General features: G+C 41.4%; 2 protein-coding genes across 7 annotated transcripts; one reads left to right on the plus strand and one right to left on the minus strand.

The window, feature by feature from the left end:
* The first annotated feature begins 30,451 nt into the window (after positions 1–30,451).
* On the plus strand, positions 30,452–94,562 carry LOC120860506 (probable methyltransferase TARBP1). Of its 3 annotated transcripts, XR_005720342.1 has the most exons (31): positions 30,456–31,389; positions 33,323–33,420; positions 35,792–35,861; positions 37,990–38,138; positions 39,183–39,235; positions 41,101–41,198; positions 42,803–42,938; positions 43,572–43,668; positions 46,235–46,324; positions 47,509–47,650; positions 53,401–53,500; positions 54,386–54,558; positions 65,110–65,207; positions 68,214–68,375; positions 72,453–72,640; positions 73,000–73,261; positions 73,367–73,555; positions 74,795–74,976; positions 75,438–75,509; positions 76,783–76,903; positions 77,584–77,694; positions 78,348–78,497; positions 80,297–80,383; positions 83,064–83,260; positions 84,694–84,775; positions 84,981–85,078; positions 86,771–86,942; positions 92,784–92,975; positions 93,136–93,260; positions 93,662–93,798; positions 94,153–94,562. XR_005720342.1 is itself a non-coding variant. In XM_040236338.1 (30 exons), the coding sequence occupies exons 1-30, from the start codon at positions 30,456–30,458 to the stop codon at positions 94,319–94,321; spliced, it is 4,836 nt and encodes a 1,611-aa protein (XP_040092272.1). In that variant the 5' UTR covers positions 30,452–30,455; the 3' UTR covers positions 94,322–94,562. The 3 variants fall into 3 exon arrangements, 2 of the variants coding, with proteins under 2 accessions (XP_040092272.1, XP_040092273.1); XM_040236338.1 differs by lacking the exon at positions 84,981–85,078 and having other exon boundaries at positions 30,452–31,389; XM_040236339.1 differs by lacking the exons at positions 84,694–84,775; positions 84,981–85,078; positions 86,771–86,942; ... (2 more) ...; positions 93,662–93,798; positions 94,153–94,562 and adding an exon at positions 84,491–84,624.
* Positions 94,563–98,120: 3,558 nt separating this feature from the next.
* Positions 98,121–106,706, minus strand: LOC120860507 (cytochrome c oxidase assembly factor 6 homolog). 4 transcript variants are annotated; one of them, XM_040236342.1, is made up of 4 exons: positions 106,545–106,706; positions 106,471–106,501; positions 105,642–105,801; positions 98,121–98,442 (listed from the first exon to the last, which is right to left on the minus strand). In XM_040236342.1, the coding sequence occupies exons 3-4, from the start codon at positions 105,783–105,785 to the stop codon at positions 98,347–98,349; spliced, it is 240 nt and encodes a 79-aa protein (XP_040092276.1). In that variant the 5' UTR covers positions 105,786–105,801; positions 106,471–106,501; positions 106,545–106,706; the 3' UTR covers positions 98,121–98,346. The 4 variants fall into 4 exon arrangements, with proteins under 4 accessions (XP_040092276.1, XP_040092275.1, XP_040092274.1 ...); XM_040236341.1 differs by lacking the exon at positions 106,471–106,501 and adding an exon at positions 106,137–106,315 and having other exon boundaries at positions 106,619–106,688; XM_040236340.1 differs by lacking the exon at positions 106,545–106,706 and adding an exon at positions 106,137–106,315 and having other exon boundaries at positions 106,471–106,494.
* Positions 106,707–138,040: the final 31,334 nt, after the last annotated feature.

A 138,040-nucleotide genomic window follows, 5' to 3' on the forward strand; every position in this document is an offset into this window, starting at 1 on the left:
CTCCATGGACTGCAGCCCAACAAGCTCCTCTGTCTTTAGGATTCCCCCAGGCAAGAATACTGGAGTGGGTTGCCACTTCCTTCTCCAGGGGATTTTTCCAACCCAGGGGTCAGACTCAGGGATCGAACCCTGGTCTCCTGCTTGGCAGGCAGTTTCTTTACCACTGAGTCACCTGGGAAACCCAACTCAAAAACAGATGGACTTAAATTTAAAGTGTAAACCTATGAAACATTTAGGAGAACTGTTAGCATGATCCATAAAAGGAAAAAGTCATTGTACTACTCTGTTTTTATGTATATTCACATTTTTCCCTAATAATTTTCATTGTTTGCTATATAGAAATATTCCTCTGTTCATCATGAGCCTCTCTGGAGTTCCAGGTGGATGGAGGGAGGGGCAGCCTGCAGATGGCACCCTGCTACCCCCCAAAGAGCTGGCAAGGATGGGACAGGTTCAGGGCCACTGCCCAGCAGTTCCTAACACTTGGAAGCATGCTAAACAACAGAGGGAATCTAAGAGACCAATAAGGCTGGCCTCCTGCCCTCAGGTTGCTTAGTGTCTAGACTCGGTCCAATCAGAAGAGAGTTTAGGGCTAAGGTATGTGAAAATAACTGTAAGGTTGCACGCATGTGTGCAAAGTCACTTCAGTCATGTCCAGCTCTTTGCGACCCCATGGACTGAAGCCCACCAGGCTCCTCTGTCCACGGGATTCTCTAGGCAAGAATACCAGAATGGTTTGCCTTTTCCTACTCCGGGAGATCTTCCTGACCCAAAAATCCAACCCATGTCTCAGGTCTCCTGCATTGGCATGCCGGTTCTTTACCACCAGCACCACCTCAGGGAAATATATTCAATACCCTGTGATAAACCATAATGGAAAATAATATGAAAAAGAATATATATATAAATATATATAGTAAACTGAATCACTGCAGATGGTGATTGCAGCCATGAAATTAAAAGACACTTACTCCTTGAAAGGAAAGTTATGACCAACCTAGACAGGATATTACGGAGAAGGCAATGGCACCCCTCTCCAGTACTCTTGCCTGGAAAATCCCATGGACGGAGGAGCCTGGTAGGCTGCAGTCCATGGGGTTGCGAAGAGTCAAACACTACTGAGCGACTTCACTGTCACTTTTCACTTTCATGCATTGGAGAGGGAAATGGCAACCCACTCCAGTGTTCTTGCCTGGAGAATCCCAGAGACAGAGGAGCCTGGTGGGCTGCTGTCTATGGGGTTGCACAGAGTTGGACACGACTGAAGCGACTTAGCAGCAGCAGCAGCAGCAGACAGCATATTAAAAAGCAGAGACATTCCTTTGTCAACAAAGTTCCATCTAGTCAAGGCTATGGTTTTTCCAGTAGTCATGTATGGATGTGAGAGTTGGACTATAAAGAAAGCTGAGTGCCGAAAAATTGATGCTTTTGAACTGTGGTGATGGAGAAGACTCTTGAGAGTCCCTTGGACTACAAGGAGATCCAACCAGTCCACCCTAAAGGAGATCAGTCCTGGGTGTTCATTGGAAGGACTGATGTTGAAGCTGAAACTCCAATACTTTGGCCACCTGATGGCGAAGAGCTGACTCATCTGAAAAGACCCTAATGCTGGGAAAGATAGAGGGCAGGAGGAGAAGGGGATGACAGAGAATGAGATGGTTGGATGGCATCACTGACTCAATGAACATGAGTTTGGGTAAACTCCGGGAGTAGGTGATGAACAGGGAGGCCTGGTGTGCTGCGGTTCATGGGGTCGCAAAGAGTTGGGCATGACTGAGCGACTGAACTGAACTGAAACTGAATCACTTTGCTGTACAGCATAAATTAGCACAACATTGCAACTCAACTACATTTTAACAAAATATATTTTAAAACAACTTTCCTGGCATACATAAGCATCTCATTTAATTATCACAGCAATCCTGCAAGATTAGTCTTATTATTCCCATTTCTTGGGCCACTTAGGTCTCAGAAAAGGATGAGGCTTAATGCGAAATGTGCCCCAAACCACCAACTAGTAAGTAACTGAACCTTGACTCAAGTTCAGAGTTGATTTCAAACTACGGTGTCTTCAACTGCTTCCCCATAGCACTCTCACCCATATTAGTCTGCAACGGTTGGCCTGGCAAAGTACCCCACCCTGGAGAGCTTAGACTACAGGAATAGCTTGTCTCGTGGGTCTAAAAAATCAAAGTCTGAGATCAAGATCAGGCAAGGCTTATGGAGAACTCTTGTCTGCTTCGTCTAGGTTCTGGTGGGGCAGTCTTCACCTTGTAGCTGCAACGTTTCATCCCTCTCTGTCATCACGTGGCCTTCAGTCACTCTGTCTGTCTTGGTGGCTGTTTCTTTTGCCCTTATGGGGACACCAGTCACACTGGATCAAGGGCACACCTACAACCTCATGATCTCATCTTACCTTGACCACATCTGCTCAGACCCTATCTCCAAAGAAGTTCACATTCATAGGGGGTTGGTACTGAACCGTATCTTTCAGCGGGGGACACGATGTAACCCCGAGAATGAAATCTAACTGATCCGGGAACCGAAGGCAGGAGACGCAGGGATGTACCCAGGCTACCAAGCCCTCTGGCGGGAAAAGGGCTCTCTCTTTTTTCACATTATGAATGGATTGGGTAAACCTACCCTGTAGACACAGGAGAAATCACATAGACAGTAATGAAATTTGGGAGGGATTGGCGAAAACCTGATATTGATTCTTTGACACGTTTGCTAAAATAGAGCATAAAGCAGTCAGTAGGGGCCAGGGGTGAGGGAGGAAAAAGGAGCCAGCAATCAAATCACTGCAAGTCATCTGGGTGATTGTTCATTTATTCCATTATTAAACACATGCACATGTGCAGTCAGTACAGCGAAGGGTCACTCACCTGGTAAATTTCCACTGAGTGGCCACCATTGTGAGTGTGAGTTTATATGTCCAGTTGGCATCCTTGTCTCCTGTCTTCTGTCATATGTCTTTGGATAATCCTGAAAGATAATTTTGCTGAACAGTCTTTAGGAAACCAAGATTTGACCTGTTTCTTTGGAACATTGGTCATCGATTTTTCAGATTAACATCCTTTGGGAAGAACCAGGAAGTCATCAAGGGAAGGAAAAATGTAACTAATTGTACTAAACATAATATGATAATTCAAGTCACCTCTGGAAATTCCTAGCAAGTAGTCATGTCCAAATTATGCTTCACATTCTAACCAACGGGCCTTGGTTACATCTCCATCACTTTCAAGCTTTCCAATGTCACTTTGCTGTGCTGGTCTGCGCTTAGTTGCTCAGTCCTGTCTCTGAGTCATGTCCGACTCTTTGCAACCCTATGGACTGCAGCCTGCCAGGCTCCTCTGTCCATGGGGATTCTCCAGGCAAGAATACTGGAGTGCGTTGCCATGCCCTCCTCCAGGGGATCTTCCGGGATCAAACCCAGGTCTCCCACATTGCAGGCTGATTCTTTATAGATTCTTTACAGAGCCACCAGAGAAGCCCAAGAATACCAGAGTGGGTAGCCTATTCCTTCTCCAGGGGATCTCTCCAACTCAGGAATAGAACCAGGGTCTCCTGCCTTAGTCCCAAGGAAACAATAGGACAACCAGGAAATGGCAGAGGAAAGCCCATGAGAACATGGACTAAATCATCTGGGTGTAGGAGACCTATATTTGTAGACGACAGAATCCAGGGGCCCCAGAAAATAGAAGGTGTACTGCGGTATCACTCTGAACTGAGCATGAATCTAGGAAGTAGTTGTTTAAAACAAAATAACTTCCCAGTTCCCCAACTTTCTCTCTCTTTACAGCTCATCACCTCAGTCATCCTTCCTAACACCTTGACATAAATGCCTTTATCCTCTCAGTCATCCTCTCTAACAGCCCAGGGCTGCATGGTGCCCTCATGGACCCCAGACCCCCTCCCCAGCTTACATCAAGCATGTTCAAAGCTCCCACCCTCCACCCTGACGGATGACGACATAAGAGCTGAGGGCAGTCATGGCTGGTACATTAGCATGTCACACTTTCAGACGTGTGATGAAACGGTTATTAGTTTAGATTATTTTCACTTCATATTTTGAGAACAATGAGTATCATCTTGAGTCAACTGAGCATGTTGGCATTCACCAAGGGTTGAATGGGCAAGTCGATAGGGCGCTAGCCTGCTCACTGAGTTCCGATTCTTGGACTCCTTCCCCTCTCTCCCATGACCTTAGTTCTAGGTTTGCCTCAGGATCTAGCAAAACCACCTCCTCCTTCCACTGAACATTCATCAGACTGTCACAGCCTCCAAAAGAAGTCCCTCTCCAGTCTTGCACTATGAGGTTTGTTCAGAGATGCTGGCAAGAGATACATACCCCAAAGATGGGATGGGAAGAGTCACACTGACCCCTCCTTCACTTAACAAAGGTGCACTGGAATAAAACCAGTCCTGGGAAGTCCCTGTCCTCAGCTTACAAACATATATACCTGCAAGCCTGCTCGTATTGCCGCAAGAATTGAAGGAGCATTTTAAAACCCTGAAAGGGGACAAACCTGTGACAAGATGGGGTTTTCAGTATTTCCTATAAGCAAGCTTCACCTTGAATATTCAAAAGGTACTGCTTGACTCACGATAGGGTCACGCCCTTTTAAACCCATCGGAAATTGAAAATACTCTAAGTAGAAACTGTATTTACACACCTAACCTGCCAAACATCATATCCTAGCCCAGCCCACCTCTAGGGTGCTCAGAACACTTACATGAGCCTGCAGTTGAACACAATCATCTAACACAAAACCTATTTCATGATAAAGTGTTGAATAGCTCATGCAATTGGTTGAATACTGTACTGAGAGCGGAAAACAAAATAGTTATCTGGGGACGCAATGGTTATAAATGTATTAACTGTGAACACGCATGACAACGAGGCTGATCGGGAGCTGCCGCTCGTAGCCCAGCATCACCAGCGAAGATGCAGGGTCGTGACCCAAATCACTAGCCTGGGGAGAGATCACAATTCAGAATCTGAACTTCTTTTTCTCCTGAATGCCTGTTGGTTTTCTGTTTGGTTTGGTTTGGTTTTTGCTGTACTGCTCAGTTTTCAGGATCTTATTTCCCCGAGCAGGTATTGAACCCATGCTCCCTGCAATAGAACTGTGGAGTCTTAACCACTGCACCACCAGGGAAGTCCTGCATCTTGCTTTTGAACTGTCATGAGGTTGGAAAATCATTAAGTTAAACCAGCATAAGTAGGGACTGTTTCTTCCACTCTTAGTCCTGGAAATGAATATTTATTTAGACTTCCACCATTAAGGGAAAGGAGAAAAATAAGAACACCTCAGTCCAGTTTTCTGAAAGAGATCTAACTCATTACAGAGCACACATGTGTTCTCACAAGCGAACCTCTCTCTACATATAATTTATATTGAGATAAATTATATACACAAATTTAGAACACATATCATATATCTCACAATATGTAATTAAAACATAATTATAATATATAAAGTGTATGTCATATGTATTTATATATATTTGATAATATATTTAATATTTTGGAGAATATTTAGAGAATACTTTCCTTTATTCCCCATCCCCAGCCTCGTGGATATTCAGGCCACCATTGCCAGCCAGCAAGGGAAGAGAACCATTTCTGTCTTCCATAGTCATTTGAATTTGAATTCTTGCAAGGTCTTTGGATGGTCTTGGAACCTGGTTTCTTCAGAGTTCTCCTAATTCCCTCAATTAAGCTGGATAATTTCAAGCTGGTTGTATGGAGGGTCTTCGTGATTTAAACCAAAACAAGACGTTCCCTACTTGGCCATGTCACTTGAAGGACATCTTTTTGACCTTCCTTCCCTGGCCTGGGACAGGAGTATGTGGAACTAATCTAGGCCTTATGTACAGATAGACCATCCCTGGGATCTGCCAATATAGGCTGGCCCAGTGGCCTGCCTCACAAGGGTGTTTTGAGGAGTTACTAGTTAGTGGATATAAAATATTATATGAGTATAATATACCCCAGGTAGTGAGATCACACTTGCACCCCAGTGTTCACTGCAGCATTATTTACAATAACCAGGACATGGAAACATCCTAAATATCCATCAACGGAGGAAGGGATAAAGAAGATATGGTACAAATAAACAATGAAATATTATTCAGCCATAAAAAGGAATGAAATTGGGTCATTTGTAGTGACACAGAGGGGCCTAGAGACTGTCATACAAAGTGAAGAAGTCAGAAAGAGAAAAACAAATACTGCATATTAATATATATATGTGGAATCTGTAAAAATGATATAGATGATCTTATTTACAAAGCAGAAATAGAGACACAGACATAGAAAACAAACATGGATACCAAGGGGCAAGAGGTAGGGTGGGATGCATTAGGAGATCGGGATTGACATATATTACACAGTTGATAGTACGTGTAAGATAGATGGGTTTCCCTGGTGGCTCAGTGGTAAAGAAGCCGCCTGCAGTGCAGGAGATCCGAGTTTGATATCTGGATGAGGAAGATCCCCTGGAGAGGGGAATGGCTACCCCTTTCAGTATTCTTGCCTGGAGAATCCCACGGACAGAGGAGCCTGGCAGGATAGAGTCCATGCGGTCTCAAAGAGTTGAACACGACTGAGGGACTAAGCCTGCATGCATAAAATAGATAGCTAATGAGCATCTACTGTATAGCACAGGGAACTCTACTCAATGCTCTGTGATGACCTAAATGGGAAGGAAGTCCAAAAGAGAGGGGATATATACACATGTATGGGTAACTCACTGTGCTGTAGAGCAGAAGCTAACACAACGTTGTAAAGCAACGTTCAATAATTTTTTTTTTTTAAGTACTATAGAAACCCAAATTGTTTCTGGAAATGCTAAACAATAAGACATTTCTCAAAAGAGCCTCAGTCCCTCCAGTATTTTCCAGGAATCCAACTCAAGCAGCTTTACACAGCCATTATCACTTAATTACCAATATAAATCTCACTAGCAACTTCCATAACTTTGTTTGCAAATGAATATGCACACCTCCTAAATCATTCCCTCCTTTTCTCTCTCTCCACAGCTGGAGTGGAGAGAAACTGTAGCAGCTGTGATTTGCAGAGGCTCCTGGCCTGCAGTGTCACCCCAAGCCGCCCGTACCTGGGACACGGCACTGCTGAGGCTATGGAATTGTACCTGGTTCCCGCTCAGCCCCATAAATCCCCTCCTGGCATCGGCGGGGGCAGGCGCATGGCAGAAACCTGGCTCCATCTGTTTGAAAGGTTCACAAACCACAGTGAACTTTTTAGTGATCTCAGGCCAAGTTTCCGGTGTGTAATGAAAACCGAAACCCAGTGTTGGGTTTCCTTACCAAATTCACACAGACCTGGTCATGACAAGGGACTAAGTGTGAGGTGGCAGGGCACAGCTAGGACACGCAGCCGTCAGTTCTATTTCTAGCTTGGCCACCGACTTGCTGTGTGGCCTGAGGCCAGTCCCCTACCCTCACGCCTGCAGTTACCTGTCTCCAGTACAGAGGGGGAGCTTTTTACCAGAACGTTATCTTTCTGGTTCAGAAAGGTGTTTTGAGATAGTAGCATTCCTCTGCATCATTTTTAGTTATAACACAGAGGCACTTGAGAATATCACAACCATCCCACTTGTATGTATTATCCATTTTTTAAAATGTTTAAATAAGACTGAAACAAAATCTATTCCATTTATTTAGGCCCTCTGTCTGCATTCTGAAGTCTTGCTCTTATTTCTTTCTAAGCTTCAGCTTTTGATTCCAGGCACATTTATATTTACAATTTATGAAGAATGGTGGGGAAGGGATTATTACATTTAGAGGGTTTATCTAAATGACCTCCCAGACCTCTCCCAACTCAAAGGTTCTGTGAGTCTATGAAATGCCTTGACGAAGGAGAACAAACCCAGGCCTTCAAGTCAAAAATACCTGTGTCTATTTTCTAGCTCTCACATTTACTGGCTGTGTGACTTCTGGTGAGCTACTTAACCTCTCTGAGCCTAGATTTCTCATCTGAAAACCTGAGGCAATGCCAAATACTAAGTCGTTGTCAGGAAGATGAAATAATAAAGTACTTTTCAGACATGGGACAGGGTGCCAAAGAGTAAGTGCCAAGGTTTTGCTTGTCTTGATTCTCACAAGTTTCTGATTGGGTCAAAAATGTAGGTCATATTTGAATATTGCCTTTGTCTTCCCTTCCAGGGCCCTACTTCAGAAAGAGAAAGAAAGAAGGAAATAAAAAGTGACTTGCTGAGGCCCTTCTGAAAGCATCACCCATGTATTGAAATATTCCTTCCAGTCAAAAACTAGGTTATTAATTATACATTGCTATTGGAACAGAAAATAAGACGAGGCCTCACTGCTTATGACCCAGAACTTGACCATTGTTTGATTTCTATTATTTCCTGGTATCTGCGTAATGTATCCCAAATGTGAGATTTGCAGTGTTGAGAGTGCAACCAACTGTAGCCTGAATGACTGTCCGTAATATTTAGTAAATGCCCTGGAATGACTGTTCATTTCCACTCCAGGCAGCGCATTTCTGGGGGATTATTTCACTGCATGGGTGGCCCGAGTCCCTTGGCCTTCAGCCTCACAGCTCATTCCACAGCTCTGGGCAAGCAGCAACCACCCAAAAATGCGAGTCTTTCTTCGCGGCCCCAGTGGCATGAGTAACATCATTAACTCTTAGGGGCTGAGGTCTGGGGTGACGTCAAAATCTTCCACCCCACTGTGTTAGCTGACAGAATACCAGAGTAACAAAGTTTTGGCAGTTTGTTTTCATGCCAGCAACGTGCCTGCCCTCATAAACAATCTTGGGATATTTTTTTCCTCTTCTTTTGCAGCAGGATTGCGGGTTTCAAAATGGAAGCGAAGTCCTCCCCGCGTCTAGCTCCAGTTCTGAGAAAAAATGGGCAAGAAGGCTCCGAAATTCTACAGACAACGGGGAAATGCTGCTGACGTGTCCCCGCGAGGGACAGGACAGGAAGAGCACAGCTGTGCCGTGTGCGTTTCACATGCTCCTCTGCCGATGAGCTTTCTAAAGTGTAAAAACGTTGCAGGGCGCTCCCTAAGAGGAGACACACAAACACATTTCCTCTGGGCCCCGGGCCAGCGCTGGGGCACGCAGAGGCCGCGCAAGTGCACTGTGGATGCCGCGCGCCATCTGGTGGCCAGGAGGTGACATTGCGGGCACCATCCGGGCTTTTACACCACTGATCTGCAGGCATTTCACGGAAGGAGCAATTTTGTTGTTCAGTTGCTCGGTCGTGTCCAACTATTTGCGACCCCTTGGACTGCAGCAAGCCAGGCTTCCCTGTTCTTTACCATCTCCCAGAGCTTCCTCAAATTCATGTCCATTGAGTCGGTGATACCATCCAACCATCTCGTACTCTGTTGTCCCCTTCTCCTTCTGCCTTCAATCTTTTCCACCATCAGGATCTTTTCTAACGAGGTGGCCAAAGTATTGGAGCTTCAGCTTCAACATCAGTCCTTCCAATGAATATTCAGGGTTGGTTTCCTTTAGGATTGACTGATTTGATCTCCTTGCAGTTCGAGGGATTCTCAAGCGTCTTCTCCAGCACCACAATTCAAAAGCATTGTTTCTTTGACACTCAGCCTTCTTTATAGTCCAACTCTCATATCCATACATGACTACTGGAAAAACCATAGCTTTGAATAAAGGACCCTTTGTTGGCAAAGTAATGTCTCTGCTTTTGAATATGCTGTCTGGGTTGGTCAGAGCTTTTCTTCCAAGGAGCAAGTGTCTTTTAATTTCATGGCTGCAGTCACCATCTGCAGTGATTTTGGAGCCAAAGAAAATAAAGTCTCTCACTGTTTCCATTATTTCCTCATCTATTTGCCATGAAGTGTTGGGACGGGACTCCATGATCTTTGTCTTCTTAATGTTGAGTTTTAAGCCAACTTTTTCACTCTCCTCTTTCACTTTCATCAAGAGGCTCTTTAGTTCTTTTTTCTGCCATAAGTGTGGTGTCATCTGCATGTCTGAGGTTATTGATATTTCTCCTGGCAATCTTGATTCCAGCTTGTGCTTCCTACAGCCCAGCATTTCTCATAATGTACTCTGCATATAAGTTAAATAAGCAGGGTGACAGTATACAGCCTTGACATACTCCTTTCCCAATTTTGAACCAGTCTGTTTTTCCATGTCCAGTTCTAACTGTTGCTTCTTGACCTGCATACAGGTTTCTCAGGAGGCAGGTAAGGTGGTCTGGTATTCCCATTAAACGAGTATATTGTGGGCTTTTAAATTCTGTTGGGAGTGATCATAGGGGATCCCGAAGGAAGATACCAAGGGCCAGGTGTTCTAAATTCCGTTCGTTCCTCTACAACTGGATGCTTGATGTCTCAGATTCTCCTAGAAACAGAGATAACGATCCTTGGGAAGCACTCAGCTCTGGGCCATCCAGCATCTCATGTCCTCGGGTCCTCCTGTCCCTGTCATGATCGCACAGACCTGGGCACAAGAGTCTCCTTCTTTCCACTGCCTGGGGCATGCTTAGGTTCTCTTCTCCAGCCTTCGGAATCCAACATTTCCCAAGGCTTGCTTCACGGCATCTCTACATTCTCAGAGTATCTGCTTCATTTTTTGCCCACTCTAGTGTTTGCGAAGCCTGTTCCAAGAATACTGGTTTTATTATTCAGAACTGTATCTTCTCATAAACAGTGTAGGAGGGTTCCCTTTTCTCCACACTGCTCCAGCATTTATTGTTTGTAGACTTTTTGATGCTGGCCATTCTGAAGAGTGTGAGGTGGTACCTCATTGTAATTTTGATTTGTATTTCTCTAATAATTAGCAGTGTTGAACATCTTTTCATGTGCTTTATGGCCATCTGTATGTCTTTTTTGGAGAAATGTCTATTTAGATCATTAAAAAACTAAACATCTGGCAATCCCACTCCTGGGCATATATCTGGAAAGAACCCTAATTTGCAAAGATATATGCACCCCAATATTCATTGCAGCACTATTTACAATAGCCAATACATGGAAGCAACCTAAATGTCCATCAAGGGAGAAATGGATAAACATGTGGTACATATTAATGTATTCAATGGAATACTATGCACCTATTAAACAAGAATGAAATAGTACCATTTGCAACAGTACGGGTGAATGTAGAGATTATCATACTAAGTGAAGGAAGTCAGTCAGAGACAAATATCATATGGTATCACTTATATGTGAAACCTAATAAAAATAATACAAATGAACTTATTTACAAAACAAGAGAACTATATATATTTTTTAAAAAAAAAGGCATTCCATGTTTGAGAAACTCTGGAATTAAAATAAGAATTATTGTAGGACATCTAAAGAACGTTGACATATTGACGTTGTAGGGAGTATTTAAGAAAGAACTATGATTTTTTTAGTTTCTAAACTTGACATCGAAACTTTCCCCCCATCTCCACCTTCAACTGTATCTTGAAAATAATCCATTTGATAAAGCAAATTTAGCAGGAAATTGGTCTAGCCTATTCCTTTGACTCATGATTAGATAGGCTTATTTTAAAGGTGATTCATTTCTGGTAGTCTGTTGTGGCTGTATAACAAAGTACTGCAAACTGGGTGGCTCAAACTGCAGAAATTTATTCTCTTGAAATTTCTTTTGAAGCTTCTCCTTAACTTGTAGACGGCCATCCTCTCCCTGTATTTTCACATGGTCTTCCCTCTGAATGTGTCTATGTCCTAGTCTCCTTTCTTACAAGGATACCAGTCATATTGGACTAGGGCCCACCCTAATGACCTCATTTTAATTACCTCTTTAAAGATTCTATCTCCAAATACAGTCCCATTCTGAGAGATTAGGGGTGGAGGAGGAGTTAGGATTTCAGCGTATGAATGTTAAGGGGGACACAGTTCAACTGAGAAGACCATCTTATTTTTGTATCTGTTGGAGATAACTTGTGCTTCAGTGGAAAACAGCATTCTTTAGAGCAGGGTCAGCAAACTATAGTCAGTGGGCCAGATATGGCCTGCCACCTGGGTCTATAAATAAAGTTTTATTGACACAAAGCAACACTCATTCCTTTATGGATTATCTATGGTTACTTTTTGTTTAACAGTAGAGTTGAGTAGTTGTAACAAAGGCCACATGGCTTGCGAAAGTGAAAATATTTACTACCTGACCATTTATAGAACACGTTTCCCAGGTGAGTATATACCTCGAGGTTATCTAATTCTGACTCTGTAAGGACTCTGCATCTTTCATTGCCTTTGAGCTATTTTACAGCTTATTAGGTTGTAGAAAATGAAGAGCAATGTAAAATAATCCTTCCCTTAGACACAACGAGGGGCTTCCCAGATTTAAGAGACACTGGTTCGATCTCTTCCCTGGGTTGGGAAGATTCTCTGGAGGAGGAAATGGCAACCCACTCCAGTATTCTTGCCTGGAAAATCCCATGGACCAAGGAGCCTGGCGGGCTACAATCCATAGGGTTGCAAAGAGTTGGATGCGGCTGAGCATGCACACACATTAGACACAAGGAAGCCAGCTTTGCCTCCACTTGCTCATTCCTTTCAACCTTCCTCATCCACAAACATGCCTGCTCTTTAGAACTCGTTGTGACATCCTAACAGTTCCCTCACTGATCATGACTTCAATAAAATCTTTAACACATGTTGATTCTATATTGGGATAAGAGTCATCATTTTCCTTCTTTGAAAACTTTCCCTTAATGTATTGATGTCATTATTCTTGGGTGTGCTCATAACAATGGGATTATAAAGGACAATGTTTTTTGTTCTTAAAAGATACACAATGAAGTATTTAGGGTGGAGTGTCATGCTTATAGTTTACTCATGCTTACTTTTAAATGGCTTGGCATGTGTGTGTGCACAAATCTCACACATACTATATATATATATGGAAAAAGAAAGAAAAGAGAAAGCATATATAGTAAAATAATAACAACCAGTGAATCTAAGTGAAAGCCGTATGATGTCTTTGAATGGTGTACTACTCACTCAACTTTTCCATAGGTTTGACACTTTTCAAAATTAAAAAAAAAAATTGGAAGAGTAAATTTGTGTCCTGCTCCCAGCTAAGCATGTAGCTGGCCTGTGTCCTGTACTTCTGGATGTCCTTTACTTCAGAGAGCAGCCAATTACAGACACTTGTTAGCTACCTGACTCTTGGCAGTGGGTTCCACAAATAAGAATAAGTAAATGAAACATTGATGTTTCTATTGTCATAGGCCTCCATCTTTTCAGATTTTTTTTTTTTTTTGACACTGCGGACCATGTGGGATCTTAATTCCCCGACCACAGATCGAACCCACAGTCCCCGCGGTGGAATTGCAGAACAATAACCTCTGGACCACCATGGAAATCCTCCATTTAAAACAAAAAAAGCTAATAGCACCATGTGAGCAGGATAATGTAGAATTTTTAAAACTAGATTCCTCATACTCCCCAAGAGTATTTTTAAAGGAAATGAATCTTTTAGGATGAACCCAGAATCTGAGGACCACTTGGAGCATGTTCATGTACAAGCTTGGGGTACTACTTTCTCGAAGTGGGTGGGCACTGAGGTTCATACCTCTCAACTGCTCTGCAATTATTGCCCTCCCTCCCCTCAGCTTGACATCATGGTCGTAATATGGTTAAGGACCTCATGAATTGCAATTATCTGCTGCTTGAGTTGGGACTGTAAGATTCGGAGCTTTTAACATCCTTCAAGGCATGATGGCAAGGTAACAAAGAAGGAAGAAAGCCAGCTGAATGCTCAAACGCTGTGTCATTTAGTGTGAAGGCTTGGGATTGAAATTTTCTGCCTGAAGGAAGCAGAAAAAAATGAGTTTTTACAGAAAGCTGCTGTTTCTAAATCTAAAAGGTGCACTAAAAATAGCTGAAGGGACTGAGCTACCCAGAGGCTTCTTGAGTTGCCCCGTGGGAGTTCCTGCTTGGAGAATCTGTCCTTCAAAGATGCTGCTCCAAATAGCCCCGATAGCTGGTGTGTTAGGGGCTCTCTCCGGGGCTGTCGTTCATCCAGCCACAAGGAAACAGGGGCTGGAGTGGACAGAGATGCTTCTTAACTGAAGGAGACCCTGGAGGAAGACTTTCTCCCTCTGACAGAGGCTGATGGTTCTGAGAGAGAAGCACTATGTGGGCAGAGACCAGACCGTTCTGAAATCAACCAGGAGCACATGAGTTTTGGCCATGACTAACTTCCCCGTTGGCTCAGATAGTGAGAATCTGCCTGCCATGCGGGGGACCCAAGTTTGATCCCTGGGGTCAGGAAGATACCCCAGAGGAAGAAATGGCACCCCACTCCAGTATTCTTGCCAGAAAAATCCATGGACAGAGGAGCCTGGTGGACTACAGTCCATGGTGTCGCAAAGAGTCAGACACGACTGAGCAACTAACACACACACATTAACACAGACTCTAAAGGAAAATGTCTTTATTCATCCCCACTGATAGCATGCTCATTAAAGCCCTGATTTCTTTTCTTACCTGGGCCATCTGCCACGGCCTCTGATAGGGGCACTCTATCTCCAATTTAGGCCACTCCAATTCATTCTACTTATGAACTCCAAAACCATGTTTCTGTATCCCAAATCAGTTCAGGTTTTTCTGTCTATTTTTAGTTTAACTTGAAACAAATCAAACAACCAATAAGCTAAGCAAACAACAACAGAAACCCCCAAATTCTTCAAAGATCACTACCTTTTCTTGAATTAACCTAACACCCTTACCCAGCCCTGTCTTTCTAACTACATCAGCCACTTCTTCTTTATCTGCTTCACCAAATGCCTCCTCTCTCCACCAAAATCTGCAGAGAGAAAGAGGAGGCATTTTCCTGTCTACACTGGGCTGACAAGACCTGTGTGTGTCATATTCATTTTTCTAAGCCCCCATAGAGTTTAGTGTAGTGCCATTCCTATAAAAGGTATTCAAGAAATAGCCTTGCAGTATATATTCAAAAACGGGCTTCCCTAGTGGTTCAGAGGTTAAAGCGTCTACCTCCAATGAGGGAGACCTGGGTTCGATCCCTGGGTCAGGAAGATCCCCTGGAGAAGGAAATGGCAACCCACTCCAGTATTCTTGCCTGGAGAATCCCATGGATGGAGGAGCCTGGTAGGCTACAGTCCACGAGGTCGCAAAGAGTCGGACACGACTGAGCGACTTCACCTTATTATATACTCGAACTGAAAGTAGAGATTCAAAAAATGCTACAAATGAACCTATTTACAAAACAGAAGTAGAGTCACAAATGCAGAAAACAAACTTACGGTTACCAAAGGGGAAAGGGAAGTGGGGGAGGGGTAAATTGGAAGATTGGGATTGACATGCGCACCGCTATATATAAAACAGACGATCAACAAAGACGGACTGTATAACACAGGAAACTCTACTTGACACTCTGTAGTGACCTACCTAGATGGCAACAGAATCTGAAAAGAGATTCTATTCTACGTATATGCATACCTGAATCACTTTACACCTGAAACTAACACAGCATTGTAAATCAACTATACCCTAATAAAAAATTAATTAAAAGAAAAAGAAAAAAGAGACTCAAAGAGACATTTGTACATCCACGTCCACAGCGGCATTATTCACAAAAGCCAATAGATGAATGGATACACCACTTGCGTTAAATCCATACAAAGGAATATTCCTCAGCCTTAAGAGGGAGGAAATTCTGACGCATGTTACAGCATGGATGAAGCTGGAGGACACTGCGGTGAAATAAGCCAATCAGAAATGACAAGCACTGCGTGATTCCACTTAGATGGGATCGTGAGAAAAGCCACAGGCATGGATACACATGCACAATGCCGGTTTGGGGCAGGTTGGGGTCGGGGGGAAAGGAGAGGCAGTTGTTTAGCAGGGACAGAGTTCCGGTTTTGCAAGATGATTGCACAGCAGTGTGAATGTACTTGACGCCCCTCATCTGTCCACTTAAGGATGATGGAGCTGGCACATTTCATGTTACGTATATTTTGCGTGTGTGCATGCTAAGTTGCTTCAGTCGTGTCTGACTCTTTGTGACCCTTTGGAACCATAGCTCACCGGATTCCTCTGCCCATGGGATTCTCCAGGCAAGGATACTGGAGTGGGTTACCATGCCCTCCTCCAGGGGATCTTCCCAACCCAGGGTTTGAACCCGAGTCTGTCTCCTGCATCGGCAGGCGGGTTTTCCTTATCACTAGTGCCACCGGTGAAGCCCATGTGTATTTTACCCCAATTTTAAAAGAGAAAGAAATAGGCTTGGAATGCCGAGTTAAGGAGTTTTTGGATGATTTCACCTGTACTTTTGTAGTGCTGCTCTTTCAACAGAATGGCTAGACTTTTAAAACACGCAAATCACAGCCTCCAACATTCCCTTCTCCCCTCAAAAAGCCCTACAGTGATTTTCCATCAAGAATCAAGACCGAAACTCTTAATCTAGTTTGTTGGCCTACCAGGCCAGTCTCATCTCTCCCCCACGTTCTGCCATCCTTTTGTCTTTCACAGGCCTTATTTCTGCTCCCTCTCATCTCAGGGTTTCCCCCAGCAGAACTGGTCAATCCTCCTCATTCTTTAGATATCAGCAGACGTACCTGTTATGAGGAAGTCAGGCCTAGCCCAGACCAGACTGGGACCTCTGGTTGCAGGCTCTCAGCATGCTCTTGCTTCTCTTACATAGTGCTTGTCATAACAGTTATTAATTATTTTAAAAAAATTTAGATTGTAAGCTCCCAGAGGACAGGACTACTCACTGACCGTCACATAATGCAGGTACTCAAGTATTTGCTGGGTGAACAAGTCCGATTTCAAGTTGTCCTTATTGATGTGGACTCTTTCTGCCAGTCCCATCTGCAGGGGTGTGAGAAGTGCTAAGACCCCAGAAAATGTAAATACATTTGCATACATCTAAGGTCCACTTTATTTTGGGGGGCTCCAAAATCACTGCAGATGGTGACTGCAGCCATGAAGAAAAGTTACGACCAACCTAGACAGCTTGTTAAAAAGCAGAGACATTACTTTGCCAACAAAGGTCCATCTAGTCAAAGCTATGGTTTTTCCAGTAGTCATGTATAGATGTGAGAGTTGGATATATAGAAAGTTGAGCACTGAAGAATTGATGCTTTTGAACTGTGGTGTTGGAGAAGACTCTTGAGAGTCCCTTGGACAGCAAGGAGATCCATCCAGTCCATCCTAAAGGAAATCAGTCCTGAATATTCACTGGAAGCTGAAGCTGAAACTCCAATACTTTGGCCACCTGATGCGGAGAACCTACTCATTTGAAAAGACCCTGATGCTGGGAAAGAATGAAGGTGTGAGGAGAAGGGGATGACAGAGGATGAGATGGTTGGATGACATTAATGACTCAATGGACATGAGTTTGAGTGAACTCCAGGAGTTGGTGATAGACAGGGAGGCCTGGCGTGCTGCAGTCCATGGGGTCACAAAGAGTCGGACACGACTGAGCGACTGAACTGAACTAAAGGTTCACTAATGTAAGCAACACCAAGCTCTGCCATAGTCCCTAACCAATGGGAACCTGTATTCACAGAGAACTGTGATCATGTGTTAAAATCATGGCCCTGCCTATTCATAGGGACATTAAGTTTCCATCATGTCAGTTATAGATAGAAAAAGAAGTTGCCCAGGGACTTCCCTGGGGATCCAGAGATTAAGAATCTTCCTTGCAATGCAGAGGACGTGGGTTTCATCCCTGGTTGGGGAACTTAAATCTCACATGCCTCAGACCAACTAAGCCAACACACTGAAACTACTGAAACCCAGGTGTCACAGCTAGAAAGTCTGTGAATCAGCCATGAAAGATCCCACGTACACAATGAAGACCTCATGTGCTGTAACTAAGACCCCACGGAGCCTAATCAATTAATTATTTAATTATTAATTATTTACAAAGTTGCTCAAGTACTAGATTTAATGCTAGTTTACCAATACCTAGATTTTCAAATTGAATGCAAACAAGATCAAGGATTATTTGTCTCCTCTGCAGGCAACCTTTGCAGTTGCAAAAGGAATTGGGTGGGAGTGGGTCGGAATGCGGGCAGGGCTTCCCAGGTGGCTCCAGTGGTAAAGAACACGCCTGCCAAAGCAGGAGACACAAGATCCCTGGGTCAGGAAGATCCCCTGGAGGAGGCCATGGCAACCCACTCCAGTATTCATGCCTGAAGAATCCCATGGACAGAGGAGCCTGGCGGGCTGCAGTCCATGGGGTCACAGTCTGACAAGACTGAAGTGACTTAGCGTGCACGCAGGTGGGGGCACATTTGGCAAAGCCTGACAGTTGTCATCTTTCCACTGTTTCTTTGTCCTTTTAAACATTTTGACTCATACCTCTCCTCTCTCCAACCCCTGTCCACCTGCCTGCCAAAGTCCTCCTCTTGGATCTGACCTCCTGAAGTTAGATTCAGATTCTGCTCTCACCATCTGCTGCTGGGTATGGGGTGGAAGCCGTGTGTGTGTGTGTGTGTGTGTGTGTGTGTGTAGGAGAGAGCAAGGTCTTTTTCAGTCTGTTCGTCTGTTCTCTGGGTAGAGGACCTTAAAGAACAATGTACCCTGCACAGTGAAAAGATCAGCCTCCTCCTGGCCTGTCTCCTGTAGGTCCACAGGCTGAGTGGCTGTCTGCCTCCTCCCACCCCCCTTTTTTTTATCTTAACCTGGGGAGCAAGATGTGTGTGCATGTTCAGACACTCGGTCTTTGTGGGCCCACAGACTGTAGCCCACCAGGCTTCTCTGTCCATGGAATTTTCCAGGCAAGAACACTGGAGTGGGTTGCCATGTCCTCCTCCAGAGCATCTTCCCAATGCAGGGATCGAACCCACGTCTCTTGCATTGCCTGCATTGGCAGGTGGATTCTTTACCACTGCACCACTTGGGAAGCCTGGGCAGTGCCTTGTTATGCTGATTTTTATAAACTATGCAGTTTAGGGAGCATATAGTAGATGAATACTAAATAAATTCATCTTGATTGATTGATTAGTTGATTGTGAAGAATTAAATAAAGAGCACCTATTTCCTACAGACTCAGAAACATTGAAATGATTATTAGCCAATGAGAAAACACTGAACTTAAATAAAAGTGCCCATCATTAGAAAGATATGAGATTATCAACTTAAAATCACAACAATCTTTGAAAATGAACTTGAAACACTCAGCAAATACATCTTTTCCTTCTTACTTTATAAACATTGCATTTAATAAACAATGTTCTCAGACATACTTACATGTTTGGGAATTTGTTTGTATTGGTCATGATGCTCCAGAGAAACAGTCCAATAGGATATGAGAATATAGAGAGAAAGAGATTTATTTTAAGGAACTGGCTCACACAATTATGGAGGCTGACAAGTTCAAGTCTGCCGTGAGGGCTGGTGGTGGGAGACCCAAGAAAGCCAATGGTGCAGATGAAGTCTGAAGGCTTCAGTTGCAGTGTTGCCTCTTACTTAGGGGTCTGAAGTTTTGCGGTTGTTTGTCTATTCAGCCATCACCCGATTGGGCGTGGCCCACCCACATTAGAGAAGGCAATCTGCTTTACTCAAAAGTGTGTGTATGTGCATGCGTGCATGTGTGTGTTGCTTCAGTCATGTCGGACTCTTTGCGACCCTATGGACTGGAACCTGCCAGGTTCCTCTGTCCACGGGATTCTCCAGGTAGGAAGACTGGAGTGGGGTGCCATGCCCTCCTCTAGGGGGGCAAACCCCCATCTCCTTCATTAGCAGGTGGGTTCTTCACAACTAGCACCATGTGGGAAGCCCACTCAAATTTATACCAATGTACTATTAGTCTCAACCACAGATACCTAATTTGACATATAAAGTTAATCATCACACTTCATATGTACACATTCACAAAGAAAGAGAACCCAATAGAGAACCCACTTAAGTGAGGAAAAAAATGTAGTGCCACCCTGCCCGAGATCCAGAACCAAGCCTGAAAACCACTTGCAGAGGTGAGTGATACTGATGGCACCTGCTCTGTGCTGTATGAACCAGTCCTGCCTTAACAAAGCAGGAAAAACAACAACCATATGATACCAATGCACGCAACCTTGAAAACTGTCTCCAGACCTCACCTTTGGAGCCTTGTCACAGCCCCACATGAGGAATCAGCAATATCTACTTACTGTTTTCTGGCTCTAAACCCAGGATAAATATTTAAATCTATGTGCCAAAGCCTCTGTTAGGCCTCCTACTCACCCAGCAGGGAAAGGAAATTCCCAGTATTCCAGGAAAAGCTCTTTGAGTCACTGTTATTATTGGTGAGAATTTGATTGGCCTAATAGGACCATGTCTGGCTGAAAGAAGCAGGTAAAGGGCTTTCTGTAGTGTTCAATTGCTTATCAGTGGGCTAGAAAAATAAAGACAGCCAGTAATGGATTTTACCTCCTTTTTTATTGCAGATGTAGCTGTTCAAGGCCCCTCCAGGGCTCTTCCACTGGCGACAATTCCCTGGGCTTTAACCTCTCCTGCAGTGATGAGCTGCTCGATACAGAATCACAATTCATCATTTAACAGGAATCCTCGTGTGCCTGAATATATTGCCACTGCCTCCCTAAGCCAGACACAGCAGAGTGAGATTCTGCCAGTGACAGAAAGCCTGAGAATTCTGATTCTGCCTCACAAATAGAGTAGATGAGCAGGCTTTGTCCTGCACTCCCTGGCTGCCAAACTCAGGGATCTGATGGGAACCGTGATACTCAAGGCCCATGGATTGAAGCATCCCCTGGGTAATTCTACCATCACTGCATTAGGGAAGCACACCCATGCAGGACCACTTTGTTTGCAGAAAAACCAAAAAGGGAAGAAAAGATGGGAGGAAGGGTGATTCTTAGATTATTTTTAAAAGATATGCTGGTGGAAAGTTTGATGGATTTCAAGGCAGTTTCCTCGGGATCCCAGGTGAGATACAGATATATTTTGCCCAGGATGGGCATGTCCTGCCTGGGGACCTCAGTCATATCCCATCATTTTCATAGTTAGGTTGGTAAATTGCCCAGCACCCCACACCTCTCCTTCTGTGCATCTCCAAGTGAGTGAGGCCATCTCGAGTGGAGGTGAGACAGTATCTATCTATAGCAGGGTGGTTTTCTGAGTGTTGAAAGGATGGCTTGTCCTGAAAGTTGTTATCCTCTCTCTCCCCTAATTCCTGTGAACATCTATAATGAGTAAGTAGGTGCTAGAGCAAAGCCAGCATTTCTCAACCCTCTTGTGGAGCTTTTAAAAAAAATTCATATGGGACTTCCCTGGTGGTCCAGTGATTAAGGCTCTACATTTCCACTGTAGAGGACACAGGTTCAAGCCCTGGTCTGGGAACTAAGATTCCACATGCCACATCGCACAGTTTAAAAAAAATTTTTTTTGGATGCTTGCACCTTGCACTTGAAATTTCTGGTTTCCCTGGTCTGGGATGAGGCCCAGACATTCTGTGTGAACATGCTGCTCCCAGGGATTAAAGATTCCTGATGATTCTACTGGGTACTGAAATGAGAATCTCTGAGTTAGGCCAACACAAGTAACAATCTTTTTTTTTCCTAGAAAGGCAGAGCTAACATGTACATATTCAACAGATGCTAGTGACAGTCCTTACAAACTTTACCTTCATCAGTCCCTTGAGTAAGAGTTGAGGAAAAGGAAAAAGGCCAGTGGATGCCCAGAACCAATTGTGTAGCCTCCTCCTTCTTTGTTGGACCAAAAAGGACCCACAGGGCTTGGTCCAGCCAGTGTGCATTTCAAGGCAGGAATGATGGTGCTGATTTGTCAGAAAGAGGTTCCTCTGTGAGGAAAGAATAAGATGTTCAAAATGAACTGAGCTAATAATACTAAATAATACACAACTGGGTAGGAATTTTTACCACGGAGGAATGCTTGGCCGCACTTACAGAAAAAACCAACAAAAGAAGCTTAAGCAAATAGGGGCCAATATTTCTCCTAGAACAGTAAGTCCAGAAGTGGATACTTGCTAGCACGGGTTGAGCACCTCCAAGGAACCCAGGCCCCTTCTCAGTCTCCTTCCTTGCACCTTTCATGCAGAGTTTGCCCTTTGCTCCTTGTTCTCTTGTGGCTTGGAGATGACTACTGGAGATGCAGAGAACACACTGCTTTCAGGCAGATGGGAGTAGAGGAGGGACGAGGCAGCGATGGTCTCTTTTATCAGAAAACAAAAGCTTTCCCAGATGGGGATGTTCCTGATGGTCCAGTGGCTAAGACTCTGCTCTCCCACTGCAGGGAGCCTGGGGTTCAATCCCTGGTTAGGGACCCAGATCCCACATGCTGCAACTAAGAGTTCACATGTAGAAACTAAAGGTCCCAAGTGTCACAGCTAAAAGCTGGAGTGCATACATGCTAAGTCACTTCAGTGGTATCCAACTCTTTGCAACCCATGAATGTAGCCCTCCAGGCTCCTCTGTCCATGAGATTCTCCAGGCAAGAACACTGGAGTGGGTTGCCATGCCCTCCTCCAGAGGATCTTCTCATTCCAGGGATTGAACCCACATCTCTTACATCTCCTGGGTTGGCAGGTAGGCTCTTTACCACTAGCGCCACCTGACCTGGCATAGCCATATAAATAAATATTTTTTAAAATTAAAAAAAAAAGTGTCATCTCTTTAAAAACAAAAACAAAACAAAAAAAACATTCCCAGACTACACAAGCCAACTTCCACTTCAGTCTCATTGTCCAAGACTGGGACTCAGAGCTAGCCCTCGCCTCTAACTGTGAGGACAGCTGGGTCTTGTGAGCATGAGGCCTTGCCCCAGGGGTTAGCATATTGTCATCTCGAAAGAAACTGGAATTTTGTGAGCACGGGAGAAGAAGGTATGAATACTGGGTTAATAACTGATGGTGTCTGACACTGAGCTCCACAGGGAATTTGAGTTTTCTAGACATTGCCCTTCACACAAACCTATTACTGAGACTGTGTTGGCAATTTTCTCCTTGGAGATTCTCTGAAGGGTTTTCGCGGGAGACATCACAAAGCAAGAATCAGGACTCTATCAAGCAGCTTGCTCCCATTCTTTGATCCTCAGAGGTTCACTGAAGACTCCAGCTGAATCTTGCTCTGCAATTGCTGTTTTCTTTCTTTCTGCAGCTGTCTTCCACTTCGCAGCCGTGACACTAAATGGAAAGGATGGCAAAAGCACGCTGCGTTGACGATAGCACCATCTTCTGTCCAGAGAAATGTCCGCTTCTCGACGGATCAGAGTTTTGGGGCTGTGCCCGTTCATTCCAGAGCAGACATACATGCGAGACACACGAGTGGGCTCTTGAGCCCTGTGTACCGATCTTTTTCAAGATATTTATTCTATTGAAGTACAGTTCATTTACAATGTTGTACTGATTTCTGCTGGACAGCAAAGTGACTCAGCTATACATATGTACACTCTTTTTCGTATTCTCCTCCATTATAATTTATCACAGAATATTGAATATAGTTCCCTGTGCTATAAAGTAGGATCTTGTCGTTTATCCTCTCTATAATAATAGTTCGCACCTGCTAACTTCAAACTCTCAAGCTATCCCTCCTCTACCCCCGCCCGCCTTGGCCGCCACACGTCTGTTCTCGATGTCTGTGAGTCTGTTTCTCTATCACAGATGCATTCATTTCGTTCTATTTCAGATTCACATATAAGTGATATCATATGCTATTTGGCTTTCTATTTCTGAATCACTTAGTATAATAATCTCTAGGTCCCATCCATGTTGCTGTAAATGGCATTATTTCATTCTTTTTAGAGTTGAGTGGTATTGCATTGCATACATGGAATCACAGTAGATCATGGCATCCAGTCCTATCAGTTCGTGGCAGATAGATGAGGAAAATGTGAAAATAGTGTCAGATTTCATTTTTTTGGGCTCCAAAATCAATGTAGGTGGTGACTGCAGCCACAAAATTAAAAGATGCTTGCCTCTTGGAAAAATAGCTATGACAAACCCAGACAGTGTATTAAAAAGCAGAGACATCACTTTGCTGAAAAAGATCCATTTAGTCAAAGCTATGGTTTTTCCAGTAGTCATGTATGGATGTGAGAGCCGGACTTTATAGAAAGCTGAGTGCTGAAGAACTGATGCTTTTGAACTACAGTGTTGGAGAAGGCTCTTGAGAGTCCCTTGGACTGCAAGGAGATCCAAACAGTCCATCCTAAAGGAAACTAACCATGAATATTCATTGGAAGGACTGATGCTGAAGCTGAAGCTCCAGTACTTTGGCCACTTGATGCAAAGAGCTGACTCACTGGAAAAGACCCCGATGCTGGAAAGATTGAGGGCAGGAGGAGACGGGGTGAAAGAGAATGAGATGGTTGGATGGTATCATTGACTCAATGGACATGAATTTGAGCAAAGTCAGGGAGACAGTGAAGGAGAGGGAAGCTTAGGGTATTGCAGTTCATGGGGTCGCAAAGAGTCGGACACAACCTAGTGACTAAACGACAAGCATTCCATTGTGCTTATATACCACACCTTCTTTACTCATTCATCTGTTGATGGCCTTTTAGGTGGTTTCCATGTCATGGCTATTGTAAACAGTGCTGCTGTGAATATAGGGGTGTATGCATATATTTGAATTACAGTTTTTCTTTTCCTGGATATGTGCTCAGGAGTGGGGTCACTGAATCAAATGGCAACTCTATTTTTAGGTTTTTGAGGAAACGCCATACAGTTCTTTGTGCCTCTACCAGACTAGTTGCTATTTCAACATCAAAAACAGCTGCCAGCGTGGACACGTGTTAGAGTCACCCCTGCCTCCTCCTGAGCTGCTTTACTCTCGCTCATGTAGTCATGGATTCATTCCCCACTCTCTCCAGCACCCCATGGACCCAAAGCCTGCCCCATGCTGTTTCCTCTGCAATACATGTATGTGCTTCTGAGGGAGAAACTCCACCTGTGCTTTGCCCTTGGGACATGAGTGTCTGGCAGTGGTCTCTGAGGACCATTTCCTGGGATGTGCTCCATCCTCTACCTCTGGCTCTCACAGCTGACAGGCCATCTCTCCTACTGTATAGCACAGGGAACTTTACTCAATGCTTTACAATAACCTAAAAGGTAAAAGAATCTGAAAAAAAAAATACATACATGTATGCATCACTGAATCACTTTGCTGTATACCTGAAATTAACATAACATTGTAAGTCAACAATATTTCAGTTAAAAAAAAAAAACTAGTCATAAACCCTAATTCACTTATGGACAAAACAGGAAACTCTCAAGGAGTTGGGGAACCAAACTCAAACACCTTTCACACCCGACTTCCAATGCAACCCCACGTCTTCATGGGAACGAACAGGGGTAACTGGCTGTTTCTCACACAGGTCTCCTATGTCTATCGAAGCAGCGTATTGTTGCACGTTGAACTAGGCAACAAGGACTTCAGCTCTCAAATGCTCATGTTTGAGGAGTAAGACGGGGAGAGCACCTCCCCCACCACTCCCTGCAACAAATACATCCGAGGTTCATCAGCATGTGGAACGGTTTCTAACAGAGCACCTTCTGAGCGCTGAGGGAAGACCTCAGACTTCCAAAAAGGCAAGCCAATCTCGCAGTGAGCTAGGGCAAAATGCTCCACACCTGAAACTAACTAGTTGTAAACTAGTGTCCCTGGAAACTTTCCGACTGATCAATTTATAACTCTCTCACTATAAAATACTGAATTCGTATTCACTCTGTTCCAAACGCTTTTTGAGTATCTACCATGCTTCTGGTACTACATTTGGTGTGTAGGCTACACAATAAATTAAAACTGAAATCCTCATTTGAAAAGGAGATCATGAGCTATGGCAGAAGCACACAAATTCATTCATTCATTCCTACCACATTCCTAGACCTTGGGAGTGCAGATTATGTAACTAGTGAATCTAATTGCAATCGCAGATTTTGCGTTCTTGATGTTTTAGAGGTAATGTAGCAGAGTGCACAGCTTTGAGTCAGTTCTGCTGCTTTTTCATCGTGTGACACCGAGGCAAGGTACTTACTCTCTTCCCCGCTCAGTTTCCTCATCTGTAAAATGAGAAAAATAACAGCACTTCATTTCTGAGTTGTTTTGAGAATTCAGTACAGTATTATAGGTAAAGATATTACCATATCTTCTTCTTAAGTATGATAAGTAACTGTTGCTGCTGCTGCTGCTAAGTCGCTTCAGTCGTGTCCAACTCTGAGACCCCATAGACAGCAGCCCACCAGGCTTCCCCGTCCCTGGGATTCCCTAGGCAGGAACACTGTTAGCTATTGTTATTACCACAGTTGAAAGCTTGGAGAAGATAGAAGTACCATTAAGACATTGTGAAGGGCTTCTTACAAATGCCCTATAGTTTGGGTCTTCACTGAGGAGTAGCGGATAAACGTTTCTTGAGCATGATACAACCAGAAGTGCAGATGCTGGGATTAGTGTAATAAAAGATATAGCCTGTGATATGATGTGATACAATATAATATAAATGAGTGCTCAGTTATTTCTGGCTCTTGAGACCCCATGGACTGTAGCCCGCCAGGGATTTCCCAGGCAGGAATACTACAGTGGGTTGCCATTTCCTGCTCCAGGGGATCTTCCCCACCCAGAGATCCAACCTGAGTCTCCTGTGTGTCTCCTGCATTGCAGGCAGATTCTTTACTGCTCAGCCAGCAGAGAAGCCCATAGCCCCTCATAGCCGCCCATAGCCCCTGATAAGCCCTCAAATTGCTTACAGGGGGAGGAGACAGAGAAGTAAACCTGTGGTCACAACAGTGTGGCAAAGGCTGTGTAAGAGATCTGCTAGGAGAATCCCAGGGACGGGGGAGCCTGGTGGGCTTCCGTTTATGGGGTCACACAGAGTTGGACACGACTGAAGTCGCTTAGCAGCAGCAGCAGCAGCAGGATGTTTGGGGAGTTTGGAAGAGGGGGACACCACCTAGGTGGAATGGGTGTTGGTAGTGGGAGTGAGGTTTAAGGAATGACTTTCTGGGATTTCCCTGGCATTCCAGTGGTTGGGATTCCATGTTCCAAATGCATGGGGCACAGGTTCGATCCCTGGTCAGGGAACTAAGGTCCTGTATGTCACATGGCACACCCCAAAGTAGAAAAACAAAAAGAAATGACTTTCTGGAGAAATGACAATGTGAACTGTGTCTTGAAAGGAAAAGAACTAGTCAAATAGAGTAAGAGTCTTCCAGAAGAGGGAAAGCCTTTGGAAAGACAAAGTGAAAGCACATGGCATGTTTTGGGGACTTCAAAATCTAGACGTACATGGGGGCATGAGGACAAGGAGGCTGGAGAAATAGGCAGGGCCACCTCAAGAGGCATCTGGGATGTCATGCTAAGAAATTCAGCCATAATTCTGGGGGCCGTGGGTAGCTGTGGCTTAATTTTAGGAAGGTCATCCTGGTAGCAAGGTGGCATGTGCTCTTGGGTGGAGAGTGAATCAGGCAGGAAGTTATTATTGTCATCTTAATAAGAAATGAGCAGAGTCTAAAACTAAGGTATTGGTGGGGGACAGAGAGGTGGGGACACTAAGAGATTTAGAGAGTTTCATGGATAGATTTGAGGAGCAATTATATGTAGGAATCAAAGAAGAGAGAAGGAAATCTATTTGTAAACAAACAAGACTCTATGGGGCCTTCCAGGCAGAAATCACAGCCCACCACTATGTCCTCTGCCTGCCTCTTGCTTGTAAAAAAAAAAAAAAACCTTTAGGCTGCCAGGCCTTCTCTGAGTTATAAAGAGTACTTTTAATCAGAGAAATGAGTAAATGCATAAAAAAAGGAAAACAGTCAAGCAAAACAAAATAATAATAATTTAGGGACTTCTCTGGTGATCCAGTGCATAACACTACACTTTCACTGAAGGGGGCATGGGTTCCATCCCTGGTTGGGGAACTAAGATCCTGCATGCTGCCTCATGCAACCAAAATTATATTAATCATAACAATAGTTTGGGCACTTGAAAAAGTCAAGGACCTTTAGTTCCATCTCATGGGCTATAGGTAATATCCGAGGCCATGTTCTTTAAGCTGTTTTGCAGATACTGCAACCTCCACCAGGTGGAAGAAGTTAATGGCATGCTGCCCACAAGCACATAACCGCAGACCAGAAGGAACCAGAAGGTTGAAGAAGGTTGATGATGTTGACTCCTGATTACCTCACTACCAACCAATCAGAAAAATGTCCACAAGCTGATCATACACTCCACAATCCCTCTTCCTTACCCTGTCTTTAAAAACCTTTCCCTGGAAGCCTTCAGTGAGTTCAGGCCTCTTGAGCACTAGCTGCCTGGACTCCTTGCTTGGCATCTGCAGTAAACTTCACTGCCACCTGGTGTCAGTAGATTGGCTTAACTGCACATCCAGGCAAGTGGACCAAAATTTGGCTTGATAACATTTTGGCTCCCAGGTTTTTTGACTTGGGCAACTGAATGAGTTATGGCCACTCCCCTAAATAGGAAATATACAGGAAGAAGTACATTGGTGGGGATAGTGATAATGGGGAAAGGGATGAAAGAATTAAGATAATAAGGTGAACTTCTTAAAAGTGGAGATTGAGAGTGATGCCTTGAGGGACATTCAGTTTCGTAGGCAGGAAGTAGATAGGTTTGGAGTTCGAGGGAGAGATTTGGTGCTAGACATCTAGAGTTTTTCCATCATTAGCAATGTAAATCACAGTAGAATCTGTAGTTTTAATGAAGCTATTCAGGGAAATTTTAGAGAGTGAGAAGAACAGGAATCTAGAGATGTTAAGTCTGGAAATATCCATATGAGCAAGTCAGGAATAGAAAGAGGAGTCCTTCCCAAAAGGATGGAGAAGAAACAGCTGGGGAAATAAGAAAAAGAAAAAAACAGAACAAAGGTATATGGTGAAAACTAGAGGAAGACAGGGTTTCAAGAAGAGGAAACCCTTGAGTCCTTTGGCAGTTTCAGTCTTTAAAATTTTAGTCATTCAGATGGGTGTGAAGTAGTATCTCTTTGAGGCTTGAATTTGCATGTCTGTGAGGAATAATGATTCTCCATACCTTCCCATCTGCTTACATTAGCCTATCTTTATTTGCTGAACGTCTGCTCAAGACTTTTGTCCATTTTTGATAGATATATAAAGACCATATGTTGAAGGAAACTGATGTTTATTTATTTGGCCTCGCTGCAGTGCATGAAGGATCTTAGTTGCCAAGCAAGAGATGGAACTCATGTGCCCCCTGCAGTGAAAGCACAGAATTTTAACCACTGGACCACCAGGGAAGCCCCCGAACTGATGTTTTTAAAATGCTGAGGGCAACTGATATTTACTGACACAATCTACATTGTTGTCATTGTCGTTTAGTCATGTCTGACTCTTTTGCAACTCGGTGGACTACAGCCTGCCAGGCTCCTCTCTCCATGAGATTTCCCAGGCAAGAATACTGGAGTGGGTTGTCATTTCCTTCTCCAGGGGATCTTCCCAAACTTGTCTCCTGCACTGGCAGGCATATTCTTTACCACTGAGCCACCAGGGAAGCCTTACAATAAAAACCTTTATGCACGCAGTCAATGGAAAACCGAATGACTCTGAAACATGAAAAAAAAGCCTGCATATATGATGTTGGATAACTTTATATAAATTATATAAAACATAAAATATAAAAATCAAATAAGTTTAAATTGCATAAAATACACTTAAACTTAAGTAACTTTAAATTACACTTTATCCATTATGTTTATTACACATAAAGCTCTTTAAAGGGGCAAACAGTGACTTCTCCATGGACTAAGGGAGAGACCTTTATGGTTTGGTTGTAAGGCAAAGAAAACCCACCTCACTGATTGTTTGCCTAGGATTGAGCCATAAACCAAACCAGTATGGTGCATGCTTAGGTGAGATTTTTCTGTTTCTGTATTTAGCAGTACACGCTGTCAGAAATACAGAAAATATAGACAAAAGAACTATTTGGGGTCTGCATGTGGAAGCACAAGCATTGTGTGGGAAGAACTGCGTGCTAGAGTCAGCTTGGGCATTTGACTGCCAGTGCTGGTGTGGGCATCTCGTTTTCAGCTCTCTCCCTAGCTCATTCCTACAGTACTTTGCACAGCTCCTGAATTATTCTTGTTTTCAGTATTTATTTCTTCATGCAGCTGTTGGGAGTCCACTGCATACCCACTGTCTTTGTGGGTGGTTCCAGACTGCTCCTTTTTAAAAACTACCTAGGTGATGGTAAGCGTACCTTCCAAATGTACCTCTGGACCATTTTCATGGCACTCTGAAATGATTTAGAGCCCCTGGACAGGCCAATCTCTAATTAAGAATCGATGGAGTTGGTGTAGATATTACATTAACGTTTCACGAGAGAGCCTCTTTTCTTCTTTAAAAAGTTACCCAGGCCTTTCTGGTAGGACCTGCCCAAGGAGCCGCGACCTGCCCCAGGGCGGGGCTGCAAGCCCCCTACCTGCGGGCGGGTGCTCGGGACAGCCGCGCACGCGCACGCACTCGCGCACGCCGGCGCCTTCCTTTGGGCGCCCGGGGTCGGCGGCGCGCGGGGCAAATGGAGCGGGTGCTGGCGGATGCGCTGCTCTCGCAGAGCCGGGACCCCCGGGTCCTGCTTGGGGCGCTGTGCCGCGGGGAGGTATCTGCGGAGCGCGTGGAGACCCTGTGTTTTCTTCTGCAGCGACTGGAAGATGAGGAAGCGCGCGGCGGCGGCGCGGGCGCGCTCCCGGAGGCGGCGCGCGAGGTCGCCGCCGGGTATCTGGTGCCGCTGCTGCGGGGCCTGCGCGGGTGCCCCGCGGGCGGCGCGGAGGACCCTGGTCCCGCGGCCCGCCAGCGCCGGCGTGTGCTGAGGGCGGCAGGCGCTGCCCTGCGCTCGTGCGCCCGCCTAGCCGGGGGCCCGCAGCTGGCGGCCGCGCTGGCCGAGGAGGCGCTGTGCGACCTGCTCAACGCGGGGCCCGCGCCGGGCCTCGAAGGGGCCGCCGAGGCGGCCGTGGAGGTGCTGGCGGCCGTGGGGCCCTGCCTGCGGCCTCGCGAGGACGCGCCCCTGCTGGAGCGAGTGGCGCGGGCAGCTCTCGCGCTGGCGCTGGGTGGGGACAAGGCGGGGCCGTCCCCGGACGCTGCGGCGCTGGTTGCCGGGCGGCTGCTGCCGGCTCTGGGCCGGTGCGGCGGGGCGGCGCTGCGGGCTGTGTGGGACGAGCTGGTTGCACCCGGGGTGTCTGAGGGGCCGGGCCGCGTCGGGTCGCAGCTGCTGATTCTGAGCGCCCTCGCCGAGAAGCTACTGCCAGAGCCCGGCGCAGACAGCGTGCCTGCCGCGCGCGAGGCGGGCCTGGACGCCCGGCGCTGCTGGCGCTTCTGGAGCGCGGTGCAGGCCGGGCTGGCCTGGTCTGAGGACGCCCTGACGCGCAAGCGGGCGCGCTACCTGCTGCAGCGGGCTGTGGAGGTGTCGGCGGAACTGGGGACCGACTGCGCCTGCGCCCCCGGCGAAGGAACCGGTACTTGCTTCTTTGCTCCCTGGCCCATCCCTGCTTGACTTTCTGCGAGCGCAGCCATTCTGCTTCCGGGGCCGTCTCCGCGATTCGTACAGAATTTGGTTATTCTCGTGTACCGCACAGAGCCTGAAAAACTTGGGAACCTCATCTCTAGGGTGTTCTCTGAACTGTAACAAATCACTGCAACACTGTTAGAAGAGTCCGCATTTAGGATAAATTCTCTGACCTAGAGCGGGTGGAATACTGCATTCGTGGAATAATTTAGGAACTAGTCCAGCAGGATATTAACAGACCAAAATTGCACTAAATCGTGGGCTCGTTCAAATAGAAAAGAAGGGATACCACCCATCAAATTGAAAGGAAAAGTATTTACATGTACTGACCTACGAATTGAGCCTTGAGTATTAGAATTTTGTCATGGGAAACCCATCACAGTCCTTCGGTAGTTCTCTTAGGAGAATTTATTAATATTAGTTAAGTATAATGGCCTTAAGTCGACCTTTGGCGGAGGGTATTTTTGCAATTGATTTAATAGAATGAGGTATTAATTAATTATTAATTTTACATTTTGAACCTGTGCGTCCTACCAGTTTTTTACAGGATAAAAGTAGACAAAATAGCAAGGCCTCCCTTTAGTTTGGTTTGTTACTATTGATCAGTTTGTTCACTGAAATGTGTGAAAAATACACTTCAGTCATTTAAATTTATTTTGATCTATCGAAGTCTAAAATGGATTGAGTCAAAACTGCCTCAGTGGATGGAAAATTTCTATCCTTTCAACTGTGGCTGCCTACTTATTTATACTAGTAAGAGTTTTGTTCTGCTGAAGTTGTGAGTAGATTTTTATACACATTTAAAACATCAGATAGTAGATATTTTAATAGCCTGTAAGTTGATGATCATCCAGTGAGAGCTCTCGCTGGAAAACATTTTAATTGCCAAAGTTAAGCATTTATTTTAAAGCATCAATCATTCTGCAGTTATAAAGATAAGCAATAGTCTTATGCTTGCCTCCCATCTATATTTCCTTCATTTCAAAGAGCAGCCACTTATCTCTTAGCTGATTATTTTGGTGTCTATCCCTATATCTTGACATATTCTAGTAATATCATAAAACCCATTATCCTACTTGCAATTTTGATTAAATGTGAGTTCAACAAAATTATGACTATGCAAGTACTGTTCACCAATGATCTATGTAGTAATCTATGATTTATTTTTTCCTTCCTGCAAGTTTTCCCTATATCTGTCATTTAGTTTGGTTGCCTCCATACTTACCACTAATTCAGCCCCAGATTCTTAGTTAGTTGTTTAAATCTTTCCTGTACAAAGTGAGATCATCAGTCATAAATTTTCCTGAAGAAGTCTCTTCTAAAGTCCCATTCCAAGCTCAGCCTTGTACTACCACTGACATTCTTAGATCTGCCTTCACTTTCACCTGGGAGACTCCCTTCACCTGATCCTGTGTTGAAGCTATTTTCCTGGAGTTCTTATCTTCAAGACCTTGAGTATCTGATAATTTAATCAAAGGATCCTTTGTGTCTTTTCTGTCAATTCACCTGACACTTTTTTAGTTTTTGTCTCCTGGAAATCCCCATCTGTTTGTGGCTGTTTTCTACCTTTTCCATTAGATCCTTTAACATACTAATCATAGGTATATGTAAGTTCTATTTTTGGACCATCTTTGAGTCTGGTTTTGTTTTCTGTTTTATCTCTTGGCAATGAGATTACTTTTTTTTCAGAAGCAACTGCATTATTTATGCCTTAGAGATAGCTACTCTGTTAGATTGCTGGGCTTGAGTCACTCTGGTTGAGCTGGCTTTGGATTTTGTTATTGCTGTAGTTGGCAGATTGTTGTCTCCTTATGTTTAGAAACAAAATTTTCTATTTAGGAACTTAAATCTAGAAACTGATTTTCTTTTTTAAACCATATCAGGCCCAAGTCTGTTTTGGTGGTCTGAGAAGAAAAAAGATGAGCTTCTAAAGTTTTGGGAAAACTATATTTTAATTATGGAAACTCTTGAAGGAAATCAGGTAAGTGTTTTCATATTTTATCAAATCATGTATAGGTGCAGTTTCTTTTTTTCCCCCAAACATTTTATAGAACCAGTACAAAAAGTTCTACTTGGATATAGCACAATGGAATACAAGTGTACTTTGTTTTCCAGTGTGAGTGAGTGAGTGAAGTCACTCAGTTGTGTCTGACTCTCTACGACCCTATGAGCTATAGCCTGCCAAGCTCCTCTGTCCGTGGGATTTTTCAGGCAAGAATATTGGAGTGGGTTGCCATTTCCTTCTCCAGGGGATCTTCCAGACCCAGGAGTCGAACTCAGATCTCCCACATTACAGGCAGACTCTTTACCATCTAAGCTACCAGGGAATCCCTTTTTCTTTTCCAGCATAGATTAAATTTAAGGTTAAATGTAAACTCAGGAAGGAGGAGAGTGAAAAAGCCTTGTAAAACTATTTAAAAGAAAAAACTAAGATCATGGCATCCAGCCCCATTACTTCATGGCAAATAGAAAGGGAAAAGGTCGAAGCAGTGACCGATTTCCTCTTTGGGCTCTAAAATCGCTACGGATGGTGACTGCAGCCATGAAATCAGAAGACAGTTGCTTCTCAGTGGGAAAGCGATGACACACCTAGACAGTGTGTTGAAAGGCAGAGATATCACTCTGCCAATAAATGTTTCTGTAGTCAAGGCTATGGTCTTCCCAGGGGTCACATACAGTTGTAAGAGCTGGACCATAAAGAAGGCAGAGAGCCAAAGAATTGATGCCTTCAAACTGGAGAAGACTCCTGAGTCCCTTGGACAGCAAGGAGATCAAACCAGTCAATCTTAAGGGAAATCAACCCTGAATACTCATTCAAAGGACTGACACTGAAACTGAAGCTCCAACTTTTTGGTCACCTGATGTGAATAGCTGACTCTCATGTAAAGTCCCTGATGCCTGGAAAGATTGAAGGCAGAAGGAGAAAAAGGTGTCAAGAGGATTAGATGGCTGGATGACATCACTATGCAATGGACATGAACTTGGGCAAACTTGGAAAGATGGGGAGGGACAGGGAGGCCTGGCATGCTGCAGTCCATGGGGTTGCAAAGAAATGGACACAACTGAACTGAACACCACCACAATGTAAACTCAGGAAATTAAAGAATACTTCAATTGACTTAATTTATCATTCAAAGGATTTGGTCTTATTTGATCTTCCCTTGACATTTACTTCTACAGTGTTTGTTAGTTTTTAGTTTCTCTATGTTATAAATAATCTCCAAAGAAATACACAATGAGGAAAATGTTACTTAAAGTCTGAGGTCAATTGTTATTAAATAATAATGACCCTTTGATTTTGTAGGCTTTCTTTCTTTTCTTCCTTTCAGTTCTTACATCTTTGCATTCTTTGGTTCTGAGACTTGAAACCTGAAAAATCATTTTCAGTTGACTTTGAATTAATCTTCGTAAGAACATGGAATTTTTAAGTTAGGAATCTCTTTAGAGATTAACATTTAGATTGACATCCATTAGAATCATCCTGGTGCCTTATTAAAGTATTAGTTGCTGGATCTGGTCTGCAGAGTTTCTGATTCATTAGGTCTGTGGTGTGGCCTGAGAATTCAGATATTTTACGTATTCCCAGGAGACACATATGCTGCCATTCTAGGGACCACACTTGGAGACCTGTTATAGGGGTTCCCAGTCTGTAAGCTGCAGATCGCTGTGGGACCAGCCATCATGGAGTCACTGTGAGGTGTCAGTCCAAATGCATTGTTTGTTGACTAAAAGAAAGAAGTACTCATATGTGCTAAATGTATGTAGGTGTGGGGATGAGGACTAAACGAAAAACATTTCTAAATTTATATAAACTATGGTTTTCCTTAATCAGTGCATCCATAACACCCTCACTGTTTAGAAACTCTTTAGTTGCCTTTAGTTTCTAGGATATGTACATTAGACGCTGGTATCTGCAAGAGTCTAAGAAAAAAGAGCATTGAACCCTCAGCTGGCTCTGTGTCTAAATGTGTGGCCTTGAACAACTTGAGTGACTAGAGAAAGCATTTCAGTATTTTTTCATCTTTGTAATATTGGTGTTATCAGCTGCCTGCTTCCCAGGACAGTTAAGGATTACATGACATAATTTATGATACTCTATAAATGTAATGTTACTGTAACTATGTTCTAGGTTATATTTATTAGCTTTGCCATACTCGGTCTTGAATTTGTATGATTTAAAAAATGGAAAAATCAGGCACCTTCTGCATATTTTTTTACATGGGTGTGGTGGAGTCAGGGAGGGTGGAGGTTGTGGAGGGAGGAACAGAAGAGTGACTTACATAAATATATAACAATACTTTGGTTTTTAAAGGTGAATTTTCATTTCCTATGGCTTTTTGCTTTTGTTTCAGATACATGTTATAAAGCCAGTTTTACCAAAGCTAAACAGTCTGTTTGAATATGCAGTGTCAGAGGAAAATGGTAATGGTTGCTTTTATTTTGATTTTTTATGACACATCATGTTCCCCCTTATTTTATAACTAATTCTTGTTCATTGTGGAGAATGTTATATGAATATATAAATTTGCTGCTACCAGGAGACAGCTGCTAATATTCCAGATATATACCTTGTGGATTGATTGTTCATAATGCTTTTTTCTGACTCAGCAGTATATCCAAGTGCACTTACCTATGTCCTTAAATAGTCTTTGAGAATTTAATTTTAAATGGCTGCAGAGTTTTCTAAAATTTAGAGGCATGGTAATTTTATAAACTTATGATTATGGAGAATTTCAAACATTTACAGAAGGAGAGAAGTTTGTATGATGAACCCTATCACCTAGCTTCTGCAGTGATCAACTTGTGGCCAGTTCCTGTCTTACATTGCATGTGGCCTCACTTGCTCACTCTCCATCAAATGATTTTGAAGCATATTCCTAGCATTATCATTTCATCTCTAATTATTTCAGTATATATCCTTAAAAGATAAGGACTCTTTGGTAATGTTTTATGTATGGTGTATTATTCATTTTTTAATAAGCATTGTTTGATATTATATATTCTAACTGCTTTCCAGCTTCGTTCTCTTAATATATCTGTTTCATTGTTAAAGTTGCTTTCTTAGCATTTCAGCCATTGTTCTGTAGGTTGGACTTCTGGGGATGGGAAAATTCTAAGATACTATTTTAAATATAGTTTTTAAGTCCTTAATCAGTACTATATTATGAGGGCTTTTCAGGAGAAATAAAATGAAAATGGAGCTTCCTAAAATTATCTTACGAAATTAAGTTTAGGTAAATGAGACAGCTAAATGCAGGCTAACTGTTTTGTATTCATATGAATGATGAAATGCTGCACTATTGTGTTTACACATGAGAGTTAACCTAGGTAAATGGGTTTCAGTGCCTGCTTTAGATAATGACAACTTTAATAGTGTGACCCCTTAGGAATTGAGCTTTATTCAGCTGATTGCTATGGTTGTTTTCTGATACACTGGAGTTTTTCACAGACCATAAGAATCTATAGTCCCACCTGGGGCTAGAATTTAATTAAATCCTGTTGTGACTTCACTTACGCGTTTACTGTTAAAATGATTCTCTTATTACCACATTTTGCCCACAGCTCTTGGCAAAACAAATCAAATAGCAGTGACAGATTTTGAAAAATTACCACTGCCAAAGAATTGAACAAGCATCTTGATGTAAATAACACACAAAAAGGGACTGATTTATTTATAGAATGCCATGAGTTTAAAATGCTGAATTTTTTTCCTAAAAATATTAAGGATAGTTGAAAAGAGTTGAAGTATCTCTAAGGTACATAATTATTTCATTTTTTGTTTATCACTCATTCATATATTTACTTAATAGATGCATACTTAGTGTCCAGTACATACTGAGCAGTGGGGTAAAGTGGTGAGACAGAACTATTTTTCACTTGAGTTTTGGTCTGTTTTCCAGGAAAAAATGGTTTTGATTATAAAGTTCTAGACAGACAACAAAAAAATGACAGGAATGGAATACTAGTAAGGTCATACCTTGGTGAGGCGAGCCAGCCAAGGCTTGCCTTAGCACTGACTCAGAGTGGAGCAGAGAGTTCTGGGTGCAGAAGCCCTGAGATGGGAGCGGCCCCATGGGGTAGAGCGCCCGCCTAGTGAGGCACAGCTTAGTGGTGCGGGAGGGGTGGCCTGAGGCTGGAGTAGTTGTCAGGGGCAGTTTCATGCCTGGTTTGGATTTTATTCTGAGTTTTGAGAAGCCACTCAAGGGTTTTAAACAGAGGAGGGACAGTTTCAGATGAAAAATGGATTGAAGTAAGGTGAGAGAATTGGTTGAAATCACCCCAAATCTGAAGTTCCAACCTGTGTGTCTGGAGTCATATTTAATTGTGTACACTGTAGTTACCGTGACATCCACTTGCCATCTTTCTAAATGAAACTGAAAATGGAAAATTGAATACTGAAGTGATTTTGGTTATTCAGTAGTTAAACACCTTTGAACGTGATTGTTGTAATGAAGTTAATGTGTTTGTGTGTGTGTTTATTTATGAATATATAGTCTATGTGGAGCCATATGTGAGAATCAAAGTCAACTTTGGGTGTTTATTTTCACAGGATGCTGGCTCTTTCACCCATCCTGGCATCTGTGCATTTATAAAAGAATGTTTGAAAGTGAAAATAAAATCCTGACTAAAGAAGGTGTTACCCATTTTTTGGAACTGTATGAAACAAGGATTCTTCCATTTTCACCAGAAATTTCTGAGGTAATGGCACCCTCTCCCTTCCCTTGTTCCCTCTGTCAGAAGATAAGAGGCGAAGGCATTTGTTGTATCTTATGTGATCTTCAAAAGTATATCCTGGGGCTTGAAAATTGGAAATAAAACTTCAGAGATTTGCTGAAAACAAACCCTATATCTCTTAAACTAGGCTCTCATACTTGGGCTTTGTCGACAGGCTGCCTGCATCATCACCGTGATGAAAAGTAGTCCTTTGTTATCTGTATCCTGAGCAGAAGTCAGCAGCATGAACCCTGGATTAGAAGTGTGTTAGTGATACTCTCTCCATGGTTCTGAAGCACTGAATTATTGCTCTTTGTCTAGTGATGCTGCTCCTCCGATTCTGAGCCAGTGAATCACTATCGTGCTGTACTGAGCAGGGGTTGCCTTTTGAGCTATGTTATTAGAATGTGTACTTCTACTTGTCAGAAATCACACAAAGTGAGATTTCTGTGAGAGTTACAGCTGTGATTTTTAGTCCTGTTATGATGAGGTGAGTTGAATGATCACAACTTAGGAACAGTAATTTACCTCTCATTTAGAGGTAACCTAAACGTCCCTAATTATCCAAGTACACGTACAGTGTTTTAGTAGGCATCCTTTTTCTGTATTCTCCTAGCCTTCTTGCACTTCCGAAAAGCACGCTTTTGTCGACTAATGTTTTCGAAGATATGCTTTTCCCCATTTATCGTCCAGGCATAGGGGCTTAAATTTTCTCTTGGGTATCTTTCTATTTTTCACCAGTCACTGCCTTTATTTTCTACCATGTGTCCCTTCTTTGGATTCCTTTCTTCCTTCTCAGCATAGCACGTGCTCTCTTAGTATTCCATACGTTTTTATCAGGTTGGAAAGTTTGGTTTGACACCTGGGATTAAGGTATCCTCCAAGGCTATCATAAATCAGCCTGCAGCATAAGAGATTGCTTATAACAGCTCTTCAGTAGCCCTGCATAGGATGTAGAGTTAGGGCAAGTTGACTTTTCAAAATTACAGTTACAGGTTAACGTCAGATTTTTTTTCCTTTTTTTTTTAGTTTATCATTGGACCATTAATGGATGCACTTTCAGAGAGCTCTCTATACAGCAGGTAAACATGCATTTTATTTAGCAGCAATGCAGTAATATGTATTTGATTATAAATTTAACTTGATTATGAAATATGACCAGATTGTTAAAAATGCATTTGGTGGATAAATATATGTTGCCCCATAGACATTCAGCTTTTTCTTACCATGTTGTCCCTTCTGGGTTTCTGATTCTTCTTGTCCTTCTAGTAGTTGTATCTGGTGTTTCTCTTTTTCTTTTCTTTCCTACTCTGAACCCATCCTTTCTTGGGTTTTAGGGAAGGACACCTCGCACAGGGACTTTGTGACTTCTGCCCTCTTGGAATTTATGGTGGCTTTGGCTAACCAACACTTGACACTTTTTTCCCTTTCTTTTAACTTTCAGTTTTATAGAAAAGTTGTGAGAATAATACAGAGAATTCTGACTTACCTTTTACCCACATTACCTAAACGATGATGTTTTACCGGATTTGTTTAATTGTCATCTTTATGTATTTCTATGTGTCTTTGCGTCTCTTTGTATATCTGTTTCTTAGCTCTGTCTGTCGAGCAGACTCACCCATCTGTATTTCAGTATCTTTCCATCCATCCATATTAAAAGCCATCCGTTCACATCAATATGCCCACTACCACAAGGTTCATTCTAACTTTTTCCCTTTCCATATCAGATGGTGGAGGCCATTCTCTACTACATGTTGCTTATTTAACACCTTTACGTTTCATCAAGCTTGATACTGGAGAAGAGTGTCATTATTATGCCTTTCCTCATTTTTTGAGCTTGATCTGTACTCTTGAATTGTATCTTCAGAAATTTCCCTTGCTTTTGAAATTATGTTGTATTAATATTTCTAATTCTGATAACTTAAGTTTATACTTGCTAGTCTTTTGTTTGATATATCTCTTAATAGAGCAAGCCACCCTGGTGGCTGGCTCAGTGGTAAAGGATCTGCCTGCAGTGCAGGAGACCCAGGTTCAATCCCTGGCTCGGGACGATCTCCTGGAGAAGGAAATGGCAACCCAGTCCAGTATTCTTGCCTGGGAAAAACCATGGACAGAGAAACCTGGAGGGCTTCAGTCCATGGGGTCACAAAAGAGTTGGACACGACTCAGTAACTAACACTTTCACTTTTGCTTTTCTGATAGAAAGTACTCTGACAGTCAACTTCTTTAAAAATTTTAAATCAACCTGTGCTAAGTTATATTAATATTCAGTCCTGTTTAATATCAAAAAAGCATATCAATGCTTGATTTGTCAGCTATTTTTATTTTTCAAATAACTCATTACTGTTGAATAGTTTTCTGAAGCAGACAGCTGGAGAGCAATAAAACCAACTTGGTAGTTTCTGAGAGTTGACAAACACATTTATTATGAAATGCCTTCAGTTTCCTCCCACACTAGTGTGTTCAGTTAACAGATAATGTTCCTGGCAGAAGCAAAATAAACAAAAATAAAAGTGTCTTTAGTAGATGTTAGCAATCAAATGCTTTTGCAAAAGTGGTTTATTACTAACATGTCTTTTACTTAATACTTAAAGGTATTAAATCATTGGAGTATGTGTTAGAAATAATAAAATATAATTTAAAATTACCATTTCTAGACTTTTCTTAAAATGATACTATTTGGCAAGGTTGATGCATATGTGTCAGAAAAAGGAGATCTATGCCTGCTTAGTATAACCCATTACTAACTCACGTCAGTTTTTCAGTAATATCCTGATGTTTTTGTAATTGGAGGGATTCTCAAGATTTTACTGAAAAATAAAATGCAGGTTCAGAAGAAGATGGTTTTATTGTTGAAAGACATTTGAGCCATATTGCACTTAGTTTCATTATGCTTAATTGTCAGTAGATTTTTATATATTTGTTTTTTAACCCCCTTTGTTTATAGGTCCCCAGGCCAGCTGATAGGAAGTGTTTCTCCGCTGGGACTGAAATTACAGAAGTTTTTAGTCACTTATATTTCTTTTCTTCCAGAAGAAATAAAGAGTATGTATCAGTAAGGAATTTCTTTTTAACTTATTAGCTTAAATTTAAAAAAATTTTTAGAATGTTGATTATCAGCACCATCCTTCTAGGAGAGTTGTGCTGTTGCTGCTGCTAAGTCACTTCAGTCGTGTACGACTCTGTGCGACCCCACAGACGGCAGCCCACCAGGCTTCTCTGCCCCTGGGATTCTCCAGGCAGGAATACTGGAGTGGATTGCCGTTTCCTTCTGCAGTGCGTGAAAGTGAAAAGTGAAAGTAAAGTCTCAGTCATGCCTGACTCTTAGCAACCCCATGGACTGCAGCCTACCAGGCTGGGAAAAGATGGCCATCTGTATATCTGTATTTCTTAAAAGTGACTTCTTAAAAGATTTCTACAATGATGATCTGAGGAAACAGACATTTTCATTGACTATGTGACTTAAAAGACCCTTAAGACATCACATATTAGCAGAGAAAGTGGGATAGAGCACCATCCTTGTGTATCTCAAAATAGTTAAAGTAATTGTAGTGTAGGTAAGAAATAGCCTGTGAGAAAGAGCTAATATTACTGTTTGCAGATTCCAGAGGCCAGACACCAATAGTATTTTTCTTTAACGTCTCCAACAAAAGAATGGTTTCCAACGGTAAAAAAATTTATCTTTCACCTTAACTTAAAAAAAAAAAAAATATATATATATATATATATATAAAACCCTTGTTATCAGAGTATGTACAGTATACTAGAATACTCATCTTACTAAAAGGGAATGAATTTGAAATAACATTGTTTTTTCTTTTCATCAGCTTTATTGAGATATAATTCACACACCATAAAATTTACCCTTTTAAATTGTTCAGTTCAGTGGTTTTTAGTATATTCACAAGTTTGTACAACCATCACCACTAATTTCAGAATATTTTCATTATCCCCAAAAGAAACTCCATGCCCATAAGTAATCGTCTCATTTTCCATCTCCCCCAGCTTCTGTCAGACACTAGTTTATTTTCTGTCTCTAGATTTGCTTATTCTAAACATTTCATATAAAAAGAATCATATAATATATGGTCTTTTATTTTATGTCTGGTTTCTTTTTGCTTAGTGTAATGTTTTAAGATTCACCTATATTATAACATGTATCATTCCTTTCTGTAGCTGAATAATAATGTAATAGTAATATTATAGATACTTCACATTCTGTTTATCCATTCATCAGTAGATATTTGGATTGTTTCTACTTTTAACTACTAATATGAATTACTCCTGTGACTATTCATATACAAGTGTTTATATGAATATAATCTTTCACTTCTCTTAATTATATACCTACGAGTGGAATTATTGGGCATTCTGGTGACTCCATTTTTAATTTTCAGAGGAGCTACTAAACTGTTTTCCACACTGACTGCACCATTTTACATTCTCACCGGGAATCTCTGAGACTTCAGTGCCTCCACATCCTGTGAACACTTGTTACCGTCTGTCCTTCTGATTAGAGCCATCCTAGCGGGTGTGACGCTGTATCTCATTACGGTTTTCTTTGCATTTCCCTATGTAGTGTCTGATGATTTGAGCACCTTCTCACGTGCTTGTTAGCAACAATGATGTCTTAAAACTTTTTCTCTCAGGTAGTTTCCTGTTAAAATTTATTCAGAAGATGACAAGCAGACATTGGTGTGCTGTTCCCATTTTGTTTCTATCTAAGGCTTTGGCAAACGTCCCAAGGTGTAAAGCCCTGGGTATAGAAGGACTTCTTGCCCTCAGGTAGTTTACTCTTGTGTATATTCATATGTGGTTATTTGTCATAACTTTCCTTAGTAAATTAAGTTTTCTCTTCTGCTTTAATTCATGGTGAGTGGTTTTAGTTAATATTGGCATCCTGATTTTTCACTCTTAATTTTATAGAAGCAAAAAGCTTAAAAAAAAAAAAAAATCTATTCATGGGGATTTCCCTGATGGTCCAATGGTTAAGACTCCACACTTAGACTGCAGGGGGCACAGGTTCAGTCCCTGGGTGGAGAACTGAGGTCCCACATGCTGCTGCACTTAACTTTGTTTTATGAATTACTAATTTAAATGTTAATAAATGCCATAATATATACTGTTGGATTTTGACCACTTTAAAAATAAGGCCAATGTTTTTATTAAATATCAACATTGATTACCAGTTATTTCCAAAAATGTGCCTTGAAAGTGTCTTGTTAGTTTTTAAAGATTCTTTATCATATTAAAATTGCACTCTACTAGCGAGGCCTTACTTATTTAATAGCTTTGCAGCTCTCCTGACAGGGACTTTCTGCATCAGAAAGTGTAGATATTATAGATCAGTTGTCAGGACTACAGCTGACCAGTGTTCTCTGAGCCCATGGGAGTGCGTGTGTTTTTCTCCACCGTCAGGGATGTGCTGCAGTGCACCATGATCACACATCAGATCCTGCTGAGAGGGGCGGCGCAGTGCTATCTCCTCCAGACCGCCATGAATCTGGTAGACGTGGTAAGCTGATCTTTCTTACTCACGTTAACTTCAGTTCTAGAGTCTTTCTCAGTGAGCGGGAGTTCGTTAAAGAGTCTACACAGCAGGCCTGTGATGCTGTCTTTAGAAAGCCCTGTTCATAAGACTGGCCCTTGGCTGGCATCTGGAACCTGGATTTCGGGAGGGCTCCCACCATCCCAGTACCGTACCTGCAGGGCTCATGGAAACAGTGTGATCTTCACTGAACAACTGCTTTCCTTCCGGAGCTCTGAAGTTGTAGGTGCCGTGCGCGGGGCGTCTGTGTGACCAGCTCCCCAGTGAAAACACTGGGCACTGAATCTCTGAGGAGCCCTTCTGGTAGGCATTTTACCTGTTGGTAGGGAAGCTCGCGACCATACTGAGAGACCATTCTTGGAAACTTTCGCCTGGTTTCCTCTGTATTTTTTCTGCACATCTTCCAGGAACTTGACTTTCAAAGAACATCCTTATTCTGTTTTTCACGGTGCTCCAGTAACACACTATTGTTGAGAACAGGGGTCAGCAGACGTTTTTGTGAAGGGCTGGCTTGGTATATTTTAGGTTTTTTGAGTCATACAGTTTCTATTCAGTTCAGTTCAGTTTAGTAGCTCAGTCGTGTCCGACTCTTTGCGACCCCATGAGCCGCAGCACGCCAGGCCTCCTTGTCCATCACCAACTCCCAGAGTTCACTCAGACTTATGTCCATCGAGTCAATGATGCCATCCAGCCATCTCATCCTCTGTTGTCCCCTTCTCCTCCTGCCCCCAATCTTTCCCAGCATCAGGGTCTTTACAAATGAGTCAGCTTTTCACATCAGGTGGCCAGAGTATTGGAGTTTCAGCCTCAACATCAGTCCTTCCAGTGAACACCCAGAACCTGATCTCCTTTAGGATGGACTGGTTGGATCTCCTTGCAGTCCAAGGGACTCTCAAGAGTCTTCTCCAACACCACAGTTCAAAAGCATCAATTCTTCAGTGCTGAGCTTTCTTTATAGTTCAGCTCTCACATCCATACATGACCACTGGAAAAACCATGGCCTTGACTAGATGACCTTTTGTTGGCAAAGTAATGTCTCTACTTTTTAATATGCTATCTAGGTTGTAACTCTTCTTCCAAGGAGTAAGTGTCTTTTAATTTCATGGCTGCAATCACCATCTGCAGTGATTTTGGAGCCCAGAAAAATAGAGTCAGCCACTGTTTCCACTGTTTCCCCATCTATCTGCCCTGAAGTGATGGGGTCAGATGCCTTGATCTTAGTTTTCTGAATGTTGAGCTTTAAGCCAACTTTTTCACTCTCCTCTTTCACTAAGAGGTTCTTTAGTTCTTCTTCACTTTCTGCCATAAGGGTGGTATCATCTGCATATCTGAGGTGATTGATATTTCTCCCGGAAATCTTGATTCCAGCTTGTGCTTCCTCCAGCCCAGCATTTCTCATGATGTACTCTGCATATAAGTTAAATAAGCAGGGTGACAATATACAGCCTTGGTGTACTCCTTTTCCGATTTGGAACCAGTCTGTTGTTCCATGTCCAGTTCTAACTGTTGCTTCCTGACCTGCATACAGATTTCTCAAGAGGCAGGTCAGGTGGTCTGGTATTCCCATCTCTTTCAGAATTTTCCACAGTTTCTTGTGATCCATATAGTCAAAGGCTTTAGCATAGTCAATAAAGCAGAAATAGATGTTTTTTTGGAACTCTCTTGCTTTTTTGATGATCCAGCAGATGTTGGCAATTTGATCTCTATTACAGCTACTCAAAAGCAACCGTAGACCATTTACAAATAAGGGGGCATGACTGTGTCCTAGTAAAACTTTACTCACAAAAGAGGCTGTCAGTGACTTTGCCAACCCCAGACTTAGAGCTGCTGCTGCTGCTAAATCGCTTCAGTCATGTCCGACTCTGCACGACCCCATAGACGGCAGCCCACCAGGCTCCCCCATCCCTGGGATTCTCCAGGCAAGAATACTGGAGTGGGTTGCCATTTCCTTGTCCAATGCATGACAGTGAAAAGTCAAAGTGAAGTCGCTCAGTTGTGTCCAACTCTTAGCGACCCCATGGACTGCAGCCTACCAGGCTCCTCCATCCATGGGATTTTCCAGGCAAGAGTACTGGAGTGGGGTGCCGTTGCCTTCTCCTAGACTTAGAGCAGGGTGTCTTAATTGGAGATGTGTGACCTTAAGGAAATAAAAAGATTTGGGTGGTTTTCTGAAGGCCGAGGTAGTTTTTGTGGGTTTGAAAAACAAAGATTCACTTTTGATGTAAATAATGAGTAATTTCTTATAGGATGTTTCTGGTTTTTGCTTTTAGATTATACTACCTTATCTCAGAGATAGTAATCTCGATTTTAAGGAAAATAGATTTGTAAAGTAATCTTTCATTTTATATAACGGTTAGCTGTTTATAATCAAACTCTTCATTTTGAAAGTTGAATATTTCCTTTTTAAAAATATAGCTCTTGATTTAACTAATAGTATTCTACTTTAAATAATATGCTAGATTAGTTTTACAGTGATGTTCATTTAGTTAAACATTTTTCAATGAGTAATTTTTTAAAACTGCCCTGCCCACAGGAGAAAGTGTCACTCTCTGACATCTCAACTTTTCTCATGTCAGTGAGACAAGAGGAGTCATTAGGAAGAGGAACTTCACTGTGGATGGAGGTGAGACTGAAAATAATGATAAGGTTTTAGAAAACTTTGTAAAAAATGGTTTCTTGTCCAATTCACTACTGGCTTTTCTTGTTATCTGTCAACAGAGGTTTTTAAAAAAAGTTTATTTGCTTTGAGTGGACCTAACCAATAATGCTGTTAGAATTCCTTTGGAGAAGGGGGAGACAAAGTGAAACAGAGATGGAACTATTCTAGAGAAGATAGTGTTAGTGGGCAGATCTCGATTCCAGATGAGAGTACTGAAAGTACTGATGATGTTAGACTCAAGAACAGTGACACAAACATCTACTTGGGTTTGCAACCCTGACATTTCGGTGATCTGTAATTCTTCTGACTTCTTGCATCTCGCTTGTCATGAAACCCTAAGTGTCTTGCAGTGGATGGAGAAAAGTCCTGGTGATTATGAGTAAAGTTGGTGTAAACATTTGCATACAGATTTTTGTGTCACCATAACTTTTTAACTCATTTGCGTCGGTTTCAAGGAACATGGTTTCTAGATTGTGCAATGAGCGTATGTTTAGTTTTTTAAGAAACTGCCTTCCATATCCACGATTCCACCATGTCAGGACCCATACAGCCATGGAGCATGAAATGCCGTAGTATTTACTATTGAAAAAAATCCACGTGTAAGTGGACCTGCAGTGTAAACCCACGTTGTTCAAGGATCAGCTATATTTTAAAATGCACATATGATAGAAAATAAACTTGCAAGGAGGGTAGGAGCTTTCCTTATAACTTATATTTCAAATTCTACATTCTCTCAAAAATAAATCCTTGTTGTATATGAAGATGAAATGAATTTTAAGGTTGTAATTTGTTTTACATAAGGTTATTATTCATAGAGATGTTCTTTACAACACTTTATCAAAATGTACATTTTATACTAGATGCTTTAAAAATTCTTGCCTGTTAATGAAGTTTATAAGTTCTTTGAGGAGTTTAGAAAACACTCGCACACATATGTGAATATACTCACATGCATACATGCATACACACACTTTTTTCTGTATGAACTGTGCGTGAAGCTCAATCATGACAAGAAACATTCTGTTACTCTGTTGTGTTCAGTTATCTAAATTCAGTTTATTGTGGAAGAAAGAAAATTAATTAGGGAAATTAGAAGCCCTTTGTTCAGTTAGGCTTTCAAAATAAGTGATAGCTGTTTTCTTTTTCAGCTCTGTGATTGGTTGCGTATTAATGAAAGCTATTTCAAGCAATCCTCAACTTGTAGCTCCATTGGACTTCACGAGACTTCTTCTTTAAATGCTTATGTCAGGAACCTAGTGCAAGAGTATATTAGGTCACCTGCCTGGGAAGGTAAGTCTGAGATCATTTTTATGGACTAATGTCACCAAAACATTTTCTAAGAACTTTCTACTGGTTTTTCAAATTGAAAATATATGCCAAATATATGCTGATTTACAGATGTCAAACTTATATTTCAGCCTAGTAATGTGAATAAGTGTTATGTAAAAATACTGTTTCCTAACTTGCACTTTATCTCTTCTAGAACTTGAGATTTTAAACCATCTTAAATGTTCTGAGAAACTAGTAAGTTGTCTGAGAAGGAATTGATCACAAATAAATTTATTAATTTATTCTACAATTACTGAGTCTTTGTCAGCTAGCTTTTGCAGATGTGTTTGGAGCCTCTGTAGTGGAAATATTTGTAGATAAATCTGTTTATCTTTTGTTTGTTTTCAAAGCATTACATTTAGTGTCAGCTGATTATGAAAAGTAGTTTTAGAGAAAAATTGGATTTGAAAGAATGGTTTTGTTAGTTTCTTTTTTTTACCAGATACTTAGCAAAAGATCAAACGCACTGAGTGAGTGGAAGAACTATGAGTAGATTCATTAATTAGGATTCTTTCTACATTTCTAACGCATCCTCATCATTAAAGTCATTAGTGATAATTTGAGTAAATTGTGTCTTTGAATTTAACATGTCTTCAATTTCCTAGCTTTGTCTCAGACCAAGTCATTTTTATCTCCTGACTTCTCTAATCTGATTATGGAATAGGTCTTAAATGATCAGATAATTATCCTTCCAAAATACATGAGTTTATCTGTTTGTCCTTTTTGGAACATTTTGCTTTTGTGTTTTATTGTCTCTATTGTCTAGTAAATTTACTGTTACTTGGAAGGTTCTGTTGTTAGGCCTATAAAAGTAAATAAATTTTAGTCCCTATTAGAGGGAGCATAGATTAAACTCCCTGAAATATCTATATAACTTGTCTTAAAACTCAGTCTATAACAGCATCAGATCTGATTAAATCATTCAAAATTGGATAAAATAAGATTTTTTAGAGTTTCTTCCTTAACATTTCTGGGACTTAAACTGTTTAATATAAGTTTTTAAAAAACTGATCTCAAGTGCAAAGGAGGCATGTGTGTGTATGTGTAATATTTTGTTTGACTCTTAATGCCCTTGGCTAAGTGTCTTTATAAAATTTTAGTTTGATTAACAATTACTGGGCAGTTTTCAGAACAAGGCAATAAATTCCGAAGCAAACATGATTTAGCTTGAATTTTTGAGCATAAAATGCATATAACACTCAGATTTGTTTTTATAAAAAAATCATCAGCTCAAACATTTTTTAATCAAATTCTACACCTAAAGTAGTTTTTTTCTTTGGGTTTCATATGCTCACTACAGATAGATTTTACACTGATTATTCAGGAACTGTGTGTCAAGTGTTTTCGAAGTGCCAGACACTGGAGTTACAGATATGTCCTCTACCCTCAGAGAACATAGGCCAACAAGGGAATTGATAAGTAAACAGCTAATCTTAACACAATGCCTTGAAAGCCATGAGCACTGGGATGGGGCCCCAGGGTCGGGGCTACTGATTAGAACTTGTAGACCTGTGGGGGATCAGGAGAGGTCATTGGATGAGGTGAACAGAAATTAAGGTGGAAAGGGAGGAGTATCCTGCAAGGCTTGGATGAACTTACATCCAGGAAGCTTGAAAGCAGGTAGACCTCCACCAGTGTCTGTCTGTAGTATGGAGCCCAGGTTGGAATGGTTAAGAGAGGATGGATATATATTCAGTAGCTATATATGTACCATATCATATATATGATATGTAACAAAACAATGCAGCAACAACTAAAAGCACAGAAAACCAGCATCATCAACAGGCAAAAATGTTGGAGCACTTTCAGAGCAGGGTTTCTGAATCAGAGAAAGTGAGACAGTTTGCAAACAGCCATAACAATGTGTCAGAGCTTGGAATTGTTGAAATCAACCAAAGAGTGAACTATATTGAAGAAATTTATACTTACACAGTTCATCAGAAAGGGTGCCTACTTAAAATATAACCAAGATACCTGAGGAAAGATCCCAAAATAGTATATACTACAGCTGTACAACCAGTTTTAGAAACAGCTTTATTGACATGTAATTGACATACATTAAATTGCACATATTTAAACTTTATATGGTGTGATGGGTCTGACCTCTGTGTATCGCTTATGAAGCCATTAGCATAGCAAGATAATGAACAGAGCCGTCACTCGCCAGCGTCTTCATGCCCCTGTGTCGCCCGTGGCTCCTGCTTCTGCCTGTTCCCCTGCATCCGCAGACCACCTTGGCATGCTTTTTGACACTAGTTTGCATTCTCTAGAATTACAGTCAGTTTTTTGAATTCGTAGTAGCAAAATTTGACTGATAATTCAGGGTTAACCTGCATTAAGATGACTGAAGATAGCCAGTGACCTTTTGTTTCTTTAAAACCATTCTTGCCTATACTTTTCCAGCCTCAGTGAGAGAAGGGGGAGAAGGTGTAAAGAATTCTTTGCCATTGGTTCTCAGAGCATGATTTCCAGACCAGCAATATCAACATCACCTGGAAACTGTTTAGAACTGCAAATTCTCAAACTCTATCCCACACCTGCTGAAACAAACTCTGGGTGTGGGGTTTACCCTCTGTATTTTAAGAGGCTCTCAGGGGGAATTCTAAACCACATGCTGAGGTTTGAGACCCGTTGTTCTGTAGCCTGGATTTCTCTTAATATGGCAGTAGAGGACTCAGGAAGCAGCCCTACAGCAAAAATCTCTGCTAGAGTGTCCTCCACTGGAGTAGTCAGGCACTCTGTTGTTATTGACCTAATCCTGTGACTCTCCTTAAAATCAGGAATCTTTAAAAATCCACTAAACTTCTGATTCCCTTTCGGTTATCCCTTTCACTTATCCAAAGTGAAACTTATTCCTTCCCTTTCACTTATCCAAAGTGAAAAATTGTTTAGGACTTCAAAAAGTGCCACTGTGATTGGAAACATTCTCAAAAAGCACCCCTATGCCACTCCCACCTCGTAGAAGGTCAAAAGGTATCTCATTATATGATTGCTAGAAAATGTAAGGAACTGAATAGCGTATTGGTGTTTCAGTTTAGTCTTTGTTAACAATGAGTTTTTCTATGTACATGTGGGATATAAAGCACTTAATGTGAGTAAAAAGGGTTTATCATTCTTATGATAGAATGATAGAGAGCAAGTTTCAATAATTCACTCTTATAAAAAGCACATAAATTTAACCTACTAAATTATTTTGGAAAGCACCAACATTTAGACTGTCTAAAAATACACATTGCTTCAGTTCAGTTCAGTTGCTCAGTCCTGTCCGTCTCTTTGAGACCCCATGAACCGCAGCACGCCAGGCCTCCCTGTCCATCACCAACTCCTGGAGTCCACCCAAACCCATGTCCATCGAGTCGGTGATGCCATCCAACCATCTCATCCTCTGTCGTCCCCTTCTCCTCCTGCCCTCAATCTTTCCCAGCATCAAGGTCTTCTCAAATCAGTCAGCTCTTCACATCAGGTAGCCAAAGTATTGGAGTTTTAGCCTCAACATCAGTCCTTCCAATGAACACCCAGGACTGATCTCCTTTAGGATGGACTGGTTGGATCTCCTTGCAGTCCAAGGGACTCTCAAGAGTCTTCTCCAACACCACAGTTCAAAAGCATCAATTCTTCAGTGCTGAGCTTTCTTTATAGTCCAGCTCTCACATCCATACATGACCACTGGAAAAACCATGGCCTTGACTAGACGGACCTTTGTTGGCAAAGTAATGTCTCTGCTTTTTAATATGCTGTCTAGGTTGGTCATAACTCTTCTTCCAAGGAGTAAGCGTCTTTTAATTTCATGGGTGCAATCGCCATCTGCAGTGATTTTGGAGCCCAGAAAAATAAAGTCAGCTACTGTTTCCACTGTTTCCCCATCTATCTGGCATGAAGTGATGGGACCGAATGCCATGATCTTAGTTTTCTGAATGTTGAGCTTTAAGGCAACTTTTTCACTCTCCTCTTTCACTTTCATCAAGAGGCTCTTTAGTTCTTCTTCACTTTCTGCCATAAAGGTGGTGTCATTTGCATACTTGAGGTTATTGATATTTCTCCCGGCAATCTTGATTCCAGCTTGTGCTTCCTCCAGCCCAGCATTTCTCATGATGTACTCTGCATATAAGTTAAAAAAATAAGCAGGGTGACAATATATAGCTTTGATGTATTCCTTTTCCTATTTGAAACCAGTCTGTTGTTCCATGTCCAGTTCTAACTGTTGCTTCCTGACCTGCATACAGGTTTCTCAAGAGGCAGGTCAGGTGGTCTGGTATTCCCATCTCTTTCAGAATTTTCCACAGTTTATTGTGATCAACACAGTCAAAGGCTTTGGCCACTAAATGGTATTTATAACATTTTAAAGAATAATATACAATAAAGTTTATTCTTTTGTTATGTTTTTAAACTAAGTTATCCTCCATGCAAGTGTGTTTTTAGTATTGTCTTCCGTATTAGTATAGCAAATTTGTATCAAAATAAATTACTCCCAATATGTATTAGAATATTTGAAAATATGTTTTAAGTGTTTGAACCACTGGTCTGGAAAACTAGATTAACTCAATCTTTCTTGGAAGTTGAGGCAAAGAGTATGATCTTATTATAGAATGAAAAGGAGCTCTAGCTATGATTTATTTTACTTTACCTGGCTTTCAGGAATAGGAAAATACTGATTTTTATCATTTAACCACGTTCTTCCAAAAGTTGTTCTAGAAACTTTGCATATATTACTTAATTTTTATAATAAACCCAAGAAAAGTCACAGGTTTATTTAGTTTGATTTTATAGAAGATGACCTAAGCTTTCTGAGAGGACAGTCGGCTGTCCCAGGCTCCCATAGCTAACAAGCAGTGTACCTGAGGTTCAGACAGGAGTCTGAGATGTCAAAGCCTTTGTATCTGTATCCACTCCATCCCCTTTCCAGTTCCATTTTAGGGAACTCTCACCTCTCATCCAAGATGCCAGAATTGCCTCTTTGCCAGTTACCTTGCATCTAGCTTCCTCTACAATCTCTTTTCCACCTTATACCTAGAAAAATCTGTTTAATATAGAAACTTTGATCTTACAGAATTCTCCTCCTCGTCTTTGCATCCATTCACTTTGACCTCTAGTGGCTTCCTTTTGCTTTTGGGGTGAAGACAGAAACCCTTTACAAGCCCGTACAGTCCCTGGTCTCTCCTACCTGTTCCTGTAAGGTCATCTTTGGTGCTCCCTCCCACTTTATACCCCAGTCCTTTATATGGAATATGGCATGCTCTCTGCTGCTTCAGAGCCTTGACATGCTCTTTCTTCCGCCCAGAAGGGTCGTGTCTCCCTTCCCCTAACTCATTCCTTCCTAGCTTTTGTACCCAGCCCAATCGTCATTTCTTCAGGGTGACTTTGTCTTACTCTCTAGTTGCACGATTTGGAACACTCACTGCTGTTGTCACTGTACGCTTCTCTGTAAGTCTCTGATGATGCTCTTCTCTTCCGCACTATGAATTCCACGAGTATAGGAGCCACTGGGTCTGAGGCCAGTGCATGGCACGCACTCGGCATGCGGAGATGTCTGTGTTCACACTTAAGTGTATAAAAATGAACCATGCTGTGGGGCGTTCTACTGTATTTCTTCTCAGCTGTATTTGTCTCATGTAATACTGATAAAACATATTCATTTAACTGTTTTATTTTTGAAACATCATCTTTGAAGGATTTTGTTAATGCTTTGCAAACCTTAACTATTGTTATTTAAGGAGGAGAAAACAGCTGTATGCCTGATTGGTTTGAAGCTAAGCTTGTTGCTATGATGGTGTTGCTGGCCACAGATGTAGAAAGAATGAAGAGTCAATATAGGTAAGTGTTTCTAAACTTGAAAAAAAAGCTTTTTTAAAAAAAAAGGCTAATCCTGTTTATAGTCCATATTCAGACTTTTCAGTGATTGGTATGGAATTGATTACAGCTTATTAAAGGAGGAAATTAGAATATGGCATCATACTTAAAGAAATGTTTAAAATTAATAATAAATTAATAGTGCCAGAGTTTTAAACTTCAGAAGTTAAAAACACAACTATGTATTCACAAATCGCTGGTTTTGTGTAAGAATATTAGAAGGATGGGTTGTAAGGTCCTAGCATAAGATTAAGTAAAGACAGTTACTAGATTTTACCCCTTTATAAAATATATAAATTTAAAAAAATAAAGTAATAATGATAAAACAGTCCCATTTATATTTTGAGAAATATGAGCAGATTGTCACCAGATTATAATTATTGCAAAAAGCAGCTTCCTTAGGTAGTGTCTTTGCATATAATGTAAATCTCTTTTCTAGACAAAGTTTCAGTACTAAAGTTGGTTATAACAGTTTTTCACAAATCTTTAGTTCTTTATATTTTTTTGTTAACATGTCTCATTTCCTTGACTAGTATATATTTGTTTTGTTTTTTCTGAAATATGGAAGCAAGTTTTAATTTGCAAGCATTTTAATTTGCTGATAATTTGGATCTAGGATTTTGCTCATACTTCTGCCCAAAACCAAGGACATGTATTGTTCCTTGTGCTTTCTTCTCCAGTGAAGTACTGCACTCACTGAGAAAGCATGAGTGGAAAGGCCTGTCCTAACAGGTCGTCCTTAAGAGTAATTCCATCTGGTGGAATCTTTAACTAACCAAAACTGTAGCTGGAAGACAGTTTCTTTATCCTTTTGAAATGCTTGATTTGGGCGTGTCTTTTAATGTCTAGTGAAAAGCGGAGGACACAGAATGTATTAAGGATATTCTTAGATCCTCTCCTGGATGCCCTTGTGAAGTTTGGTACAAATGCCTACATGCCCTTGCTGAAAACTGACAGATGCCTGCAGTTGCTGTTGAAGTTACTGCACACTTGCTTGTTGAAAGGTTCCGGTACCCGAGATGGTGAGGATCAATAGTTTCTGTCGGTGTTTTGCCAGGTATATCATGGGTACTCAGAATGAGAAGAAATTCCTGACCTTTTTCTTTAGCTTCATACATTCAGCAAATATTTACTGAGTTGGTGCTGGGGAGGCAGCGACAAAGGAGCAGACTGCCCATCCGGAGCTGACATTTTAGTATTTGCATTCATTGTGCACTATTGATTCCATATTGATGGAATATTATTTCATTTGCTTTTACTTGTTTTGTTTGTTTCTATAGGTTGTCATTGATTTCCAGACTATTGAAAATGATCACTATTTCATATATTTTCTAAGCCAAGATCCATTTCTTATAGACACTTTGTAACATGTTACAGAAAGTCAACTAAAGCATGAGAATAGCAATAATTTTATAATTACTTGTGCACAGAGGAGCATGGAGGGCTACAGTCACTGGGGTCGCAGAGAGACAGAGACGACTGAGTGACTGAGCACGCAGGCACACACATGTCCCTAAGCAACCTCTATGTAGAAAATGCTTCATCCAGGAAGTACATTGTTGGTAGATGGAAGCACTGAGCACTTTCTTCCTTAAACTAAGATTTATGTAAAACAGTATTTGAAAACCCATGGACATCGATATTAGAATTATCAGTGGGTAAGCCTTGGTTCCCAATATTTCTGATCAATTTCATTTGGAATTTTAGAAATTTTCCATTTAGGAAACAATATTCTAGAGAAACTTTGGTATCAGGTTAAACTGGAGGATAATATTGAAAGGTTAGATTTTCATATAGACTTGTGACATATTATAAAAGCTAGAGTCCCAGTTCTGATACTTTTGATAATGATAGCAGAGCCAAATGCTGTGTACATAGCAGTAACTTTTTATAAGATTTTACTCCTTTAAGGGCATAAGCTTGTGTTCATTTCACACATCTCGACTGTTGAAAGCACTTGACTCAGTACCCTCAAGTGCAGGACTGGGTCATGGGTGCCTTTTGGAAAATTATTGGGATATTAGATACATGCAAGAATATGAGATAGTTGTATGTAAATTATGATGCAAAATAATTATACATCCGTGAAAGCACCACCATTGCATCTGTTGCTGAGAATGAATTTACCCATAACTTCTCAGTCTCTGCCTTTGCCTCCTTATTTTGGTTTTTATCTGTGTCACTTCCATATACTTAAAAAATGATTTTACCACATAAATCAATTTTCTCACAATATATTATCTCATTTTCCTGCTTTTAAGCTTTATAGAACTGTTACTCTACTGTAAGAAGTCTTCTGTAGCTTTTTCTACTTAGCGCTCTTCTAAGATTAATCCATGTCCTTTCATATAAATGCTTCCTCATTTTCCCTGTGGTGCTACCTTCCACTGTGATGACACCACAGTTAGGTGTTCTCATATTGCTGGACGCTGGATTGCATTTAGTCTACTGCTTTTTAGTACAGTACTGATTTGAGCACTTGCCTACATGTCTCTTCTAGCGTGTGTGTGTCTCTCCAGTGTATGTACCCCCAGGACCAAAACGAGTGGTTCTCAGGGTATGTGTGTATTCAGCTTTTAAGATAATACAAAATTATTTTTCCAAGTAGTTGTGTGCATATTTTGTGTTCTCACTTGCAGAATATAAGTTCCCATCGCTCCTTGTGCATCTCTTTTATTATACTGTAAGAGCCAAGGAAATCCGTATTTAGTTTTGGTAGTAGTTGACTTCCAGATAACTGGCAAAACATGTTAGTTTAGTTAACTTTATTTTTAATTGAAGTCTAGTTGATTTACAATGTTGTATTCATTTCTACTGTACAGCAAAGTCAGTTTATATATATATATACACACACACACATACACACACTTGCTTTTTTAAAATATTCTTTTTCATTATGGTGGTGGCTCAGACGGTAAAGTGTCTGCCTGCAATGCGGGAGACCTGGGTTCAATCCCTGGGTCAGGAAGATCCCCTGGAGAAGGAAATGGCTACCCACGCCAGTATTCTTGCCTGGGAAGTCCCATGGATGGAGGAGCCTGGTGGGCTACATACAGTCCAAGGGGTTGCAGAGTCAGACACAACTGAGCGACTTCACTTTCACTGAATGTAGTTCTCTGTGCTATACAGTAGGACCTGATTTATCTGTCCTATATATAATATCTTACATCTGCTCATTTAGATTTATTTAATTAAATTAAAATAGATCTAAATCCTGAAAGAATTTCTTTGATAGGGAAAGAGGAAAACAGTTATTTTCATTTTATAAATGAGTAAATAATCTAGCAACTAACTGCAGGTCCTAGGATAAATGATCACATAATAATAAAGTCAGAAATAACGAGGTAAAGTCAGCCCTCCATATTTATGGGTTAAACCAACTACAGACTGAAAATATTCAGGGCAAAAATTTCTAGAAAGTTCCAAAAAGCGAAACTTGAATTTTCTGTGCTTCAGCACATTCTGCAGCAGACCTTGGCTAAGCCTGGATCTGCTGTGAAATGTGTAACATTAAAACACACTCCTGAGAAATGCAGACATATTTTCACCTACTTACGAGCCATAGTGGCTTATGTGGGAAAACCCATTTTACTTAAAACTCCCCCAAAAGATGTCTTAAAATGTTCAAAATAAACTAAAGCCTAATTAATAACTGGTGAAATGGTCTCTGCTGCCTCTGTCAGCTTAAAGCTCTAAATAAATTATGTTCCAATGGTTATTTTTTTTTTTATTCACAGTAACTGTACGATGTTTATTTTTATATTTGAGGAAACATACCATTAGTCACGTTGTAACTCTCCCCTTGTTACATTGGATTATATGCTAAGTCACTTCAGTTGTGTCCGACTCTGTGCAACCCCATAGACGGCAGCCCACCAGGCTCCCCCATCCCTGGGATTCTCCAGGCAAGAACACTGGAGTGGATTGCCATTTCCTTCTCCAGTGCATAAAAGTGAAAAGTGAAAAGGAAGTTGCTCAGTTGTGTCCGACCCTTAGCATGGAATGCAGCCTACCAGGCTTCTCCATCCATGGGATTTGAGGGCCAAGTAACTGCCCTTATCACACTTCTGTCCTAACTACAGGCTGAATTTGTCACAATAGTGGGTATGATCCTCTTTGCTGAGTGTTACTTTTTTCCCTGAGTTGCTTTTGTTTTCTAGCTTTGATCTTTTGTGTCTCTTTGAACTTTTCTTCCGAAATTAGGTTTTAATTAGTTTTTTAATTGTGGTAAAATATATGTAACAAAATGTGCACTTAAACGTTTTTAAATGTATGCACAGTGCTGCTTAACCATCACCAGAGCACACCTCCAGGACTTTTTCATCTTCCCAGCCAAATCTCTGTACCTGCTAGATAATTACTCCCCATACCAATCTTCCCTCCCCAGCCCCTGGCAACACAAGGAATTTCTGTCTCTGGGAATTTGACCCTTCTAAGTGGAGTCATACAATACGTATCCTTTTATGTCAGGCTTATTTCACTTAACATTAGTGTGTTCAAAAGGTCCATTTGTGCTGTAGCCTGTATCAGAATGTCATTCGTTTCTAAGGATGCATAGTACTCTGTTGTATGTGCGGTGGATGTTCAGGTTGTTTCCATTGTTCTGACAGTTCAAATAACACTGCTCTGAACATTAATGTACAAGTGTCTGTTCAAGTCCTTGCTTTCAGTTCTTTGGGGTACATACCCAGAAGTGAAATTGCTGGTTCATAAGGTAATTCTCAGTTGTGTCCGACTCTTTGCGACCCCATGGATGGCAGCACTCCAGGCTTCCCTGTCCATCACCAACTCTCGGAACTTGCCCAAACTCATGTCCATCAAGTCGGTGATGCCGTCCAACCATCTCATCCTCTATTGTCCCCTTCTCCTGCCTTCAGTCTTTCCCAGCATCGGAGTCTTTCCAGTCAGTTCTTCACATCAGGTGGCCAAAGTATTGGAACTTCAGCTTCAGCATCAGTCCTTCCAATGAACACCCAGGACTGATTTCCTTTAGGATTGACTAGTTTGATCTCCTTGCAACCCAAGGGACTCTCAAGAGTCTTCTTCAACACCACAGTTCAAAAGCATCAATTCTTTGGCACTGAGCTTTCTTTATGGTACAACTCTCACATCCATACATGACTACTGGAAAAACCATAGCTTTGACTAGATGGACCTTTGTTGGCAAAGTAATGTCTCTGCTTTTTAATATGCTGTTTAGGTTGGTCATAGCTTTTCTTCCAAGGAGCAAGCTTCTTTTAATTTCATGGCAGCAGTTACCATCTGCAGTGATTTTGGAGCCTGAGAAAATAAAGTCTCACTGTTTCCATTGTTTCCCCATCTATTTGCCATGAAGTGATGGGACCAGATGCCATATCTTAGTTGTTTGAATGTTGAGTTTTAAGCCAGCTTTTTCACTCTTAACTCTTTCACTTTCAACAAGAGGCTCTTCAGTTCCTCTAAAATCATGGTAATTCTGTGTTTAATTTCTTTTTTTGACTGTGATGTGAGGCCTGTGGGATCTTAGTTCCCTGACCAGGGATTGAACCTGGGCCCCAGCAGTGAAAGCGCCAAATCCTAACCACTGGACAGCCAAGGAATTCCCTTTGTGTTTAAGTTTTTAGGAGCCACATGTTTTTCATAGCAGCTGTACCATTTAGAATTCCAGTTGGCAGTGCACAAGGCCCTAATTCCTCCACATCCTCGATAACGCTTGCTGTCTTTTATTTTTCTTATTTTTGGTAGTGGCTGTCCTCATGGGTATGAAGTGATATCATGATTTTGACTGAGCTAGCTTTTTGATCATTTTAGGTACTGCTTTTGGGATTCAGGTTGTGACTGTCAGTTATAGGAAACAAGACCCTAAACATCATTCTGAACCTGTGCACAGTTTGTATATTGTGATGCAGTGTTAACTTTAAGGATGTGCCAGTGACTGGGGTTTAAGTGAAAGAGAGGGTCTTGAGTCTTGTGGTAACTGACAGGGCACGCGATGGTAACAACGATGCTAACACTGGAAACACGAGTAGCATCGACTTTTCATGTCACTTTGTTCTCTCTTCTTCAAGCCCTAAACCTTCCTTTGCAATCTCAAATTAACTTTTTTTCAGTCTAATGAGTTTGATTGAATCTGTGAAAAGTAGATATTTTTTTATGCTATAAGTTTGAGATATGAGTTGAGAAATAGGAGTTTTCTGTTCTTACCATATTCATCAGTCATTTTCTTGGTTCATAAAAAGCTGTAATTCCAGACTGTTTGCTGGTGGCTGCTTAAACTGGCAAGTGACTCATCCGTGAGACACTTCAGAGGCCATAATAGGGCTGTCTTTATAATAGGTAACATGAATGTTTAAAATTAATAGTGTGATTTTTAATGCAATGTGTAATCTTTTAAAAAATTTATCTGCAAGTGATAGATGCAGCATTTTGTTAAATACCTATTTAAATCTTTTGCCTATTTTTAAATTGAGTTGTTTTCATAATCTTGTATATAATAACAAGAGTTTGTTATATATTCTATTAATAGATGCAACTCTTTTGTTTAATATGTGATTTAAAAATAATTTTCCCAAATCTGGAGTTTCTCTTTTTCACTCTCTCAACAGGATCTTTTGTAGAACAGAAGTTTTTCTTTTGATGAAGTCCAGTCTATTTATTACGTAATTGTATTTCTTTCTTTTTGACCGCCTGGTCTTCGTTGCCACACGGGCTTCCTCTCCAGTTGCAGCGGGCGGGGGCTGCTCTCCAGGTGCACTGCACAGGCCTCTTGTGGAGCACAGCTCTGGAGCACGGGCTCAGCAGTCGTGGTCCAGGCCTGGCGTGTGGGATCTTGCCAGATTGGGGATCAGTCCCTGGCTCCCACATCGGGAGGCGGCTTCTTGACCACCGAGCCGCCAGGGAAGCCCCTGTTTTATGGTTTTTTAATTCTTAGATCTAGCATGTAAGTAGAGGTAATTTGTTAAGGTGGGAGGTGAGGTTGAGGTTTGTTTTTTGCCTATGAGTTTCCAGTTGCTCCAGACCATTTGTTGATGAGATTTCCTTTTCTTTGTTGAATAGTCAAAAATTAATTGGCTGTGGTGGAAACAACCCAAAATAGATGGATGCATGAATAGATAAGCGATATATTACTGTAAAAAGGAAGACAGAAGTACTGACACATGGATGAATCTTGAAAATATTAAGTGAAAGAGGCCAATTGCAAAATGCTATGTAATATGTGATTCCATTTACATGAAGCATCCAGAATAGGCAAATCTAGAGAGACAGAAAGTGTATCAGTGACTGCTTAGGGCAGGCAGAGGAGGAGGGTTATGGGGTGGTGGCTCAAGGGTATGGGCTTTTCTCTCTGTGGTGATGAAAATGTTCTAAAATTGACTGGTGATGGTTGTACATATCGCTGACTGTACTGAACACCTTTGAAGTACACATTCTTAATGGGTGAATTGTAAAATATTCCATTTATAGTTCAATAAAATTGTTTAAAAACAGTTGACCATGTTTCTGTGGATCTATTTCTGGCTTGTTTTATTGATCTTTATTTTTGTCCCTTTACCAATACTGTACTATTTTGGTTACTGTAGATTTACAATAAGTCTTTAAATAGGTAGTGTGATTCTTTCAAATTTATTCTTTTTTGTCAAAAGTATTTCGAGCTCTTCTAGTGCCTTTGCCTTTCACTATAAACTTTATAATCAGCTTGTCTGTATTTACCAAAAAAAATCCTACTGGAATTGATTGGAACTGAATTGAATATAAAGATCAGTTTTTTTGAGAATTGCTTTCTTTCTTGAGGCTTATAATTCATGAATATGTTTTATCTCCCAGTTTATTTAGGCTGTCTTTTATTTCTTTCATCAGAGTTTTTTTTTAAGTCTTCAGCATCTATATTTTGTTAAATTTATGTAACATATCTTTGGGGGAAAGATTATTGTAAATGATATATTTTTTAATTTTTTGGTTTTGAATTGGTCTTTGCTAGTATACAGAAATGTGATTAATTTTTGTGTGTTGAACTGTGTCCTGTAACCTTGCTGAAGTGTACTTAGTAGTTGAAGTAGTTTTTTTTTTAAGATCCTTGGGATTTTTTTGTAGACAGTGATATCATTTGTGAATGAGGACAGTTACATTTCTAGGGTTTTTCATGGTTTATCCTTTACATTTCTTTAGGATCAGGGGTCTGAAGTGATTCATTTGTAACTCCTGTCAGTGGTAGTGGTGATCCTCTCTCTTCTCTTTAAGACTGGCTAGTATTGACCTTTTCAGAGAAGCAGCTTTTGGTTTCATTGATTTTTCTGTGTTGATTTTTCTCTTTTCAATTTCATTGATTTCTGTTGTTTGCATCTTTCTGCTTGCTTTCGGTTTATTTTGCCTTTTGCTGAAGTTAAGGCAGAAGCTTAGATTATGATTTTAGATCTTCTTTTTTAAAATGACATCGAATGCTGTGAATTTTCTTTAGTTTTGTATTATCTGCATCCCACAAATTTTGGTATGTTGTATCTTTAGTTCTGATTTTTTTTTTTTTAAGACTTTCTCTTTTACCCATGAATTTAGAAATGTATTTGGAGATTTTGCTGTTATCTTTCTGTGATTGCTTCTTGTTTTAATTCTGTTCTAGTCAAGAGAGCATACTTTATACAATTTCAGCTTTTAATAATTGTTATTTTGTTAGGGCATGGTTTATTTTGGCCTATGTTCCATGTACACTTGGAGAGAATGTATATCCTGCTATTATTGGGTGTGGTGTTCTATAGATGTCAGTTATATCCAAGAGTTTCATGTTTTTCAGTTTTATATTCTTGGAATTTAGGAGTGTTGAACTCCAACTATAATTTTGGATTTGTCTCTTTCTCCTTTTACTACTGCCAGCTTTACTTTATGTATTTTGAAGGTCTGTTGTTAAGTGGGTTTTGCTTTTTCTTGAGAGTTGACTCTTTTATCATTATGTAATGTCCCTTTTTATCCCTGATTATTTTCTTCACTCTGAAGCCTACTTTGTCTGATAGTAGTATAACCACTTGTACTTTCTTTTAATTAGAATTTGCATAGTACTTTTTTTTTCTGGCTTTGTACTTTTAGCCTATTTAATGAGCATTATATTTAAAGTGAGTTTCTTATGGACAGCATATAGTTGGAGCATGATATTTTTGTCTCTTCTGACAGTCTGTGTCTTCTGTTTGGTCTAAACTATTTGCTGCTGCTGCTACTAAGTCGCTTCAGTCGTGTCCGACTCTGTGCGACCCCAGAGACTGCAGCCCACTAGGTTCTGCCGTCCCTGGGATTCTCCAGGCAAGAACACTGGAGTGGGTTGCCATTTCCTTCTCCAATGCATGAAAGGGAAAAGGGAAAGTGAAGTCCCTCAGTCATGTCTGACTCTTAGCGACACCATGGACTGCAGCCCACCAGGCTCCTCCGTCCATGGGATTTTCCAGGGGTGCCAGTGCCTTCTCCAAAACTATTTGCATTTAATGTAATTATTTACATATTTGGTTTTAGAGCTGTCAGTTTTTGTATTCTGTTTATTTTCCTGTTTGTAATTTCTTTCTTTCCCCTCTTCTGGCTTCTTTTGAGTAGTCTGAACATTGTTTTGTCTTCCATTTTAATTATCTTTTGTGTTTTTTCCTAAATGTCCAAAGTTTTTTGTGTGATTGTCATGGGGATTATGATGTGCATACTTTTTTACAGTCAGCTTAGAATTAACATTTTACCAACTTGAAATTCACGTAGAAATGTTACTACTTTATAGGTCCCTTAACCTCTTCTTCATTTATTATAGTTGTCTTATATCTACGTTTATTAAAAACGGTACCAGACAATGTTGTATTTTTTGCTCTTAACCATCAAACACATTTTAAAGATTCAAGGGAATAGTCTCTTGTATTTACCCATTAAAAATTTTTTTTGCTGTTTCATCCTTGACATTCCATGTTTTCCTGTGGCACTGTATACCTTTTGTTTGAAAAATGTCCTTTAATATTTCTTTGGAGGCAAGTTTGTTGGCAATCGATTCATTTCCCTCCATCTGAAAATGTTTTTATTTTGTCTTCTGGAGAATATTTTTGTTGAATATGAAATTCTGGTTTGCTAGGTCTTTTCTTCAGCACTTTAGAAATGTTCCATTTGTTTCTGACCTCCACGGCTTCTCATTAGAACTCTGTAGTCATTCACATCCTTTTCTCCCCCAGGTAGTAAGCTGTTTCTCTGTGCATGCAGTACTGTTCCTTTGTTTTCAGTTTGGGGAGCTTGGCTATACCATGTCGGATTGCCTTTTTTTTTAAAGCCTGGCCATGCTGCACATGCTGTGCACGGTTTAGTTCCCAACCAGGGGCTGAGCCTGTGTCCCCTGCAGTAGAAGTGTGGGGTCCTAATCACTGGACCACCAGCGCGTTCCCCAGTTTGCATATTTTACTGATCTGTTTTCAAGTTCACTGATTATTTTCCCTTACATTTCTTTGCTGTTATTGATCCCATCCAGTGAGTTTTAAAGTTTTCAGTTATTGTACTTTGAATTATAGAATTTCTATTTGGTTTTTGTATAAGTCTTCTATTTCTTTGGTGAGACTTTCTGTTTTTCCATTCATTTCAAGAATAAGTGTTGACTGTTCAGGCATGGTTTAATAGCTGCTTTAAAGTCTTTGTCAGATTATTCTAACATCACTGTCCATCTTGGTGTTGTCATTTGTAGATTCTTTTCCCATATGAGCTAGGACTTTCCTCATACTTTATCTACCCAGTCATTTGGATTGTATCCCAGATCTTTGGGACATTGTGTTGTTAGACTCTGGATCGTGTTTAGGTCTGTGGACAGTGTGGATACATTTGCGTGGCAGTCAGCCAGCCTGGCTTGTTTTAGGCCTCAGTTTCTGTTGCTGCAGCTCTGTGTGTGTGTCGATTTACTGTCAGTTTTGCTTGCGAGCCTTTTCCAGTGCGGTCTTGACCTGTGCGCTGAGTGCTGCATCCAGTGGCCAGGTTGGCACCTGTGTGGCTGTCTGTTTAGTGCTGAATGTGTTGGGCCTTCTGAGTAGCATCATATTCAGGCCCAGCAGTTCAGGGGTGAGCCTGGCCACCCTCCATACACCACTTGCTGGGGCTGTTTTCCTGATCACGCCTGCCTTTGGAATCCCCTAACTACTCACTGTCTAGTTCTCTGAGTTCCTCCTTTTTAATTTCCTGACCAGAAAGTGGGGGCTAAGTCTGCTGCCCACCTTCGTGACTGCTCCTCCATCAAGGGGTCCATCTACAGCGGGACCAAAGCAAACTCTCCACTGTTGAGGGTGATTACTTGCTAAATCCATCTGCTGCTTTTGACTTTTGAGAGTCTTCACGTGACCGTTTCAGATATCCCGTCCAGGCTTTGTAGCTGAATTTAGTAGAGAGGGCAGTGTACCTTTGCTGAATCTTATCCAGAACCGAAACTCTTCAATGGTTTTTAAGATCAATGGTAGATATCCCTACTGTTACGTTACCAGAATTCATTTTTGGTAAGTGAGTCACACATACACCTAACAGAGTTGAACTTTGTTAGAATATATGATATACATTGTACCAAATAACTTATTTCTGTAATTTTAGTTGCATGCTTTTTTTCCTCCATACAGATGAGGTATTTACTCTTCTTCAGAACTTTATCATGTCTACTACAGAGAGCATTTCTGAATTTATTCTCAGACGACTTACTATGAATGAACTAAGTACTGTAAGTATTTACTTGAGTAACTGCAGTCTTTTCATCAGTATTTTGAGTGATTACTGACTGGCAGGCACTGTATTACATTGAAAGGAAAAATTAATGTGATATTTTCTTGAAAAGTGGCCTTGGGGGGGCAGAAAAAATTGAAGCTTTAGAGTCTCCTAGTTCCAGTTCAATTGGTATAACTGATCCTAGGAAGATTATAATAGCTTTTCTGAGCCTCAGTTTCCTCATCTGCAAAGTAGAGATAAGATATCTGCTTCCTACAATTTAGAGAGTACCAAATGGTATAACATATTTGAAGTACTTAGCATAGTCAATGTATATTTGGTCCCCGGATCCAGAGATTCTGACTTGGCAGGTTTGGGATGGGACTGGGTGTCAGTGCACATAATATATTTTTATGTCTGTATGTGATCTTCAAATGAAGTTAGAGTTGGGAACAACCAGTCTGAGGTGAAGAGGATGCTCTATGAAGATAGGTATCCTCTCTGTCTATGCTCACTGCATAATTGTTCTTTCTAAGACATCTGAAAATAAAATTATAAAGTTTTCTCCTTTTCTTTGAGGATATTTTGAAAATATTAATTTTATAGAAATGCCTATAATTCTTAATTTGGGAGGGTTTGACATTCTCTAGGGCAGATGTTGAAAGTTACAATCATTATATTGTCAATAGAGTGAGAAAGCATGCTTATTTTAACAACTTTCATTAGAACATCCAATTAAGGACATTTGTTTGATGGCTGATAAGCAGGTGTGAAAATACAAAAAAGCAAGTTTTATACCAAAATACCTGAGATATTTTGATAAGGCAAGGAACAAACTCCTCTGGAGGGGAGTGTGTTTATCTTTAGCATTTTTCTTGGGAGTGTGTTTATCTTTAGCATTTTTCTTATTCAACAATTGTTAACAGTATTGCTACACCTAAATTTCCAAGAAGACATTTAATAAAGAAGTAACTTTTCATATTTTATTCCCCTATCACTTTATTGTTATCAGTATTACTTTTCCATTTTATTATAGAAGTTTTCAGACATACACAAAATTATAGTGAACCTCCTTGTCCCCAGGGAGGGACAGAAATAATATTTTTGTTTGTTTGGAGTCTGAAGCTAAAGATAGCTTTAAAAGGGGGAAAGTTATTGTGTTTGTCTTTGAGATTTTAAAAAGTGAACTCATTTCCAAAATAACTTTAAATTATTATATAAATCCACTCTGTAATACGTTTGGAATTAGAATTCCCAATTAAGTGCATTTGTTTGATAACTTATTATAGTTTAATAAAAGTCTCTTCCCCACTTTCCTTCCCCTCAGCAGTGCGATAGTCAATATTTAACAACAGGCTCTCCTGCAAATGTCCATTCTCTGATGTGTAGCCGTAAAGTCAGTTTTTCAGGCTTGGTTTGGGTCCCTTCTTTTTTCATTTCCTCCTGTCTAGGTGACCTCATCTACATACCCAGGTTCAGTTATGCCAGGCACCCTCACATCTGTCTCCACCTCTGACTGTCCTTCTGGCTGAATGCCATTCAGCCAACTGCTGTTTGATAACTTGAGCTGGACTTTCCACACATACAGTGTTTGAAATGGAACCTCTTATCATTCCTATAAGAGGTTATCTACCCTACCCCACGCCCCTAGGTTCGCTTCTCAGGGGATGTGTGTGATCCAACAGGTTTCTTTAAGCCTAAGACTTGGGAATCCTCCCTGGTACCTTTATCCATCACTCTCACTCACTGTGTTCAATCTGTCACCACGCCCTGGAGTTGTCACTTGTCTCTGCATGTATCCTAGCACTTGGCAAAGTGCCTGGCATCTAGTGGTTGCTCAGTAAACACTGATAAACTGAATGAATTCTGTGCTTCCTGTGTGCCACGGAAGCACGAGGGCAGAGCACTTGGCACTGTAATAGTCATCAAGGCCACCACTCAGGGCCCGTCTCTTCAGCATGCTTCTCTCACTTAATTCTTCCCAGAACCTTGTGAGGGAGAGATACACTCTCCCCAGTTTACAAGCAAGGAATCTGAGGCCCAAAGAGATTAAGTCTCTTGTCATGGGTCACAGAGCTAGACTGAACCCAGTCTGCCTATGTGTAGGCATTTAGAAGACCTGCATTTAATTCTGTTGCCCTGCTTACTAGCTCTGAGATGCTGGGTAGGTTGTTTGACCTCTCTGAACTTAGTCATCTTCTTAGGCAAGTGGGGCAGTGACCATTCCTTGTAAGAATGGAGTGTTACAAGTGCCTAAAGCAAAGGAAATGGCAGTTGCTATAGTTGTTATTGTGATTATTTAAGCTGTGTTAGCATGGAGGGCAGGGCTGTGCATCCCAGGCTGTGTGTGTGTGTGTTGGGCTTCCCAGGTGGCACTAGTGGTAAAGAACCCGCCTGCCAATGCAGGAGACTTAAAAGATGGGGGTTCAATCCCTGGCTTGGGAAGATCCCCTGGAGTAGGAAATGGCAACCCACTCTAGTATTCTTGCCTGGAGAATCCTGTGGACCGAGGAGCCTGGCGGGCTACAGTCCATGGGGTCACAAAAAAGTTAAACACGACTGAGCAACTTAGCACACACACAGCCTGGGAGGCTTAGTTCCTGCCATCCATGCTAAGTCTCTTCAGTCACGCCCAGCTCTGCGACTGTACGGACTGTAGCCCGCCAGACTCCTCTGTCCATGGGATTCTCCAGACAAGAGTACTGGAGTGGGTGGCCAGTGTGCCTTCCAGGATGCTCATAATCAAGGTGGGGAGCCAGCTGCGTGCTGAGTGAGCCATGGTGTGTGCGGTAACTGTGCTGAGCGCAGAGTCACTGTCTAAGCACAGGGAGGATGTGCTCAGCTCTGCCTGGGGAGTTGATGGAAGGCTTCTTGGAGAAGATGATTTCTCCCCTCTTCAGTGTCATCTTTCAGTACTTTTAGACAAACGTAATAAACTGATAAACTTTTAGATAAACTGAACTCTCCTGGTTTTGTGAAAATCGTGGACCCTGCTTGTTAAGTGTTTTATTGTGTGTCTTAGGTTTCAGATCTGGATCGTTGCCATTTGTACCTGATGGTGTTAACTGAGCTTATAAATCTCAACTTGAATGTTGGGTGGAAAAGAGGCAACCCTATTTGGAGAGTTATTTCTCCTTTGAAAAATGCATCCATTCGGCATCTTCAGGAAATGGACCATGGACAGGTAATCCTCTTTGCTTCAAGGCTTATAGTTATGTTGAATAAGGCATGCATGGAATACATATTTGACTATTAGACAATATTTTGATACACAAAAAGCATCTGCCAAAATTTAATTTTGAAAATAATAGCCTTTGTTCATAATATTTGATGACGATTGAGACTCCTGTCATAATATATAACATTATATTATAATAATAGAACAACTCCTGTCATAATAGGTATATAACAAAGATATGGTGTTCAGTTCAGTCACTCAGTTGTGTCCGACTTTTTGCAACCCTGTGAACTGCAGCACGCCAGGCCTCCCTGTCCATCACCAACTCCCAGAGTCCACCCAAACCCATGTCCACTGAGTCGGTGATGTCATCCAACCATCTCATCCTCTGTCGTCCCCTTCTCCTCCTGCCCTCAGTCTTTCCCAGCTCAGGGTCTTTTCCAATGAGTCAGCTCTTCGCATCAGGTGGCCAAAGTATTGGAGTTTCAGCTTCAACATCAGTCCTTCCAATGAACACCCAGGACTGATCTCTTTTAGGACGGACTGGTTGGATCTCCTCGCAGTCCAAGGGACTCTCAAGAGTCTTCTCCAACACCACAGTTCAGAAGCATCAATTCTTCTGCGTTCAGCTTTCTTTATAGTCCCAACTCTCACATCCATACATGACTACTGGAAAAACCATAGGCTTGACTAGATGGACCTTTGTTGGCAAAGTAATGCCTCTGCTTTTTAATATGCTGTCTAGGTTGGTCATAACTTTCCTTCCAAGGAGTACCATCTGCAGTGATTTTGGAGCCCCCCAAAATAAAGTCTCTCACTGTTTCCACTGTTTCCCCATCTATTTGCCATGAAGTGACTTCAGTCAGTCTTAAAGTCATTTAGATACAGAGAGTGGATTTTCACTAGGTCTTTTACCCAGGTACCCGTCAGGGACACTTTAAGGTGTCCAAATTCAGCAGTGTGGTGTTGGAGCCTCCATACCTAGCCTTCTACCTCATTTTCTAGCCTAGTCGTGCATAGCCTCTCCCCTTCCTTCCCACAGGACACCTGTGCTGCATCCCTGCTAGGCCACCGCCCGGATTCCGTCCCTCCAACATACACTTGTCAGTAGCTGGTCCATCCTTAATGTCCCAGCTCAAATTACATTTTCTCTTAAAGGCCTTGGATTGGTGTCTCATTCTTTCCTTCATTTACTTATTGCTTTTTATGCCTTCATTTTTGTACTTATTTCCATTTTACTTGTTTTTGGAATAATTTATGTGTATATGTCTTCTCCATTAGATTTTAGTACCTAGAGGCATTTCTTAACATGATATAATAAGATGTAGTGGTTATGAGCACAGGCTTTAGAATTAGACTTCCTGGTTATAAATCCTCGCTTTATCCTTACTAGCTGTGTGACCTTGGGGAACTTACTTAACCTCTCTGTGCTTCATTTACTGCATCTGCAAAATGAGGGTTATAGGGTTGATGTGAAAATTAAAGCTAGCTCATTAATGGTAAACCTTCATAACAGTACCTGGCACGTGGAAAGCCGTCAATAAATGTTAGCTCTTGGCAATTAACACATGGTAAGGGTTTTTTAAAGTTGAGCTGAATCATAATCCAGTCTGGGCTGCTAATTAAAATAGCTCCTTAATTCCATTAATAATCTAATTTTTGAAGTAGTTTTCAAGAAGTGTCCTAGAAGAAAATTATAAGGAGGACTGATTAATCCTTCAGTATCCTATCCACTGCATATTAGTGTAATGAAGGGACATTGTGAGTTCTGAATGTGGACCAGAACCGTGAACCAGACCTCAGTGATTTTTTACAGATTGGCTTGCTTTCTTTAGTGATTCACCGAATTACATGAAGGTTAATAGGGACCATATTATGCAACTCAAAAGTAACCCTGAATTTTATTTCCTGTATTGGCGGTGTTGCTGAGTAAAATTGACCCGTAGAGATACTCAGTTTACTTTGGGGGTGGCAGGGGCAGGTGTGGGATGGAATAAGTACTAGAGGGTTCCTTTCTGTAGAGGTGTTAGTGGTGGACAGGACTGGGGAGAACAGCTTTGATCTCTCAAAGAACCTGTCCAGGTTCTTGCCTGCACTTCTGGTTAGAGATTGATTTTCTCTCTGTACGTACAAAGCCAGGCTATCTTGGTCTCCTTCCTTTGTGCTCCTACATGTAGAGATCCAAGCGCTTTATGTGAAATAACCAGTTTATTTAATTTTCACAATAATTCTGTGAAGTAGATTCTGTTACTGTCGCCATTGTACAGCAGAGTAAACCAAGGTGTGGTGTGTGTCCACAGTCAGCTGGGGGTAAGTGCACAGTCAGGGTTCAGACCTAGGCTGTGCGGTTCATGAATCCAGCTCTTATCAGTCACTGCTGTGCTGCGTCACCTTGCCTAAAGCAGAATACAGCTGACTGAAGGAATTGCGTATGATGTGCAAGGAGCCTTGTTTTTTCCTTTTTAAATGAATGAATGTCTCTCTCTCTCTTCTTTTTTTTTGATGGCACCAGGTGGCATGCAGAGTCCTACTTCCCTGTGCCCCCTACAGTGGGAGTGCAGAATCTTAACTGCTGTACAGCCGGGGAAGTTCCCCCACCTTTTGTTTTTAATTCTAGTTCAGCCAAACAGTTGAAATAGGACTCACTCATAGGAAAGTTGTATCCAAATTGTCTTTTAGTGAATTACTGAATTGTTGTTGTTGTTGTTCAGTCACTAAGTTGTGTCTGACTCTTTGTGACGCCATGAACTGCAGCACACCAGGCTTCCTATCCTTCACTATCTCCCTGACTTTGCTCAAACTCATGTCCGTTGAGTCAGTGATGCCATCCAACCATCTCATCCTCTGTCGACCCCTTCTCCTCTTGCCTTCAATCTTTCTCAGCATCAGGGTCTTTTCCAGTGAGTTGGCTCTTCGCGTCAGGGGGCCAAAATATTAGAGCTTCAGCTTCAGCATTGGTCCTTTCAGTGAATATTCAGGGTTAATTTCCTTTAGACTGGTCTGATCTTGCTGTCCAAGGGACTCTCAAGAGTCTTCTCCAGCACTACAATTCAAAAGCATCAGTTCTTTGGCACTCAACCTTCTTTATGATCCAACCCTCACATCTGTACATGACTACTGGAAAAATCATAGCTTTGACTGTGTGAACCTTTGTCAGCAAAGTGGTGTCTCTGCTTTTTATTGTGCTGTCTAGGTTTGTCATAGCTTTCCTTCCAAAGAGCAAGTGTCTTCATTTTGTGGCTGCAGACACTGACCGCAATTATTTTGGAGCCCAAGAAAATAAAATCTGTCATTGTTTCCACTTTTTTCCCATCTGTTTGCCATGAAGTGACGGAACTGGATGTCATGATTTTCATTTTTTGAATGCTGGGTTTTAAGCCAACTTTTTCACCCTCATCTTTCACCTTTTTCTAGAAGCTCTTTAGTTTCTCTTTACTTTCTGCCATCAAAGTGGTATCATCTGCATATCTGAGGTTATTGATATTTCTCCCTGCAATCTTGATTCCAGCTTGTGAATCATCCAGCCTGGCATTTTGAATGATGTACTCTGCATTATAAGTTAAATAAACAGGATAACAGTATACAGCCTGAGGTACTCCTTTTCCAATTTTGACCCAGTCTGTTGTTCCATGTCTGGTTCTAATTGTTGCTTCTTGTCCTGCATACAGGCTTCTTGGGAGACAGGAAAGGTGGTCTGGTATTCCCGTCTCTTGTGATCCACACAGTCAAAGGCTTTAGCATAGTCATTGAAGCAGAAGTAGATGTTTTTCTGGAATTCCCTTGTTTTTTCTGTAATCCAGCAGATGTTGGTCATTTGATCTCTTGATTCCTCTGCCTTTTCTAAATCCAGCTTGGATATCTGGAAGTTCTCGGTTCACACACGGCAGAATTTTTATTACCACTTTGTTTATTCACCACCAGTTTGTACAGAAATGGTACAACCAAGCAACGTATGTTGGATTTCCTTTTTTTCCCTCTGATATTCAGCAGCAGGCACCAAGCAGAAAAGGTGGGCACGAGATTCCGGCAGACTGGAATTCACGTCCTTACTGGTTACAAAAGGTTGTCCCATTTCCTCCCCAGGAGCCCACACTGGGTAGACAGATGCAGAGAGCCGCTAGCATGGCTGCCTTGGCCATGGTGTGTGAGGTCCTCAGCCAGAAGCCAGAGCTACAGCTGGACTCTCTGGATGCGGGTCCCCCAGAAACGCTCATCTCATCACTCCAGCTCAATCAGACTCTGCAGAAGCCCCACACGGAGGAGGCGAGCAGGTGCGTTCACCACGTGGAGAGCAGCATGTACACGAAAGGCTTCTTTTTGCTAATGTTTAAAAATCCACTTTTGTCTCAGTCATTGAAGTAATTAGTGGTCACTCACCCTTATTACTGGAATCCCATTAACTTTTCTGCATTTAGTTTTCAGTGAAGCATTTAAAGTGAGTGAAAACACCTGCTTTCAGAGTAGTTAGGAAATTGAGTTTTCTGCGGTTTCCTTGTTTTTTGGTAGACAGAATAATTTAATAATGACTGTTTAATTTCTCCCCTTGTAAGGATAGTGTACTGCTACATGCAGAAGAAGTTGAGACAGACCTAAGGAAGTATGGAGTTTGTGACTTAACTTTTTTTCTCAGTTTTTTTGAAGAGTCATCATCTTCCCAAGGATGGGGGAAAATAGTTGCACAGTATATTCATGATCAGTGGGTCTGCCTCTCTTTCTTGTTGAGAAAATGTCACACCCTTATACCAGCCTCAGAGGGTGAAGTTCTGGAACCCACTCTACCTGCTGTTCCAATGGCAGTAAGGACTTTGCAGTCTGCGCTAGAAGCCCTCACAGTTCTGCCTTCTGAGCAAGTCTTACCTGTGTTCCATTGTATGAAAATTTTGGTTCCCAAGGTAAGATATAATGAGACATAAATTGAAGAATAACCATAGGAACAGACATCAGTTTCTGAAATTGTGATAATCATGTGTTTCTTTCTTTTTATTTTCCCCTACCAGCTTCTGACCACCTCTGAATCACTCTGCATAGAATCTTTTGACATGGCATGGAAAATCATAGCCTCTTTAAGCAACACTCAGCTGATATTCTGGTCTAATTTTAAAGCTTTTGTTCAGTTTGTTTTTGATCCCAAAGTTCTTACCATCGCTGCAAAAATCAAAGGCCAGGCATATTTCAAAATAAAAGAGGTAACTTTTAAAAAATTGAGATGAAAATGCCCATACCTCTGTCCCCATTACTCCCTTCCACCCCTCCCCCCACACCCCTGGCAAGCCACCATTCTACTTTCGGTTTCTAAGAATCTAATTACTTTAGAGAAAAGAGGGAACTTTTTGTTTTCATTTTAATTTGTGTAGCTTGTAGCACATAAGGAAGAGGAGAGGTATATTTGTAACTCCATATTAGTTTGCTGTTATTTTTTCATTCAGTCAGTAAATATTTTGAACCTCTTTTAGTATCATAGGTAAGAACAAGAAAATCTGTTAGATATAAAGGAGTAGGTGCAAAATGGTAGCCCATGAACCATATCTGCCTTCCAAATTTGGTTCATCTAATCAAATTAAAAATTTTTAAATAGTTGCCAGCTTTTAAGAATTGGGAAATTTGCACAAAAATCTCTGTTTCTTCTTCTCTTGGAAAATTGCAGGACTGGCCAGCTCTGGTCATTTCTGCATGAGAGCAGCAGCTGGGTGTTGCCCAGTACTTGACTCAGGTGGGCACACCCTTTCTGCTGCTTCACTCCAACCACGGCTTGATTTCTTCTGGACCCTGAGGGCAAATTCAGATGCCATTTGTCAGTGCATCTGTGCCATTGCTTTTCTCGTACAAAGAAATCTTTCTTTGACTATAACCTTATTGAAAGGTCTTTCTGGTTTCTGGAGCCATTTGTGTTTACAGTCACTGGTGCGCAGGAGGGGACATAAGGCAATGGGACTGCATCGTGCCTGGGATGCACATGCACTCCAGATGCAAAGGGGGCGATGGAAAACAAGTCCGTACGTTGCCCTGCCTTCACTGCGCGGCCTCTGTCCTTTCCTGCCGCACAGCACACACTTAGAGATGGTGGCTTCTTTTGCTTTGGGGAAAGGGAAGCCTCTGGCAAGTGTAAAGAAAACTGAACATGTCCAGGGTGAGGTGTTTCTTCTGCCTTTCATTCTATTCACTTTGGACAGTTGTTCCTCTGGGAAAGTTCTGGGTGAAATCAGTATCAATAACATTTTATTTATTTTTAGTATTAAATGAAAAATTAGCATTCCGTGATTGGTTTTCATCTTTCAAACGATAAAAGAGTTTTTAATTTTTTAGACTATGGTTATGTTGAAACTATCATTTGGAAGCCATTCAAGTAACAAGTTTTGGCAACACAGATTAAAAAGAAAAAAACTTGATTGATCAAATGATAAAGTAACTGTTGTATTTCATTCCAGATTATGTACAGGATAATTGAAATGTCTGCTATAAAAACTGGAGTCTTCAATATCCTGATAAGTTATTGCTGCAGATCTTGGGTAGTTTCTGCTTCCAATGTGTCTTTATCAATTGCTAAAAATTACAGTGAACTTGTCCTTGAGGCATGTATATTTGGAACCGTGTTTCGGCGTGATCAAAGGTAAAAGGTGCCATTATTGCAGCCTCTCATAATTTTTTATATTAGGTATCTATTTGGGTAGAATTGTGCCTTTATATTAGCGGAGAAGGCAATGGCACCCCACTCCAGTACTCTTGCCTGGAAAATCTCATGGACGGAGGAGCCTGGTGGGCTGCAGTCCACGGGGTCAGTAAGATTCAGACACGACTGAGCGACTTCACTTTCACATTTCACTTCCATGCATTGAAGGAAATGGCAACCCACTCCAGTGTTCTTGCCTGGAGAATCCCAGGGACGGGGGAGCCTGGTGGGCTGCCGTCTATGGGGTCTCACAGAGTCAGACACGACTGAAGCGACTTAGCAGCAGCAGCAGTGCCTTTATATTAAGGCTTTCAATTAGAAAAATATTACTTAACCTTTTATTTGGGGCTTTAATTTTTTCCTCTAAAACTTGTTCTTTGTTGCATGTTTTTTATGGAAAGACTTGTTCAGGATGTACAGACGTTCATAGAAAATCTTGGACATGAGTGCGCAGCAAATGTTGTTATTGAAAAGTAAGTGTGGTGGGTCTTCTATATCTTGATATAAATGGAATATTCAAAATATAACACATGAGAGATATTCTGTGTAAGATATTGCATGAGCCTTCACAGTTGTTAGAAATTATATTCCCTTGCTAATATATTTTCTTCAGACCTGTCACTGTTTACTGAAATTTGATAAACTTAAAAATTAGTGCAGAAGTCCAGCATAAATAAGGAAACAACTATGGGAAGCATACAATCCCTATTCCTCTTTTCTGGGTGGAGGACTGATCATCAGAGCACAAGTTTATTCTTTTTTCGTTAAAAATCACTATTCACCAATCCCTATGCTCACGCAAAAACAAAATTAGTTGAAATAGACTCTAAAGTTTTGATGTCTGGGATAAACCTATGATTGATCTACTGCTAAAATCATTGAGGTTTTTAAAAGTTTTTATTTTCTCACATAATTTTCAAAACTTTGTATGTGTAGGTGTTTATAAATAGTATTGTCATGAGTTTAGAGTTTAGGACAATAAATGATAATTGTGTCTAGTTACCAAAAGTTAATTATTTTGAGAGTCATACTTGTGTTTTAAACCATCTGCCACTCTTCATTAAATATATACATTTGTCATTGCTCATTGTCTTAATTAATTTTTTATTTTCTTGGCTGCTTTAGTATGACAATAAGTAAAAATTTTCAGTTGATGGTTCCAAAATATTTTGATTTCTACTAGACAGACGTAGTTAATTTAAAATAACACTCGTTCACATTATAACAGTTTTAATGGACTTGGAAATGCTTACTAACGATTTCAGTGAATTTATCTTTCCACATTGGATACTGAAAATGCTGGGCTCCTCAGCACACACAGTGTTTCCTGAGTTTGCCGTTCACTTAGAGACACGCATTCACAGTGCACAGTGAGCAGAGCATGATGCTGATGTGTATTCTGGCCTCTGGGCAGGAGGTGTCTGTGGTCCTCCAGGAGCCGTGTCATGAGCTGTGATCTCTTTTGTCCACAGATAAGCTATTATTGACCCAGTATCACTGTGTGCATTGTTTTACCAGAAGTCTGGGTAAATTTGGGTTCTTTCAGACTTTTTGTACAGGCGCTCCTGTTGATGTATTTTATCTTCCACTGTCTATCCTAAATTTAAATTTATCCTAAGTGTTTATCCTAAATTGTCATTAAATATGAAGCTACTTAAGGTTTTGATATTTCAAAACTAACATCTTACATGTGTTTTTTTTAATTTGAAGATGTATTAACATCATCTATCATTTTATATATTTTAGTACCAAAAGAGAAGACCATTATGTGAGAATTTGTGCTGTCAAATTCCTGTGTTTATTAGATGGCTCAAATATGTCTCATAAGCTGTTTATGGAAGATCTTGCAATCAAGCTGTTGGATAAAGTAAATATGCTCTATTTTAGCCTAAAGTATCTTAACTTGCTTAAAGCACTGGCAGTGACGTGACAAAAGTAAACGTAGCATTTGACTGAGTTTAGACGAAACGGACCGTGAAGGCAGGAGAGAGAGCTCTGATAACGCAGAAGCGCTTGGCGCTGCAGCTCTCCTGCAGGTCCCATTTTTCCAGACTTACGTAGTCAAGGGGCTGGAGAATCCCATGGACAGAAGAGCCTGGCGGGCTGCAGTCCCTGGGGTCGCAAAGAGTCGGACACGACTGAGCAGCTAACACTTTCACTCTTAAGTGTAAGGTAACATCTCAGTCTCCTCTCGCCCACGTGACCCCTCACCTCCCCTAACGGGGCACGAGGAGAGAGAAGGACATTTCCAAGTACTTTCATATTAAGCACAGGCGTATGGTTCCTTTTCTAATTTTAAAAGAAGATAAGTTTAAAAAACAAAAGCAGGTAAATGCATTGTTTTGAAAGGAAACTTTAAAAAATGTCATAAGGAAAAATACAGTGTCATAAGAAAGTGTCTTTTTTATCCTTCTACCTTTCAAATAATAGGCTTCTGTGCCCAGTTTATGCCTTTTAAACTTGAAGTTGTCATTGATTTTGTTTTCATTACTCACAAATTCAGTAGATAGTTTAACCTTGACCCCTTCTTCCCTTCCTCCCTCCCAGGATGAGTTGGTGTCCAAATCAAGAACTCGATACTATGTGAACTCTCAACAACACAGGGTGAAAAACCGAATATGGCAGATTCTGCTTGTACTTTTCCCCAAATTTGATCAGGTATAATGTTAATTATATTTGTACCTTTAAGCATAATGTTTTCATATGGAAGCTGTTACGTGCTTCTTTAAAACTGAGAAGTAAGCTGCTTAAAATATGTATTTCAGTTCTTAAAGTTATTCAGAAGTTTAATAGAATATTAAGACAGGTGTCATGGAAGTAAATTGGAAACTGATTTAAATGGTCCCACTTAATATATTTTTCCATTAGTATTTTATTATAACATTTTAACATATATTTATGCCACAATAAAACTTTAAGCTTTTTTTTTTAATAGTGACTGTTTCTTAATTAAAATTAATAGCCATTCACAGTGGTTAGGACTTCAGATTTTCACTGCTGTGGCCTGGATTTAATCCCTGTTCAGGGAACTGAGATCCCGCAACCCACGCAGCATGGCCCAAAAAAAATATTAATAGCCATTTCCAAGTTGATAAGACACTAGATTTGAATTGTTCCCATCACAAAAAAAGAAATTATTGTGTGACATGATAGAGGCATTAGCTAATGCTGCAGAGCTGATGGTCATATTGCGGTAAATAAATGCATTGCACCAACATTCTGTAAACCTTCACCTTTTATACGTTAATTATAGCTCAAATTTTAAAGTTAATAATGATAACAGTTTAATTTGTCAACTTTATTTTTCTCAGAATTTCTTGAATACAATTATTGACAAGATTTTCCAGGCTGGCTTCATCAATAATCAGGCATCCATAAAATATTTTATAGAATGGATTATTATACTGATTCTTCATAAATTCCCTCAATTTCTTCCGAAGTTCTGGAACTGCTTTTCTTATGTAAGTAGAGGAATTGTTTTCATGTTTTTTTAATGAAAAGATTTGGGCTATGTTGGGACATTGTTTCACTTTATAGATGTTTTCTGTTGCACTGCCCCTAATATACTGACATCCTAAATTGTGTTTGCAGGATTTGAATTAATTTAGGAGACAGAAAGCTCTGGCATTTATCTTGAGTAGAGCATAATTTTTATTTGAGAGCTTTTCTATTCCAACAAAACAAAGATGGAAAAGGCTTCTGTTATTAAAAAATGTGGGAAATAGGTGCCGTCTATATTTTTATTTACTGAGCAGTGTCTTTGTTTGATCTTAGAGATAAGAACAATGAGTCTCCCTTCTATACACAGTCTCTCCTTAACCAAATGATTTCTCATCCCTTGTTGGTAATGATGCTGAGCTGCTCATTCCTCTGCTGTAACCACCTATCTACTGTTTTTCCTGGTTATGCCAGGCTGGGTGATTCTGCATGTGGTGTCTGCTGGGCTGGGGGCTGCAAACGGCTTCTTCCCCCATGTGTTTTCACTTCAGCCGCAGTCGTGGGGCCAGCCGAGGTGCCAGGTACCGCTATCTCAACATGTCTCCAGCTGGGAGGCCAGACCTCTCTCTGGTGCACAAGGTTCCAAGAATGAGCATTTCAGGAGGATGCATCTCCGTGTTCTCATGCTCCCCTGGCCTCTGATCACATCCTGCTTTCGGATGGCTCATCAGCCCAGAGCAGATGCATGACCAAGCCCCCAGCTGGGGGAGGGTCTGGATTAGGGCATGAGTGTGGGGAAGCTTGTTTCACTGGGGACCCCTAGGTGACTGAGTACCCCTCTCATCACCTGAGTACCTTTCCTCCTCATCACCAGGCTGTTTGTACCATGCTCCAGCCTGAAATGGTCTTCTTTATCATCTTTGCCTGCATAGCGAAGTTTTCCAGACTGAAGTTCACATGTGCTTTGTGTCTTTTCTTAAAGGAAGCTTATCTCCCTGAGTACTTTGGATCTCCTTAGTATGGGTTTTTGTAGCAGAGAAATAGTTCTTGTTATAATGGGAATTTTAATTTATTGTTTGATTGGAGTTTACCTTTCTTCCCCATAAGACTCTAATCTCCATGAAGGCAAGAATCTTACCTATTTTTGTTTTCCCCTCTTTCTGCAACAGTTACTGGTCCATGGAAGACATGCAGTAACTACTCCTTACATAAAGGGATTAATCATCAAATGTTCCTCTTGGAGCAGTTTCTGAACTGTAGAGTCTATAGTCTCCAGTCTACCTGACGTTCGTCAGTTTTTTATTGCTAAAATAATGTGTAATTCCAAATCACTTACCGAGAAGGTTTCCAAATTCTGGTTTAACACTTTTACAAGCAGTTTTTCCCTGTGACTTTTTAAAGGGCCTGCACAGTCCCGTATTTAACCTTTGCTGTCCCCCCTCCACTTGGGGGCCTTTGCTTCCTGTTTGCCTGTGTCTTTGTCTTCTTCATTTGCACTTGTTCCCTTTCCTTCCTGCTTCCCCTGCCACACCCCGCCCTTCCGACCCTGCAGTGAGCTCACCCTCACCTCCACCCTTGCTCAATCCTTGGTTGAGTGTCTAGCGCCCTTGTGTCTGCTGAGGGTTGCGCTGTGGGCATTTGGCTCTAGGTCATTCCTGTCCTTTATTTGCTTGTGCTCATCTGTTCCCCCTCTAAGCCATGGCTGCATCAGAGAGGAGCTGGCCTCTCATCACCAACCCCATGGCATCCAGCCTGGTGCCTTGAGGGACATGGGTTCTCTGCAGCTGTGAATGATGGTTTGGTGTATCTGATATATTTTCAGGGTGAAGAAAACCTTAAAACAAGCATTTGTACATTTTTATCAGTTTTGTCACATTTGGACATCATTACTGAAAATATCCTGGAAAAGGTGAGTATAAATTGTTTATTATAAGAAGAGCTCAGGCTTGACCATCAAAATAGAATTTATATATCTGTATGAACTTTTTTCATGTGGGGTATTCCTTGTGTGTTTTGCAGCTTCTCTGCTTCCCGCTAATGACAGATGCACTTTGACACAGAGGCATACTAAGGTGTGGCCCACATGCACACACACACACTGAGGTCTACCTCAGCACATATTAATGGGCAACTTGTAATGATAGGATTCTTAATTTCATATAAGCGTTTGTGTAAAATTATTTAAATAAGACTTCCCTCATTATATGTAACTGTGGACTTACTTAACACATGCTTGTACCAAGAAACTTATGGTCAGAGTATTTACACGCCATTGTGTTCTTGAAGGTTTATATGAAATGCTGTCATTAGTCAAAGTGTGAAGGCCGGCTCTTCATCTTCCTCAGGTTTAGAGCATCTTCCCTAGATCAGTAGAGATCCTAACTAATTCTGGTTCATCACTGTGGCAACTGTGAAGAATTCAGGGAAGCCTGCCAGTAAGACTTAAAGTTGGCTTAAAACTCAACGTTCAGAAAACTAAGATCATGGCATCCGGTCCCGTCACTTCCTGGCAAATAGATGGGGAAACAATGCAAACAGTGAGAGGCTTTATCTTTGGGGCACCAAAATCACTGCAGATGATGACTGCCGCCATGAAATTAAAAGATTCTGGCTCCTTGGAAGGCAAGCTATGACCAACCTAGACTGTATGTTAAAAAGCAGAGACATTACTTTGCCAACAAATGTCTGTCTTAGTCAAAGATATGATCTTTCCAGTGGTCATGTATAGATGTGAGAGTTGGACTATAAAGAAAGCTGAGTGCCAAAGAATTGATGCTTTTGAACTGTGATGTTGTAGAAGACTCTTGAGAGTCCCTTGGACTGCAAGGAGATCCAACCAGTCCATCCTAAAGGAGATCAGTCCTGAATATTCATTGAACGACTGATGCTGAAGCTGAATTTCCAATACTTTGGCCACCTGATGCGAAGAACTGACTCATTGGAAAAGACCCTGATGCTTGAAAGATTGAAGATGGGAGGAGAAGGGGACAACAGAGGATGAGATGGTTGGATGGTATCACTGACTCGATGGACATGAGTTTAAGTAAGCTCTGGGAGGTGGTGATGAACAGCAAAGCCTGCCATGCTACAGTCCACGGGGTCCCAAAGAGTCAGACATGACTGAGCAACTGAACTAACTAACTAAGATTTAGAGCAAGATTCTGTATTATTGAATCTGCAGAGAATGCACTGCAGTGTTGTAAACTCTGGGAGAAAATACAGTTGACCCTCAGTCTACACAGGAATTAGGGGCACTGACCCTCTGCCCAGTGGCAAATCAACATATAGCTTTATAGTCACCATAATACAAGGTTACTCACCTGTATCTGCAGATTCAACCAACTGCTGATCAGGTGGCGCTGTAGGAAGCATTTAGTGAAACAATCCATGTGTAAGTGGACCTGCACAGTTCAGACCCCTGTTGTTCAACAGTCAACTGTCTGAAATAAAAATATTCTGGGAGTAGTTTTCCTAGACTTTTTCAAAGTGTTGTCTTTAAACACAGTAACAGTCAAATTTGTGGTTAACCTTTTTTCATCAATCCTAAACCAGACCAGTCTCCCCAACACATTTTAACCTGAAAAACCATCATAGTATCTTAAAATCAATGGTGTGTTACAGTGTCTGGCAGCCAGATGGCAGTCATGTGAAAATTTGTGCTAACACCTGGTAAGAGTAAGAATCTCTAACATCAGATACTATTATGTGTTATCTTTCTGCTTTAAATATGTGCAAGGGAGAGATTTGCTTACAGTCTGTTGAGGGAAATAAGATAGACAAAAAACCGCACTGTTGCCAGGCTGTTAGCCTGGTGCAGCCAGGAGCATTTTCTGGTGAGCCATTTAGCAGGAACATTAAGGTAGCTCCTGATACTTTATCAAATGTGTGACTCCATCTGGCTTCCACGTTACTTCACCTCACTTCCTTTGCCATTCAGTCTCTGTTGAACTGTGTGGTTTTACAGATTAGGGACTATTATTGTATAAAATCTCTAGGCTGTTGAAGATGGAAAAATCTGTGAATTCACTAAAAATGACTATAGCGAAGTTTAAGTTATCTTACTGTTCTTCTCCCCACTTCTTAATTTTCCTGCCGCCAATCAATGTTATGTGGGTCCAAAGTCACCACTAGGGAAAACAGAGTGGTTCGGACCAAAGACCAGGGAAAACAGCACTTTGATGGGATAGCTTGCCTTACAAGTAGTTTCAAGTTCACCTGAAGTAGAGCTCTTGAAGAATATTGCTAACTTTTTCAGCCCATGGTAAGGTAATAAGTGATGGAGACTGTTTAAATACAGGTTATATTATAGTTAGCCTGAAAGTGCTTTGTTCAGGTTGACCTCGGTACTGGAGTATGGGGGAAATGTGTGGCACCATCATAAATAAGAACTGAGGAGCTGGGAGGATACTTTGCTTCTTGAGGAAAGGGCCATGCCAGTGTATCTCTAACCTGTCTGAGAATGATGATGCAAAACCAGTGAAAGAGAATGACTTTGTAGCGTTTCCATCATCTGTAACCTTGTTTTTGGTCCTACAGGAGAGGGTCAGATGGTCCTGGTTTACATGTGAAGAATGATTCTTTCTTTCCAGAAACTAATTCTGAAGCAAGCCCTTGTTATCGTGCTGCAGTGGTGCTTCAACCACAATTTCAGCATTCGACTGTATGCGTTAGTCGCTCTTAAGAAAATCTGGAGCATGTGTAAGGGGTTACACATTGAAGAACTTGAGGCTTTAACTTCTGTTATTGAATCCAGTCTGAGTCAAGTGGAAAACATGCACGGAGCAGGGTAAGCAGGCCTTGTCCTTTCCCCTGGTCCAGCAGAGCATGGGGAGAGGCGTCGGGGGTGCCCAGCCAAGGAGTCGGGGGTGCCTGGTCCAGCAGAGCATGGGGAGAGGCATCGGGGGTGCCCAGCCAAGGAGTTGGGGGTGCCCGGCCGCAGCAGCTTCTCTTAAGCACATCACAGGCTGCGGTGTGCAGAGCCCGGGTCAGGGAGCATTTAAGCCGCTCACTGCTGTGCAGTTTAATTACAGTTCTAAGTGCTGTCAGCTCCATCATTGACTTTTTTTTGCCTTTTTTAACTCTTGGTCTTTATCTTGAGATGTTTCTCTTCAGTGCAGCTGAATGTTAGCATCCTCTACTGTCAAAGAACCACCGAGAAGCAGCACGATCTGACTTTAAAGCCATGTGCTTGTCACCCCTCCAGTGTCCCCACTAAAGCATAAAACACTGCTGCGGTGGATGGAGTTGGGAGGGGTGCATAGTGCAGAGCAGAACCCAGGGGGTGGGAGCTTGGACATGCACTGGGGTGTTGTCCCTTGAAGAGGCTTTGGAAAGCCAAGGGGCAGAGCCAGCAGCTGTGTAAGGAGGGGGCTGATCTCTCATCTCAGGTCTCCTATTTGTTACCCCACTGATACTGAGGCCTGGTCTTCAGTGACAGGACAGACTGGAACTCAGGGGTGAAGAAGGTACATTGGTGGGAGCGGAGAAGGCGTCTTGAAATTCCTGCTTTAGCTTGGGGTTTGTTGATCATGAATTTAACCCAAAACCTTCTGGGGGCCATGTTTTATAATTTTTTTCCTACCTCTTCTGCCTTTTCAGCCTTGTCAAATTTTTGTTTTTTTGCTATATTGTGTGTGTGCTTGTTAAAGTTAAGAATTTAAATCCTTGCATTACTTTTGTTTGACTTATGAACACTGCTACTGTTTGGCTGTGTGTCATGAATCTTCAGAGTAGAAAAAGTGACCTATGTAATGATTTTCTCTCCTGGAAAAAAAAAATTTAAAAGCCTCTATGGCCAGAGGGAGACGTAAGACTCCCAGCCTAGATTTCTTACACAGTTCCCTTGTAGGATTCCTTTTCCCCCGGCATGAGAAGTGTACCTGTGGTAGCTGTTATGCGATTTTCCAATCCACTGACCGCCATCTCTTTGAGGAAGCAGAAACCTGGTTTTCGTTCTTGTTGAATCGTTGTTGTAGGACTGGGAGAGAGATATTTAATTTCTTTGTCTGTTTTTCAGGTTTTATTTCAAAATATCGCATTTAGGATCAGCTGTTAAAAGGCTTTAACCTTGAAGATAGAGGTGTACAAATCTTGGGGCAAAATTCACAGATTTCCTACACATTCTGAATTCCACAGTGCCTGCTTAAGACTTGACTGGTGTTCTTTCTTCCCAGAGGCGATTCGCTCGTTCTATTCCTCAGACGTGTTTTTAACCCTTAGGAGCGTGAAGAAAAACTGGCAACGCATCCAGGAGCATTTCTTTTTCACAGCGTTCCACCCGCTGAAGGATTACTGTCTGGAGGTGAGCAGAGAAGAGCACGTGTGAATTTCCTTCCGTGTCTGTAGCCCTGATGCATCCTTATATAATGAGGCTAACTGTCCCTGCAACACCGCCGTCACGTTGTAACGTTCTCAGTGTTATTCTGTCGCCGTGTGCAGGCGGCTTGCTCGCGCTTCGCTCTTCAGCAGTGAAAATTGGCTAGTCATCTTCACTTTCTGTTTCTCAGGCAGTGTCTGGCTTGTAAACACTGGAAGGGGGAATATTTCACTCTGAACAGAAATCTGTTCTGACATTAAAAGGAAATGAGTGAAAACATTTGTGCAGGTGAGATTTGTTGTATGAAGCCCACTGTTATGAAAGATCAAAAAGATCTACTCTTCTAAGTGCATATTTTAGGTTCTGGATGGTTGAAATTGTATAGCAAATGATCCATCACCTCACTGATCATAATAGATAATGTGCTTATGTAATTTTAAGAAGCATAAACGTATTTATTACAGTTAGCATGTGAATTAGTTAACAATATAGAGATTATTAAAATTTATGTAAATGATTACTGCTTTCTTCCTTTTTCAACTGTAATTATCATGTTTTGCCTTTGATTTTTAACTGTGTGACCTAAATTTAAATACACACACACACACACACACACACACACACGCACACACAACCCACCTGGGACCTTTCCTCTAAGGAACTTGGAAGTATCAGTAACTTAAGCTACTGTGCATAAGAGTTTTTGTTGTTGCTGTTGGGTTATTTTTGTGTGTGGATTACTAATAAGCTGGCCTTTTTAAAAAGAAATATAGAGATTTGTTTATTGTGAGATATTCATCATAGAACATTATTGTGTGGTTTCTGTTGCTTCATTGCAAAAATTATTTAGGAGTTTTCAAATATTTTAACATGCTCTGTTCTATGTCCTTTAGCGCCCAGAATGCTTTGTTTGACATCTTTCTGAAGGACTCTTAATAACTCTGTAGTGCTAAGTCAGCCTTTTCTATTCACTTCTCCAGCAGGAGTAAGTCCCTTGCTTCCCCTCTTCCTTCATCCTGACTTTGACTGCCTCACCCTCATATATTTAATATATTTTATTGTCCATTAATTATATGAACCATAACTGTGTATGTGTAAATAAAATAATGGCTCATGAGAACTCTCTTTATACATTTGGAGCTATACTTAGTAGCTACTTAATAAACACTTAGTTGCATCCAAGCCAGTTAAAGTTTGCATGAATATTGCTAACAAAGAAAACCGTATTAATTCTAAAAGCTTTTATGAAGACTTGCACAATGTTGTAAGTTTGTTATTTCATTTTTAAATTGCCCCTTGTGCTTCTGCTTCTTACTTGCCTTGTCCCCTTTGAGGATTTCTGGATCTCACTTTTCTTGTCATAGGTAAGAAAAGGGAAGGGGGATCGTTATGTAATGAATGAGTAACTGCTGTTTACAAATCGCTTCCATGTGCTGTTTAACCTGATTTTACCCTCATTTTATCAATGAGGAAGCTGAAGCCAAGAAGGGCTAATGGCTTATCTGACATCACACAGCTAAGATACAGCTGATGCAAATCTGGATTCCAAATCTGTATAATGACAGTGAGGGTAAAGATCTGGCATCACAGGACCTTGAATTTGTTTGCTTATGGAAGTATTTGTTTGTCGATAAACAGTATTTATCTAAATACCATTCCAACAGTAATGCCGATCAGTTCCCAAACACTTTTTGCTTGTGTCCACAGCATGGTATGTAGTATGTACAGTAAGAAATGTTGGAGCGGAAGATCTGCCTGCTCTTAAGGATTTCCAAATCAATCCCTTAATTTCTTAGAGAAGATAATAAATTTAGATAAGACAGTTGCTATAAGATGCAAATGAAAGGATGTAATCTGATCAGACATGATAGTTTGGAAGAAAATATCAGTAATAATAAGTTGTACTTTAAACATTTTATCATGTATTTCTTTATTATTTTTAAGGGGCAAAAATTTTAGATTTTACAATTCTCCTTTCAGACGATATTCTACATCCTTCCACGCCTCTCCGGCCTTACTGAGGATGAATGGATTGCCATTGGTAAATTTACCAGGTTCACTGACATTCCTTTAGATGCAGGATTTCAGTGGTACCTTTCTACAACTCAACTGTGTCAACTAAAACCAGGTGACTGGTCCCAGCAGGACGTAGGTAAGCATTTTTGTTTTCTTCTCCCCGTGTTGCCTGATCAGGCTCCCGGATGTATATCACTTAGAAACGATAGTTGGCCACTTGTTCATTGATGTGCTGACCTCAGCTGCCCCTGTGAGAGAAAAGACAGACAGTGTGGTGTCACTCTGACGGGTACTTCTGTCCTGGTTTTAGAAGTATGGTATTATTTATTCATTTACTTTAGAAGTAGGCTTTTAAAATTATTTATTATTATTATTTTTGGCTTCACTGGGTATTCGTTGCAGCACTCAGGCTTTCTCTCTAGTTGTGGCTCACAGAGCTTAGGTGTCCAGAGGCATGTGGTATCTTAGTTCCCCAACCAGGGATCAAACCCATGTCCTCTGCATTGGAAGGTGGATTCTTAACCACTGGACCACCAGGGAAGTCCCCTGACTAGTACTTTAATCTAGCCAATGTCAGTTGGTTTTGCTGTTCAAAGCCAAAGAGAGCCTCATCTGTTTTACTACGTAAAGCTGAAATCTTCTCTGTTCTTTGCCTTCTACTATATATTTCTGAAAAAAAGAGTGTTTTTTTTTTTTTTTTTTTTAAGGGCCAAATTAAGCAGTCTCTTCTCTTGTCCCTGTTGGGAATGAAGCCGAGCTTCCCATTCTCGCTCCATGTGGCTGGACATCACTTACCTCTTAGATCTTCCCCTAGGCTCCAGCCCTCAGCCACACCCGCTTCCCTGCAGCTTTCTCTAGGACCTGCCTTTCCCTGTTGATCACCTCCTGCTCCTTCCTCCTCTCAGTCAGGCTTGCCCTCCCAAAAGCTAGGATCAAGTCCTACACCCATTTTTAAAACCACAATGAACCTTAAGAGATGTGTAGTAGTGATCTGTATTCTCCGCATTTCTGTCACTCACATTGTCCTCTTTGCTTCCCCTAACCCAGAACCATCCCTGTGGCTTCTTTCAGAAAAGCAGAAGTTGTCTCGTCTACTTCTTTACCATACCTGACTTTCAGTTCAGTTTATTTCAGTCGCTCAGTTGTGTCCGACTCTTTGTGACCCCATGAATCACAGCACGCCAGGCCTCCCTGTCCATCACCAACTCCCAGAGTTCACTCAGACTCACGTCCATCGAGTCAGTGATGCCATCCAGCCATCTCATTTTCTGTTGTCCCCTTCTCCTCCTGCCCCCAATCCCTCCCAGCATCAGAGTCTTTTCCAATGAGTCAGCTCTTCGCATGAGGTGGCCAAAGTAGTGGAGTTTCAGCTTCAGCATCATTCCTTCCAAAGAACACCCAGGGCTGATCTCCTTCAGAATGGACTGGTTGGATCTCCTTGCAGTCCAAGGGACTCTCAACAGTCTTCTCCAACACCACAGTTCAAAAGCATCAATTCTTTGGCGCTCAGCTTTCTTCAAGTCCAACTCTCACATCCATACATGACCACAGGAAAAACCATAGCCTTGACTAGATGGACCTTTGTTGGCAAAGTGATGTCTCTGCTTTTGAATATGCTATCTAGGTTGGTCATAACTTTTCTTCCAAGGAGTAAGCGTCTTTTAATTTCATGGCTGCAGTCATCATCTGCAGTGATTTTGGAGCCCCCCAAAATAGTCTGACACTGTTTCCACTGTTTCCCCATCTATTTCCCATGAAGTGATGGGACCAGATGCCGTGATCTTCATTTTCTGAATGTCGAGCTTTAAGCCAACTTTTTCATTCCTCTTTCACTTTCATCAGGAGGCTCTTTAGCTCCTCTTCACTTTCTGCCTGACTTTATGTAGCATTTATTTGCTTGTTTCCTGCTATCCTGATTTTCCTCCTCAGTCTGACTTTTCTTCCTCTCTTTGAGCTCTCCCACTTGTCCCTTAAATTTATACTTCTCTAAAATTTTAGTGTTCTTAAGCATTTCTTGGATAACATGTTAAAAGTGCAGATTCTTGAGTCCCGCCCTTAGATTTTAACTCTGGAGGACAGTTCTGGGAATGTGCATTGTTTAATCAAATACTGTGGATGTTCATGAATGCATTTTAATACTGTCACCTTAAATTTATTTACTCAGTCTACAAAGATTTACTGATTGCCTGCAACAGGCTGAAAGTTAAGACAAAGGCCATGCCCTCAGGGCACTTAATTCCTAGATGAGCACACCCCTACACCAATGGATAATATGTCATAGCAAAAAAGTCCTGTGGAGACAATAAAGCAGAGTAAAGGTGTGACAGAGGATTAAAAAGACCTTTTTCAGGCTTCCCTCATAGCTCAGTCGGTAAAGAATCTGCCTGCAATGCAGGAGACCCAGGTTCTATTCCTGGGTTGGGAAGGTCCCCTGGAGAAGGAAATGGCAATCCACTCCAACATTCTTGCCTGGAAAATCCCATGGACAGAAGAGCTTGGGGGGCTACAGTCCATGGGGTTGCTAGAGTTGGACACAATTTAGTGACTTCACCACCACCAAGGAGCTGAAGTTGAGCAGAGGCAGACAGGAAGTGGGAACAACTGAGGCAAAGCCTGGAGGAAGAGCTTCCCTAAAATAGAGATCAGCAGATGTGAAGATCTGTGGGCAAAAGACTGGCGACAAGAGCTGGAAGGGACAGCCTGCTGGGAAGGAGAGAAGGGAGCAGCAGCACATCCTGACATCTGCTTCGAGTCCCACTGTGGAGAGGGATGAGGAGTTACTGAGTGGGGAAAGGCTGCAGAGGTCTTTCTGTTTGTTTTGGGTAAAGAGAGATATTGCAATATGATTTCTATGTTGTTCAGTTGCTAAGTCATCCCACTCTTGGCAACCCCAGGCTTCCCTGTCCATGACTATCTCCCTGAGTAACCCACTCAGGGAGATATCACCCAAGGGAGATAATGGAAACCCACATTAGCTTTCCACCCTGAGTTTGCTCAAACTCATGTCCATTGAGTTGGTGATGCCATCCAACCATCTCACCCTCTGTCGTCCCCTTCTCCTCCTGCCTTCAGTCTTTCCCAGCATCAGGGTCTTTTCCAATGAGTCACATCAGGTGGCCAAAGTATTGGAGCTTCGGCATCAGTCCTTCCAGTGAATATTCAGAGTTGATTTTCTTTAGGACTGACTGGTTGGATCTCCTTGCAGTCCATGGGACTCTCAGGAGTCTTCTCCAGCACCACAGTTCGAAAGCATCAGTTCTTCAGTGCTCAACCTTTATGGTCCAGCTCACATAGCCGTACATGACGGCTGGAAAAAACCATAGCTTTGACTGTGTGGACCTCTACTGGCAAAGTGATGTCTCTGCTTTTTAATATGCTATCTTGGTTTATCATAGCTTTTCTTCCAAGGAGCAAGCGTCTTTTAACTTCATGGCTGCAGTCACCATCTGCAGTGGTTTTGGAGCCTGAGAAAATAAAATCTATCACTATTTCCATTTTTTCCCCATCTATTTGCTGTGAAGTGATGGGACCAAATGCCATATACTTAGTTTTTTGAATGTTGAGTTTTAAGCCAGCTTTTTCACTCTCCTCTTTCACCTTCATCAAGAGGGATTTTAGTTCCTCTTCTCTTTCTATGCTGAGACTTACATACTAGGATCCCCTAGGTGCCTTCATTTTTTCTTCCCATTCTGTTTGCTCTCCTTGCACATTTTTTACTTTTTTACAGCTAGAAACCACCACCTGTGTAATTGCACCTTTCAGATCTTTGTTTCTCCCAGCCTCTTTCCTAAGCCTGCTGGATGCTTGCACCAGCTCTTCTATAAGCTCTTTAAACTCAGTATCCAAACTCACATTAGCTTTCCACCCAGAGGCTCCTCCTCAGTATTCCCTTTCTATCAGTGAGGTTGCTTGCTCTCACAGAAGTCATTCTTTTCCTGTTGTCTCTTGCCATGTCTATCTGTTACAAGAGCTTGGCAACTCTGCCTTTCCTCTTCAGCCCTTCTTGCATCATTTAATTGAGACTTTTTGTCTTTGCTGGGCTAGTGCAAAAGCCTCTCAATGGTTTTCCATCCCTAGCTTCTCCTCCTCCACATCACTTTTGAGGATTTTTCTAAAACACAAGACCAGTACTGTTAACGTCTTCTTAAAACCCTGTACTGCCTCCTATCTATATGATAAATTGTTTATCATTATACACAAAGTCCTTAGGACCGGGTCTGAGTCATGTGCCTCCATCAGTTGACTGCTGTGAGAGCCCTACAGCGCTGCGGCCGCCTGAGCCCTGTCCTGCCGCAGCCTGCGTGTGTGCACATTCCATGTCTGCAGCCTGCACCGCCCCTCCCATGCTCTGCTCTGCAGACCAACACTCCCTCCCTGGAGCCCTCCTGGGTCTGGCTCTTTGCCGTCCCCCCCTTTAGTAACGCCTCCCTATGTGAGCACGCCATCAGTATAGGACTGCATCACCGTCCGGGTCAGGTCTCTTCCGTCCCCAGGAACCTCAGTGCCCCCGTCTGCTCAGTCAGGTTCGGACTGGGACAGGGTTGAGGAAGAGCCTGGAAGGAGGATCTCAGACCTGAACACACAGACAGGTCAGTATGTTTTGTGTGCTCAGCGAGTTGGTGAAGAGAGAATTGTTTCAAAGAATAGTCCTCATTTTAGAAAAGGGCCCCCAAGTACTTGTAAAATAAGATAAAAGTTGTTTATGTTGTTTTCTGGAATAGAGTATTCCTACAGAAAACTCCAATCTAACAACACTGTTCGCAAGATACAGCATTATTTTCTGTATGTCTAAGAAAAAATGCTACCAAACTATGGATGTGGGACTTAAGGATTCTAAGATGCTTCCAAATTTTGGGTATGCTAACATGGAAAACAGTGTCAGGCTTTATTTTGGGGGGTTCCAAAATCACTGCAGATGATGACTGCAGCCATGAAATTAAAAGACGCTATTCCTTGGAAGAAAAGTTATGACTAACCTAGATAGCATATTCAAAAGCAGAGACATTACTTTGCCAACTTAGGTCCGTCTAGTCAAGGCTATGGTTTTTCCTGTGGTCATGTATGGATATGAGAGTTGGACTGTGAAGAAGGCTGAGCGCCTAAGAATTGATGCTTTTGAACTGTGGTGTTGGAGAAGACTCTTGAGAGTCCCTTGGACTGCAAGGAGATCAGCCCTGGGATTTCTTTGGAAGGAATGATGCTGAAGCTGAAACTAGTACTTTGGCCACCTCATGCGAAGAGTTGACTCATTGGGAAAGATTTTGATGCTGGGAGGGATTGGGGGCAGGAGGAGAAGGGAACGACAGAGGATGAGATGGCTGGATGGCATCACTGACTGGATGGACGTGAGTCTGAGTGAACTCTGGGAGTTGGTGATGGACAGGGAGGCCTGGTGTGCTGCGATTCACGGGGTCACAAAGAGTCGGACACGACTGAGCGACTGAACTGAACATGGAAAAAATGTGCATCTTTTATTTTCATAAATTGTTGTATTTTGCTTAGTAGAGTTGAATTTGAATATTTGCAACTATTATTGAAAATGGCAATTGTATCTGAATCCAGCTAAAGTTCTTTAGTTAAAAATCTCATTTTAAACTGTTCATTTAAGCTCTTAAAAAATATATATGAGACTTTCCTGGTGGTCTAGTGGTTAAGAATCCTCCTGCCAATGCGGGAGACACGGGTTTGATCCCTGATCCAGGAAGATCTCGCGTGCCTCGGTGCCTGTACCACGACTACTGAGCCTGCGCTCTAGAGCCTGAGAGCCGCAGACTCCAGAAGCCAGCGCGGCCTGGAGCCCGTGCCCCGCAGCGGAGAGTAGCCCCTGCTCAGCACAGCCAGAGAAAGCCTGTGTGTAGCAACCGAAGTACCCAGCACAGCCAAAAACAAATAAAGTAAATCTTATACATACACACACACACATATATATATATGCATGTAAGTAAATAGAGGTTTATATTTTCTTTTTCCTTCCCAGGTTCCAACTCAGGTGAAGCAGATAACCAGTCAGAGTGGACTGATGTTCAGAAGAAGATTATCCCGTGGAAGAACCATGTTCCAGACTTGGACCTGGAGCTGGTATTTCAGGATCGTGCTGCTAAACTTGGAAAGTCAATCAGCAGACTGATTGTAGTGGCCTCGCTCATTGATAAGCCAACCAATTTAGGAGGTAAAAGGACAGTCTTGATCCTGAAAACCTATACTCAACCCAGTGCCATTTGGGGCCTCTGGTCCACGTTCCACCTTCTCCGGGAGCTTCCGAGGAACGCCCGGGTCCTGGTGGGCGTGGCCTTGGACTGGCGGCAGTAATCCCCGCTTGTTCCGCTCAGGGCTGTGCCGGACCTGTGAGGTGTTCGGGGCCGCGGCGCTGGTATTGGGCAACCTTCAGTGTGTCAGAGACAAGCAGTTTCAGCACCTCAGTGTTTCAGCAGAACAGTGGCTTCCTTTAGTGGAGGTGGGTGGAAAGTGCTTGATTATTAAAATTTTCATTCACCAGACTCTTTCTAGTACTCTGGCTTCCTGTCAATCCTGTTGCAGTGGTCCAGCCTGTCATAGTTTAAAAATAATACTAAAAAGTAAAATACAGCCCACTCTGTTCTCCTTTTTATTATCTCTCACACTATTAGATTTTTAGAAATCATCAATAATGTAGACTTTTTAGTAAAATGTGTCCTGTTGTAACTCACTCTGATTTTATAAATGTATATGATGTTGGGAGCATTCTTTTTTATAGTGTATAATTCTGTCCTTTTCCTGTTAACAAATTTCAGTTTCATCAGAATTTTTTTTTTATTTCTTTTACTCCCAGCAGGGCGGTAAATGAACAATTTAATATTCTGCTCTTTTTAAACTAAGGTAAAACCACCTCAGCTGATCGATTATCTGCAACAGAAAAAGGCAGAAGGTTACACCATCGTGGGTGTGGAACAGACTGCCAAAAGTTTAGACCTAACCCGGTACTGCTTCCCTGAGAAGTCTTTACTCTTGTTGGGGTAAGAGCTTTGTCTTGAGTCTCTGTCTCGAAAATGTTTCAGAAGATTTACAATGTTACCTGGGCTCCTGATCCTACACCCACACCTGACTTCTGACTTAAAGGTTTATGAAAAGCGCCATCCCCTCCCACTCCCCCACCCCCCAGGCTTTCCTTTTACTTTACCTGTTGGGGATGGTCCGGTGAACACAGAATCAACCCATAAACCTTGTTACACTCTTGTTTATTTTTCTAGTACCATAGACTTGTTTCATTTTGTTAACCTTTCTCTTCCAGTAATATCCAGGATGTCTAAGAAAAAAAAAAAATTGTTTTTTACAAGAAAACTAACCTTTCTTCCATTTCTCCTCATCAGCAACGAACGTGAAGGGATTCCAGCGAATCTGATCCAGCAGCTGGACGTGTGCGTGGAGATTCCTCAGCAGGGCATCATCCGCTCCCTCAATGTCCACGTGAGTGGGGCGCTGCTGATCTGGGAGTACACCAGGCAGCAGCTGCTGAAGCAGGGGGTCTCCACAGCCTGACGCCCGCGCCTCACCTGAGGCGGGTTGGTGTTGGTGCTGCTGAAACGTTTAAAACTACCTGGACTCATGAGATAGATTCTGAAATCGACTGGGATAGTTTTGTCTTTTTTATTCACAGTTTAATGCCAAAACTTCGTCATGTGCCTTAACTATATTACTGTATATGGTGTCCCCTTTAATAAACATCTTTGGCTAAGTTGTATTACTTCTTTAATACAATATTTTAATTGTGGAAATAAAACAATGAATTTTAGAAAGATCTTTTCTTTCCTAGAAACTAGTATTGTCAGAAAGGTGGATTATGGTGGGAGAAGGCAGGATTAAGGCGGCTGCAGTTATCTATGAATACTGTTTCCTTGCCAGGAGGAAGCATGGGGGCTGGGGCAGAGGGGTGGAAAGTTACTTTCCCCATGAGGAAGAGTCACTGGCCTCCTGCTGCTGCTTTGTATCCATTTCTCAGGGAAGAAACATGCTTGGCAAGGTGTCAACCCAGTGTCCGTGTAAAGTTCGTAATTTATTTTTAAAGCCATGAAATAGGCCATCAGTTCAGTTCAGTCGCTCAGTCGTGTCCGACTCTTTGTGACCCCTTGGACTGCAGCACACCAGGCCTCCCTGTCCATCACCAACTCCGGAGTTTACTCAAACTCATGTACATTGACTCAGTGATGCCATCCAACCATCTCCTCCTCTGTTGTTCCCTTCTCCTCCTGCCTTCAGTCTTTCCCAGCATCAGGGTCTTTTCTTGTGAGTCAGTTCTTTGCATCAGGAGGTCAAAGTATTAGTTTCAGTTTCAGCCTCAGACCTTCCAATGAATATTCAGGACTGATTTCCCTTGGATGGACTGGTTGGATCTCCTTGCAGTCCAAGGGACCTCAAGAGTCTTCAACACCACAGTTGAAATGTATCAATTCTTCGGCGCTCAACTTTCTTTATAGTCCAACTCTCACATCCATACATGACTACTGGAAAAACCATAGCTTTGCCTAGAAGGACATTTGTTGGCAAAGTAATGTCTCTGCTTTTTAATATGCTGTCTAGGTTGGTCATAACTCTTCTTCCAAGGAGCAAGCATTTTTTGATTTCATGGCTGCAGTTACCATCTGCAGTGATTTTGGAGCCCCCAAAAATCAAGTCGCTCACTGTTTCCATTGTTTCCCCATGATTATTTGCCATAATCATTCAGATAAAGTTTTTAGGAAATTTTCCTATGTCACCTTTGCTCAGGGTTCAAATAATGATTAGATAGTAGTCTGTATTCTTGGAGTTGTCTACGTGGACCCAGAGGAGGTGACTTACTCATGCTCATCGTTACCAAAAGTAAGACTGGAACCCTCAAGGGTTGACTCTGTGTCTGTTCTGAGGGTTCTGTTATTAGGATTACTTTATTATTTACTGGTAACTATCACCTTCCAGCAGTGAACATAATCATTGTCTGGGTCCGTTTAAATAATATTTAGATTTCAGAATCTGTTCCCTGTATATACGTTTTTCTGCAGCTTTATTAAAACAATTTTTGGTTTGCATTAGAGTTGCAAAGATAGTACACATACACTTCACCCAGATAACTCTAATAGGGTCTTACATAACCACAGACATTCATCAAGACTAAGAAATCAACACTGATGACGGTGCTGTTCTCTACGCAAACGACTCTGATCTGGCCAGGCCTCCCGTCTCCCGCTGATACTTCTCCTGTCCCAGGAGCGCCGGCTTTGGCATCCCGGATGCTGTGTTGATTCTGCTCCATAGTCTCCTCCAAGGTCTGACAAAGTCACGTGGGCCAGGTCCTTACCCATTCCTTTCAGTGAGTTTATGTCATATATTCGTAATAGTTAGACCGATTTATCAGTCTTCATTCCAAACTAGAATTCTCCCAAAATCCTATTGTATTTTAAAGTGCACAAAGTCATTCTCTATAGTGTATAACTCTCGTGAGTTCTGACAAGTGCACACCACGATGTCAGAGAAAGCAGCTTCCCCACCTAAAAATTCCTTTGTGACCCCTTCAGAGGCAACCTCCTTCTCCACCAGCAGTGAATACCAGTTTCTGCTTCCCAGTGTCTTCGACAGCACTTGGTACTATCAGTGTTTTTAAGCCGTTCTAATAGGTATGTAGTGATCAACTGTTATGGCTTTAATTTGCATTACTCTACAAATAATAGGGAGTGTCTTCATAATATGTTATTTATAACACTATGAATAGATTCATGAAAACACAATTTGCCCATTTTTTAACTTCGGTGATTTTTTTTAAATAAGCATTCATTATTCTGGATACAAATTCTCTTTGATATATATATGACTTGTAAATATTCTCTCCCAGTTTGTAATTAATCTTTTCATTCTCTTAATAGTGTCTTTCACAGAGCAGAAATTTTTAATATTGATAAAGTCCAACTTAGCTTTATTTCCTCTTACGGATTGTGCTTTTGAGGTCATCATCTAAAATTTCACTTCCAAACCCAAAATCATGTAGACTTTCTCTATACTTTCTTCTGTTAGTTTTATATTTGACATTTAAGTCTATGCTCTATTTTGAGTTTTTTTTTATCTCTTTAATTAAGTGCAGTTTGTACTGGTGTTCATTTTATTGTGCATGGACACCCCCTTTACCCCTTGTCCAAACTCAGTTGACTGTGTGTAGCTGTACTTGCGGACTCTCTTCTGTTCTGTAACCATGGGTCTATCCTGCCAATACCATATTGTCTTTAATTACTGGAGCTTTACAATAGCATTAAAATCATTTAATATGAACCTTCCAATTTTGTTCTTTTCAGAATTATTTTGCCTTTCCATACAAATTTTAGAATCAGCTTGTCAATATATACCAAAAATCCTGAGATTTTTATTGGGGTTAATTTGAACCCATAGAATAAACTGAGAATTTAATAGTTCCTTAACAACACTGAATCTTCTAATTCATGAACACAGTACCTCTCCAGTTAAGTTGTTCTCTGGTTTCAATGTTTTATAGTTCTGAGGATATAGGTCCTACACATACTGTTAGATTTATATCTAAGTATTTGTTTTTTTAGTGCTATTGTAAATGGTGTATTTTAAATTTTAGATTCCAGTTGTTCATGGCTGGTATACACAAATATGATTCTCTTGTATAGTGACCTTGTTTCCTGCCACCTTTCTTAAGATTCACTTACTAATTCTAGGTGCTTTTTTGGAAGGTTCTTTGGTATATCCTGTAGAGATAATCATATTGTCCATGAATAGAGCCAGTTTTATTTCTTCTTTCTTTCCCATTTGTATGCTTTTTTTGTCTTACTGCAGTAGCTGGGAATTCAATACAGTGTTGAATAGGACAAGTGGGGACATTTTTACCTTGTTACTGATTTTAGGGAAAAAGCATTCACTGTCTTTTTGTTTAGTAACTAAGTCATGTCTAGCTCTACAACCCCACGGACTGCAGCCCACCAGGCTCCTCTGTCCATGAGATTTCCTAGGCAACAATCCTGGAGTGGGTAGCCGTTTCCTTCTTCAGGGGATCTTCCCAACTCAGGGATCAAACCTGAATCTCCTGCACTGGCAGCAGGGTTCTTTACCCAGGCCCCCTGGGAAGCCATTCATTGTCTTATCGTTAACTATATTAGCTGTAAGGACTTTTTGTAGATGGTCTTGATTATATTACCTGTATATCTGAAGTTGAACCTTCAATTCCTCATTTTTTGGTGGCTGTATTAAAATGCTAACTCCCAGGACAATGTAAATTATCTACTTTTTTCAGTATATATCTCTTTTATAGCATTTGCCTATTCCCCACGTACATGTTTTTATAATTAATTTTTTCTTAAAATATATATTTACTAAATTAAGCATATTTCATATCATTTTATTTCAATTCTTCATACTTTGAATAATGGAATCTTGTTACTTGATCATTTAAATTAAGAACCATATATATGAAACAGGCTTTGGTGTCTGCCATCATTCAAACTACTATTGTCCCAGAGTCAAAGCATTTTTGAACGTCCAGAAAAAGTAATATCAACTTTTCTGAACTGTTCAGGAAGAGCCTAGGACTGTGCAGTCATTTTCGAAGGCTGGAAATCTCCGGCTTCAAATTTTTCTTTGAATTTTAAGTAGTCTCTTCTTTTATCAAAATATTTTATCTGTTGGGAGAAAAGGATTTGAAATAAGGGTAAGCTATACAGATTAAACACAAGGAACAGACTTAAATGTAATTAATTATTCAATATAAATTATGTAAGTAGCCAAAGTAATTTACATTCTAGAGTCTCTAAAGGGAGTGTAGACCAGTGAGTTCTAACCCTTCTTGGGTTATGAACCCTGCTGAGAACTTGAGTATGCGGTGCACCTTTCTCAAGAAGTGTATCTGTGCTTAGACACGTAAAATGTGCCACGAGGGTCCACAGAACTCTCAGGTCACAAGACCTCATGACTGAAGACACTGTACAAGTTTTTCCTATCAACTGTGAGTTCAATTAGCTTTATAATTTACCAGCCATGATATTTCTATTTATTTTTGGCCGCACTACATGGCATATGGGATCTCAGTTCCCCGACCAGGAATCCAACTCACACCCCCTGCAGTGGCAGTACAGAGTCTTAACCACTGGCCCCCCAGGGAATACCCAATCAGTCACGATATTTTTATTAAGTTTATCTTATCCAGAAACATACATTTAAGGAGACACACACATAATTAAAAATTATATGTATGAACTATGAATAAGGAAACTGATGGTAAAGCTTTAATAACTTAAAGATTTCATTTTATTATTTCTATTTACATCCTCCTCTTGTCACAGGGAGTCTGGAGTATCTTAAAGCCCCATATCCTGAAACAGTAAAATCACAGAAGTAGAAAATCAAGGCCAGCCACAAAATCTTCAGTGTCTTTATCTGAGCTGTTCTGCAGACAAGGCAAAGGCAGGATACGACACACATTTTCACTATCAGAATAGAAAAACTTTTCTTAGGATTTAACTGTTGAATATTTCAGTGGAGCCCAAGTAAGTAAAAATGAGCTTAGACTGAGAACGTAAAAATCTGCCCTGCCCTGTCTCAAGCTGGGATAAAAAACATTAACATTCCTCCAGAGGACGTACTGCAGGCAAAGACTGTCCTAAGAAACCCCTTTGAGTGACTACCGCTTTCTTATTCACCAAAAAACTGTTCTCCAAAATCAAACTATCAGAAATTTGCTCCTTGAAGTTACTTTGGTAAAAATGAAACACCCCCACTTTTACCTGGGGGATCTGACTGGCACTTTGACACAGAGTAGTCCTGACTGGAGCTCAGGTGTGGGACTTCAAGTAAGGGACTTCTGAGCATATGACATTCAGCACTTATCTTTGTAGGAAATAGGACCCTGGGTCCACTTCTCAGTCCGGAGTTGTCGGCCTGCTTATACACAGAGCCCATGAAAGCATCACTTCATTTCAGTTTCACCTGAACCCTACCCTTCCCCAAGCCCTCTGATAACTCCTTTCCACTGGGTGAGATGCCCACAGCAACTCCAGTGCATGGGCCCCCTGGCCACAGCATGCTAATAAATCTCATTGTCAGACTACATACCTCTGGCGGCCTTAGGCTGACTGAGCGGGGACCGATGTCATACGTAAAGGATATCAGACGAAGAAGTAGACAATGTCCTTAACATTTCTGTGGCAAATCAATAGAGCTTTGCATTTCTCCTGTTACACTGTCAACTGCCTAAGGGATAATTCCATTTAATGGTCCTACTTAGATTTCACTCCCAACTTGTCCAGAACTTACTTCTCTACAGACATGTTTTCCTCCTCTGTCCCATATTTCAGTGACTGCATCACTATCCACCCAAATGCTGCGATCTCTTTCCCCATCTTGATCGCTACAATACAGGCCCACATCACTTCTCACTTGGATTGCTGTAACAGCTCTATAACTGGTTTCTCTACCTTCAATCCACCTGTCACACCACTGCCAAGTATCTTTTGGAAATTTCAATTTGATCATGTCACTGCTTGTTTAAAGATCTTTCAAGATATCCTTATTGCCTTCAAGAGCAACATCCAAACTCCTTGTTTGTAAGGCAAACGAGGTTATTCAAGACTAAATCTCTGCCCACCTGTCTGTCCTCTGGGTGTACCACCAACCCCTGAAATGCTAGCCACCCAGAGCTACCCCATTTCCCCAGTGTGCTGATTTCTCATGCGTCTTGCTTCCATGCCTTTCATATACCAGACTCTGCTTGAAAATCTCTTCTCTCTAGTCTTTACCACCTGATTCAGTTAACAGTGGAAGGCCCTCAACATGTGCACCTCCATGAGGCTAATGTCCAAAAAGGCTAACAAATCAGCAGGCATTCCTTGAAAAGCACTGTATACACACAATGCCAGTGTCCTCTAAGCCATTAAATGAGACGCAGTATAGTAGCATGAATACCGAAATACTGGAATTTCTGAGACATTTCAAAGGTTGATAAGGAAAAGACAATATCCAAAGCTGACGTTGTTGTTCAGTCCCCAAGGACTGTAGCACACCAGGCTTCCCTATCCTTCACTATCTCCTGGAGTTTGCTCAAACTCATGTCCACTGAGTTGGTGATGCCATCCAAATTGATAGATATAGCTGTCCAGTTGCTCTGTTTGTGGAAGGCTGCATTGGATGATGCTAGAATGACAGATCTGATCCCTGCTCCTTCCTAGGTTAAAGAACCAATAGGAAACTTTAAGTAGGACCATAATACAAGGCAAACTGATGAAAGGGCTAAGCAAGGGGATGAGCATGCTTGCTCAGTTGCTAAGTTGTGTATGACTCTTTGTAACCCCATGGACTGTAGCCCACCAGACTCCTCTGTCCATGGGATTTCTCAGGTAAGAATATTGGAGTGGTTTGCCATTTCCTTTTCCAGGGGATCGTCCCAAGCTAGGGATCAAACCCACGTCTCCTGCTTGGCAGGCAAATTCTTTACCACTGAGCCACCAGGGAAGCCCAAAGCAAGGAGGGAGGGAAGAGTAATTTGGTTTTGTGATGACATATTAGTTTTATGGCCTACATATTATGTAACAAATTTGGTTTTTTAGTGTTTTACAATAGAAGCATTCACTGTAAATCTCTATTTGGTTCTACTTTTATCTTTACTATTCGTCTGTGACTTCAGCTAAGTGAAAGAACACAAACTCTGGAATCGGAGCGACCTCCGTTCTAATCCTCTCCCCACCACTTTACTCGTTAACTGATCTTGAACAAAGTATTTCACCTCTCTGAGCCTCAGTTCCTATTATATAAAAGAGATACGATGGCACCTCACAAGACTAAATGAAAATTAAAGCAAATGCAAACATAGCATCTCGCATAAAATGCACTCAGAGGACACCCCATCACCTCCCTCCCTGTCACCCTCTCCACCTTCTCATACACATCTCTGGAAATATCTTTCATTTTTATCTAAGGCAATTGGGTAAGACTTCAACAAGTCTCAAGTAGAAAGCAAAGGTGAAAAGGGAGCAAAAACCTGAGGGCACAGGCTAGAAAAGACAGCTCAATCATAGACTGAGTCTGCAGAAGACAAAGGTTTTCCATGGGTGCGTGTCCCTGTCAAATGCAGCAGAAGTTACTTTGACTACTTTGCCCACACCCCTTTTTTCTTGGAGGCATCTATAACTTTTTAGGTTGCTGTCATTTTCTCTAACAACACTCATGTCATAACTCAGATGGTTTCAGTATCCATGTGGTTGATCCTTTCAAAACCCTGGCCTCTCAGCTCCTTGACCTCTTTCTTAAATGATCTTTTCCTCCAACCTACCTCACTGCCAGAATCAAAGCCTAGTCCTCACCTTTACCAACAAGTATAGCCACACCATAACCCCAATTCTGAGCATTTCCATTCTCCAAACGCTCCCTTTTCACTTTCTAAGACCCTGATGCCAACAATCCATTGATCACACCACCTTTTCATTGACCATCATCCCCCTCATACCCTCACTTGTCTCCTTACGCTGAACCCAAAGCTTTTCACTCAGAGGAAAAGCCACGGTCCTAGGCTTCTCAGTGCCTCATATCCTAACTTCTATTTTCTCCTTGCTGTTCCTTAAGCACACTGAACCCGACCCTATTGCAGGGGTGTTGTGTTACCCTGCTTCACTCCTGAGAACAGTCCTTCAACAATTCCCTCTGTGGAGCCTGACACTCATCTCTGGGACTGTGTTGATGTTAGTATCTTTGCCTGAGGTGGGGAGCAGGTGAGGAAGGCCTGTTGGATACAAGATGAGGAAGAATTCATTCGTGTATATGCAGAGGTCAAGGTTGGTCCTTGAGAACATCCAAATAGGAAGCTCTGGAGTTAGAGAGGATGTAGATTTGGGCCTCAACACCATGGCTGCAGGTAAGACTGGCTTGGGAAAGTTAAGCAGCATAGAAGGGAACTCTATAGGGTATGATTTAACAGACACACGAAAGCCTGCCAAAAAGCTATGGCTGCTGGAGACAAGGAAAACTAGGGGAGTGAATTACGAAGGAAGAACGCCACCAAGGAGGTGAAGTGAAAGTCGCTCAGTTGTCTCCGACTCTTTGCGACCCCATGGACTATACAGTCCATGGAATTCTTCAGACCAGAATACTGGAGTGGGTAACGTTTCTCTTCTCCAGGGGATCTTCCCAACCCAGGGATCGAACCCAGGTCTCCAGCATTGCAGGTGGATTCTTTACCAGCTGAGCCACAAGGGAAGCCCACCAAGGAGGTAATGCTTTTGTATTTAAATAAACTTGCATTATGACTAAGTTTCTAGAACATGAGATTTGCACAGCCTAATCCACGGGTTCTTTTCTTGCATGACAGGGACAAAAAAAAGGATGTGGATCAGAGAAGAGCATGAGGTCTGGACTCAAGACTACTGAGCTTGAATCCAGGCTCTGCACTTACACATGACCTGTGCCCTCAGAAGTAAAATGGGGTAACAGAGCTACTGTGAGGAATAAATTATAGAGACGATGCACCTGAAGTGCCCAGAGCCTGTACTAATAAATGTTAGCTGTGACTAGCATGCGGGAACCTGGCGAGAGGGTGGGCCTGCACACCATGGCACTCGGCCTACGTATGAGTGGAGGAGACGTCAATAAAAAAGCACTGGCTGACAGTAAAATCCCTTTATGATGCTGAGAACAGAAGCTGCCCTGAAATCAGGGAGATGGGAAGGTCCATTAGCCATTAGGATGGAGAAAAAGCAGTGTGTTTTGGTGGGGAGAAAGAGGGGAAAAAAAAAAAAAAAGACTGAAGTGTAACTTTTCAAAGGGGCTAAGACAGTGATTCCAGCTGTGGTTATCCACCAGAATCACCTGTTGAGCCAGAGCCCTTTTAAAAGAAGCTTCCAGAAGTTTGCAGATCTGAGATGAGGTCTGAGACATAGCTGTCTTTTTTTTTTATATTTCCACATGATTCTGACATGTAAACCTGGAGTGGAAAATCCTGGCTAGGCTGTCAAAAGACAGGTCTCAGGGTGAAGAGGTTCTCCTGGAAAAATGTGGGGTAGGGAAGGGGGCAGATGGAACCTGCCGACACTCACCTCAAAGGGCTCCATCACTCCCATCCTACATCCCTGTTTCTAAGTGACCACAGAGCCAGTGAGCAGAGAGTAAGAAGGGCCTGCTGCACAGGCAGGAACAGTATCCAGGCCGTGAAGGAATTTGATGTTGGCCCAAACTCCCCCATTTTCCACCTACTTTGTAAACTAGGAATTAAGTCTCTGTGCGTCTATCTAATGGGAAAACCAGAGATGTATAATACTTGCCCAAGTCATTATCTAACCCAATCACCAAGCCCCTGATTTATCACTTTTCAGCTTATATGTCAAGTTAGACATCTGATTGTCATAGTAATCCCACGGGACAGGTTACCCTGTGCTGCTTTTACACACACAGAGTTCATCTAAAGCAACTATCTCTTCAATGCCTTCATCCCCACCCTCCATCACAGCCTTCTTGTGGTCTTCAAGCCTCAGATTCTTCATCTAAAAATTTGAGGTGTGAAAAGGTGAAGGTCGTAAATCCACTTCATCTCTAAAATGATCTCAAACTGCTTGGTAAAGTTTGGAGGAGCATGATGGTGAGAAACCAAATCAAAGTTCAAACCTCACAGCAGCCAGCTGGACCTGACTTAGAACTATGGTTCTGCCACTTACTGACCAATACAGAGCAAGCAAGTTATTGCAGTGCTCTGGGCTTCTGCTGTCTGCTCCAGAAACTGACAGCAACAACACCCAACTCAAAGGGTGTTGGTGAAGAGCATCAAGCACTTACTGAGCCTGGTGATGGTAGGTGCCTTTTCCACCCCTTCGCATTTGAAGGACAGGCCCTACAGAGCATGAGCGTGTGTCAGCGAGGCGTCTGGAGTGGCTGGTGGCAGAATCCACCATGCGACCATTCTGTTTCTTCTACTCCCTAAGCTCCTTCGTGTTTCAGGTATATGAGCACATGATTTTGAGCAGCCAACAGGGAAAGCTTTATTTCTGACAGCAGCTCTAGGACAACGAATCTGCCAACTCTTGCCCAAGATTAAATACTATCCCTTCAGAAGGTCCTGGAAAGGGATTTCCCTGGTGATCCAGTGGCTAAGACTCTGTGCTCCCAACAAAGGGGACCTTTTGATCCCTGATCAGGGAACTAGAGGGCTTCCCTGTGACTCAGAGGTACAGAATCTTCCTGCAGTGCAGGAGATGCAGAGATGTACGTTTGATCCCTGAGTGGGGATGATCTCCTGGAGGAGGAAAATTCCATGCATAGAAGAGCCTGGAGGGCTACAATCCATGGGCTTGTAAAGAAGAAAGTCAAAGTGAAGTCTTGTTGGACTCTTTGCAACCCCATGGACTGTAGCCTGCCAGGCTCCTCTGTCCATGGGATTCTCCAGGCAAGAATACTGGAGTGGGCTGCCCTTTCCTTCTAAGAGTTGGAAACAACTGAACAACTAAGCAACACCATGGAACTAGATCCCACGTGCCACAAATAAAGATCCCACAAGCCGCAACCAAGACCCAGGACCGCCAAACAAATCTTTTTTTTTAAAAAAAGAAGATCCTGCAAAAATCTACCAATTTAGGGGGTTGGAATTTTGTGGTTATTTTTCACAGTAGTCTTGAGTCCAGACCCCAGTTTGTTTTTCAAGGAACTTTAAAGAGTCAGGTAACATTTTCCAAAGGTCTGCGCGATATGTACATAAACAAGCCTGGATTACCAGACAAGGTTTTCTCTGCTGCTCACAGAAACTGTTGACTTGACACACCTCAGAGGGTGCTTCATTTCATAGTTCACCACTCACTCTAAGCTCTATGTATTTTGACAGTGAACAGCAACATGTGCAAGTGTAACTTACCCACTGTTGGGGACAGCTTGATTCAAATGAGCTTCTTAACTTCTTGCACTTAGAAGCATCCTCTGTGTTCTCATCTAAACACTTCCAGTACTCATCGCGGGCTCCCCAGCAAGCCTGCCTTTCTTTCATAGATGGGGCTGCCATTCCTAGCGGGCTCAAGCTGTCAACCAAAATATGTGATATTAACAAAGGACTTATAATACCAGAGAAGGCAAGCCAAAGAAAAAGATATTGTCGTTCCCTCCGACCCCCTCTTTTTTAAGCTTTGCCTCCGGATTTCAATGACGCGACCACAACTAATCAGTTCTACAGGAACGTTATCACAAGAGCACTCGCTGCTGCTGCTGCTAAGTCGCTTCAGTCGTGTCCGACTCTGTGCGACCCCAGAGACGGCAGCCCACCAGGCTCCCCCGTCCCTGGGATTCTCCAGGCAAGAACACTGGAATGGGTTGCCATTTCCTTCTCCAGTGCATGCAGGGGAAGCTTATCCCTTACTCCATGTAATTGCTCCACTGCTGACGTAGCAGCTTGGTGTCAGAAAGCCGCTGTTAGATTCCGGCTCCCACATGGTCCTTCACTTAAGCCAGCGCGTGTATTCTCTCGAGACTATTTCCCCATCAGTAAAACGAGGGTAGCATTGCCCATTTCACAGGGTTGCTGTTCGAACCAAAGTGCTGTACAAATAAATGCAGGAGGGCAAAATCACCAGCAGGACAAGGAGTGCTATTTCGTCTGGCAGAAGAGAAGCCCGAGGCTCGCGGAGAGTCAGCCACCTCCCGGCTCCATAGCCTCTAGGGCGCGCCCCACTCGGCCCCGCCAGCAAGCCCACCTCTCCGCCCGCCCAGAACCAGGTTCCCTCCGGCGCCGACGGGAGGAAAGAATCACGCGGTCCAACAACCCGGGAAGAAGGGCGTGGGACCGAGGTGGCGCCGCACTGTCTCCTGGCCCGCTTGGGCAAGTCACGTAGACCCCACCACCTCAAGGAAACAATTCACGTAGCGAATTCGCTGGCCTTGGAATGACCCTTACGGGCTACCGGTCTGTTCCAGGAGGGCGGGACTTCCGGCTCCCTTCTCTTATGTGTCGGAGTGACTTCCGGGCCTCCTCCGGCTAGGGCGGCGGGTCCTAGGGGTCGTGGAGGTGAAAAGTGGGTGGGACCCGGTCACTCCTCAGAGTGGCCTTGGTTTTATTAATATCTCAGTGTCTGTCGCCCTACAGTTTTTCGTAATTTTAACGAACTGTGCTCCTTTCGTGAATCTAAGTTTTTATACATTTTGCGCCAAGCGCCGGCCGGAAGATTTCGTGTGCGAGCCCTGCCGGAAACGGCGACTTTCTGTGGAAGTTGGCACCTGAGGCGAGAGAGGGACGAAACCTCAAAGAGCTGTGAGGGCTTAACTCCTCGCTTCTTAGATTAAAAGAAAAAAAGAAATGGCCCCCAGAAAGAGGCGGTGACGCCCCGGGACATATTGCAAATAAGTGACTAAGCTGAGAATCCAAGGTACCAAACTCCCGGTTTCCTGATTCAGGTTTGATCTGGTTACATCTCTTAACATCATCCATTACGTTGTCCTTGTTTGAACTCTTGGCGGCTTTCTTCTTGATTTTTAACAAGCCTTCCCCAGTGACTGTTAAGACAAGCGAAAGAAAATCAGAAACGATAACGAAAATCTGAATAAAATGATTTGACCTAGTGAGTACTCTCAGAAAAACAACCGAAATCAAAGCAAAGGTGTTTTGGAAAGCGAACATACTACCAACATCAATCACATACCTAGCTGTAAAGTGACTCTCAACAAATTTTAAAGGTCATTCGGCATGTGTTTTTTTAAGCATATGTTAATCAATAAAGAATTATAAAAATAAGCCCATATAACCTATAGCCAATCATAATGGTAATAATGAGAAAATACTTTGAGCCAAACAATAAAATACAATAGGAACACCTGTAGAATAAAGCTAATGAAGTACTTAAAGGAAAACTTACAATTTTTTTTTTGAAAATTTACAATCTTAAGTAAGTATACTAGGAAAGAGGCTGAAAGATCTTTAGCTAAACATCCCCTTTCCAGAAATTAAAAAAAGGAGAGCAAAATTAAGGAAAGTAGGAAGGACTCAGTGACTTCACTTTCACTTTTCACTTTCATGCACTGGAGAAGGAAATGGCAACCCACTCCAGTGTTCTTGCCTGGAAAATCCCAGGGACGGCGGAGCCTGGTAGGCTGTCGTCTCTGGGGTCGCACAGAGTCGGACACGACTGAAGCGACTTAGCAGCAGCAGCAGCAGGAGGGAAATAATGCTAAAAGCAGAAATGAAATGAGAAATAAGATAGTGGTTTTCCAGACACTGCCTGTCCTGAGAGCCAGCTGTGCACACCTCTTCCCAGTTCCATGATCAGTAGTTTCATACTGCTAGCTTGAAACTGCCTCTGACGGGAACCTTCACACTGGAAATCAAACAAGATAGTGTTTTATTTTGTTCAGAGCCAGTGCACTAGCACATCACTTCATACAGTAGATTTTTAAAATCCAAAGTCGATTTTTTAGGGGGAAAAGACTAATAACATTGACAAAAATTTAATAGGTTTGGGCAATAAAAGGAGAGATATTAACAACTTATACCAGTAATGAAACTGTATTTTAGAAATCAAAAGAGAACATCTTATAAACAACTTAATGCAAATATAATTTAGATGACTTTGCAAATCTCAAGAAAAACAACTAGCTCACTCAAGAGAAGAAAATATGAATAGCCCCAAACCAGTATATAATTTGAATCAATATTAAAGAACTCACACACAAATTCCAGGTCCATGTATCCACCAGTTAATTTCTCCAAACTTTGAAAAATTCCATTTTTTATGATATAAGGCTACCATAACTTTTGTACTAATTACAGAATCTCCAAACTTTGAAAACCCAACTCTTTGGAACTCATTTGGTAAAAAAACAATGTGACTTAGTGACATGATAATTACTTATATATCACTTAGCTGATGATATGTTTTGCTGTGGAAATATTGGTATTTTTGATCATAGGTACTGGCCCATTTCTTCTCATATAGTGTACATTGCATGTTCTGTGGTACCTTTCCAACATCCAAAAAAGTCTGTATTCCAGAACACATCTGACTCCAAGTATTTCAGGTAAATTAGGACCTATATGGAAGAGTGATTTTAAGACTTTAGGTTTGAGAATAACTTTTTTTAGCCATAAAGGAAAAGATCGATAAATTCAACTACATTAAAATTAAGGACATTTGTTTACTAAATTCCACCTAAAGTGAGTGGAAAAGTCACAATATGGGAGAAGTTTGCAAAGCATATAAGGAGGAATTAGTAGCCAAAATATATAGACACCTACAAATCAGCAAGAAACAGATGACCCAATACTAAAAATAGGCACATGGCTTAAGTAGGCACAGCACCTATGAGAAAATATAAATGACAATAGAAAATATGCACACCCATGTTAGTAGCCACAGAAATGAACATGAAAATCACAATGCCGTACTAGTAGGCACCCACCAGACCAAAGAATATGTAAGTCCGACAGTAATAAAGTTTCAAGCAGGATGAAGCAAAGAGAATCCTCGAACACTAATCAATGGTAGTGTAAATTGATACAACCACTTTGGAAAACTGTGACTTTATCTAGTAAAGTTGAAGATACACATTCACTATGACAGCAGTTCTATTCAGAATCTCTTATATATGCATCTTTGTAATAGCTGAAAACAACAAACAATCCAAACACATCAACAATAGGATGGGTAACTTGTGATGTGGTCATACAGTGAAATATAATACACCAGTGAAAACTGACAACCCTTATAGCCATCTATAATAACATGATGAATCTCAGTGCTGAGTAAAGGAGGCAAATCAACGAAAGACTAAATACGTTTCCACTTACATCAGGTTCAAAAATGCAAAACTCAACTCTACTGTTAAGGATACATACATTAAATAGTAAGACTGTTAAGAGATACAGGATGTGACCAGGGAGGGCTTCTGAGGCGCTGACAATGTTCTGTTTCTAAAACCGGATGTTGTTTTATACTTATTCTTTCAACTGTACAAAATATCTTATACACTCTTCTGTAAGAATGATTCCAGTCATAGAAAGGTAAAAATAATGGTAATTCAGACTATTTATAGTGTGATTACTAAGTTTTTACCATCTTATGTGAATTTACCATCTTATGTGCTCTTCTAGGTCAAAAGTCAATGGTCTCTAGTGCCTACTGCCGCTTGGGCAGCTAAGCAATTCCTGCAACCCCATAGACTGCAGCCCACCAGGCTCCTCTGTCCATGGAACCTTCCAGGCAAGAATACTGGAGTAGACTGCCATTTCCTCCTCCAGATCTTCCCAACCCAGGGACTGAACCTGGGTCTCCTGTGTCTCCTGCATGGGCAGGCAGATTCTTTACCAGTTGCAACACATTGGGAAGTCCATGCCTGGTGCACAGACAAGGAGAATATTACCAAAGAGATTCAATGAATTGCAATAATGCCCTTTCCCCCACCCCTGCTTATTCTCAAGAAGCTCTGTGGTCTAGCCAAGAGCAAAAACAACTAGAAGAGAGAAATTTTGAGGTGTTGATATGGTAAATAATAAAAACAATAATGCAGGATAAGAATTGCAGAGGTCAGATTCACTTACAAAAATTTTGAAGACTGTGGGCAAGTAAAAGAATATGGGTGCCATAAAATAATTTCAGATGTACTGTTTTGACCCAAAGGGAGTGTAATCTCCAACCTATGTTTGGAGAAGAGAGGAGGCGAAGAGAAGTCAGGGTGAAGAGGTAGAAGGCATGTCATATTGTCATCGAGAGAAGCTTCGTGTGGGTGTTCTCCAGTCTGAACTAAGTAGCTCCCCAAACCAGTGGTGGGCAGGGCCAGACAGATCCAGGAGCACTGAAAACGTATGTGTTGTTTTTCTGTTGCTGCCCACAGACTTTTATTTATAATCTGTACTGTTTTACAAAGCAGTCATCACAGACACCTACTCAGGGACACAAACAAGATTCCTTTGACTTCAGTGTTGTTGCAGAGATCCTTTGGAATTCTTTTAGATCTCTGTGCTGAATCCTTGTCTTCTTCCTCCTGTTAACTATAGGTATGCCTAACTGTAGGTAGGGGCTTCCCTGGTGGCTCAGATGTTAAAGCATCTGCCTGGAATGCAGGAGACCCAGGTTCAATCCCTGCATTGGGAAGATTTCCTGGAGAAGGAAATGGCAACCCACTCCAGTACCCTTGCCTGGAGAATCCCATGGAAGGAGGAGCCTGGTAGGCTACAGTCCATGGGGTCACAAAGAGTCAGACACGACTGAGCAACTTCATGACATGATGATGCTCCAAGATGTTGCTTTTTTTTTTTTTCTTTTCTTTTCTTTGCATTCTGTTTTCCATGGTGAGCTGATCATAGCTCTAGTTTGCTTTTTTTTTTTTTTTCTCAGAAAGACTTGCAAGTCTGTGTTTTAGTCCTGAAAGAACCTTTGTGCCAGTTCTCTCTTTCCAAGTCTCTAAGGTTTATCTCCATCTGTTTGTTCTTCCATCACTTCAATAAGGTTAAAATTGGAACACATAGTCTTCTTTCTCCAGAACAGCTTCTGCTTATAAGCTGTTCTTTTCATCAGTTCTGTAAGTCTTTTGGCCTCTAGTTGGAAACTGTTGACTCTTCTTTCACGCTCCTTGCCCTGTACTTACATAGCCAGATTACTTCACAGGTATTAAGCACCTGCACAGTGCCAGGCACCATGGTTGGCCTTGGGGATACAAAGATAAATAAGGATAGATCTTGGGAAGCTCAGTCTTGTGGAGGACATAAGCCATACTGCCCTCTAATAAAGAGTATTAAGAGCTATGGTAAAGGCATGCACCAACTACAGTGGGAGCCTGGAATAGGAATTAAATCAAGAAAGGAAACACAGGCAGTGTCAGAAGTTTAGTGGATAAGAGTGTGACTAGGCTTGAGTCCTACCCTCTCCCCCTGCCAGTGATGTCAAGCTATGGACCTTGGACAGGTTATTGAACTTATATACACATGGGTTTCCTCAACTGAACATGTGGATGATTAGAATATCTACTTAGGTTTCTTGTGAAAGTTAAATGGAATATTCTAAACAAAGCACTTAGAATAGCACATGCAAAGACTTCATTCATTCACTCACTCAACAAATGTTGATTGAGGACTTACTGTGTGCTGGGCACTGTTTTAGGGTCTTGGGAGACATCAGAGAGCAATATAGATGAAAATTCCTGTTCTGTGGAATGTGAAATCTAGCAGACAGACAATAAGCAGTAAACATAAAAAAACTTCTGAATATAGTGTGTTAGATAAGTGCTCTAGGAAAAAGTGAAGATAAATATTAGTTTTTAGTATTACTGTATTTTAGAGGTCACTTGATCTTGAACTTAGAAACCTTATGTTCCATTAAATCTAAGATGCGTTAATTATAATTTGCCCCATTGTTTTATGTACCCCTAAGAAAAGAAAATGAAAGTTGCTCAGTGTCTGACTCTTTGCAACGCCATGGACTGTAGTCTGCCAGGCTCCTCTCTGTCCATGGAATTTTCCAGGCAAGAATACTGGAGTGGGTAGCCTATCCCTTCTTTGGGTATCTTGCTGACCCAGGAATCAAACCAGGGTCTCCCGCATTGTAGGCAGATTCTTTACCAGCTGAGCTACCAGCAAAGCCCATCTATTAGGGGAGCCCACTTAAGAAAGGAAAAAGCACCGTCAATTAAACTATAGCACAATGCTTTTTCATTACTTAAGATTCTTATCTTAAACTTACTAAAACCTATTTAAACATAAAAGGATGAATTTTTAAAAAATCATATCACAGCAATACAGAAGAAGGAAAAGCAGGTATTCCTGAAACTTCTTTACATTTTAACTTCCAGTCCTCCGAATCTCTTTCTGATTCAGTCACTTTGGGCACTTTAAGCAAATCCTCTTACCTTATCTTCTCCCCTTCCCTCTTCCTGTCTTTCCAGATCCACTGAAGAGCTGAAAACAATCCAGCCAACTTTGTAATTAGGTACAAGGAGCCTATTCTTCACTCCTATTTTAGGAATGTTACTTAAATACATCAGTGACCTTCTACTACTTAGCTCCCTTTAACATTTTGATTCTTAGAGGTCGACAGTGCCCCCTTCTGACCTGCTAGATTTTCTAGGCCTTGGACCCTCAACTCTGCAAATTTGGATGCTAATGTTTTTTATGTATATGCACACACAGGCAGTGACAACTGTTATGACTGGGGTCTGGCATCTGTAGGGTGCATTTGATTGTCCAAGGTGTGGAAATGCAGGAACAAAAATGGAGCCAGTGAATTACTACATTACTGACTACTCTTAGGCACTGGGCTAAACATTTTACACTTATGATCTCAATCCTTTTATCCACTGAAGTAAGCCCTCTGTTACCCGCATTTTATAGAACTAAGTTATTCAATAGAAATGTAAGGCCAGCCACATATATAATCTAAAACTTTTTAGTAGCAATAAGAAAAAAGTACATTTGAAACAGGTGAAATTAATTATAATAATACAGTTCCTTTAACTTAGTATATTTAAAATATTGTCACTTCATCCTGTAATCAACCTAAAATATGAATAAGATATTCTTTTTTTCCTTTTTCATACTAAGTCTTCTAAATCCAGTGTGTGTTTTGGGGGGAGATTTAAAAAATTATTTTTTTATTTTCTGGTCTCACCATGCAGCATATGTGATCTTAGCTCCCCAACCAAGGATTGAACTTGCCCCCTGCAGTGGAAGCTTGGAGTCCTAATCACCGGGCCACCAAGGAAGTTCCCAGTGTGTATCTTAAAATCCATCTTAATCTGGACTAATCACATTTCAAATGCTCAGTGGCCATGTGTAGATAGTAGCTACTGTATTAGACAATATAGTTATGGATGACAAACAGTTCAAATTGTTTAAGACATACATTAAATGTCAGTAGCTTAGTCACGTCAAACTCTTTGCAATTCGATGGACTATAGCCTGCAGGCTCCTCTGTCTATGGAATTCTCCAGGCAAGAATTCTGGAGTGGGTAGCGATTCCCTTCTCCAGGGAATCTTCTGGACCCAAGTCCCCTGCAACCTAGGCAGATTCTTTACCATCTGAGCCAACAGGGAAACACATTAAATATGTGGCAGAGTGGATACTCCAACTCAGATATAGAAATAGCTATGAGAATATCTCTTGACATGTTAGTAAAAGTATGTTTTTGCAACTGTGGAAACTTTCCTAGAAAGATAACTGGTGTGACCCATAACGCAAAAGGAGCCTGACAAGACCCCTTCATAGAGCAGAGGTGTCCTGCCAGCGCTGGGCAACCTACCTCTGGACTTTTGCATAAGAGAGATATTTCAACTCTTGTCTTGTTGAAGGTATGACTTCAGGTCTTTGTTACATGCAGCTGAAGAAATAAAAAGGATTTGATAGACTCTTCCTGAAAGACAAACAAGAATAAGAGAGAATGTAAGAGGAAGAAAATTAGTGGATCTGTCCATTAAATCCAGTATCCTACTAAAAGTTTAAGAAAGAGAGAAAAGAGAGGGGAGGAAATTTCCCAGAACCAAAGGACACAAAACCAGCTTGAAATGGCTCACCGTGTGCCCAGCAAAAGTTGTGGAAGAGACTCAAATTGAAGCATGTTATTGGGAAAGTTCAGAACACCAGAGAAGCCCCTGAAACATCTAGAAAAATAATGACAATTTACAAATTATTGGCAATCAGAACGACTTTGTATTTCTCAAGAGTGGCATCAGAAGCCAGACGGCAACAAATCCAATGTCCTCACAGTTCTGAGGGAAGATTATTTGCAGCTTAGAATTTGAGAGCCAGTTTAAAAAAAACTTTCAATCAAATATGAAGGGAGGATAGAGACATTTTCAGATTTTAAAAAAACCTCTCATATATTCTGTAAAGAAGCTATGGAGAACACCTTTCCCAAGAACAAGAAATTAAATGGAAGACATGACATAGCATCCAGGAAGCAGGATCTCTGGCAGAAAGAGAAATCTCACAATGATATCTTTGCAGAGAGCAACCAGTCCGTTCAGTTCAGTTCAGTCGCTCAGTCGTGTCCGACTCTCTGCGACCCCATGAATTGCAGCACTCCAGGCCTCCTGTCCATCACCAACTCCCAGAGTTCACTCAGACTCACATCCATCAAGTCAGTGATGCCATCCAGCTGTTTCATCCTCTGTCATCCCCTTCTCCTCCTGCCCTCAATCCCTCTCAGCATCAGAGTCTTTTCCAATGAGTCAACTCTTCGCATGAGGTGGCCAAAGTACTGGAGTTTCAGCTTTAGCATCATTCCTTCCAAAGAACACCCAGGGCTGATCTCCTTTAGAATGGACTGGTTGGATCTCCGTGCAGTCCAAGGGACTCTCAAGAGTCTTCTCCAACACCACAGTTCAAAAGCATCAATTCTTCGGCGCTCACCTTTCTTCACAGTCCAACTCTCACATCCATACATGACCACTGGAAAAACCATAGCCTTGACTAGACGGACCTTTGTTGGCAAAGTAATGTCTCTGCTTTTTAATATGCTATCTAGGTGGGTCATAACTTTCCTTCCAAGGAGTGAAAGTGAAGTCGTTCAGTCATGTCCGACTCTTTGCGACCCTGTGGACTGTAGCCCACAAGTCTCCTCCATCCATGGGATTCTCCAGGCAAGAATAGTGGAGTGGGTTGCCATTTCCTTCTCCAGGGGATCTTCCTGACCCAGGGATCGAACCCAGGTCTCCCGCATTGCAGGTAGATGCTTTAACTTCTGGGCCACCAGGGAAGCCCTTTCCAAGGAGTAAGCGTCTTTTAATTTCATGGCTGCAGTCACCATCTGCAGTGATTTTGGAGCCCCCCAAAATAAAGTCTGACACTGTTTCCACTGTTTCCCCATCTATTTCCCATGAAGTGATGGGACCAGATGCCATGATCTTAGTTTTCTGAATGTTGAGTTTTAAGCCAACTTTTTCACTCTCCTCTTTCACTTTCATCAAGAGGCTCTTTAGTTCCTCTTCACTTTCTGCAATAAGGGTGGTGTCATCTGCATATCTGAGGTGATTGATATTTCTCCTGACAATCTTGATTCCAGCTTGTGCTTCTTCCAGTCCAGCGTTTCTCATGATGTACTCTGCATAGAAGTTAAATAAGCAGGGTGACAATATACAGCCTTGACGTACTCCTTTTCCTATTTGGAACCAGTCTGTTGTTCCATATCCAGTTCCAACTGTTGCTTCCTGACCTGCATATAGGTTTCTCAAGAGGCAGAGCAACCAATGGGTTCATACCAAAAGGAAGGCAGGTATTTTCAGGAAATAAATACAACTGTTAATATGCATATGGCAGAAACATCAGTACATTTGAGAAAAAAAAGATAGTTTGAAATTCAGACTCCCCAAAAGGGCTAGTAGTAAGCCTCAGTAAAAAGGGAGGAGAAAATAGTAAAGAAATATGTAAGTAGTACATTACATGGTTGAGCAATGAACAAGGTTGGTATAACCATGAAAATGTAAATACCAACTATTCATTTAACCAACAATCAAATAAAGTCAGGGGGATAAGGGGAATACAAGCAAGGTGGGGAGAGGAAATAGAGAGCTAATAGAATAAAGGCTTAGTGTAAAGTAGCCAAGTGGCTTCATTTCAAATCACAGCTGCTTTTTTTTAAAATTTTTTTTTATTGAAGGATAATTCCTTTACAGAATTTTCTTGTTTTCTGTCAAACCTCACATATATCCCCTCTCTTTTGAATCTCTCTCCCATCTCCCTCCCCATCCCATTCCTCTAGGTTGATACAGGGCCCCTGTTTGAGTTTCCTGAGTCACACAGCAAATTCCACCTGCCTCTTTATTTAACATATGGTAATGTAAGTTTCCATGTTACTCTCTCCATACATCTCGCCCTCTCCTCCCCTCTCCCCATGTCCATAAGTCTATTCTCTATCTCCATTTCTCCATTGCTGCCCTGCAAATAAATTCTTCAGAACCATTTTTCTAGATTCCGTATATGTGCATTAGAATACAATATTTATCTTTCTCTTTCTGACTCACTTCACTCTGTATAATAGGTTCTAGGTTTTCATCCACCTCATCAGAACTAACTCAAATGCGTTCCTTTTTATGGCCACAGCTTACTTCTTACTGGCTCTGTGATGTTAGGTAAATTATTCTATTTTTTATCTCTGGGTTTCCTCATCTGTAAAATAAGGAAATAATACCACTTACCTCAGTAACTGGCTTTTGTTTTGTTTTCTGGCCATGCTTCTTGACTTGCAGGATCTTAGTTCCCCAACCAAAGACTGAACTCAGCCCCTCAGCTATGAAAGTGCAAAGTCCCAACCACTGGACTGCCAGGTACTTCAACCTCAGTTATTGTAAAGATAAAGTGAGTGTGTGTTTGTGTGTTCATATACAGTTTAAGCATATAAAATGTACTGGTAAAAATATTCTACACAAAGTATATACTTAGTGAGGGTTTATTATGTTATTGTAGTAACACCGATGTGGTGGGGAGTGCTAAGTGCTAAGTCACTTCAGGGGTGTCCAACTTAAGTCAATACTCTCTCTCTAATATATATTCTCTAAACTTGACTTAGAGTTTAAAATGCCAGTAGTGGTGGTGGTAGTGGTTTAGTCACCAAGTCGTGTCCAACTCGTGCAACCCTGTGGACTAGCCCGCCAGGCTCCTCTGTCCATGGGATTTCCCAGGCAGGAATATTGGAGTGGGTTGTCATTTCTTTCTCCAATATGCCAGTATATGCACGCTACTTAAAATATGAAGATAAAAATAGAAGAGACATGGGGGCAGGGGCAGGGCAGCAAAAGAAGGGAGACTGTTAGATCTCATTGATTTAACAAAAAGCTTCATGCCCAGACTAATATGATCAAAGTAAAACTTATTTCCAAACAAGGTGCCCTTAGTCCTCAAAGCATTCTGCCTATTGGAAGGTCGCTGAGTGAGCCTTAATGAGCAATTCCTGCTATCCTCGGGTAATGACGTTCAATCCACTTTCCAGCTCACTTCTCTCCCCTTAAGCCAAGTCATCTTTGCTCACTATAAAGCCTGTCACTTAAAGCCCAGTGACTTTAAATAGCAAATTGAAGGCCAAATGAACAAGGTTAGCATAACCATGGTAATGTAAATACCAACTATTCATTTAACCAACAATCGAAATAAAATTAAGTTAGGGGGATGAAGGGAATACAATCTGGAGTGGGGTGAGGAAATAGAGAGAACTAATAAACTTCCCTGGTGGCTCAGATGGTAAAGCGTCTGTCTACAATGCGGGAGACCCGGGTTTGATCCCTGGGTCGGGAAGATCCCTGGAGAAGGAAATGGCAATCCACTCCAGTACTATTGCCTGGAAAATCCCATGGACAGAGGAGCTTGGTAGGCTACAGTCCATGGGGTCACAAAGAGTCAGACACGACTGAGCGACTTCACTCACTTCACTCACTCACTCAATGGAATAAAGGCTTAGTGTGAAGTAGCCAAGTGGCCTTACTTCAAATCACAGCTTACTTCTTACTGGTTGTGTGATGTTAGATAAATTATTCTATTTCTTGTCTCTGAGTTTCCTCATCTGTAAAATAAGGAAATAATACCACTTACTTCAGTTACTCCTTAATACTCCTACCAAGTCAAATGGCCCTACTCCAGAGTATCAAAACAAGCCCTACCGCATTTTTTGTAATAGAGCTTAGAGGTTCAAACTCTGAATCTGTCATTTACTAGCGTCATAATTTTTGGCAATACACTCACCTCTCTATGCCTGTTTGCTGGGAATTGGAGCAAGGAAATCTTTAGTTGATGTTCTATGCCCTTGTCAGTCAGCTTTTAAGGAATAGTCATCAATACCATGTCAAGCTTTCAGTTAACATCCCCTGAACAGGAAGCAGAGCACTCTGAGGACTCTTCTGTGGACAGAAAGCATATTCTGAAACTGACCCCAGTCCTTCATTACACTCGTAGTCTTGTGTACTTAAAAGAAAAATCACAGGATGACAGCCTATTTCAATACACATGATTTACTGTTCACTAGCCCAGTTGCTAACCTCATTGGTAAGACACTGGCAAGAAAAGTTTTGTACCTTCACTCATCACATCTGATGCAAACATATAACAAAATTAGGAAATAAATCTTTTCTTTTCTACAATAAATGTCAAAACACATATAGGGATTAAAGCTCCCTTGTAGTGTATAGAGGAAAGGAAACAGTATTAACTATTACCATAATTTGCATACCTAAAGCTTGTTTTTCTGAAAAAAACAACCACTGCTATTAACAAACATGGACATAAAAGTCCATCACCACCAAGAACAGTTCAGGTAGGAATAACTATTTAGTCTTTCTTAGATGATGCTCTTTCATCCTATTAAAATTCGAAGTGTTTCTTTGATACAGACCAATGGGTTTCCATGGAAACCTGCTTTATTACCTAGGCAACTAAGGGTTCATACTGGCACTGTTAGATTATTTTAAAATTTTCAGGAAATTCAGGCCTACCTAGATAAAAATTATGCTTCTTGGCTAAGTCAAAACTATTTCATTATTCCTTTGTGCCTTGAAACTTTCCAGTTAACCTCAGTAAACACAAAGTTTCTAATTGGTCCTTTGAATTCTACAACTCTTTATATTAGATATTAAATGAGTACAGTGGATCAAAGGTTTCATGAAGGATCTGTTTGACAAAATCCATATTTTCTTTAGAGATTGATTGAAGAACAGTCAGTTCAAGGTTGAGATTCAAGTGTCTGGGGAAGAAAGACTTTGCAGTTTAAAAGAATGCACAGCAAGTTTCAATAGCTTAATCTTAAAGGGCTAGTGAACAGTAAATCATGTGTATTGAAATAGGCAATCAATAATATCTGCTATTACTGTCAAGAACTGTGAATTGGATGCCATTATATATGAGTATTAACATGGTTGGATAAGCCTAGCCCAAAGAATCTGAGTACTCAACCTGGTGGGAGGTTACTTTTAGAGTTATGACTATGGTTATGATTTTTATGTATTTTGTAGTTGATTTAGAGAAGCATAATCAAGGATGTCAGACCTATGTGGGCTCTGGGGATGGAGGAGTAGCTCATAGTTCCAATGAAAGACTCAAGGATACCAACAGGCTAGGATGATGGGCTGCAATAAGCAAGACAGAATCACGCTATTCCCCTACTTAATCACTTTTAGTGGTTTCCTGTTGCTGACCAACAAATGCCCTAATACCCCAGAATGGTGCAGAAGACCCTTACATTAGGACAGCTCGTTTTCTGACTTTATCTTCTACCACTCCCCTACCTCTCTTTATCTGAGCTATTTGCTTTCCCCAGATCTTGCCCTTAACATTCTGCCTTTCTTCCTGCTTTTTCATTCATCCAGAGTGCCTTGTCATCCACTTCTTTCTGAAAATCCTATTCATCCTGTTAGACTCAACTCAAAAAGCTATTTCTTTATTGAAATAGTTCCCAATCCCTCCAGATCTAAACAGCAAGAAGTCAGCCCGAGAGTCAACTGTCTCACACTGCCTTATATTAGGGGTCTTGGTCACCTTGATCAGTCCTCTTTTTAACTTCTAAGTTTCTTAAAGATAGGAGCTGGTTCAGGGACTTCCCTGGACATCCAGTGGTTAAGATTTTGTGCTCCCAATGCAGGGGACACAGGTTTGATCTATGGCGGGGGAACTATGATCCTGCATGCTGCATGGCACAGCCTAAACAATAATTTTTAAAAAAAATTTAAAGATAAGAGCTGGTTCAATTATGCAGATTACATTTTTAAAGTATTTGTAGAACAAATAAATGATAAATGTGAAATCCTATTTGTGTTCAAAACAAAATGATTTCAGGAGAATAGGATGGAATGAACATCTAACTAAATCTTAGGGACCTACTTGACCATAAGTAAAATAAATACTGTGAGTACTAAAAGCTAATGTAAAATAGGTTACACTGTCCAGATGAGAGAACAATTTCTGTGTTTCCAGATGTGAAACAATGATCATTCTATATGAGCTCTGACTGTTGAATGCTTAAAGAATTGCTGCAAAGTGTGACTATAGTGGGAAGGGCTTCACCTGCAGGGTGTAAATTATCATTTACCTTGCCAATAACAGCATATCCCTCAGTCTGGGACCTGATTAGATCTCTCCACATCCTCAGACCTACAGAGACTAATTAGCTTGAATCCTGTGTCTCTGGCCATGATTCAAAGGGGAACACACTGGCCAAAAAGGAATAGATTCATCTTATGGTGGGAAATAAAAATGTTGTCAGCTCTCAGAAACAGTCTGAGAACCATGAATCAGGATGGGGGCAGAAGGATGACCACTACATGTTAAGCTGAAAATGTGTGGGTCAAGTCAAGAGCCATGAACGAAGTGACCACTGGAGGGAGGGGAGTGGGAGCCAGAAGCCTGCAGAGTGCCAGAAGGTTCAGAGGGTCTATGGGTCCCTAAGGAAAGGCATCTATATCTGGGCAGTTTGTGTTTCTGTAATCATTTCTGTTTTACTCAGAAACCATGCAGGCAATAGAAGGACTGAAACATTTAAATGTTGAGAGAAAACCCCCCACCAATCTAGAATTTTGTATCCCACAAAATTATCCTTCAAAAATGGAGATATAAAGAGACAAAAATGAAGGGAATTTGTTGCCAATTGAATCTGACTTGCAAGCAATAAGTAAAGAAATTCTTTAGCGAGAAGAAAAAGAAAATAGGTCAGAGACTTAGATCTACATAAAGAAAGGAAGAGCTTTGGAAAAGGAATCAGTGAAAGTAAAATAAAACTTTTATTTTTCTTATTTCTAATTGATCTAATGGATACATTTATTAAAATAATAACAAGGCATGGAATTATGTATGCTTATGTATCTTTTTATGTGTATGTATCTATATCTGTTTATGTATGTGTGTGTGCTCAGTTGCTCAGTTGTGTCCGACTCTTTGCAACCCCATGCACCGTAGCCCTCCAGGCTCCTCTGGAATTTTCCAGGCAAGAATACTGGAGTGGGTTGCCATTTCCTACTCCAGGGGATCTTCCTGACCCAATGATGGAACCCACATCTCTTGCATCTCCTGCTTTGGCAGGTGGATTCTTTACCACTGCACCACCTGGAAAGCCCATGTTTATGCATGCTTATATATAAATAAAATTAGGATTATCTTATTATAATGTACTCACACTACGTGTGACATGGTACAGTGTTATCTGAAAGTGGTTGGGTTAGTTGTAAGTGTATATTACAGAGTCTAGGGCAACCACTAACAAAAGTTAAAAATAAATAAGTATAACTGATATGCTAGGAAAGAAGAGAAAGTGGAATCATATAAAATGTTCAGTATTAAAACAAATATATAGAATCTACTGACAATTGGCTTTCCTGATAGTTCAGTTGGTAAAGAATCCGCATGCAATGCAGGAGACCCCCATTGGATTCCTGGGTCTGGAAGATCCAATGGAGAAGGGATAGGCTACCCACTCCAGCATTCTTGGGCTTCCCTTGTGGCTCAGCTGGTAAAGAATCCACCTCCTATGCACGAGACCTGGGTTTGATCCCTGGGTTGGGAAGATCCCCTGGAGAAGGGAAAGCCCTACCTACTCTAGTATTCTGCCCTGGAGAGTCCCATGGGGTCACAAAGAGTCAGACAGGACTGAGTGACTTTCACTTTCATTTCATGAGCTCACGGGATGACTCTTTGCAGAATCTGACTTTGAATTTCAAAAAGGCCTTTCTGGAGATGATGTGCTTTGCCTCAGAAGAGGGTTTTCAGCAACCAAGGTAGTGAGTGAGACATGTTGTAATAGCTGTAGACATGTTCCCAAAACAGATCTGAATGATCTTTCCTGCTTTCTCACTGTAGGGGCTGTTCAGAGGCCCGATGTAGACCAGACAGAAACTGTAAAACAATGAATATAGCGATTGCTGCTATTTCTTGTTGCTGCTGTAAAGCTGGAACTGTATCAAATATTGAATTTAATTAATAGACCCTCAAAAGTAATGCTTGGCTGAGTTGGTAAAGAATCTGCCTGCAGTTCAGGAGACCTGGGTTCAATCCCTGGGTCAGGAAGCTGCCCTGGAGAAAGAAATGGCACTCCACTCCAATATTCTTGCCTGGAAAATCCCATGGACAGAGGACCCTGGCGGGTTACAGTCCATAGGGTCACAAGAATCAGACACAACAGAAGCAACTGAGCACACAGCAACAAAAGTAATGCATTACATCAAAACACCATAAATGATGAAGAATCACTTTAGTTTCCAGTTTTATTAGTAAATGTTTAGAACAGTTCCCAGATTCATACATGAGAGTCACAGACGAGTACAGATCAAAGAGTAAATGTGAACTTTCATATACACAGAATTTTTTAGAATCGATTTCTTCATCAAAAGTGAAGTATTAAATAACTTGGTAAAAGCCTAAAAGAGTCTCAAGATTCCCTATGGTTGAGTTGTTTGGAAGTATGCACTGCTTCCTGCAAACATCTATTATTAATTCTAATGTTAGTAAAATCATCCGTGTAGTAGACACTTCCGAGTTCCCATAAAAGTTAAAAGAGTTTCTATTTTTAGTTGAATTTTCTGCTTATTGACTTTCCATCAGAACTCCTCACAGAACTCTCTCTGCCAGACTTTGGCCAGGGAGCTGCCCTCCTTATCGATTCTTTGCTTGCTCGATTGATCTAGTCACATTTCTGTGTTGAAAGCAGCCACTCTCAAGTCCATTAGCTACTTTTATGAGCACAGCGCCCATGTAACAGCCCCAGATGGGATTCCAGGACCAGTCTGCCTTTCCTGCTCTGACAGCTTGTGATGGCCCCTGGCTCCATTCTTTGTAAGTTTTTAGCAGATGTCTGCTGTCTGCTCCCGCCTAGAGTTCCATCCTGGTGCTTGGTGAAGAAGGGACACCTCCCTATTGGTGTTTTTTGCATAAGCTCCTTCTGGTCACAATTTATGTATCATGAGGCAAAGGTGGATTAATACTCATGATTATGCCCTACCTCTCTAACATTATCTTCTACCATAAATATTGCTCTTCCCTCTGCTTTTAGTAGTCCTCTCCCACTTTATTTACCTTGAAAATGCCCACTTAAATGGTATCTTCTCTCTGAAGTCTCCCTGGACTCTTTCTTTTCTGGGCCATTAGTCAGTTTTAGTCCCACCCCGTCTATCCTTGGATATATGACCTATGTATCACTTACCAGATTCTATTTTCTGTCTCCATCCATAGCTCAGTGCTTTTTTTTAAGTGGTAAAATAAATATAACATAAAATTTACAATTTTATCCAAGCAAATCAGTGTCATTAGTTACATTCGAGTTGTTCTGTAACCATCACCACCAGTATTTTTAAAACTTTTCACTCCAAACAAAAACTCTGTACCTATTAAGCAAAAACTCCTCAATTTCCTTCTTTCCCTTCTGGGCCCTAATAATCGCCAGTCTACTTTTGGGACTAGAACTGACTAATGTCCCTACTTTGGGCCCTAATAATCACCAGTCTACTTCTAAGTTTATGACAGCAAATCTTTGGGATACCTAATATTCCAGTTTCCTTATAAAAGTGGAATAATACAGCATTGTCCTTTTGTGACTAGCTTATTTCACTTAGCACAATATTTCCCAGATTTATTCATATCGTAGCAGGCATCAGAACTTCATACCTTTTCAATGGCTGAATAATATTTCATAAAACATAGTGTATGTCTGTGTATTATTTTGTTCATCCATTTTCATATTTTGATAGACACTTGGATTGCTTCTACCTTTTGACTATTGTGAATAATGCTGTAGTGAACATTGGTATACAAGTATCTGTTCAAATTCCTGTTTTCAGTTATTTTGAATCTATGCCTAGAAGTGGAACTGCTGGGTCATCTGGTAATTCTTGGGCTTCCCTGGTGGCTCAGATGATAAACAATCTGCTTGCAATCCAGGAGACCTAGGTTCAATCCCTGGGTTGGGAAGATCTCCTGGAGAAGGAAATGGCAACCCACTCCAGTATTCTTGGCTGAGATTCCATGGACAGAAGAACCTGGCAGGCTACAGTCCATGTGATCACAAAGAGTCAGATGTGACTGAGCAACTAATATGTACACACACACGGTAATACTGCATTTAGATTGTTGGGGAACTGGGAAACTTTTCCATAGGAGTTGTACCATTTTATCTTTCTACCAGCAGTGCATAAGAGTTTCAGTTTCCCCACATACTCATCAACACTTTGTTTTGTATTTAAGAAATATATATGTATACTTATATATACGTATGTATATATAGTGAAGTCGTGCCCGACTCTTTGCGACCCCATGGACAGTAGCCTGCACCAAGCTCCTCTGCCCATGGGATTTTCAAGGCAAGAGTACTGGAGTGGGTTGCCATTTCCTTCTCCAGGGAATCTTCCCAACTCAGGGATCAAACCCAGGACTCTCACATTGTAGACAGACGCTTTACCCTCTGAGCCACGAGGGAAGTAATTATACATATATATATAATATATATATATGTATAATTATTACAGTCATCTTAGTAGGTATGAAGTGGTGCCTTGCTTTTGACTTGCTTTTCCCTAATGTTTAGTGATGCTGAGTATCTTCTCATGTGCTTATTGACCATTTGTATATCTTCATTGAAGAAATGTTTGTTCAAGTCCCCTTTGCTTATTTTAATTAGTTATTTTTATCTTTTTAATATTGAGTGTTAGGAGTTCTTTATATATTCTGATTGTGAGATCCTTGTCAGCAATGTGAGTTTTAAATATTTTCTCCCATTTTGGGGACTTCCCTGGTGGTCCAGTGGTTAAGACTCTTCATCCACCACAAAGGGTGCCAGTTTGAACCCTGCTTAGGGTACTAGATCTCTCATGTTGTGCAGTGTGGTCAAGAAAAAAATTTTTTTTCTCCCATTCTGTAGGTTGTATTTTTTACTTTCTTGATAATGTACTTTGGTGCACAAAATTTTTTATTTTGATGAAGTCCAACTTACTATATTTTCTTTTGTATCTCATGCTTTTGCTATCATTGCCAAATTCAAGTCATGAAGATTTACTCTCACCTTTTAAGACTTTAAGTTTTTTATGCTCATATGTTGAGGCTTCTGATCCATTTTGAGCTAATTTTTGTGTATGGCATAAGATAGGGTTTGAACTTCATTCTTTTGCATGTTGTCCCAGGACTATTTTATAAAGAGACTGATCTTTGCCAATTGAATGTGCTTGGCATCCTTGTCAAAAATTAATTGATTGTAAATATTTGGGTTTATTTCTGGATCTCATTGCTATTCCATTGGTCTATATGTCAATCCTCATGCCAGTACCACACTGTTTCAATTATAGCTTTGAAGTAAGTTTTAAAATCAGGAAGTGTGAGTCTTCTGATTTTGTTCTTCAAGATTGTTTTGGCTACTTGGGTATTTTGAAATTCTATAAGAATTTGAAGATTAGTTTTTTCAAATCTGAAAAAAATTAAGGCTATTGCAATTTTGGTAGGAATTGGCTTGAATCCATATATTACTTTGGATAGTACTGATATCTTAAACAATGTTAAGTCTTGCAATCCATGAATATATGATATCCCTCCATTTACTTAGGTCTCTTTAAATTTTGGGGGGCAATGTTTATAGTTTTCAATATACAAGTCTTTCACATCCTTGGTCAAACTTACTTGTAGGTATTTTATTTATTTATTGGTGCCATTGGTAGATGGAGTTGCTTTCTAGATTTCTCTCATGGGTTTTTTTTATTGCAGAAATCAGAACACAGTGGTTTTCTGTGTGTTGATCTTGTACCCTGCAACTTTGCTGAATTCATTTATTAGCTCTAGTACCCTTTCTGTGAACTCTTTAGAATTCTCTGTATATAAGATCATGTCATCTGAAAATAGAGATAGTTTTTGTTTTTCCTTTCCAATTTAGACATCTTTTCTTTTTTCTTGTCCAGTTGCTTTGGCTTGAAATTCCATTACAATGTTGAATCTCAGTGGCAAAGCCAGTAATCCTTGTCTTATTCCTGATCTTAGAAAGACAGTTTTCAGTCTTTCACCATTGGGCACGATGTTAGCCATGAGTTTTTCATAAATAACCTTCATTGTAATGAGGAAGTTTCTATTTCTAGTTTTCTTAGTGTTTTTTTTAAATCATGTAAGGGTGTTACATTTTGTGAAATTCTTTCTCTACATCAATTGGGATGATCACGTGCATTTTCCTCCTTTGTTCTATTAATGTGATATATCACATTGATTGTTTTTCTTATGTTGAATTATCCTTGTATTCCAAAAGTCAATCTCACTTGTTTATAGTGTATAATCCTTTTAATGTATTGTTGGACTTGGTTCACTAGTATTTTGTGAGGATTTTTGAATGAATATCACAGGGGCTATTGATCTATTCTTGCGATATCTTTATCTGACTTTGGTATCAGAGTAATGCTGGCCTCATAGAAAAAGTTAAGATGTGTTCTCATTTTGTCTATTTATAGGAAAAGCTTGATAAAGATTGGTATTTGTCGAATGTTTGGTAGACCACAACTATGAAGCCATTCTTGTCCTGGACTTTTCTTTGCTGAGAGGATTTTTATTACTCAATTCGACCTCTGCTGAGATTTTCTATTCCTTTTTGAGTTGGTGAAGGTAATTGTGTGTTTATAGGAATGTGTCTTTTACTCTAAGAGTACTAAGGATTTTGCACTTATATTTAGGTTTCTAACCTGCTTATTTAACTTCTATGCAGAGTACATCATGAGAAATGCTAGGCTGGATGAAGCACAAGCTGGAATCAAGATTGTCAGGAGAAATATCAATAACCTCAGATATGCAGATGACACCACCCTTATGGCAGAAAGTGAAGAGGAACTAAAGAGTCTCTTGATGAAAGTGAAAGAGGAGAGTGAAAAAGTTGGCTTAAACTCAACATTCAGAAAATGAAGATCATGGCATCCGGTCCCATCACTTCATGGCAAATAGATGGGGAAACAGTGGAGACAGTGGCTGACTTTATTTCTGGGGGCTCCCAAATCACTGCAGATAGTGATTGCAGCCATGAAACATGAAATTAAAAGACGCTTACTCCTTGGAAGGAGCGTTATGACCAATGTAGACAGCATATTAAAAAGCAGAGACATTACTTTGTTAGCAAAGGTCCATCTAGTCAAGGCTATGGTTTTTTCCAGTGGTCATGTATGGATGTGAGAGTTGGACTATAAAGAAAGCTGAGTGCAGAAGAATTGATGGTTTTAAACTGTTGGAGAAGACTCTTGAGAGTCCCTTCGACTGCAAGGGGATCCAACCAGTCCATCCTAAAGGAGATCAGTCCTGGCTGTTCATTGGAAGGACTGATGCTGAAGCTGAAACTCCAATACTTTGGCCACCTGATGCGAAGAGCTGATTCATTTGAAAAGACCCTGATGCTGGGAAAGATTGAAGGCAGGAGGAGAAGGGGATGACAGAGAATGAGATGGTTGGATGGCATCACTAACACAACGGACATGAGTTTGAGTGAACTCCGGGAGTTGGTGACGGACAGGGAGGCCTGGCATGCTGCAGTTCATGGGGTCGCAAAGAGTCAGACATGACTGAGCAACTGAACTGAACTGAATCTATTTTGAATTAATATTTATACATGTTAAAAGGTGAGGTTTGATCTTCATTCTTTTGCATGTGGTTGGTTATCTAATTTATTTATTGGTACACAATTGTTCATAATATTTTCTTATAATTCTTTTTATTTCCGAATCTGATCACATGGACCAAAGCCTTGTCTAACTCAGTGAAACTAAGCCATGCCATGTACGGCCATCCAAGATGGACGGGTCATGGTGGAGAGGTCTGACAGAATGTGGTGAACTGGAGAAGGGAATGGCAAACTGCTTCAGTATTCTTGCCTTGAGAACCCCATGAACAGTATGAAAAGGCAAAATGATAGGATACTGAAAGAGGAACTCCCCAGGTCGGTAAGTGCCCAATATGCTACTGGAGATCAGTGGAGAAATAACTAGAAAGAATGAAGGGATGGAGCCAAAGCAAAAACAATACCCAGCTGTGGATATGACTGGTGATAGAAGCAGGGTCCGATGCTATAAAGAGCAATATTGCATAGGAACCTGGAATGTCAGGTCCATGAATCAAGGCAAATTGGAAGTGGTCAAACAGGAGATGGCAAGAGTGAATGTCAACATTCTAGGAATGAGTGAACTAAAATGGACTGGAATGGGTGAATTTAACTCAGATGACCATTATATCTACTACTACGGGCAGGAATCCCTTAGAAGAAATGGAGTGGCCATCGTGGTCAACAAAAAAGTCCGATATGCAGTACTTGGATGCAATCTCAAAAACGACAGAATGATCTCTGTTTGTCTCCAAGGCAAACCATTCAATATCACAGTAATCCAAGCCTATGCCCCAACCAGTAATGCTGAAGAAGCTGAAGTTGAACAGTTCTGTGAAGACCTACAAGACCTTTTAGAACTAACACCTCAAAAAGATGTCCTTTTCATTATAGGGGACTGGAATGCAAAAGTAGGAATTCAAGAAACACCTGGAGTAACAGGCAAATTTGGCCTTGGAGTACAGAATGAAGCAGGGCAAAGGCTAAAAGAGTTTTGCCAAGAGAATGCACTGGTCATAGCAAACACCTTCTCCCAACAATACAAGAGAAAACTCTACACATGGATATCACCAGATGGTCAACACCGAAATCAGATTGATTATATTCTCTGCAGCCAAAGATGGAGAGGCTGTATACAGTCAGCAAAAACATGACCAGGAGCTGACTGTGGCTCAGATCATGAACTTCTTATTGCCAAATTCAGACTTAAATTGAAGAAAGTAGGGAAAACCACTAGACCATTCTGGTATGACCTAAATCAAATCCCTTATGATTATACAGTGGAAGAGAGAAATAGATTTAAGTGACTAGATCTGATAGACAAGAGTGCTTGATGAACTATGGACGGAGGTTCATGACATTGTATAGGAGTCAGGGATCAAGACCATTCCCAAGAAAAGGAAATGCAAAAAAGCAAAATGGCTGTCTGAGGAGGCCTTACAAATAGCTGTGAAAAGAAGAGAAGTGAAAAACAAAGGAGAAAAGGAAATACATAAGCATCTGAATGCAGAGTTCCAAAGAATAGCAAGGAGAGAGAAGAAAGCCTTCCTCAGCAATCAATGCAAAGAAACAGAGGAAAACAACAGAATGGGAAAGACTAGAGATCTCTTCAAGAAAATTAGAGATACCAAGGGAACATTTCATGCAAAGACAGACTCGATAAAGGACAGAAATGGTATGGACCTAACAGAAGCAGACGATATTAAGAAGAGGTGGCAAGAATACATGGAAGAACTGTACAAAAAAGATCTTCATGACCCAGATAATCATGATGGTGTGATCACTCACCTAGACCCAGACATCCTGGAGTGTGAAGTCAAGTGGGCCTTAGAAAGCATCACTATGAACAAAGCTAGTGGAGGTGATGGAATATCAGTTGAGCTATTTCAAATCCTAAAAGATGATGCTGTGAAAGTGCTACACTCAATATGCCAGCAAATTTGGAAAACTCAGCAGTGGCCACAGGACTGGAAAAGGTCAGTTTTCATTCCAATCCTAAAGAAAGGCAATGAAAAAGAATGCTCAAACTACTGCACAATTGCACTCATCTCACACGCTAGGAAACTAATGCTCAAAATTCTCCAAGCCAGGCTTCAGCAACACATGAACCATGAACTTCCTGATGTTCAAGCTGGTTTTAGAAAAGGCAGAGGAACCAGAGATCAAATTGCCAACATCTACTGGATAATGGAAAAAGCAAGAGAGTTCCAGAAAAACATCTATTTCTGCTTTATTGACTATGCCAAAGCCTTTGACTGTGTGGATCACAATAAACTGTGGAAAATTCTGAATACCAGACCACCTGACCTGCCTCTTAAGAAACCTAATATGCAGCTCAGGAAGTAACAGAACTGGACATGGAACAACAGACTGGTTCCAAATAGGAAAAGGAATACATCAAGGCTGTATATTGTCACCCTGCTTATTTAACTTATATGCAGAGTACATCATGAGAAACGCTGGGCTGGAAGAAGCACAAGCTGGAATCAAGATTGCAAGGAGAAATATCAATCACCTCAGATATGCAGATGACACCACCCTTATTGCAGAAAGTGAAGAGGAACTAAAACGCCTCTCAATGAAAGTGAAAGAGGAGAGGGAAAAAGTTGGCTTAAAGCTCAACATTCAGAGAACTAAGATCATGGCATCTGGTCCAATCACTTCATGGCAAATAGATGAGAAAACATGGGAAACAGTGTCAGCCTATTTTGGGGGGCTCCAAAATCACTGCAGATGGTGATTGCAGCCATGAAATTAAAAGACGCTTACTCCTTGGAAGAAAAGTTATGACCAACTTAGATAGCATATTCAAAAGCAGAGACATTACTTTGCCAATAAAAGTCCATCAAGTCAAGGCTATGGTTTTTCCAGTGGTCATGTATGGATGTGAGAGTTGGACTGTGAAGAAAGCTGATCACCGAAGAATTGATACTTTTGAACTGTGATGTTGTAGAAGACTCTTGAGAGTCCCTTGGACTGCAAGGAGATCCAACCAGTCCATTCTGAAGGAGATCAGCCCTGGGTGTTCATTGGAAGGACTGATGCTAAAGCTAAAACTCCAGTACTTTGCCCACCTCATGCAAAGAGTTGACTCATTTGAAAAGACCCAGATGCTGGGAGGGATTGGGGGGCAGGAGGAGAAGGGGACGACAGAGGATGAGATGGCTGGATGGCATCACTGACACAATGGACATGAGTTTGAACTCCGGGAGTTGGTGATGGACAGGGAGGCCTGGCTTGTGCGATTCATGGGTCGCAAAGAGTCAGACACGACTGAGCGACTGAACTGGACTGAGCGACTGAACTGGACTGAGCGACTGAACTGAACTGAACCGAACTGAAGGTCAGTAGTAATGTTCCACCCTGTCATTTCTGATTTTAGTTGAGTTTCCTCTCTCTTTTTTGTCTTTGTCAATCTAGCTAAAGATCTGTTAAGGCTATTGATCTTAAAAAACACAACACCAATTTTTAGTTTTGTTGATTCTATTGCTTTCATATTCTCTGTTTTATTTATTGCTTCCCTGGTGGCTCAGTGGTAAAGAATCTGCCTGCCAAGCAGGAGATGCAGGTTTGATCCCTGGGTCAGGAAGATCCCCCAGAGAAGGAAATGGCAACCCATTCCAATATTCTTGCCTGGGAAATTCCATGGATAGAGGAGCTTGGTGGGCTGAAGTTCAGGGGCTTGCAAGAGAGTCAGTCACAACTTAGCGACTGAACAGCAAATAACAATTTTATTTATTTTCATTGTAATCTTATTATTCCTTTCTTCTATTAGCTTTGGGTTTAGTTTCCCTTCTTTATATTGTCCCTTGCTGACTAAAGTGAGGTTATTGACTTGAGATCTTTTTCTTTTTTAAATGAATGAATGTGCAGCTATAAATTTCCCTCTGAGCATTGCCTTTGCAGCATTCCAAAAGTTCTGGTATGGTATTTTTTGTTTTTATTTGTTTCTAAGTGTTTGCTAATTTCCTTTGTGATCTCTTTTTTCATGCATTGGTTGTTTGGGCATGTGTTGTTTAATTCCCACAAATTTGTGAGTTTTCAAGTTTCCTTCTGTTATTGATTTCTCGTTTCATTCCACTGTGGTCAGAAGGGATAGTTTGTACGATTTCAATCTTTTAAATTTATGGAGACTTTTTTGTGGCCTAGTATATGGTCTGTCCTGGAGAATGGACCATGTGCATTGGGGAAGAACATGTATTCTACTGTTGTTAGGTGGAGTGACCGTATTTGCAGACAAGACAAAAAAAAAAACCTACCATTGACTTTAATTAAAAAGCAGTATCAGAAGGAAACTTACGTAGAAAATGTTTAGTCTACAGAGCTTTCATGCTTATTGAAGTCTTTGAAAGTCTCAGGAGACTTTTCTTACAAAAGGTCCATAGACAGAATCACTCAGCAGAGAAGTCTGTCCTAAGAGCCTTTCTCTCTGAGCAGTCTCCCCACAGGCTAGTCCTGGGGGACAAGGCAATCTGCTTGGCCCCTCCCAGCCATATGGTCTTGTGAAAGTCCCTTGATAATTACTTAATAAAGCCATGGAACATTCTGCAGGTTATAAGTTACTTTCACAAACATATCCTTGACAACCCTGGGGACCAGGTTTCATTGCAGTTTATGTATTATGATTGATTTTAGCAGTTGACATTTAAGAAGCAGATGGCCCGCTCATTGTCCCTGACCTCAAAATCTTTTCATTCATCTTCTACTCAAAAGTCCTGGTCAGATTTTCTTTAAGTGACCTCTTGGCATCTGAAATCCTAGAAACATTTGTCCTACATGGGAAAAGATGGCAGAACATGGGTTATTCTCCAAGTTTTTATAGTAACACCAAGCAAAATACAACAGAAAAAAGCCTAGAATTCACTAGAATTTCATTTCACTCAATACTCATTAGCAAGAGACAATAAAGGATCTGAGAGAATAGGTAGCTGAGACTGCTGAACAGTAACTTAGCATTTTTTTCTCTGCTAAAAAGAGACAGGAAATTAAATGTTAGAAAATAGAATAAAATCCAGGCCAAAGTAATGTGTTAATGCTTTTGATGCAATAATACCCTCAGGTAAGCCAGACCTGGGGGCAGCTAAATGTCCAAATGTGCTCTGGACTTTAAATCAGTGCTAATGGTAAGATTGTATTTTAAAAAATTAAGCTTTAGAGAAAGACACCAGATCTACCCTAAATGGTGATTGCATGCAATAAAAGATTAAAGAAAGTCATCAGGCTGTAAGTAGACAAGTATGTGCTCCCTCACGTCCGCCTCTTTGTGATCCCATGGACTGTAAGCCACCAGGCTCCTCTGTCCATGGAATTTTCCAGGCAAGAATACTGGAGTGGGTTGCCATTTCCTTCTCCAGGGAATCTTCCCAACCTGGGGATCAAATCCACCTCTCTTGTGTGTCCTGCATTGGCAGGCAGGTTCTTTACCTCTGTACTACCAGGGAAGCCCAGGTGAATAAGTATATGTCTAATCTAAACGGTATCATTTTAAAAATTAGTGATTATTATGTAGTGATTAGTTTGCATGAATATTTTACATAAACAAAATAAAAAAATAGAAATAGCTTAATTGGTTGGAAAGATGCTAGTCAAAAGCCCACAGTAAATGTGGCAAATGCTTGCACCCACACTCACACATGAGGTTCTTGAGGAAATCCAACATCTCAAGCAGTACCATTCAGCAGGGCTATCTACACGGTATAGATATTTTGCAAAATCCTTGATAAGTGCCAGGCTGTCAGCATCCCCACAAGGCTGCCTGCTCTGCACACTCCAGATTACAAAGGAAGGTACATCATACATGGAGTTTTCTCACTAATGGGATGAAATCAGCTAACAGGGAGAGTGAGGAGTGAATGTAGGTACATCTCCTTGGTGTAACTGAGTTTGCAGTTCCCATAAATGAAGATACCACAAAAAGAGGGGTCAGGGACATAAAAAACATCAAACTCTAATCCCTGATAATGTATCATGTATATGTTGAAAAAGACCACCACAGTGATATAACAACAGCATTTCTTTATTTATACCCAAATTTTCCCCTCATAGGCACTGCTGTATGTGCACACAAGCACAGCCTTTAACTCTTGCCTGTCCTAGCCTCTGAGATTCCCCACATCATTAGCATAGCATAGATTCCTAAAAAATATTAGGAGGCCAGCAGGTCTCTCATGGAGTTACTGTTAATAGATGGGGTATAAACACTGGGAACTCCTGAAATTTCCATCAGGAGTTTTTTTTTTAAGTTCTTCTAATTTTTTTCTTATTTCAAAGAGTCCCTGCTTCTGGGTGCCTGTCACTCTCAGAGAGGAAGTGCCTGGAGGCTCCCTCTAGCCCTTCTTAGCGAGATTGCTGGGCCTGTGGTTCCCTCTGGGCTCACTGTCAGGAGGCAGAGGCCACCACTAGTGCTGCCACTGCTGCTGGAGTGTACATGCACTTCTTGCTGGCTTGTGGCTGCATGGGTAGTCCTCATTTTTTACAGAAAACCTATGAGAAAAAAATTCACATTTTTTTTGTTGTTGAGAGTTAAAATTTACAATACACCATAATACATTCATTCATAAGATTTCATTTGTTATGATTCCAGTAACCACACTTTTTGATAATTTAGAGATTTACCTTAGCTGAAGTTTACCACGATTCTAACTCAAGAAAATGACTTTTTCAAGATTTTGACAATGCTAAAATACATAAAAAATATGTAAGACAAATACTATTCTTTAAAAACTTTAAAAATGTATTTTAAGTGCTGTGAAAAAATGTAAAACCCTCTTTGTTTATACATTGTGAGTGTATTTCTTATGAATCATTCTCATCCATTCTTTAAAGGAGTTTGACCAAGGAGTCCTGCTTGGCCGTAACGAGCCCAGATTCAAGAAATGTGAGTACCAGAGTCAAAAGAAACAAACAACCCCCAAATAAAAGTCCAATTTTCCTTTGAATATCCTACTTTTCTCCCACATGCTATTCAGAGTTCGTGAACTCAAGCAACAGAATTGCATCTTGTTGTCTTAAACAGGAGAGAATTTTTTGGAAGGCTCTTTGGGACTGTATGTATCCAAAGGATCTGTTTGGAAGAAGGAGGAATGGCAGAGACTTGGGGACTGACCGGTCAGCAAGCCTTTCTCGGGCTGTTCCTTGGGCTCTGGCCAAGCCCTGGGAGACTGCAGCCCACTGGCCAAGGTCAGTTCATACCTCTCCCTCTCCACCGGATGCTGGCATCTGAGATGGAGACTCTGCTCCCTTCAGCTCCTGCAACAGTAGCAAAATGCTGCTTCCAACAGGGATCAGATGCTGGGCAGCCAAAACCAAGCCAACCGCCCCACACATGTCCTTTATACTTGTAAGATTTTGGCAAAGAAATTTTAAATCATTTTGTGGGGCAACCATTTCATAAACCACTTGACTGAGATATAATTCACATATCATAAAATTACCTGTTTGAAGTATACAATTTATGAAATGTTGGCATATTTGTAAGATTGTACAACTACAACTACCTTCTAATTTTAGGATAAATCATTTATATTCAAAACTGAAGATAGGGGGAGGGGGGAAAAAAAAAACTGAAGATAAAGAACTCCGTGCCATGTACCATTGGCTAGATCTGGAAACACCCTTGTTCTATGGAGGTAGCTCTCTAACCACAACTTCCTGTCTCTGCATTCTCTTTATCTGTGACAGCCCAAGTAAGGAGGCGCTCCGGATCTGCACTGCAGCTGGATTCCTATGTCCACATTCCGAGAGGGATGGGCTGGAGTGGCAGAGGCCCCATATTCTCTTTGTACCTTCATCTTCCTTTTACTTTTATATTCCTTTAAGGAGCAAAAGTAGAATTCTTTAGTTCTTTCCAGACTGTCCTCTAGAGGGCAGACAATCCCCCAGTGAGAGCAAAAATGGAGCTTGTTTCCCAAAGCCACCCCACAGTTCCAACAGGAAGAACCCCTTCCCAGAGTTTCTGTTCATGGATCCTTCCTTGGTTTGTCACAGCTCATCCCAGTTCTTGAAATCTGCGTGGTAGGGGTGGAGGGGGTGGGAGGGGTTGTAGTTTGTATTCTTTCTAGAAAAAAAAAAAAAAATCTCTCAAATCCTCCAACCCCACCCCAACTCATGTTTATAATGTTCTGGAAGAAACATTAACCTCTCCAAAAAGTTTTAACCTTTTAATTTCACATATATTAATCTTCATAGTCTTTTTTTTACTGGAGTAAATTATACATAATATAAAATATACCATTTGGACCTTTTCTGATTGCACAGTTCAGTGGCATTAAGTACAGTCACATTGTGGTACAACCATTATCAACTTCAACCTCCAGAACTTTTTTATAATCTTACAAAGCTGAAATTCTGTACCCATTGAACAATGACTCCTCATTCCCGGTCCCTAATAACCACCATTCTCCTTTCTGTCTCTTTGAGTCTAGGTACCTCATATTAGTGAAATCAGTTAATCTTTGTCCTATGTGACTGGCTTTTTTCATTAGTATAATGTCTTCAAAGTTTATCCAACTTGTAACCTGTATCAGAATTTCATTCCCTTTTGAAGGCTGAATAATACTCCACTACATGTATTTACCATGTTTAGCCATTCATCCATTGATGGACACCTGGGTTGCTTCTACCCCTTAGCGACTGTGAGTAATGCAGCTGATGATAGGTTCACAAATATCTCTTTGAGTCCCTACTCTCGCATCTTTGGAGTCTTCATAGTCTTTTATGCCCACGGAAGAATAAGGGAAATCTGTTATGTGTATGGTTTCCCAGTTTTTCACATTCTGGCTTACAAAGGAAATGCTTGGCTGTGTAACTGGAGGGGTTGGGAGCCCAGGAAGTCACGGAGGTGCCTCCTAGGGGCTCACAGCACACAGGGGAGGCATGGGCAGGCAGCCCTGTCCTAGACAGCAACATGCTCCAGGTTCTGACCCCATGTACCAGTGGTCCCCAACTTTTTTGGCACCAGGGACTGATTTCTTAGAAGACAATTTTTCCATGGACTGGGGAAGGAGGGTGATTTCAGAATGATTCAAGCATTACATTTATTGTGCACTTTATTTCATTTATTATTATATCAGCTCCACTTCAGATCATCAGGCATTAGAATCTTGAGGTCGGGGACCCCAGTGTAGATGCTGTATGTGTGGGTGGTGGGACAAGGTATTCCAAAGAGGCTGTCATCTCCTCTCCATTTGATACCAACCAGAGTTTTTGGCCTCCTTAATCAATAGAAATTGACTAGAGGCCAGACAAGAAATTCAGACAAGGCTTTTACCAGGGCCCCTGATGCAGCCAAGGGAAGCAGGGAGCTTGCTGGCTCCCTGAGGCTGGGCAAACTTGTTCCTTACATGGGCTGAAGGAAGGAGTATGTCCAGGGATTGGGCCAGAGGAGTGGCTTCGATGGTTTGCCCGCCCCCTAGGCAGAGTTTGAACTGCACCCTTGGACTGCGAGGAGATCCAACCAGTCAATCCTAAAGGAAATCAGTCCTGAATATTCATTGGAAGGACTGATGCTGAAGCTGAAACTCCAATACTTTGGCCACCTGATGCAAAGAACTGACTCCTTGGAAAAGACCCTGCTGCTGGGAAAGACTGAAGGCAGGAGGAGAAGGAGACGACAGAGGATGAGATGGTTGGATGGCATCACCAACTCAATGGACATGAGTTTGTGCAAGCTCCAGGAGTTGGTGATGGACAGGGAGGCGTGGCGTGCTGCAGTCCATGGGGTCAAAAAGAGATAGACACGACCGAGCGACTGAACTGAACTGAACTAGAAGGTGCTGTGTGAGG

The sequence above is a fragment of the Oryx dammah genome, unplaced genomic scaffold (assembly GCF_014754425.2).
Source record: "Oryx dammah isolate SB20612 unplaced genomic scaffold, SCBI_Odam_1.1 HiC_scaffold_11077, whole genome shotgun sequence".
NCBI classification, from domain to species: Eukaryota; Metazoa; Chordata; class Mammalia; order Artiodactyla; family Bovidae; genus Oryx; species Oryx dammah.

Excerpts from the sequence above, each read along its gene's own strand:
- LOC120860506 (XM_040236338.1), top strand. The coding sequence starts at position 30,456 with ATGGAGCGGGTGCTGGCGGATGCGCTGCTCTCGCAGAGCCGGGACCCC. Across the intron at positions 46,325-47,508 it reads GAACTTCACTGTGGATGGAG|CTCTGTGATTGGTTGCGTAT; the intron begins GTGAGACTGAAA and ends TTTCTTTTTCAG. Across the intron at positions 47,651-53,400 it reads TAGGTCACCTGCCTGGGAAG|GAGGAGAAAACAGCTGTATG; the intron begins GTAAGTCTGAGA and ends TTGTTATTTAAG.
- LOC120860507 (XM_040236341.1), bottom strand. Across the intron at positions 98,443-105,641 it reads CAAGCTGTCCCCAACAGTGG|ATAAAATATTTTGATAAAAG; the intron begins GTAAGTTACACT and ends TTCTCCCAACAG.